This window comes from Acomys russatus, chromosome 20 (assembly GCF_903995435.1).
Source record: "Acomys russatus chromosome 20, mAcoRus1.1, whole genome shotgun sequence".
Lineage (NCBI taxonomy): Eukaryota > Metazoa > Chordata > Mammalia > Rodentia > Muridae > Acomys > Acomys russatus.
In genome coordinates, this window is record NC_067156.1 from 5,043,696 (window position 1) to 5,164,771 (window position 121,076).

The 121,076-nt window shown below is 43.4% G+C and overlaps 1 protein-coding gene and 1 pseudogene across 3 annotated transcripts; both read right to left on the bottom strand.

The window, feature by feature from the left end:
* The window catches only part of LOC127204738 (peptidyl-prolyl cis-trans isomerase A-like), a 1,317-nt pseudogene extending 47 nt beyond the window's left edge, over window positions 1-1,270 (bottom strand).
* A 38,078-nt stretch (window positions 1,271-39,348) lies between these two features.
* Window positions 39,349-101,076, bottom strand: Ss18 (SS18 subunit of BAF chromatin remodeling complex). 3 transcript variants are annotated; one of them, XM_051163078.1, is made up of 11 exons: window positions 100,940-101,076; window positions 97,747-97,823; window positions 87,251-87,335; window positions 67,484-67,637; window positions 63,441-63,662; window positions 52,590-52,757; window positions 51,858-51,962; window positions 48,604-48,696; window positions 47,746-47,868; window positions 44,846-44,979; window positions 39,349-39,943 (listed from the first exon to the last, which is right to left on the bottom strand). In XM_051163078.1, exons 1-11 carry the CDS (start codon window positions 101,006-101,008, stop codon window positions 39,917-39,919), a joined length of 1,257 nt encoding a protein of 418 aa, XP_051019035.1. In that variant the 5' UTR covers window positions 101,009-101,076; the 3' UTR covers window positions 39,349-39,916. The 3 variants fall into 3 exon arrangements, with proteins under 3 accessions (XP_051019035.1, XP_051019036.1, XP_051019037.1); XM_051163079.1 differs by lacking the exon at window positions 48,604-48,696; XM_051163080.1 differs by lacking the exons at window positions 48,604-48,696; window positions 51,858-51,962.
* Between the last annotated feature and the right edge of the window lie 20,000 nt (window positions 101,077-121,076).

Below are 121,076 nucleotides of genomic sequence, written 5' to 3' on the forward strand. Positions count from 1 at the left end.
CATTCCTGGACCCAAAGCACTCCATGGCTTCTGGGATGCTCATGCCTTCTTTCACCTTCCCAAAGACCACGTGTTGCCATCCAGCCACTCAGTCTTGGCAGTGCAGATAAAAAACTGGAAACTGTGTTTGGTCCAGCATTTGCCATGAACAAGATGCCAGGGCCCGTGTGCTTCAGGATGAAGTTCTTATCCTCAAATTTCTCCCCATAGATGCTGCCAGTGTCATTATGGTGTGTGAAGTTACCACTCTGCCATATGAATCCTGGAATAATTCTGTGAAAGGAGGAACCATTATATCCAAAACCTTTCTCTCCAGTGCTCAGAGCACGAAAGTTTTCTGCTGCCTTTGGAACTTTGTCTGCAAACAGCTCAGAGGAGATGTGGCCCAAGGGCAGCCTCAATGTCAAAGAACACGGTGGGGTTGACTGTGGCTACAGCAAGAGGCAACAGGGGACAGTGGCATCTGCAAAGACACTAATAATATTTTTATTAGGTTAGCCTATGATTATTACAGCAGTTTTATCTAACCCACTATCATAATCAATAAAGATACAGACACCTGTTGTATTTTAGAATAGCTTCATCTTACCTGGGACTGGGCAGATATTAACCCTCTAAACTATCCTCATCTCTTCCCAGCCCCCACCCCATGCCATCTGCTTTATTTATTCCTATCTGGGCTACTTTCCACCCATAATTCCAAAATGCTTGCTAATATTCTTCATCTGGGATGCTTTCCTCCATCCACACAGATTCGGCCATGTGCTTCTCCCCACACTAACCCATCTCTACCTCCTTTCTTCCTCCTGCTGTACCTGCGCCCTCTCTCCTCCTGCCTCATGGTCCCCTGGCCCTAGGGGGACCCTGCGAACCTCCACCTCTGCCTCTCTCTCCTGGGTGAAGTCCCAAGCTTCAGCATTTCTTATTAACCAATCAACTGTGAGTACGTAGAATAAGGTCTACACAATGAGCACAGGGGTGCAGGAGAATGTGCTCTCTGGGCGGCAACCAGATCTTGGGGACCAGAGATTAGCATCAGAATATATAGCACCCTGATCCATAAGACAAAGGAAAATAAAAACACAGGTCTTCAGCACAAGAGGACTTACAGATGGCAAAGAGCAATCAATAGCTAAGGTGACTACTGTGCGAGAGCCAAAAGGCCACAGTGGGCTTGGGCCACAGTGGACCACAGGCCAGCTCTGTTGATACAGATGTAACACAGCTGCTGTTTCTCCTCGTCGACTGGTGAGTCAGTTGCCACCACCATTATATCAATACAAGATTTTGCTTCACCAGGGGTTGGCTTTTGTTTCCACCTGGCAGTTTCAGTGTAGCTGCATCTTCTGCAGTCTCAAGCTCATGAGTAACTCGAGCAAATAATGGCCCAGAGGGCTCCATCTCAGGGGGAAACCCGCTAGCTCTGGCTTCCAACTCTACTTTTACCCAGAGTCAGGTGTTTCTTGCCATGAGACAATCACCTGAGAGACATCTGGCCAGACTCACTACTTGCTTGCAAGTTGCTTATTATTTTATTATGTTAGAATAAATATCCCTGGATGAAATATATATACATCATATATATTTTAAAGTATTCTATAATATATAGAGAGAGAGACGTATTTATATCGAGAGCTTTCTACATGCTGGGACAAAAACAACCAAGCATTTCCTGTGACTATTTTTTTCTTTTTTCCAAGATTTTTCTCCTCAAAAATCTATCACAAGGGCTTGTCACCCAGATGAAAGTTCCCTGTGGCTTACTCTACCCCTGAGCAGTTCACAGCAGCCCAGTGAACTCTACAGATTCAAGAGAGGCCTCGAACACAGCTTTGCATCTCCACACAGAGGCGCTCTCTAAGCATCTGAAAGAGTAGAGCTCTTGCTGGCAAATCAAACATCATTTTGGTTTAATAGGTTTCTAAGTCAACTTAGCTTAATTTCTGTCCTCCCACCACATTTTTCATACAACTTCCAAAGGCATGAACGATTTCCTGCCCTCTTGAAACTCAGTGTGCTCAGCACTGTGGGATTTAATCAAGTTTTTTGAGCGGCTCCGTGCTGTGCTTGCAGCACCGTGGGCAGCAGAAGATAGTTTGCAAATGAACTGGGGGAAAAATATGGTTTCAGTTTCCTATTCCCAAGCCTGTAGTTGGCTCTCAACAAGTTTGCTTCCACTCTAGTAGCCAGTCCTAACACTTGATCATCCTACTGAGAATCACTGTCCCCAAGATGCCACCAGAGACATCTAGAGCCAGATGGAGGCGTACAAGGCCAAGGAAGAAAGTCTGTGTGCTGAGTGCTGACTTGGGATGGCAGTGCCTGAGCACAGAAGGTGCTGGAGCCCGGGGATGACTCAGTTAGTAAGACACTTGCCATGCAAGCGTGAGGTCCTGAGCCTGGGTCCTCAGAACTCACAGGAAGAACTCAGTACTGCGGTGTATATGTACACCGTGCCCCCTGCCCCCGTGCGGGGACAGGGGCAGCAGGTGGATCCCTGGATCTTGCTGGCTAGCCAGGCTGGCCAGTTGTTGAGTTCCAGGCTCAGTGAGAGACCTTGTCTCAAAAAAAGATGCTGAAGAACCATTGGGGAAGACCCCCAACATTAACCTCTGGCCCTCAAACATATGTACATGTGCATACATGTGCACCTGTATGTTCAAAAGCAAATGCGTGAACACACACACACACACAACTGCATATTGCTGAAAGCCCTGGTGCTAAAGCGACCAATGTGCTTCAGCATAGACTCTGAGCCCTTTAATTAGGAGGACTTTTCTTCAGTCTATTCTCCTAAATGTTCCCTGATAAATTTCCCTTTTGCGTACAGCAACCAAAACAAACAAACAAAATGATTTTGTTTGATTTTTTTGTTTGTTTATTTCCAGAACCTTTCCTTGTGAGCTTGCCTGGAGCTCCCTACAACCCCTTTTAGACAGGAGATACCATAAGAGATGAAGCAAAGAGAATTATAAAGTGTAGACAAATGCTGCCTGATTCAATAACTCAAAGCAAGTCAGGCTAGGCCATCACCATCTAGAAAGACAACGCTTATTAATAATAATATGGTGCTACCACTACAGCCTCTACTTTATACTTTGTAAATTAGTCTGCCAGTTTCATCAGCCACCCTCAGGGTTGGCGAGAAGAGTGCTGGCGCCCCAGGTAATATTTTTTTGGCAACCCCTCCCCAAAACAACAAAGCCAGTCTCCCACTGCTCTCTCCTCTCCATTCCTCAGGTTGCCCCATCTCTCTAATTGGTATTCATCCAACGCTGAACGGGAGCGATCAGCACTTATGATTAACAGCCTTGTGAGACCTTGTGCAAGCAGCAAGAGTTGGCTCTTGTATCCACCATGTAAAAGGAACGCCGGAATATGAGTCTTGTTTCAAAGAGATGCAGATGAATGGCACTGTGTTCCCACCATCTGAATGGGTCACAACAGCAAGGGATATGTGGCTTGGAGAAGTGGAAGGAGACATCCGAATCCCTCTGCAGGGTCGCTCCCAGCATCTCTGTGTACTGGGAAACTTTGGAAGCTGCACCTGGGCCTCCATCACTCCAGCAGAAATAAATCATTTCCGTGTTTAGTGTTGATATTCCCCTTTGCCTGTCATTTATTTTTCATTTATTTTTTTTAAGTGTGTGTATATTTGTGGTCTGTGTGTCTGTGAGAGTGAAGGACACCTGTGCCCTCAGAAGTTCGAAGAAGGCATTGGATCCCTTAGAGATGGTGTTGAGGGTGGTTGGGGGGCAGCCTTAAGCAGATGCTGGAACCAAACTCCAGACCTCAAGAAAGAAAAGCAGCCAGGCCCCACCCACCTTATGACACTTACTCCATTTGCTGTTCTTGCCATATCCTGGTGTGTGAAGTCCACCCCCCTTTCACTCCCACCATACAGCTGTGTCTGTGGACACCCTTGTGCATTCAGTCTTGCTAGAGAACACACCGCGTTCCCTGCAGTCACTCTAGCCTGAGTGGCTCAGAAGGCCTGTCGCTAGGAAGATTCCACATGTCAGAGTCTGATCCCGCCATATGGGGCTCTTCGCTCTGCACTGGAGATGGGCACAGGATTTCAGAAACATGTTTGGAGTCTCATGGATCCACCAAGTATGTTTGGACTGCACCAGATTTTACAAGCCGTGGAGCACATTGTAAATACTTTTTGGATACTGCTGCACGTTTTATAAATAATTCTGGCAGCATTTTAATTCTCTAGGACTTGAGGGGTTTGTTATATTCAATTTTTCATTATTTGTTCATTTCCATGTGGCCTTATTTCTGCAAACATGATTTCTTGAAAAATGGAATTAGGTCCAGATTTAGCAAATACAAAAGGATGGTTTGCAGCATTTCTCTCATAAACTGGTTCTGAGCAGAGGCAAAATGAACTCATCTGTACTTAGTGAAGCATAATTGCAATTTATACATAGGCATTGAAGGGAAATTGAAGTTCTAAATCACACCCATGCTTACAGCTGCTATCCCATAATCTTTGGGGTAACTGGGTCTCTCTCTCGCCCTCCCTTTCCTTTCCCCTTCTCATCCTCATCCTCCCTTTCCTCTCTCTTTTTCTAGATAGATAGATAGATAATTGTAGAGATAGATAGATAAATAGATAGATAGATAGATAGATGTAGATAGATAATGTTAGAGAGAGGGGGAATATAATAGATAAATAATGGATGATAGGTAGGTAAGTAGGGGGAGAGAGAGAGAAAGGAAGAAAGAGGGGGGATAAATAGTAAATAGATCAATCTTATTCAAAGCGCCACCATCCCCATCCTGCTGAAGCCAAGCACACTGGATGAGAGAAAACAACAACCACGTGGCCACAGTAACAAATTCCTTTCAGTGAAACTATGTCTTTTCCAGAGCAGTTTGTGTTTAACTACATTGGTTCTGTAGATGGTCCAAGGAGAGAAATACAGCTCTACCACTTGTTGTAGCCATTCTTCTCATTGCTGTGACCAGATACCTCACAAAAAGCAACCTAGGGGGCCGGGCAGATAGCAGTAAAGTGGTTTCTGCAACAACAGCATGAAGAGTGCCGTTGATCCTCAGCTCCCAGGCTGGTGGGGTGTGCTCTGTGACTGGGAGACTGAGTCAGAGGCTCACTGGGCAGCCTGCATGCTTAAGCACACATGCGTGCACACGCACATACAGAGAGAGAGAGAGAGAGAGAGAGAGAGAGAGAGAGAGAGAGAGAGAGAGAGAGAGAGACAGAGAGAGAGAGAGGGAGGGAGGGAGGGGGGGAGGGAGGGAGAGGAGGAAGGAACCCCTTGAGCTTACTGTTCCTCGGACTATCGGGTGTGTGTGGTGGTTCAGTGAGGGATGTCTGTCTCCCTTATGCTCAGCTATTTGGACGCTTGGTCCTCAGCCGGTGGAACTTTTGGAGAGGGTTAGAAGATGCCACCTTGCTGGAGGAAGTGTATGACCTGGGCCTTTGAGAGGTTCCAGCCTTGCCCCACTGCCATTTTGTTTTTTCTACTTTATGTTTGTGGCTGAAGAGATGACCTCTCAGCTTTCTGTTCTAGCTGTGTGCAGCCATGCCTCTTCTTGTCAGGATGGGCTCTCCCTTTGGAGCTACAAGCCAACATAACCTCTTTCTTCCATAAGCTGCTTTTGGTCTACATTTTTTTTTTTTTTAAGATTTATTTATTTATTATTATGCACACAGTGCTCTGGATACATGTACACCTGCAGGCCAGAAGAGGGCACCAGATCTCATTATAGATGGTTGTGAGCCACCATGTGGTTGCTGAGAATTGAACTCAGGACCTCTGGAGGCACAGTCAGTGTCCTTAACCTCTGAGCCATCTCTCCAGCCCCTGGTCTACATGTTTTATCACGAGTAACTAATACAGTAGGGAGGGTCATGGCAGAAAGAACGTGAAGTATCTGGTCACACTTGAAGCACAATCAGAAAGCAGAGTAAGGGCTGGAGAGCTGGCTTAAAGGTTAAGAGCACAGTCTGTTCTTCCAGAGGTCCTGAGTTCAATTCCCAGCAGCCGCATAGAGGCTCATGACCATTTATACTCTTTTAGTTCCCTCTTCTGATGTGCAGGTGTACATGCAGATAGAGCACTCATATTCATGAAATAAATAAAATCTTAAAAAAGAAAGAAAGCAGAGTGATGGACCCTAGGACACGGCACGCATGCAGTGGTGGTCTTCCCTAGTCCACAGCACGGTGCCATGCTTGCATGCAGTGGTGGTCTTCCCTAGTCCACAGCACGGTGCCATGCTCGCATGCAGTGGTGGTCTTCCCTAGTCCACAGCACGGTGCCATGCTCGCATGCAGTGGTGGTCTTCCCTAGTCCACAGCACGGTGCCATGCTCGCACGCAGTGGTGGTCTTCCCTGCTCAGCTAAGCCTCTCTCCGCAAACACTCTCATTACCTCCATGGTAATCCTATATCTAGTCAAGTTGACAACAAAGAGGCTAAAAACATTTTGAGTCTTTTGCATGCTTATATTTTCTCTACTTAAAATACCCTTCAAGCAGACGCTGTGGTGACTTTCCACTCCATTACCTCTCTGACGCTCAGTTGCTGTTTTCTTAGGGACCCCTTTCTAGTATCCTGTTTAAAATTGTAATCCCTCAACCCCAAATCCCAACATCCCTTCCTTTTATCTGTGTGTGTGCGTGTGTGTATACTATTACATATTATATATATAATATGTACTATGCAGCATATAGTATGTAAATTTATATATTAATGTAATATTGGTATATTATATACCATGTATGTAATATTTATATGTGTTATATATATATATATATATATATATATATATATATATATATATATATATATATATATATATATGTTTTTCAAGACAAGGTTTCTCTTTGCAATAGCCCTGGCTGTCCTGGAACTCTCTTTGTAGAACAGACTGGCCTCGAACTCACAGAGATCTGCCTGCCTCTGTCTTCTGAGTGCTGGGATTAAAAGTATGCACCAACTGAGGATGCCCAGCTACATTATATTATGTAGTATATTCTGTATATTATATAATCATATATGTGATTATATACATAATTATATATAATATAGTATATGTTGCATATTTTATATAACCATATATAATCATATAATATATGATATTGCATATTATATGTTATGTATTACATATTATATTGTGTATAACTATTTTACTATATGTTTCATATATAATCATATGATGTTATATATTATACGTGAAATATATATATATATATATATATATATATAGAGAGAGAGAGAGAGAGAGAGAGATGAATAATGAATGGAAAGAAAGAGTCTGGGTACAAGATTGCTGTCAGCCTCAGCATCCCTGGAGTACCTGCACGGCTCTTGAGATCTACTTTTCTTCTTCATACTTCTGGGCTCCAGGTCCATTCATTCAGCTAGCTCCAACTCCCAGAAACGTCTCCATGGGATCAAGGGCTGTGGAAGTCCTGCATCAATGTGATTTAAGGTTCAAGTGTCTCCAAAGAATACATCTCAGGACCTGTCTGCACCTTTGTACCAGAACTGCTTTTTGCAGAATCAAGGGCCTGACGGGCCCAGGTCTATCGTCTTCTCCTCCTCTCAAAGCTGAGAGTGAAGTCAGCCTCACGAGGCTTGCCACAGGCGAGAGCTGGGTGGTTTTCCAGAAGCAAAAAAAAAAAAAAAAAAAAAAATCATCGTACAGTTAGAATAAGAAAGAAGACGCAACAACTAACACAAAATAAATAGCACATGGCATCCAAACTGCAAATCATGCCCCTAATGCTTTGTCTTTACAGCTCTGGTAACTAAAGCTCACGAAGATAAAACCCGTGCCAGGACCACAAAGGCACGGGCGCTGCTTAACGCCTCTCTAAATCCTTTATCTCATCTCCTCAACTAACTCCAAATTGCTCCGAATCTCGGTGACGCACTCTTGTTTTGGGGAGCCCTTGCACTACAGTCTCCCTCCTTCACACTGGTGATGTGATCTCATCAGAAGAACCACGCCTGCCTTGAGCTTCCTGTGAACTCTCTACAAGCCGCCTTTCCCTGGCTTTACCGGGAAACCATACTCTATCCGTGCAGCCCAGCGCCATGTAGCCCTCCAAAATTTTGATAAATATAACTGAACCAACATAGTGCTTTAAACCTTATTATAATGTAACAGGTCTGTGTCCTCTTATTGGGAGCTAGAGCCGGCATAGAAAAAAATCATATGAGTCAATTTTATGTCGATGAGGGAACCTGACTCTGATACTTTGTGTATAACTCCCATCCTCCCAAGAATTGGGCCAAACCATCCTGGATATAGGTGACCAAAGGTTCAAAGGTCACCAAAGGTTCATAGGTCACTGAAAGTTGATGCTAAGGCCAGAGGGCTTAGCTTTTAAAAAGTAAAATAAAGGATAGGAATAATTCTGAATAGCATGGATGTAATTCCAAATGTAAGCCCAGAAGAATGCAGGGAATTGGATGCTTGGGATGCTTAAAGCACAAAGAAGGGCAGTTCTACATAACAAACACAAAACAACAGAACTGGGCCGGCCATGGTGGTGCAAGACTCTAATCCCAGCACTCAGGGAGGCAGAGGCAGGTAGATCTCTGTGAGTTCGAGGCCAGCCTAGTCTACAAAGTGAGCTCAGGACAGCCAAGGCTACACAGGGAAACCCTGTCTCAAAAAGAACAGTTCACATGTCAGAAAGTACATTTAAGTAAAAATATAGGGCCAGCAAGATGGCTCAGACTTGAATTCAGTCTCCAGAGCCCACATTGCCAAGAACAAAGCCCTGAAAATTGTTCTCCAACCTTCACATACATGCCATGATGGGATGGCAGCACCAGCATTCACACCACACATACAAAATAACAGTAATAATTAATCACAATCATAAAATAGCCATAGAGTAGGATGGGCCTGGAAATGTTGATGCTAGGACACAGGTTTAGATTCCCTTCTCAAAGCCAAATACTGTTTACAGTGGACTTTTTGTTTGCTATTAGTTTTTGATTTTTTATTCAATTTTTTTCATAGAATATATTTTGGTCATGCTTCCACTCTGTTGGGTTAATGGGGTTTGGGGTGTTTTTTTTCTGTTTTGTTTTGTTTTGTGGGGGAGTTGTTTTGTTTTGTTTTGTTTTGAAACAGGGTTCCTTTGTGTAGCCTTGGCTGTCCTGGACTCCTTCTGTAGACCAGGCTGGCCTCGAACTCACAGCGATCCACCTGCCTCAGCCTTGAGTGAATTAATTGTTCTTTTTTCCTATGCCTGCTCTAGCTCCCGTATAATAAGAGAGAGACTGTTACATTTATAATAAGTTTTAAAGGACTATAGCTAGACAAATTGTCATATTTTCTAATCCAACTATGCTAGCCTGGCCCACTTCCCAGCCACATGCTCTGTTACTTGTGTTTCCTTGGCAGCACACAGGACCTGTGCAGGTTCAAGCCAGAGAGGCTCTCAGACCTAAGAAGGGGAAACGGATACCAGGTCCCACCAAAAATCAGGAAGTTTCTTCCAATCAAGACAAAGAGAAAAACAATTTACATTTTTTAAAGGTATAAACCTTCTGATTTCTTTAATCAACCTTAATATATTGTAGACCTCATTCTCGTGTAAAAGTTTAATTAGTAACTTTCATGTGTAATACAATACTGGAAAGGGATTTGAGTCAATGTAAGAATGCAGTGTTATCTGCATTGTTGTGTTAGTGGCAAAAGGTGCATTGCTTCCAACAGCAGGCTGACAGCAAGCACCTTGGATTCCTTCTCTCCGACCCAACAGGGCCATCCCTGCTGCCGGTCTTCACTGGGTTTGGAGGAAGCAGGGACCTGAAGCTCTACTAAAGCCCCAGCAGTTAGAGTCAGCATCATTTCTACCGACCCTTCCAGGAAAAACGTGATGCTATGAACAAGAACCTGCCTTTCAAAATGTCGAGTTACACAGGGAAAATGATACTCAAGAAAGTAAAAACTATTCACAAAATCTGGGCATGGTGGCACACGCCTGTAATCCCAGCACTCAGGAGGCCGAGGCAGGCGGATCTTGGTAAGTTCGAGTCTACAAAGTAAGTCTAGAACAGCCAATGATATACAGAGAAACCCTAACTCAAAAAACAAAACAAAAACAAAATACTATTCACAAGATGTGACCCAGTCATAATATTTGGACCTACTGAGCATGTGATTTGGAAGGCTTTTTTTTTTATGATTCCCATTGGGAAAACTAATATGATTTTTTTTTTCCAAGACAGGCTTAGTACTGTTCGCTAGACTGATTAATTTTACATCTGTTCTAACACAAATAGCCAGCGGGAATATTATTTCCCAGATTCCTAAAGTTTGATGAACAGCAATGCAATTAATCCTTGAGTTCTGAGGAGAGTGCAATGTGCTCTTTTTCCATTTGAATCTGACTGTGGCTTGCCCTCTGTGTGGCCCCCAAAGCAGAGCCTCCATTCACAGGCCCCTGGCTTCTTAGTAAGACAAACAGATCCTTTTGAAAGCCAAAGCTCAGAGGTTTGGAATCCATTGTGTAGCATGGCAAACGTTGTGAGCATCACCGGAACTGTGGCCCTGGCTCAGCTTTGGAAACGATCGTCCTGAGAGGACCACTATTACGATTCTGCTAATGTTTGGAATTTAGCCTGCAATTAGCATCCTTAGGCAGGCCTAACCCTACTGTGGGAAGGGGACACACACACACACACACACACACACACACACACACACACACACACTTTAGGTATTACATTTCATTAGTGACTTTAACATTCGGTTGAACACTATTTAAATAGAAAGAATAGAAGGCTCTCGGGCCTTCAGAGACTATAAAGATGAATTAATTAAAGTCCTTGCCCCCAAGAAGTTTATAATCTAGCACGAGGATAAGACAGTAGTCTGGTAACTTACACAAGAGAGCTTCAAACAAAATAGAATGGAGATTCAAAAGGGAAAGATAGGTAGAGAGAAAGGACTCACTGCCACTGAGAGGAGCCTTGAAGGATTTTTAACAGGAATCTATTAAGCAGGTTGGGAGGGAAGAAAGAATGCTGTGGAGGTGCCCCAAGGGCATGGCAGCCATCCTGTCAGTCCTCAAGCGCTGTTCTGCCCCCTCTGCAAAGCCACACTGAATATTAAACTGCTGTGTAGATTTTAAAAATCTGGCTCGGTCTTTGTCATCGTGGCTTCTGATCACCCATCAGCAAGGAAATTCTTAAATCATTGAACGCAGCCTGAACAGAAAGAAACTGGAAAAAAGCGCTCTAGTTAAACAGCTGCTGTGGAGGCTCTAGGTTGTTTTAACAGTCATGCAGACTGTTTGCCAGCAATTTCACCAGGGGGTCCAGGAAGAACCCATGTGAAGGGAGTGCTCAAAGTCGGGGCTCCTCCTCAGCCCCTGCAACTGTGTAACTGTGTTCTTTTTGGTTTGGTTTGGTTGTTTGGTTGGTTGTTTTTCAAGACAGGGTTTTTCTGTGTAGCCTTGGCTGTTTTGGACTCACTTTGTAGACCAGGCTGGCCTCAAACTCAACACGATCCTCCTGCCTCTGTCTCCCAAGTGCTGGGATTAAAGGTGTGCACCACCATACGGGGCTTGCAGCTGTGTTCTTATGTAACAGATTACCCAGCCTGGCCTACAGTGTATTTACCCAGCACCACCTGCCCTTGGAGACAGAGGAGCAGTCACTCTGGTAAAACTGATTTTGGTGCAAGCCTGGTGACCTAAGTTCCATTCCTGGAACCCACATATGTAAAAAGAGAGGGCTGCCGACTCCTGAGATGGCTTCCACAGGTGTTCCAGAGCACACACCACCACCACCACCCACAACAACAACAATAAATAATATTTTAAAGCACTCAGCCGAACTAAGTATATCCAATACCCGGGATTGTACATCCTCAAGTGTATCTCATAGTTTGCCCTGCTTGCAAAACGGGGCTAATTCAAGTCACCTAAGTAACTTAAACACTCCGGGAAGATTAATTGTTCAGGGTTCATTGAGTGCTTTCGATATGAAAAGCACGACTATGTCACAAACAGGGCTGTGACTTCAGGGGACATAATAAACAACAGGCAGAAATGAGCTTCCAAAACAAAAGCCCTATTCTCATGTAAATGCTCGATAATAAAGGCTATGTGAGAAAGCTGCTGGAATGTAAAACATAAACAAGCATTTTCCATGAGGAGTCAGCAGATTTTATCAAGTTAATAAATTATTACAATAGTGTGTATAAAATCAGACTAGTGCAGAACCAGCCGGAGAGTACAACGTGTGGCCCCGGGCCTTATCTGACAGGAAGGAAAGTCATACTGATTTTGGGATATTCGATCTGGGAGATTTTTGTATCAGGCAAGGGTGATGACCCAGTTTGGGTATGAAGGCTTAAAAATAATCCCAAAGAAGAAGAAAACCCAAGGAGATGTGTCTGAAGGTAGATATTTTTAGCCATTCAGACCTATGTAGTACAAAGAGAATTCCAAAAACTAAATGCAAAAGGAAATGTGTGTGTCTCTGTGTGTGTGTGAGAGAGAGAGAGAGACAGAGACAGAGACAGAGACAGACAGACAGAGACAGAGGGAGGGAAGGAGGGAGGGAGGGAGCACACATATCCATGCGGACTCCCACAGAAGCCAGAGCAGAACATTCGGCATCTTTCTCAGTCACTCATCCTGGGATAGGAAATTAAAAAAACAAACAAAACAAAACAAACAAACAAACAAAAAAAAACCAGAAGCTCATCATTTGGGGTAGGCCTGCTGGCCAAGAAGCTCCCATGATCCACCGGTTGCTGCCCCCATCCCCAAGAATGCTAGGATTGTAGGCACACAGCTCACCAGGCCTGGCTGGCTGTGCTGCTTTCCTTCCTTCTTGTTCTCTTCTTTACACAGCTAGAGAGTCACACTCAGGTCCTCACGCACAGCCAGCATTCTCACACACTGAGCCCGCACCCCAGCCCCACAAAGGAAACTTTTAAGAACTCCACTATATCCCCCTGATTACCATCACCTCTGCACAAAATGCAAAAGGGCAAAGTTTATTTATAATTACATTTAAATTTGAGGAAAACAAATGTTTTCTGATTTTTACTAGTGTATGTGAGAACAAAGCTATTGTATTCTTTTCTAGAATTGTGATTTGACTAAAATTCCTTATATGAAATAAAAACGAAGCTGGGCATGGTGGCATGCACCTTTAATCCCAGCACTCAGAAGGCAGAGGCAGGTGAATCTCTATGAATTCGAGGCCGGCCTTGTCTACAAAGCAGAGTCCAGGACAGCCAGGGCCATTACACAGAGAAACCCTGTCTCGGAAAAAAAAAAAAAAAAAAAGGAAAGAAAGAAAGACAGACCACAGCATAGAGTTGCCATATATTAAAAGCAGGAGTGCATTTCTGCTTTCCATATGACACTTAACTGATCTGTGTGTCTGTGTCCTCCCTCGACCTCTGGCCACTTAACCATGGCAGCTAGAGCAGAAAATGTGGCTAAAACCAAAATTGTGCTCCAGGAAGTATATTTCCTTCATGCCAGCAAGATCCAGCAAAGGGATCATGTGTGCTTTTTATGTAGGTGTTTTGGGAAGGTTCAACTCTGGACTTCACACTAGCAAAGCAAGAACCTCACTGGTCTATCTCCCAGTCCCAAGGAAGCAAACTGTGTTAGTTCCGCGGTGGTAGGAAAGTCCTCTGACAAAAGCTCTGTGCAGAGAAGGTCTTACTCTGGATCATCAGGAGTGGAAGCCAGGCTGCCAGAGCTTCTGGCAACAGGTCTCACAGCATCCACAGTCAAGAAGCAGAAAGTGGTGGCGATGCTGTCACTCAGCACATGACGGATGCTGTCCTTCAGCGCCCCACTTACACAGCCCAGGGTCTCATCCGGGGAACAATACTGCCGTAACATCAAACAACAGAATCAAACAATGGAAGACCCAAAAGTGAGTCTTCCAACATCAAACAGTGAAATCAAAACACTCCCACAGGCATGCCCAAAGGCCTGTCCCCCACACGACTGTAGATGCTGTCAAGCTGACTCTTCACACTAACCTAACCACCATAGTTATATAAACTTTCAGAAGGTGCTCTAGAAATGTATACCAGTTGGTTAACTTGTACATTAAAATATCATGCATTCTGACCCAGTAACTCCATTTCTGGAAACACGAAATATTGCATCTGTATTATAAATTTTAGTGGTCAAAGTCTTTCGGTTGTTTTTGCTTTCTCTGTCACATCATTTTAAAACTATTGCATCCTTACTCAAATTTTACATATCCTACATATACAGAAAATATTCGATCAACTAAAATGTATTATGGCAAAGCCAACGAAAGGTTGAGGGATCCTGGAGAGCTTGCCAAAAAATAGCTCTCGGGCAAACGCCAGATCCAGACTTGGCTTGCATGTGGGTTGCTGGTCTGTGAGTAGTGCGTGGACTGTGGTCAAAATATCATGAGTGACAATTCTGGGCTCCTTGGCTGCCTGAGACTTCTGAGGCAGCACCAGTCATCCCAGCCACTTCCTGGTTAGTTGGTAGGCATTCCACAGACACGGAGACAATCGGCAGGTCGGCTAGAATACAGCAAAACACTTCTTGCTGCCCTGCTTCCCACAACAGACATACCAGGCGCTTCTGAGGCCAGGCTGCCATTGAAATCCACAGCCACCCTTTTAGGCCGATGGAAGTGCAGCCTCCCACAACTTGGGGGCAGGGGTTGAGTGAGAGTGAGAGATAATACTGATCGTTCTGTCCTTTTTTTCCTCACTTCAGTGCCTCACAGTAGGGTTTGCTTTCATGCATTCTCTCTCTTCTCTCTCATATTCTTTCCAGTAAGATTCTCTTTTCCTGGTTCTTCACGACCCAGCTCCAATAGCCTCTCCACAAAGCCCTAGAATTCCCACTTCTCAACCCCGAGAAAGGGCTTGGCTCTCTTCCCAGAGGTGCCACTGCTTTTAATGTCCACCATTGACCCGAAGGATACATTGTCTTGCTCTGTGCTTTGTTGTGTCCTGCCTGCATTTCCAAAATGAGTTAAGACACTTCAGCAAGTGCCCCACCATCATCCTGAGCTATCATATCCTTCCCTGCAGGCACCATATTACTGAGCAAAACTTCACAACTGGATCAGGCCAACCAATCGCATTTTCCTACTACACTGGCCCTACTGAAGGACATTTGGCTAAGAATACAAAGTGCTGCTGTTACCTGCTTCTTGGCAACTATACATTATACATTGGCTTCCTTCCTGTTCTCTGCTTCCACAGAGGAACTGACCCAGCCCTAGCCACAGTCAGTAGCCACCACTGAGTTCTGCCCTGGATGCCTATTAGGCTGGAGTCTTCTTTGGAAGAGAAAGACCATTCATCTAGGATTGTATGAGTTCCTTGTTTTGGTTATATGAGCCATTTGTGATGAGTGACAGTCACTGCTGATTTAATTGGACTTGAAGTCACCTAGGAGACACTGAGTGCATGATGGTTTTGCAGGGTGACTTGACTGGTGGGAAAAGAATAGCCCTGAACAGGAATAGCCTCACCTCGACTGAGTAAAATGGGAAAAGGAACCAAGGCAACTGAGCACCAGCATCTCCCTCTCTCTGCTTCCTGATTGCCAGTGCATTGTGACCAATCACCTCAAGCTGCTGCCACCATGATGGCCTGTGCCCTTCCTTGAACTGTGTGCCAAAAGAAACACTTCCGGAGTAAACAGGAAATGCAAGTTAGCAACTTCCAAAATGAGAAAATGGCAGAGACAGTTTTCTGCCTAGACAGTCACCCAAAACTCTCTATAACATTGGAGCATCATCTTCAGCCTTCTGGACCATTATATCTGACAGACATATTTGTGAAGCAGGAACTATTGAGGACTTGCTTACCCTGTCTTGGCTCTGATGGGATTGAAGACCAGATAGTTTAGTTTTACAATTAAGCTTAGTTGTTTAGGGCATAAGTTGTTTTTAGGTCTATATAGATGTTTTTAGGTTGATAGAGATGAGATATGATAGATACTGATTTACATCCAGAGTTGTAGACTCACCAAGATAGGAAAGATGTTTTCTCCAATGTTGCCAAATACAAATAGGCAAAACACTATGAATGTAACATTTATATAATTCTTGATTGTTTTGTGGGCTTTCTTGCTGTATGTGGTTTATTGTATATATGTGTAAGAATATAAATGAATATGTAAAAGTGTAAAATATCATAATAATTTTTTTAAAAGAAGGAAAAGAAAAGAAAGAAACAATTCCCCTTACGCTGGATCCATCGGGTATTCTGGCACAGACACAGGAAGGGTAGCCATTTACACACCAAGACATGGCTACACACTACCCACACTACAGTGGATGCCGCTGGTGTGCCATTCTGGGTGGCAGACACTCAGTCTCTCAGCTGCTCTGTGAGCTGGCTGCTTAAAGTTCACAGCTACTCCCTATGCTGGATCAGTCTGGTCCTCAGCCAGACAGTCCAGCAAAGAAATCTGCAGCTGGAGTTTCCACTTTCTCTCCTCTATAGGGTAGTATAATTCTTCAAGAGCCAGTACACGGGAGGAGTAAGAAGTGTAGGAGAAATGCATTCCAGTTTTGACATATCTGAGATGTCTATCATTTTAAGTGTAGATTTTCTGCTAAGGAGTTGGCAACAAGGGCCTGAGGCCATGGTGGTAAGACCGCCCTGCCTCTCTGCTGGAAGGTGATGGAGATACGCTTTGTGTTGAGGTAGTGATTTAGCATTGCTTCCCAGGAAATCCCAGCCCAGTCCATGAAGTGTCTCTTCATGCATATGTATATCCAGTTTTGCACCTGTCACTCATATGAAGGATAGGATTTACAATAATAACTAATTATGCAATATTCTTTATGGCAAATTACATGCCACCAGTAGACCCTCAAAGTGATTTTGCTAAGCTCTTGTATCCACAAAAAGCCTAAACTTGCAATTGACGGATGAGTTTGATGCAGGAATTTTGAGAGCAATGGACAGACCTTTCTTAGGCTCGTTGTGTTTCAACATGGGGCATAAGGTATCAGACTGTCACCATTGCTTAAGATCAACCAGGGACAGTGGTATCAAGTACATTGTCTTACACCAGTAAGGACAAAAAGATGCAGACTCCCATGGGTGTATGCGAAGCAGAAATAAATCTTATTAAAATTACAGAAAAAGTGAGAAAGTAAAAACGTTAAGGAATCAAAGAGTGTGGCACTCTCCTGAGAGTAGGAGGAGTTTCCAGAAGAGGAAAGGGCACTGACATTCCTTGTCCAGAAATCTTTATAGGGCTGTGGAAGAAAGTGGACAAAGACTGGACAAACTGCTCCGAGATCAATTAATTCTCTGGACTATGCAGACCCATATGTGCAATGCATGTCCACCTAGTCCAGCCAGGGGATGCTCCTGCTCCATCCACATGCCGTCCATCTAGTTAGGACTAGTCACAGTCTCCTGTTGCTACCTCCAACTTTGCGTGAGTTTCTGCTAACTACTAACTCTCTTTGTTGCCACAGCTTTCAAGGAGCAGCTGCAGTGTTCTCGGTTATTCCCTTGCCTGTACCGTGGTCTAGAGTCTCTTTCCTGAAACGGGTGGAGGCTTTTTGAAGCCAATGCTTACAAACAGGTGATTCTGTTGTATTAGGTCTATTAGAAATAAGAATATGCAAAGGGGCAACAGTGCCTAGCGTGTGTTCCCTAGGGGGAATCTCATGGCAACAGCCAACTGGTCTACCAGCACTGGCCAAGCTTGCTTCTCACTGTTTGTATATGTCTCTTATCAGGTCCACTTGGTTATTTCATACCCAACTGTAAGCTCTTTGTTTCTCTTCAGCAGTGTTTCTGCCTTGCTGGCCGCTTGTAGTCTTTCACCATGGCCTCTCCTTCCTTACGGCCTTGTATGAGATCGCTCCTGCTTCAGGTTCATGTAGGGCATAAATGTTGCCTGGTGTTTACATTATTGGATAATAGAGAGTTAAACAAAGAAGAATTTTCTTGTTCACTAAAAATACCAGCTTTTCAATGTTGCTGTTGGCAGAGCCATGTAGGTAGATTATTTTTGTTTGTCTTGTTTTGTTTTGTTTTGTTTTGTTTTTGAGACAGGGTTTCTCAGTAGCCCTTGCTATCCTGGACTCACCCTGCAGACCAGGCTGGCCTTGAACTCACAGAGATCCACCTGCCTCTGACTCCCAAGTGCTAGGATTCCAGATTTTTAAAAAAATATTAGAATACTTTTGTAATTTGTCATGTTAGCCACAGTATAATAGGCTATCCAGCTTAGTTTACATTGTCAACACTTTATACATCACTCTCTAATGTTGAAGCAATCAATATCTGAATTGGGGCCTGGTCTGCAGCAGTTCTCAATTCCTCTGGTGTAAGTATCGCACTGTGGCTGTGAGCTTTCAAGCTCCAGTCAACAGCATCACTTGGTGGAGATGGGAGTAGCATCCTTTTTTGTTGTTGTTGGCTTTTTGTTCTTTTTGTTGTTGTTGTTGTTTTGTTTTTTATTTTATTTATTTATTTATTTGAGACAAGGTTTTCTTTGTGCCCTGGAGGTCCTGGAACTCCATCTGTAGACCAGGGTGGCCTTAAACTCATGGAGATCCCCCTGCCTCTGCCTCCTGAGGGCTAAGATTAAAGGCGTGTGCCTCCATGCCTGACCCAGAGCAGCATATTCTTATATTGAATTTCTACTATTCAGATATGACAGACACACATCATCTCAACAGCACAGATGGAAAGGAATGTAGTAAAAGAATAATACATTTTAAGTATTTATTACCTTTAAAAAATTCTAAGATCAGGTTGGAGAGATGGCTCAGAGGTTAAGAGCACTCACTGCTCTTCCAGAGGTCCTGAGTTCAAATCCCAGCAAGCTCATGGTGACTTACAACCATCTATAATGTGATCTAATTCCCTCTTCTGACGTGCAGACATACATGCAGCCAGAGCACTGTATATACAACAAATAAATAAGTAAATAAATAAATTAAAATTTAAAAGACCATCTATTTAAAAAAAAAAAAAAAACTCTACATTCATACCACTTTAGCAATGGCTGGATTTAGCTCACAACATTCTTGCAAACATGAAGACTGGTCTCTGCGAGCTGGGTCACCATCCTATTGCTTTCAAGTAAAGTGAAGAGCTCTGAGGTGAGACAGTGAATGGACCAACAGCAGACAAGCCAGGGGTATGTGGGATACGTTCCTACAGGGAGAGTATAACTAGAAATATGGTAACAGAAAAGCAGCTGAGGGTGAAACCTTGAAGGACGCCAAGATTTAAAGAGTAGACAGTTTTCGTGCTGGGCGTAGTGGCACACACCGTTAATTCCAGCACTCGGGAGGCAGAGACAGGCGGATCGCTGTGTGTTCGAGGTCAGCCTGGTCTACAAAGCAAGTCCAGGACATCGAAGGCTACACAGAGAAACCTAGTCTCAAAAAACAAACAAACAAACAAAAATGTAGACAGTTTTCAAAGAGATCGATAATATGAGAAATAGCAGATGGCGATGTAGGAACGGTTTCAGGAGCAAAGGCGCTCAGAGGGGCTGCTAAGAGGGTGATTTGAGGGAGGAGAGGCAAGCAGTACCAGTAATAATAACAAGAAGTGGTGGCATCAAGAATGTCAACAAGCTACCCATCCCTTCTGGAGGTCATCTGTTTTTTCATGCAACATCTCAAATGGGCATTCTTGTGTTACCGTGTGAATGTGGAGCGTGCCCTTCTCCATCAACACTTTGTCTCCCTGCTGGTGGTGCTATTTTTAGAGAGATCAGGTCCCTGGGGGCAATGCCTTTGAAGGTTATACCTGGTCCCTATCTTGTCATTCTCTGCTTCCTGCCTGCCATAGCTAACGTCTCCTGGAGAGATGCAAATGGACATCTATTCCACCCAGATGTGCCACAAAGAGACCAAAGTAACGATTCTATCAAACTCCAACTTGGTGAAGCAAGGAGTGTATTTCTTACAGATCATGAACAAGAAGTTTCTTGTGGGAGTGCAGTGACCCCAGAACAGCTGCAAAGTCCTACCCCAACATAAATGACAACCCAGTGCAAGCTGAGAGCCCTTCCATTTAACTATCTATTCCGTACACACTCCAGCGTCATCCAGGATCACTTGCCGCTGGGGAGAGGGGACAGGGGAGCAACAGTTGAAGGTAATGTACAGCTCTCCCTCCTTCTATTAGGGCAGGCCAACATCTGCATTACCGTTGCCATGGACACAGCTTCCTCAGCATTGTTCTACCCGCTCAATGGCTGAGACTACTGGGCCAAGAGAATCTCTATTCCAAAGGGCATGGACGATCATGTTATGCCTGGTGGGGAAAAGCTACACTGCATCCTACATGAGCAGAGGAGGCTCATTTACCAGCTGCTGTCAAGCTGCCCTGCCTGAGCAGACAGGGCTAAGCTCTCATGGACTGAGCCCTCTGAAACTGTGGGAAGATCACCCTTTCTTCCTTCAGGTTGTTCTCTTAGGTACTTTGGTCACAGCAGTGTGACACCGACTAACTTACTGGATTGCTTGGAAATCAAGTATATTAGCTTTATTTGTGTAAGTGTTTTACCTGCAAGTATATCTGTGCACCACAAGTGTGCCAGGTGTCCATGGAGGCCAAAACAGGCCATTAGCATTGGATCCATTGGGACTAGAGTTACAGACAGTTGTGAGCCACCATGTAGGTCCTAGGAACCAAACCTGGATCCTCTAGAAGAGCACTCAGGACTCACTATTGAGCCATCTCTCCAGCCCCAAGGAGATCAAGTATTGTCTTAAGGTGTCCGTGTTACAAGGGTGGCTGAGATTCTTATGCTAACACTAATCTCATTATCATAAAGGAAGCAAAAGCCAAAGTGATGTGCTGATGGGAACTTGAAAATGCAGGAGGCTGCGTATGACAATCTCACGTTGTTCCACTTAATTCAAGGCAATGACGTCACCCAACACTCCTGGAAATGTATCGCATGGGGTTTCTGGAATGCTGAGAAACACTACATAGGTGTCTGACTCATTCCAGAAAACAAGAAAGATCCCACATGGGAGACAGCTTGTGCGATATATCGCCTCAGAGCAGAAGGCAATGTCTGAGTAGTCACTGGGCTGCCTCTAGCAGGAAGCACAGCCTGGGGGATCTTGTGATGTACACTGATTAAAAGGTTCCTCTGAGGGTCTCCATCCCCTCTGCGGTAAGGCTGGAGGCATATGCGTGTATGCTCGCACTGAGGGAGAGACGAGCCAAAGATGGAATTCCTGCAACTAGACTGAGACACAGCTGACCACTTGATGCATTAAATTCTCTTTCAAAGGGCCAGGGTTGGTGACACATTCTTGTAATCCCAAGTTGGGGGAATAAAGGCAGGTGTGTCCCTGGGCTCACCACCCAGCTTAGCCTGCCATTTGCTTTGTTTGTCTTTTGTTTTTCTTTCTTCTTTCTTCTTCTTCTTTTTCTTCTTCTTCTTCTTCTTCTTCTTCTTCTTCTTCTTATTATTATTATTATTATTATTATTATTATTATTATTATTATTATCAGTAGTAGTAGTATCATTATTATTATTTTGGTTTGGTTTTTGTTGTTGTTGTTGTTGTTGTTGCTGTTGCTTTTCAAGACAGGGTTTCTCTGTGTAGCCTTGGCTGTCCTAGACTCCCTTTGTAGACCAGGCTGGCCTTGAACTCACAGCGACCCACATGCCTCTGCCTCCCAAGTGCTGAAATTAAAGGTGTGCACCACCATAGCCAGCTCTGAGAGCCAATTTGTTACAACTTTTAGAAGTTTGATTAACACAATAAAGGATACAGCATGCATTTTACATGTGAGTTCTCAGTGAAAGGTTTTTTTGTTTTTTTTTTAAATGTTATTTAGGTTGTTATAGAGTCTAAAGAAACAGTTTTCTAAAACAAAAATGAAATCAATGCTTCTTTTTTTCTTTTTTGAGACAGAGTCTCACTATGTAGACTTGGCTGGCCTAGAACTCACTATGTAGTCCAGGCTAGCTTTTGAAATGACAGAGACCCACCTATGGAGTACTGGCATTAAAACTGTGTAACAGCATGCCTGGCCAGTAGTGCATATTTTTTATGACACTGATCTAATCTAAAGCACTACTTAGTATAGGAGGTAGACACATCAGCATTTTATGTTACGAAGGAAAAAAAATCCTCCCAATTTTAGAAATATTAAATATGAGCAAAATATGTCTCAGATGAGATGAGTAATAATAGCATATGCTGTTTCAATTAGTATGTCTTACTCTGTCTTTCTGAAGAGAACATGTGAGGAGTGTGTGTGTATGTGTGCGTTCATGTGTGTGCACATGTATGTGAAGGCCAGAGGTTGATGCCCAGTGTCTTCCTCTACCATTCTCCAGTTTATTTTTAAAAACAAGTATTTTTATTAATTCTTTGAGATTTCCATACATGTATATAATGCATTTTTTAAGATTTTATTTTTTCTTTCTTTCTTTCTTTCTTTCTTTCTTTCTTTCTTTCTTTCTTTCTCTCTTGTGTTTTGTTTTGTTTTGTTTTTTGTTTTTTTGAGACAGGGTTTCTCTGGGTAGCCTTGGCTGTCCTAGACATGCTTTGTAGACCAGGCTGGCCTTGAACTCACAGTGATCCGCCTGCCTCTGCCTCCCCATGCTGGGAAGAGTTTTTACTTATATTTTATGTGTGTGTTGCTTGCCTGTATGTTCACCACATGCATGCCTTTCAAGAGAGAGTCAGGTCCCCCGGAATGGATGCTACAGATGTCTGTGAGCTGCCACATGGGTGCTGGGAACTGGACCCAGGTCTTTTGGAAAAGCAGCAATTGCTCTTAAACAATGAGTCATCTCTCCAGCCTCATAAGATGTATTTATGTCATATTCACCTCAACTCTTCCCTCAAACTCTCCCTCCAAGATCCACCTCTTCCCAGCTTTGTGCACTTTTTAATATATATATATTTTTTTTACTTGTATTGTCTACCTGAGTCCAATTCACACTTCCCACAGACTCACAAGTGTGGGGCCATCCCCTGAAGTGTGGTCAACCTATGAGTGGCAACAACCATAAAGAAAGCTGACTCTGCCTCAACTAGCAGCCAGCAGTTGGCAATGGCTCCTCAGCAGGGAGTGGGGTGTCACCGTCCTCCCTACCCCCACCCCCCACTGGAATGTTGACTGACTTGTTCTAGTGCAGGAAACCATGGCTGCAGTGAGCTCATGAACGCAGCCATCTTGTTACCTCTGGAAGAACAGTTTTAGTGAATGTCCTCCCTGACCTCGGGCTCTTCACCTGCTCTCACTGTACCTAGAGTGCATGAATTTGCTAAGACTAGCTTGCCAGTGGGATCCAGGGATCCAGCTATCCCTGTCCCCCAAGCACTAGAACTACAGGGGTGTGCCATTGCACCAGGCTTTGACACGGGTGCTGGGGGCCTTATACTCTCCCAGCAAGTATTTTCCCAGTGAGCCACCTCCCTGTCCCCTGAAGATAACTTTTAGTCTTCAGTTCCAACTATGAATCCATGTAATCCTTCTTGGTGTGAATTTTTATTCATTTTCCCACACTGTGGCAACCTCATTGAGGCATTAGCATAGAGGACAATAAAACCCGTCACATACTAAACCATGGGCTCCTGACGTCTATTCTGCATAAAAGAGAAGGAACTCTTGCTAACAACCACACGTGCCAGACCAGAAGCCCATCGCCCTGAGTGCTTAGAATTTCTTTACGCTAGAAATTCTTAAAAGCCATAAAATGTTTTAAAAGGAAATAGGTTTAACAGGTAGCTTGATGGAACACGGTTGAGTGAGTATTACACAGTAAAGAAAGCCATCTGGAGTGTAACAATGTGTGAGGAGGGTTCTATAAGGGGCTGGGGAATGGAAGGGACAGTTAAAGTAAGACTGCCACACCGCAGAAGGAAGTGGCAATGATAAAGCCATTACACAATCATACACTTGGTGCTACAGGTTGAAAAAAAAAAAAAAAGGCATTAGCACACGCTTTCCAGAAAGGAGGATTCTAATGATTTAGCACTGGGCACAGAGTAGCACACACAGACTGGTGTGGCACCTCCACACTTCAGTTTCAGTGCTAGAGATTCACAGGTACTGAATTAGAACCAGCTATAACAAGAGATGGGCGCTTTCATGATTAAAATAAGATATAAGGCAATAAGATAATAAGGTACCAGGTATCAGATATTAGATTATATAAGGTTTATTAAATGAGCATGGGAGAGAAGGAAGGGGGAGGGGTACCCGAGAGAGAGAGAGAGAGAGAGAGAGACAGAGAGAGAGAGAGAGAGAGAGACAGAGAGAGAGAGAGAGGAGATAAGAGGTAAGAGAAGGGGGGAGAGAGAGAGCCACAAGGAGGGTGTGTCCTTTTATATAGCCCTGGGCAGGGCCACGCCCCCATGGCAGGTAAGCAATGACATCACAGGTAGGCAGACTGAAGCAGAATCCCAACATTCCTCCCTTTTCCTATATCTAAAAAAATGAGGAACATTGGACTGTTTTTATGTAAGGTAAGTTAAAATATATAAATGTAGGTAAAGAAAAAAAGCTTTAGCAACAAATGTCCAGATTATATAGTGAAGGGGAAGGAAAAGTTCTGCCCTGAAAGTTCAAGTGGAGGACAGGCTATGTCAGCCATGCCCTGCAGCAGATAGGGATCAAAGAATGCTGGGAGAACCTGGAGCTGTTTGCTCGGGTCTGGAGCACACCATTTCAGCCTTTTGCAAATGGATAAGGGATGAAGTAATCATTTTAACTACTTCCTGCTGAGAGTAGGGCGGCAATAGGGGGCTTAAAAGGCTGAAATGTTGGCCAGGTTCTGGAAGAGCAGGCTGTTGCATTTGCTGTGCAGCGTCTCAGAACATCTGGGGCTGGGAAGGGCAATGCAGGTCCAGCTGGGAGGAACAATGCAGATCTAGCTGGTACGATCTGTGAGGTTGGACTGGAGCACTTGTGGGTAGCTGCTTTGAGGGGTGTCCCAGATATAGGAAGTCTAGCAGGATACTAGAACATATATGTGGGCAGAAGTTAGCAGATTAGGGAGAAAATTCCCTTTAGGTGTACATTTGAAACTCTTGGGAGAACAAGAGAAAAGGCTTAAAAATAATGAGAGAGACTGTTTGAAATTTTTGGGGAAAGCAAAGAAAAGTTTTGAACATAGGGAGCTTCCTTCCATTTTACCCAATTGCTGGCAATAATTAAGATGGCTTAGTTTTAGATATGTCCAAGTGTGGCTGCAGAGGTGTGTAAGCTTAGAAGCCCTTAATGTAGGTATGGGGATTTGAAATTCTCAGAAGGACCCTAGAGGAGCCTGGAGAGATGGCAGATGGACTGTTTTCCATGGGGAGGAAAATCCCCCAAAACGGATAGTGACTCAAGGAAAAAACAGGTACAGATTGTTCAGCAGCTCGTCAGCACTGACCAGCGACCAAAACAGTACAGCTCGATGGATGAGCTGTCCCAGGGATGTAGCTACCCAGTCTACCGTGGTTTTGGACAGCTGTGGTGGTGGGAGAGACAACAGCAGCGGCGGGAAAGAAGTTACAGCAGAAAGCTCACCCGAGCCGGGCGGTGGTGGCGCATGCCTTTAATCCCAGCACTTGGGAGGCAGAGGCAGGCAGATCACTGTGCGTTCGAGGCCAGCCTGATCTACAAAATGAGTCCAGGACAGCCAAGGCTACACAGAGAAACTGTGTCTCAAAAAACAAACAAAAACAGAAAGCTCACCCAATGGGAACAGTCCTAACTGTAAGTCAGCAAAGAGGACCAGCCTCAGTCATGAAGACTGGGGTTGGGTACCTCTGCTCCCAGTGAACCAGAGGTGTCGATGGTCTGTGGAACAAACGGAAGCATTTACACAACTAGGAAGGGAGAATTCAGCTGGTGTTGGGTGCAGAAAGGTGGGTATCAGGTAGTTAATTGAGGGGAGTTCCAAAACCAGTGAAAACGGGTAGGAATCCCACTCTCAGAGATAGAAAATAGGTGAGAAACTTAGGCTTTGGATGGGCAGGACTTATCTGGATTCCATTTGACCTGAGAGATGCATTTCCTGTAGCTTACAAAAATTCTTTTAAGTTCATAAAGGGAGATAAATTTTAGATATGTTATCATCATCATTGTAATCTGTAGAGAAATACACACTGTTAGACATGTACACATTGTGGGAAAAGGCAGTAGACATACAGCATAACAGAGGCTTGGGGAAAGAACTTTGTGTTAAAAGCACAAATACTCTTTGAGGTAAATTTAGGAAAGGCAGAAGCCCTGTGGAGGGTATATAATTTAAGCACAATGAGAAACATTAAAAAAAAAAAAAAGACAACAAAAGGAAATTTAAAATCTTGAGTTTGGAACTATGATAGGAATATACAGTGTAATGTTTTACCATAGTTAGACTAATAAATCGGAGCTCCATTGATCAGTGCCAATACTTTGAACAGTTAATACAACAATAGCATAGTGACAGGATGAATAAAGCATCTTTTTAGACATGTTGACCTTCATAACTTGCATTTACCAACTTAAAACACATTCTTAGACCTTCTAACATTCTTAAAACACCTTCTTAGACCTTCGAACACTCATAAAACATCTTCTTGGAAGCTTTAAGATACAGGTGAAATTGTTGTGAGCAGTCACTGTCCTTTAGCTAAAAGATCGGGAACAGGTAGACTGTATCTAGACCTGACAGTTAAAGTTCGGTCTCCTGCATATGACGAGGGCTGGAAAGGTATCTGAAGCCTCCCATGATAGAAGTTAGCCATGTGACTATGTAGTCCATGCATGAGGTTAAAATAGACCTGTAGCGTTACCCTGGATTTGGCGAGGCTGCTGAAGCTAAGAGTCATCTGTACTCACCAGGCAAGGAGCTTGAAGGATGGAAGTGTCTACAGCTCTTGGTTGAACCTCCAGTGACTAGGAACAGAGGACAAGCCTGCATGTGAGCATTTTTATATCCATAGGCCAATCTGCCAACAGGCAAGGCTGTGGACCAGTGTCCCTTTCTGCCTACAGCAGCTATGGGACCAGTGCCTCCTTTTTGGCTGCATCCAAAACAGGTCCCTGATGGAGCTGGCTCAGGCTGAACCCCGGCAGGAGGGGCCATTGCAGACCTCTATTTTTTCCCTCAGGGGTAGTGACTCAGGCCTGTAGAATAGTTTTTCTTGTAGTTGAAGCCTGTCGGGAGGGCTCTTCTTGGGTTTTAAAGATTTTTACCAGTTCCTATATGGGGGTTCAGGAGACATCCTCAGCCTTTTAGTTAAGATGGCAATGAGACCATGGGTCTATCTTAAGAATATTTAGATACACAAACTTTGCTTATGGTTTATCTTAATACTTAAAGACTAAGACTTTAAATTTTATCCCTGTTAAGTTGGAGCATTAAAACAAAAGTACAGTTCAAAACCACAGTCCTTAAAAAGAAAGCAGAACAGTTTTTTTGTATGATCAATAACATCACATTTAGAATTCTAGGCTAAACATGTTCTAAGGCAGTGATTTAAATTTTAACTGTAAACAAATGAATGTTGATACAGCATAATATTATAGAATAATTTAAAAAAATATATCAAACCCATTAGCCAGGAAGCCCATAGTTGAATCCAGGTTAGCTGGTGACAGGAGGAATAGCATTTATTTACTTGTCTAGGAATTAGTGAAGACACAAATTAGAAACAACAACAGTTTGGATCAGGATACAATAAAATGAGACTTCTTGTTTTTTATCTAAAAGTTGATAAACAGAGTTTGGTTTTATATATGGTCCAAACAACACATCTAATAAGCAATCATGCATCCCCCCCCCCCCTTAGAGTAGAAAAAGAAATCAGAGACAATTTTTATTTTTAGTTGAAAGCATAGCATTTTTGACTCTCTCAGCCCACATTTTATTGAACTAGCACAGGTAGCAGTGGAGCCAGTTACTGCGTGTAGGGGTGACTGTTCTTGGCCTTCCTTGGCCCACCTTTGGGCAGGCGGGACTTAGGGAGTAGGGGGCCACACTTGTGTATCTCCAGTGAATCTCTGGCACATCTGTTGTGGGAAAGGGAAGGGGCCAGGGCATAGGTGGGAAGCCAGCTATGGTCACATGATTGTCCTTAAAGATGGTGGCTAGCCACATGGTTGCCCCTAATAAAGATGGTGCAGAGGGCAAACGCTCCATCTCCTCCGGCCCAAACCAACGTGGCGACTGTCATGGCTGTGAGGAAACAGTTGCGGGCAGATTTAAATGCTATCAGGGTGTAGTGACTCAAGAGTGGCTGAGCACAGCGCAGCCAAGGAAGCATGGCAGCAGCAGCGGTGGATTTTTTTTATTTTGCTAACCCCATCCTGTCTCAGCTTTGTGCAGCCCATGGGGCAGGAATAACCCAAACCTGAAGGATTTCCTGAGACATCCCCAAAAGACCCCCCAGAGCCCGAGGCTAGGGTCCCCAAGCGCAGGAGCCATGGGGCTGTGCTGGCGATCAGTGGCGCAGGGGCTCCAGCCATTGGTGGCTGAAGGAATCACCTACCCACCATGTACAGCTGGCGAGCAGAGCACAGCCGGCCCAAAATTTCTCCCAACAGAGGGACCCAAAATTAGTCACACACTGTGGTGGGCACTTGCTTATCAATAATAGAAGGTCTGGCAGTCCGCTAGTCCACACGGGTTCGCCTCAAACAGAGCCACTGGGGGGAAGGTGCCCAGCCATGAGACAGAGTGAATCCCCTGTGTTGGGTCCCAGGAGAGATTGGAGCAGGGAAAGTTGACCCCAGCTTAGAATCACGGTCTGAAGGCAGGGCGGTGATGGGTTCCGACGGAAAGAATGGAGAATTAGAATGAAATTTGCAACAGGGAAGTGTGTTAGGTAGAGTTCAGAGGAAAGGATTCCAGACTTAAGACAATTCTGGAAGAGCCTTTTTCATACGGGCCACCAATTTTATGATTAAAATAAGATATAGGGCAATAAGATAATATGGTAGCAAGAACAGATTAGATTATATAAGGTTTATTAAATGAGCACGGAGAGAGAATGAAAAGGGGGAGGGGTACTCCAGAGAGAGAGAGAAACAGAGACAGAGACAGAGAGACAGAGACAGAGGAGGAAAGAAAGAAGCTAAGAGGCAAGAGAAGGGGGTGAGAGAGCCAGGAGTCGAGTCTGTCCTTTTATATAGCTCTGGGCAGGGCCATGCCACATGGCAGTGAGGCGATGACATCACAGGTAGGCAGATTGAAGCAGAATCCCAACAGGCGCTGCATCCAGGAAGCCAGGACAGGCAGGCCATCAGGAAACCAGGGACTCCATCACTGCTCCAGGGTACCAGAAAGACTGGAGGTCAAGCCAAAAATTATTTTGGGAATTTAGAACTTAATGTGGATTTTAAAGCTGCTTGGAATTGTGGCTTCCTCTTTCTTTCTTTCTTTCTTTTCTTTTTTTCTTTCTTGGTTTTTTAAGACAAAGTTTCTCTGTGTAGCCTTGGCAGTCCTGGATTTGCTTTGTAGAACAGGCTGGTCTTGAACTCACAGAGATCCACTTGCCTCTGCCTCTCTAAGTGCTGGGATTAAAAGCCTGTGCCACTACTGCCGTGCTTAATCCTTTCCTTTTTTCTAACAAAAATATGACAATTATTTATGTGAGCTGTTTATGTTGCGGAAGTCAGGTACATCTAATGGACACATTCTCTCCTTCCACCATGGGGCCTGAGACTTGCCCAACCCCCTTCACTCACTGAGCCAGCTTCTGGGTCCTTGTTTACGTTAACGTTTGCTAATTTCTGTGGTGGTGGAGGTCAGAGTATTAGTACTAGCAGGAATCTGTCTTCTCCTTTCTACCATGTGGATTCCAGGAACTGAACTCTAGTTGCCAGGGAGGGCAGCAACCACTTTTATCTGCTGAGCCATCTTACCAGCTCACAATCCGCTACTTTTTAAATTGCATTACTTTTCTCTTTATTATCGCCCCAAAAATACCTCTAAATATTCCTATCTGAATTTAACCTTAACCTCACGTACATTCACAAATTGAATTTCAGTTGTCTTTGTTTTTTATGTCCGTGAGTATTTTGCTCGCGTTATGTGTGGACAGAGCATGAACACCTTGGATGGCCTGGAACTGGAGTTATGAGCATTTGTGAGCCATCATGTAGGTGCGGGGAACCAAACCCAGGTCCCCTTCTGTTGCTGGGATCCAGGCCCAGGACCCTTGGGGGCGTGCGTGCGTGTGTGCGTGCGTGTGTGCGTGTGTGTGTGTGTGTGTGTGTGTGTGTGTGTGTGTGTGTGTGTGTGTGTGTGCTGGCCCAGAGTCAACCACACAGACTCCAGGAGGCAAACAAGTGGCAGAAGCAGACTCATTATTGTGGAAATAAGGCATGTCTTTATATCCCCCTCCCAGTGTCTGATTGGCTCCCAAACTGCGGAGCGGCTGCTGTGGCTCCTCCTCCTTTGGGCATGCGCCAGCATATCCAGGCAGGTCTTGGGCAGACTCTTACGTGAAGGCCCCCTTCTACGCATGCGTGTTGCCAGCCCCACCACCACCAGGTGGGGGCTTGTTCCTGATCAAGGCAGGTCTCATTCATTCCCCCTGCACTCTTCAAGAGTAACAAGTGCTCTTAAAAAGAGCCATCTCTCCAGTCCTCTTTGTGTTTTTAAATAAAAGCGTTTAAAGCTTTCAACTCATTTTTCTGATGTATTTATTATTGTTGTTATTATTATTATATATACAGTGCTCTAATTATTATTATTATTATTATTATTATTATTATTATTATTATTTACAGTGCTCTACCTCCAGGCCAGAAGAGGGCCATCAGATCATACAGATGGGTGTGAGCCACCATGTGGTTGCCGGGAATTGAACTCAGGACCTCTGGAAGAGCAGACAATGCTCTTTACCTCTGAGCCATCTCTCCAGCCTGAAAGCTTTCAACTCTTTTTTTTAAGGACTTCATTATTATCTCACTTTTTTCTGCTGCAAATGTGTGTGCATGGTGTGTACCTGTGTGTTGCCATGTATGTGGGTGCATGTGTACACACGTGTGTGGATGTGAATGAGTGCCTGGAGAGGCCAGAGGCTGACCTGGGTGTCCTCTCTCACTCTCCTCTTCGTTCACGGAGCTCTTCACGGAGCGCAGAGCCCCCGGGGTTTGCCTCGTCTCCTTAACTAGCTTGCCTGCCCACCTGACTTCTTAGACGCAAGCTGCAGCTCTCCCATTTGCACAGCAGACACTTTATCCACAGAACCATCTCTGCAACCCTTTCCCTCTTACATTTTTAAGTGTGACGTACATTATTGTTAACTACAAATACAGGTTTTGATCAAGAACTTTCATTGTAGCTCATTTCTACTTTTTCAAAACTCTTTGATTTTTTTTTTTTTTTTTTTTTTTTTTTTTTTTTTGAGCACAAGCTGCTGAATAATACATTTTCAAAATTCCCGGCACATGTATTATTATCAGAAAAAGTGGCTTATGCCCTACTGAGCCTTTGAATTTGTGATCAGGCAGCGTTTAAGTCAGCGAGAGGTCAGTTAAAAAACAGAACCCAAAACCAACGTATTACATATACTTGAGAAGGCTGTGAAGTACACGTTTCTGCTTGACCTATTAGATTTTCAGCATCATCACTCTCACATATGCCACACGCACTGGCCAGATGTGGCTACTGAGCACCTGAGATTTGGCTACAGACACTAGGGGGAAAAAAAAATGAATGGGATTTTAGTGTTAACCATACAAAGGATACAAAATGTCTCATAAATTTACTTGTTGAGCTAGCACTATGGCTATGAGATACAGTAGGAAAAAACATCAAAGTAAATTTTCATCATTTTATACATAGTTGCTAAAAAATTTAAAACCCCATCAGCATGGTTGTGTCTTCTTTCCTTGGGATCCAGGAACTGAGCCTGGAGCCTCACATGTGATCAACAAGTGACCTACAACAGCTACATCTGAGTGTCCCTCTACCTCAGGCGGCGCTTGAACTTGTGATGGCCCTGCCCCTGCCTCCACAGCTGCTGTAATTACCCCACCAGGCCCCAGCTGACGTATTTCTAGTAGAACTGGCCTATGGTGTCAGCGATGTTTTGTCTGAGCTGAGAACCCCCCATGACGTGGGCTCATCTTCCCCCTGTGGCTACTGTTTTATACTATGCTTATAAGCCTTTGCTTTATGTGACCCACAGTTATGTCTTAATGCGTCGTGTTGTTTGAGCTCCTTCTTCAGTGATTTTTATCTAAACTGTACTCAAACGTTGAAGGACCCCTCCCCCTTTTTTTTTGTTGTTGTTGTTGTTTTTTGCTCTATTATTTTAAGGCTCTTATTTAAAAAAAAAAAAAAAGATGGAGTCTTCCTGCTCAACTTGACTCCATTCGTTGTGCCTACTGATATATGCAGATAGAATTCTATTGCTTTCATTTGTATTTTTAATTTTGAGACAGAGTTTCATGTATCCCAGGCTGGCCTTGAGCTTCTAATCCTCCTGTTCCCATCTATAAGTGTTGGATGACAAGGTATGTACGACCACGCCAATTTATACAATGCTGGGAGTCTAACTCGCAGATAAGCGTCCTGCCTACTAAGCCATACCCGTCCTTCCCTCATCATGTCTTCCATCGTAGGAGTACATTTTCTCGATTTCTTCTTCCTTTCCTCTCTTCTGAGTCTAAATTTCTCAATTGGCAATTTAATGATAATTTACATTTCAATTTTGTTCTGCTTTGGGTTCTTCAAGACAGGGTTTCTCTGTGTAGTCCTGGCTGTCCTGGAACTCTGTGTAGACCAGGCTGGCCTCAAACACACATTGATCCGCCTGCCTCTTCCTCCCAAATGCTGGGATTAAAGGCATGTGCCACTACGGCCGGCTTAACGTTCCTATCTTACCTAAAAAAGCTGCAAGTAAATATGAAGATTTTGTTCTGCTCACAAAACCTCCTTAGCCCTCAGATTACCGTTCACACTGCCATTTTGAACCGTACCATTTGAATGTTATTTATTCCTACAATACTGCTGCAAAACGTACATTCATGCCATCAGTACATTGCACAGAAGCCTGCAGAATCCAGAGACCCTGGGGAGGCAGGCCTGCCCGCGCAGCTTCAGTAGTTGTCTGGGTGACGGCAGCTTTTGGAATTAGTAGCTTCCGGGCTGTGTCCACTGGCTTCAACCGGTGTATTCTATTCCCCTCCCACACTAGCCTGAGCAGGTTGCCACCGCAAAGGCAGAGTAGCAAGTGGAAATAACTTCCACAAGCTTGTATAGGTGTCTGCCAGCATCCCATTGGCCACAGGAAGTTGTCCAAACGAAGCTGTCAAGGGCAGAAGTATCAGCTCCATTCCTCCAGTCAAGGGCTCCGACTGTAAGGGGCCCAGTCCAGGGGTGTGGCCTCAGAGGGATGAAATCTTGAAACCATGAGGATGATCAGGCTACTGCATTTAACTTTATCATTTCTTCAAACCTAAAATAATTTCTTATAAAAAAAAATTGTACTTTACCAACTTCATATAATTTATAGCTTTAAAATTCTACATCTTCCCTCTGGATAATTTCCAATTTAAGTTCATCTTCCATTCATGGATGAGGAATCCTCTCGGTTGTCACTAAACCTAAGATGCCCGTGTGCTCACTGCAGAATCCTAACTCCTTACTCTTTTGTTTGCATTCAATTTTCATAGGTGACATATTACTTTGAGGTAGTTTTTAAAAGTTTCCCTCTCAGGACCAATATAATATCTGGATGTGAAGAGACTTCATTTTTATTTGATCTGATTGGGCTACACAGAGCTTGTGTGTGTACCTGGACTCCTTTGTGGGAAGTTGTCAGCTTTTCTTCGTGTCTTGCTCCCCCCGCCCCCCCCCCACCCTTTACCAACCCCCTCTAAAGGTTTTGCATCAACACTCTCTCAGCTTTGTGTAAATTGTTCCTTCGTATTTTTCAAAACAATGTTTCCTGGTGCTCTGGAATAGGACAGTTTCTCACACTATCATCTACCACCCAAATTTTCTCTCCAGGTCTGATCTATAATTTACACCAATTGAGCATTTTTGCAATGACTGTATTTTTTACTTACAAGATTTCCGAGGGGAGTCCGATCTAACTTGTTACCCCATCTGTTTGAAGACACGTGTGGACTATCGCCTTCACTTTACATACTACAGACGCATGTGCTGGGCCTGACATAATTTGAAGATGATTCATTTGTGTGATAAGGTTTTGTTTATCTTCCCCACTTCACCATGCTTCCTTATATACTTTTCATTTGTTCCATTCTCTTGGAAACCAAGTGCAGAACCAACTCTTTGAGAACTTGTTTTCCCAAGGCTTTGGGGGATTTTTCTCACCTGATACCAGTAATACAAATGTGAGTGCTGAGTGGGGAGCAAGGAGGTGATGACAGCCACTACTCTATCCGAAGCTCAAGGAGAGCTGGTTCCATCCTAGGTCTCCATCTTCCACCGTCCCTATGGACCACTTCCTCAAAACAACTCCAAGTAATTGACAACTACCTTCTCTTAAAGGGGAAGCAAGCTGACAGCCACACAGCAGCCCCAGCCTGAGCACCGGATCCTGGGTGTTGTTCTATAGGGGACAGTTCCCCAAGTGCCATGACTCATGGTCTAACTTTTCTTGTCGCTTACACTTTTGTTGCCCTTTTAGTCCACACAGATGCTTAGCTGTATTTGGGCCTGCCGTATCTGGCTCTATTCGTTTTCTCCATCCGTGGCAGCAGGAAACAACAGTAGTTACACTGCTGTTAGAAAGCTCGGCACCAGTACATGGAAGTGCCCTCAATCAACCCCCCACCCCCATGAAACACACATCCCTCAACAAGGCGAAACATCATTAAGGCTTCTTGTTCTTTGTCTAGAAATCATTAAACCCAAAGGTGAAAACGTTTTTGGTGACACTGGTAATTGAACCTAACCTGGAACCATCTAATGGCAGATTTCAGTTCAATACCACGTAATCACTAGCACCTTTAGGCAGAGTTTCCTTCACGGAACCAAAAAGGGTTAAACGCTTCTCATTTGCTGCCTGAATTTGATTGCTTTTTATGAAAATCCGGTTACATCTTATTAAAACTCCAAAAGCTTTCGAAGGGGGTGGTGTTTCGGAAGTGGATGAATGACGGTGAGAAGAGAGCCGGAGCGTCGTGAATAAAGGAAAACATCGCTGTGTTTATTTAGAGAGTATTACTCCTCGGAGCCCGCGCTGGCACTAATGCGTTCTACATTAGCGTGCCGCATCAGGAAATCCTGACTTTTTGGTGCCAAGGGGGTAATTAATATCAGTTCATGTTTTCAAAATGGCTGTGTTTATGTGGGAATGAGGACTGTCGTAGAGAGCTGGAAGGAAGAAAAACTGGCTTGGAAGCTCGATCTGGGGAGGAAAGGAAAAGTGAAACCAGCAGGCAGGAAACAGCGCAGGCTTGAGCGCACTGACACTAGGTCGGAAAGGAATGCTCCCACCACACTTCCCTGCTCTTACTTAACATAACAGGCATGGTTCTCTAGTGTAGGATAGGGAAGAAGGCAAAATATGTGAGAGCTATACACAATATTTTGATCGACTGTAAGACTTAGTTATAAAATCTAATCATGTCCATAAAACATGAAAATTTACATTATCTCAGTATTTTTCCACAATTTAGTTCATTTTCCCCTGAAGCTATGTAGACAAAGCCTGCTTCAAAGTTCTGATCCTCCTGCCTCAACTTTACCACTTTTTACAGACCTTAAGCACCCCACCTAGCTGTAAAACCAAATGTGAATAATTGTTTTTTTTTAAAGTTGGCACGTGACCTACAGTCAAAGTACACCCATCAATAGAGAAAGCCAAAAAGTTAAGTAACAGCGAAGATCTGGAAGAGAATAAGAGTGAAACAGAAGCTAAAATACAAGTGAAAAAATTCATGGGTTTTGAGGTCTCACACAGAACTCCATCAAACAAACAGAGCAGGCTGTTCGTGAAGTTCAGATACAATTCACAAAAACATTAAACTATTCAGTGTGTTGTTATTTTTAAATCGGGTAAACCTATGCAGCAAGGCATCCCACTCAAATGATAGGAAGCACAGGATGGTCTTGGAGGGACCAAAGGGCTCCACCCACTTTCTCAATCATCTGCTTCTGAGACTCTGAACTAATGAATACAGTAAGATTTTCTACCTGAGACTTGAACTAGTAAATAAAAAATGATTTTTTGTTTGTTTTTGTTTTGTTTTGTTTGTTTGAGACAGGGTTTCTCTGTGTAGCCTTGGCTGTCCTGGACTCCCTTTGTAGACCAGGCTAGCCTCAAACTCACAGCAACCCGCCTGCCTCTGCTGGGATTAAAGGTGTGCACCACTATGCTTGGCTTCTACTGATTTCTTACCTTTTTTTTTTTTTTCCAAAGATTTATTTACTACATATACCGTGTTCTGCCTACATGTAGGCCTGCACATCAGAAGAGGGCACCAGATCTCATCGTAGATGGCTATGAGCCACCATGTGGTGGCTGGGAATTGAACTCAGGACATCTGGAAGAGCAGGCAGTGCTCTTAACCACTGAGTGATCTCTCCAGTCCGATGTAGTTCTACTTAAACGAATCTATTAGTCACTGAAATGGAATATTTAACAGACCTTACATATAATTAAAAAAATTTTTTTTTACAAAAGCAATAGAATGGTATCTCAAATCACTGCAAGAAAATGACTGACATAACAAATGGCTAGCTGGTTAACGCCTTAAATCACAACAAGCAACACTTTAAAAATGTAAGCAAATAGGTATAATTTTATATAAACTTGTAAGTTAGGGAAGTTTTAAGGCAGTCTTTTCTTTTTTCCTATAGAAAAAATTTAAATCAACAGAAGACATTATAGTCGCAAGTTTTTAAAGTGACAGGTAAAAAGATCTATAAGATATCAAAAAGACAAAAGACCAACATACGCATAAAGCTAGCACACGAGAAGTGAACGCACACACAAAGAACGCTGCTGGATAATTTATAAAACTGTTTCTATAATAGCAAACAGATGAACAGCAACCCAGAAAGGAGCATCCCAAGTTTTGTTTGTTTGTTTGTTTGTTTTAAAGAAGTTGTAAAACAGTAACACCCAGTTCTCTTGTTCAGAAGAAAATGAGAAAATATATTGGTATATATGTTGACTATATGTCAAAAGTCAAGTATTATCTTTTACTACTTTTATGTAATTTACTTGCTTATCGTTTGACATAAGTGAAAAAGCAGCAGTCTGAACGCACAGACTCTGAAATGTCGTCTGAATGTTAGAATTTCAGGGGCACCGACGCCTCAAAGTCAAAGGCATTTTGTAAAAAATGAAGAACCGTTCAGGTCCTTACTGAAATGTTTATGAGCTAAGCAGCAGGGCTTGCCTCTGCCCGTGAGAAGGTGTGTAGACAGTAGAAGACCACCGGCTGCTGAGTGAGTGAGGCGGGCAAAGCGGACGGGAGCTCATGTCCCTAGTCTCCGCACTTTGGTTTGAAAATTCGTTAAAGCCCCAGCCGTGTGCCACCAAAAGAAGCTGCAGAATAGTGCTAACGCCGCACACAATGCAACCGGCACCCTTGACTATTCTGAAGAGCTTTATCAACAACAACGTTATTCCTGTTTGGATTTTACTTCTTGGATTGTATGGGGTGCTATAATATTTGCTATAACTCATTTGATAAAATAAAATTTTTACTTTTTTTCTATATGCAAATGTCAACTTTGGTTTAAGAAAAAAAAAAAAGCAAAAGCTACTGGTGAATTTATTCATTGTTCCTACAGGCATCAAAGGAGTAAGGTAATCTTTGTCACCACCAATTAAAAACTTTTCCGAAATAGGACTGTTATAAAACAATTAAACCTTGCAAATGCACCAGTCTCCAGGAAGAAAGTCCTGGAGGAAATTCTGCTTATTAAAATTGCAATTTTAGTTTCCATTAAAGGAGAGTAAGACAACAGAAGATGGGCTGGCAAGACAAATTATTTCTTAATGTCAGTTGAGCTCATTTCAAATGAGATAACGTATCTCCACCAGGTTGGGATCAGCACAATTTTGTCTCCTCAACTCATTTATCTAATTCAGTCATCGTGATTATAGCCTCACGGACTTCATTTTCAGAGAAAGAATTCTGCCACAAACAGCCTACACAACATGCTGATTACTGAACAGTTAATTCTAATTAACTTGGGCATGGCAAGAGAATTTTGATCAAGTCCTAGAATACAAATTTCGTCTATTTGTACTGGACCAACTTACATAAAAACCCAGAGTACAGTCTCCAGACAAAACAGTAAGAGTCAAAGAGATCTAATTTAAAGAAACAAATGAGAACATTAGAATCACAAATAATTTATTCTTTCGTTAGAGTTGATACAGTTTTAAATAGCGACAAAGCACACGGGGGCACAGAGGCTGTACGCACTTCAGTCGTAAGGCTCCCAAACCTCATCTGTTCACACTTGATGCCTATTTTCTACTGACCAAGTTGAAGAACACCGCATATTGTGACCTTACACGCACGCACTCTCACACAGACACACCGAAACCCTCCTTTGATTACAGTATGTTGAGAACAGTACGCTTCGCTTCTCTGAATTTACGGCACTCCTGTACTGTTTCCAGTTGCAAGTGGCAACAACGAATTCATTTACAAAGACTATGTTATACTGTCATATTCCCGGGACACAGACAGTCGTGAGGCTATGGCAACTTACCTTTGGACTAGATGTTTTCAAAGTATGCTTAAACAGATGTGCTTAGAAATCTCGGCGCATGCTTTCTTGCCCAGTGTAACATCCCCAAATTTAGCTAAAATAATCTGTCTCAAATAATGATTAAGTATGTCTTGCTTAAAAACAAGGAGCCGTAAAAAAAAAAAAAATGCAACCTGTAGGCTTTCCATACAAATGAGAAATGTTTCGTCCTAAGCATGTTCCTGATAGAGTGACAAAGGTGGAGAGAGAGGAGAGGGAAAGAGCCCCTTTATATACCCAATGAAGAAAGTTAAAATGCAAGCGTGCAAAGTTTCCACGAACCAAGTATGCTCATGTTAAAAATAACAACAACAGATCAACACTGACTCCGCTGTGATGTGGCTAAGTGCTGACTGGACTTGGTAAGCTCCCTGACTGCTCCAACGAGGCAGACACCAATACTTTCCCTTTTCAGCCATTGCTGATGTATGACAGGGTTCCTCCCACTCATTCACACAGACCTGCGAAAGTTCACAGATGCCACCGAATTACTGCCTTGCACTTGAAAACAGTATTATAAATCATCTTTACAAAGAGGCTTTAATGCACAAAACTGGAAGGCTTTTAAAACATGTCTCTGTACTCAAAAACTGCATCAACGGTGCCCTTGCTAAACTGGTAGACAGGAGAGAAGCGAATTCCCTAAGAACTAACGGGACGTACATCGTGCCTGTCTTTCCCCTCCCCTGTCTTCACAGAGCACCACACCGCCAAGCCAAGTCTACCACACTCCACAGTCACAGGATTTCTGATTCTGCCCAGTGTGTAGTGTACCGCCTTGCATATTCATCACATGAAATAAACATAATATACAAAATATTGCTGCTGTAAAAAGTGTACATTTCCCCCTTCCCCTTACAAAATAATCTGTGGAAAAGTATGAACCCCCCTCAACCTCTGTGAACATGCAAGGCTGTTCACACCCTTCAGTCTGTGACAGTCCATTTGGAACACAGCTCCGAAACCGCTGCAAACGACTCATGCCAATGCATTTTCTGTCCAATGTTGCCATCTAGAGTAGAAACGTGAAACGGGCCTATTTGGAAGCTACTAAAGCCTTTACAAACTAAATCACAAAGGCGCTTGCTGACGGAGCAGCCACTTAGCCAAAGACTTTTCCAAATACTAGGTCGAACGGAAGGAGTCTTCACAGGGAGGTGTCCACAGTGCAGGAGTTGTGACAATATGGCTGCTAACAGATACTGGCTACTGGAATGTAAGGACATTTTCACTGCTGGTAATTTCCATATTGTCCCTAAAAGATAAAGTTTAAAAACAAAAAACAGAATTAGATAACAGCTTAATCTAAATTACTTTAGCACAGAAAATTACGAATGTAATTTGTAAAGTCATCATATCAGGAAAGCAATGATACACCCAATAAGTACAAATGTTTATATATTATGACTCTAATTTTCCTGATACTATATGTAATTGCAAATGGTTTTTCCAGCCTACATCACTCACAGGATTAATACTTCAAAGCTGGACCTGGTAACACAGACCTGTAACCCTTGAATTGGGTTGCCGGTGGCAGGCAGAGTAGGTAGATCTCAAGAGCTTAACTAATGACCAGAGCAGTCAAAAATGAAGTGTTGCAGCTTCTGTGAGAAACACATATACAGACCCACACACAGACACACATGCAAGTGCACAACTAAACATTAAACATTTTAAACGGGTAAGGCCCATGCCCTGCAGTTCACTGTTCCTTGTTACAGAGCCTAAGGCCAACGCTGAATTAGGTTCTAAGCCTGCGCTACCTTCATGCCTGCCGAAACACTCAAGACTCAGTTTCTTTGCCCACGCACTGAGAAAGGATGAGCCACACCAACACCACAGTTTCCTTCCCATCAAGGAATATTAAACCCCACCTCATATCCATTCTAACCCTAACAGGAGAGGCCGTGAGACGGCCTTTCTCCGGGAGCAGAGCAGCGTGGTCTACACCAGCAGTCCAAGCCACCACAGAGGCCAAACAGGACTGCTTCAGCCTACAAGTTTGAAACCGAGAAAATGGTGAATGCTTGTTTCAAAATAAGTTAACTGACTGACTGACTGACTAGAGCAAATTGATTATAGCACACAAGGTCTCAGCGCCGGGGGGTAGGGGGGACCCTTCCCTGTGCATGTATGAAATGAGAGGCTAATGATGAAAGCACACTTTACACAAGGGGCCTTGCCACAAGGCCTGAAGACCAAGGTCAGGACCCAGTATTGGAAGGAAAGAACACCTCCTGCAAAGGTCCTCTGTCTCCACAGTGTGCCATGGTGCTAGTGTGCTCCTGTGAGCGAGTCCACACAAGCAAAAGTGTGAATGAGCCAGGCGAGGTGACACACATGCCTTTAATCCCAGCACTCAGGGAGGCAGAAGCAGGCGGATCTTTGTGAGTTTGAGGCCAGCCTGGTCTACAAAACAAGCCCAGGAAAGTCAGCTGGGGCTACACAGAGAAAATGTCTCCAAAAAAAAAAAAAAAAAAAAAAAGAGAAAAAAAGCATTAATGTTTTTTGTTTACACTAATTTTTTAGGGAGTTCTTTTTCTCTCCTTCTATCCATTCATTTAGCTCTGCTCTACTTACAACAGTTCCCAGAGGGCGCATCTAACTTGTTTTTCATATCTCAGATTGTTGTGCCTCTGTGCAGCGGTCCTGGATACAACAACTACGCCTTGTGTTTTGTTTTTAACTGGTTGGTACAGGCTAGGAGGCAAATCTATCTTGACGAGAAAAGCCCTTCACTCTTTCAACAGTGTATGTTTCCCTCAGTGTAAGCTCTGTGACGGCAGTGTCACTCAGTCTGTTTTTGTCACCACTGAGTTGCTGTCACCTAGAAGGCAACCACACAGAGTCACCGTGTCGGTTTCCAGGATGCACATGGTCAAGGAAGGCAACAGTCCCAGCACTGACTCAAACTTAACACATGTCGACCGTGTGATAGCCACACCTAGGTACTTAAATGAAAAAAGTGTCTGTGTCTACAAAGACTTGAATCTGAAATGGGAAGAAACCCTATCACAGATTGCTAATTAGTTATAAAGAACTGTTCACAGTCACAACAACATGAGCAAATGTCAAAACAGTTACAGCCAATAAAAGAAGCTCAACTGGGCTTGCAAGATGGCTTACCATGTGGCACCTGCTGCCAAGTCTGAGGACCTGGGTTCAATTTTCAGGACCCACAGATGGAAGAAGAACCAACTACCAGCGCGCGCGCGCGTGCACACACACACACACACACACACACACACACACACACACCTTAAAATATGTGAATAAAGAAGTCAGATAACATATGAACAACTCTTTAGTGACAGAAGCCTATCAGTGGACGTCTGGAGAGAGGGCGGATACATCAGGAGACTTTAGAGAGGCAGGACGGATACTTCACTGTTTTGTTTTGTTGATGACGCCAAGGTGTATACAGTTAAAATACATCACTAACCTGTACAACTTTAACTTGCAGTTTGTTACATGTAAATTAAGCTTCAAGAAAGCTCTTTTGTTTGTGTTTTTGAGACAGTCCCATGTACACCAGGCTGGCCTCTAACCTTGCACTCATGAGCTACTGTGTCTCAATCTCCCCAGGGCTCAGATGATAGACATCGGCCATCACCTCTGGCCACTTCAAAATACAGAAAGGAGGACCAAGTGACCAGGTGGGGGTTGTCCACTACTGCAGTCTCCCAACAAAGCAGTGTCAGAGGGACTGCAGGTGGGAAGGAGGGAACTGGTTCTAAGGCAGACTGATGCGCATCAGAAAGAGCAAGAGGCCAGTGTGACTGAAATAGAGTAAGAGGGGCAGCTACTCAGGTTGTTAATACACAATGCGTGTCCAGACAGGAGGCTGGAAGGAAGCCGGCCAGCCGCTTTCCTCCCCAGCCTATACAAGGTGTAACTTAACTGTTTCAAGGCTGAAGCCAGCACCAAGGGAGGGGCCAGAACGTGGCCACTGCTATTAAAACATCCCTCCAGACGGAGCAGGAAGGACGGGCCCAGGGTCCACATGGGTGACAGTCGTAGTGCTGGCCTGAGGAAGAGGTTTTGAAAAGTAGATAGCTACTAGATACATTTTGGAGGGAAAGGTGATAAGATTTGTTGCTTGACTCCAAGCAAAGGTGTGTGTGGGGGATGGGGGATGGGGGAGAGGGAGTGGGAGGAATGATTCAAGGTTGTCAGCCCAAAGAGCTAGTTACAGAGACGGAGAACACAATGCATGCTGAAGACATGTTCACTTTTAGCTTCCCCTGAACTACAGAGACCCGCCATGGCAACTGTATCAGTATTGGGCTACAGAATCTGCTTCGGTTTCCATGTTCTCCTCCATCCTCAATAACCAGCGCGGAGGCTGGACGGGCACGGTAGCCCTCCTGTAACCCCGGGGCTCCAGAGGCACAGACGACAGCCCCTGCAGCAAGCTGGCTAGCTAGAGGAAATCAGTGTGCTCAGGGTTCAAGTGAGGGACCCTGCCCCGGCCAGTATATGAGCACACACGAGTACACACCACACACAAGATAAAAGCACAACAGATCAGCAGGTAGTGTCCTGTGCAGGACAAGTGGAAGGCTAGACTGCTCAGCGACTCACCCAGGCACCTAAGCTCTCTATCTAGCAATTCCGACGGACTCTGATGCAGAAGAGCTGCAAAAGCAGCAAAGCAGCAGAGAGGTGTCGACACTAAAGACCTCTATGGGAGAAAAAGGAGCATGTGCCAAATGCCAGAAGGAAGATGCAGCTGCCCGACAAGCCCTCAGCATCCACCCGCCTGTGTCATCCATACAGTTATGTGTGCAAGAATAACAGGCGTATGACTGAAGTCTCACCTTTTAAAATACTGGATTTAGAAATAAAGTATTAATTTAGAGTTTAGAATGAATCAAAATATCTAATTAGATTTTTAATTTTTAATAGTTTATCTTAAGTTATGCTCCTTGTATGTATCTGTGCATAGCTATAGGCACATGAATACAGCCCACGTGGCAGGCAGATTCCTTGGAGCTGAAGTCACAGGTGGCTGAGGCAGCTGACATGGTGCTGCAAACTGAACTTGGTCCTGCCAGTTCAGACAGGGCCCTCCCTCCCTCATCAGGTCTCCTTAAGGCTTCTTAAATATTCAAGAATAATCCTACTTTTCAGACTTTATTTCTGGCTGGAGAGATGGCTCAGCGGTTAAGAGCACTGGCTGCTCTTGCAGAGGCCCTGGCTCAATTCCTGGCACCCACACCTCAGCTCACCACCATGTGTAACTCCAGTTCCAGGGACCTAGTGCATTCTCTGACTTTCACAGGCACTGCACACACATGGTGCATACACACAGATGTGTGGACAAAGCGCCCACACGCGACACATGACAAAAGAACTAAGCTCATTTCTGCCCTCTCCTACTGTGCCCTGCTTACAAGGGGGCATGGCTTATGCGTCCGCACGCTTCTGTCGGTCGGTGTCCACAACTCCTCATGTTAGGACAAGCGGTGAAGACATCCAAAGGTCCTCACTGAAAACCCACAGCAGACAAAACAAACACTCCATGGCCTCTCACTCTTCCCACAGCCGCAAGGACAAGAATGCGGCATTAGTGAGCTGCCTACAACAGCACACGCTACAAGTCTGAGGAGCCTGATTAAGAAGAGAAGAACTTTTATCTTTTCAGGTTTCAGGAAATCGTATCATAGGGTAAGACACATGTCAGCACGTGAAACCTAAGGGTAGAGAGAAGACACGTGGCAGTAGATCCACGCGTGGAAGGACGAAGCAGATCTACAGTGTGGAGCAGGGGAAAGCACGGGCCAGCTGCACCCTTAACAACACAAGGGACAGCAGAGAGACACTGACGGAGAGTAACGCCCAAGGACAACGAGCTGTGTCTTACTTCAAGTTGTTACTAGTAAGAGTAACTGTTATTGAACTGTGCAGGCACCCTAAAATATTTTAAAGTACTATTTGGGGTGGGTAGTGGCTAGCAAGCAAGAGAAAGAGGCTATGTGTGATGACACATGCCTGAAATTCCACTTCTTGGAGGCCGAGGCTGGTGGGTCATCAGTTCAAAACCATTTGAGTAACACAGTGAAATCTTGACTCAGAAATCAGGAAAACAAACAAACAAACAAACAAAGTCCAGAGAAGAAGAGCAATGTGGCAGCTCTACCAGGAGATACCTTACCTGGTCGTACCCATAAGGCCTCTGCTGGGGTGGCTGTGGTGGTCCTGGCTGTGTTGGTCTATAGCCCCCATACTGCTGACCTTGACCCTGAGGATAATTAGGATACTGAGGACCTGGACCGCCCTGGGAAGGACCTGCGAGAGAATTAACAGCAACAAGCACTCAGGTGAAGCTAGAAAGAATCTCCACAATTTCAGCAAGGATTTCAAATGAGACGTTACGACAGTCTTGTATCTCAACTAAAAAGGACACGTTAGCACCTTGACCTTCTCAGGGTGTGTTGTGGAGTGAATGTTAATGGTTGCAGTAAAGTGAAAACAACAGCCTGCTACTTCAGTGAAATGACTGTGCTAAATATACACACTGGAAGTTGGTAAGACAGACGGGAAGCTCCCCGGCAAAGCCATAGTTAACCTCTGTATTTACCAGGAAGCAGCCAGTGTAACCAAGAAGCTGGTCCATGACACAACTTCCGAATAAATTGGGGAATCAATGACACGTCTGTGCGACTACATTTACACTTGAAATCACCAAAATAAAAAAATTTTTTTTGGGTTACAGTACTATCAATAAACTTATCCCCACAGTATTTTAAAATGAATGACTCAAAAGGCACAAGCTACATGTGAAAAAGTTGATTGAAAATGTACACTCTGAGGGCTGGAGAAATGGTGCGGAAGTTCAGAGCACTGTCTGCCCTTGCAAAGGACTCAGAGCGTTTGTTTCCCAGCAGCCCTACAGCAGCTCACAACCATCTGTAGCCCCAGTCATCCACGCCCTGTTCTGAGCTCCGGAAACATCAGGCACACACGTGCATGGTGCACATACATACATGCAGAGAAAACACTCACCCCCTACCAACACAACTAAATAGATCTTAGAAGAAAATACACTCTGAGAATCAATCACTGTTAACACTTTAACTTCACCCATGGGGATGGACTGACTGTCTGCTTTAGAAGCTCAACTAGTGACAGCGGGGACACTTCAATGTCTCCCCCACAGCCACTAAAAGCAAGGACAGTGGAGAACCTCAGAAGAGAATAATTAATTTCCAAATTCAAATAAATGCTACCGGATCATTCGATTGTTACATATTAAATTGTTGTTGCTGTTATTATTATTAGTTTAGTTTAGTTTTTTCAAGATAGGGTTTCTCTGTGTATGTAGCCTTGGCTGTCCTGGACTCATTTTGTAGACCAGGCTGGCCTTCAACTCATAGCAATCTGCCTGCCTCTGCTGCCCAGAGTGCTGGGATTAAAGGCGTGCGCCACCAGGCCCGGATGCATATCACAGCATTAAAACTCTCAAATAGAATTTTGACAAGGGAGGCCTGTAAGTGAGCACAATGGGAAGGGCTTCCTTAGGATCGCTGTTATTCATAAAAAGTTGTGTCTTTTCCCACTATATTACAAGTCCATTTAGTGACATCAAACTTGTTCTTACGCAACTGCAAAAAAATCTGACATGCAAAAGTCATGACAAAGAAATTTCATTTAGAAAAAGCAAGAAGGATCTCTGGGGACAGAAGAGACCGTCTCTAGACCCCTCCCCTCCTTGGAAAGACATGACGCCATGCCACAGGGAGCGGTAATGCACACGCTGGGGACAAAAGAACCTCAGATCTGGATTGGTTCTTACTTCTCACTGGAGCAGAGCAAAGATGGTGCCAGAAACAGACACGATTACATCAGCAGTCCATGAGAAAGAGGCCATGTTAGCAAGATGGCGCATCCATACTGACCAGCAACTGCTGTGCAGCTGGAGGAAGTAGCCTAGTGTAAGACTAGATAGATAGATAGATAGATAGATAGATAGATAGATAGATAGATAGATAGAGAGATAGCCAGATAGATAGATAGATAGCAAATAAAATTATTTAAAGCCAGATATTGTAATAGGCTTTTTGGTAATGGAAGTACTAGGGATTAAATCCAGAGCCGTGTGCACACTAGGCAGAGTAAGCAGATAGCACTATGAATATTTCATAGGAAACACCGCTGTACTTTGTCCTAACTCTGTATGATGCACTAATTCAGTAAATACACTCCCTTAGTAGTGCTTTTTTAAAACTACAACGCCAAACACTGCCTTGATGCATTCTGAATAATCATTCCCACTGCACTAAAAAGGGAACTTTTATAGGGACAGTTACTTTTATATCTAATTACTACTGGCCTAAGCTCGTACAAAACTACTTCCTGTTCATATACAGACCTGAAAATTCATTCTTGTCTTTAAACCGTCACCTTACCGTTAAGCAATGATCCATCTTTAGTCTGTAGTTCTTTCTGAACAGCTCATTAGTTTACCTCAGGGGAACCTGTACATGTGTGTTCACATGTATGTGCATGTCCATGCTAAAGCTCTGCTTTGTGTTTTCAGTCAGACTCACTGACTGCCTCACTGGGTAAAACTAACTGGCCAGTAAGCCCTAGGGACCCTCCTGACTCTGCCTGTCCAAGGCTCTGACTAAAGATGTGCATTTTTGGGTGGGTGCCGAGAATCTGATTCAAGTCCTCATGCATGGGCACACACTTTTACCAACTCAGTTATTTCCCTGTGCCTTTAAAAGGATATTTTAAACCGGGCTAAAATAATGCTTATAATATGCTAAGGCTGGAGAGACAGCTGACGCAGTGGGCTAAAGGCACTTGCCACCAAACCTGATAGCCCGAGTTCAATTCCCAGGACACACACGATGGAAATAAGTGACTCCTATAGTTTATCCCAACTTCTACATGTGCACTGTGCTCCATGTGTGTGTGCGTGTGCACACACTCTCTCTAAGTCAATCAATCAATGCTTAAAATGTAAGATAAAAGTTAAATATCACTTGTATGTTTCAGAAGAACAATCATCACATGTTTTGGTCTAAAGGCAGGACCCAGAGGACTCACCGTAGCCCTGCTGCTGCCCCGGGTAGCCCTGCTGCCCTGGGTACTGCTGCTGCTGGGGTGGGTATCCTTGCTGCGGTGGTGGTCCCTGGTAAGCATCTTGCTGTTGGCCGTACTGTGAGTTTCCTACAGGGAGAAGGGGAAGAGCAGAAGGAAGCACTGAGAGGGCTGCCTAATCAACCCTTTGTTTTCCCCTAAGATGCACAGCCAACAATACAAGAACAAAATGAAATGCCATACTGATTTTTTAAAAAAGTTAACAAAACAAAGAAAAACTCAAACCAAACAGAAGGATTTCGGCCAAACAAACTGCAGTTAAAGCCAATTGTGCAAGGTTGAACTGCAGCTCTGTCAGCGCCTCTGCCATTACGAGCATTACATTACTGGAGCACCACAGTCCTAAGATCATGACTACACTAAATAAAATAAAAAAGACAAAATTAAAGACAGCTACAGGAGCACACTCTAGCTACACAAGATCAGCAAGCTGTTCCCTAAAGGCACTATGCTGGAAGATAAACAATACATGTGTGTACACACACACACACACACACACACACACACACACACACACACACACACGGGGTAGGGGAATGGGGTCAATGGATTTATGGTCAAGGAGGAAATTCCCACGGAGCAAAAAAGCATTTTTCAATGTTTTAGTCTTTTTTACTGCTGTTAGAAATGACATGTTGTGGTTACACATTCTAAATACTTTAAGGTTGTTTTGGGGGGCTCTGTAACTTTCCAGACAGCCAGCAACTAGTATTTCTACAAGAGCTTTGCATGGGCAGACACTGTCCTATGCAAGAACTGCCGTTCCTAGAGGAGGGATGTGCATGTGTGAAGGTATATAGATACCTCCTTCGTAGTAATGTTGGGAGGATTCCTCATAAGGCCTATCGTAGCCTTGTTCAGGATACGACGGTTGCTGATAACCGTAATCATTATGACCTACATCAATTCGACAAGAGACAGGAAGAGAAACGTTAATGGCCACTGAGTGAAAACCCTACAATTAAACTTTAAGATAAAACTGAAGAAAAGAAAAAAAAAAAAAAAAAACAAAGAAAGAAAAATAGAAATGGAAATACATAAAAAATAATTTTAATTGCATTAGCAAGTATTTACCAGCGTGAATGCTTTCACAGTCAGATAACGTGCACATTTTTTCAAAGCAAAGAGCAGTAGTTTTAGAAATGTAACAATCATTCTCTTAACTTTGATCATCCTCACTGAGGTTTAAAAAAAAAATCCCTTAAATTCTATTTTAAAAAAGAAAATGAGAACATTTAGGCCTCTCACATGTGGGAAATTCGAGTCAACTCTGAATGAACAAAGGATGCAAATTATCACACGGTATCAAAGCCCTGTTCTGCGGCTGCTCACAGCGTATGCTATGAACACGACTGAACAGATGAGGCGCTGAAGCTCTTCCCCTGGAAAGAAGCTCAAGTGAGTTTTTAACAGTTAACACTTTATTGCACCAAGAACAAGTGTTTCAAGGTGTTTTCAGGGGTTTTTTGTTTTTATTTTTGTTTAAGATAGGGTCTCTCACCCTGGCTCTTTTGGAATTCACTATGTATACTAACGTAGCCTTGAACTTATAGACACACCTGTATAGCTCAAGTAAAGATGTATCTCTTAATGCTGTCATTTTAAACATCTTTAGGAGCATTTCTAAAGTATACTGTACAGAAAAGTTCATACAATTCCTATTTTCTGAGTTGGAGGACACCTTTAGTTTTATGACACAGTAACTTTCACTATTTTCTCATCTTCTAAAGTTTCACTTTAAAAAATGTAGGAACTAAGTTGCTAAAACATGGTACTAATGTTCTGAGGATGCCTAATTAGGATGAAGGACTACACTCACTACACGATGGAAGCCCCCAAGCCACTTTAAGAGCTGACAAGACGTGACCAGCCAGCATCCTGCAGCCAGTGCCCTGCTGGAGACAGAAGTTCTACTGGGATCCAATCAAGCCCATTTACTTAAGCAGTGTCTGCAGATGCTCTCTTGATGTCATTAGGGTTTACTGTGAGAGCTCGACCACGTGGCCCACAAAGCACTCACTGCCTGGCCCTTTATAGACAACTCGGCCAGCTAGTCATCCTGTGTTCATGGGCATCATTATCGGGACACGAGAAGAGGCTCTATTTTGCCTAAGGAAATATAATTGTTGATATAAACAGAACATGCTACACATGTCAAGACTTGTGAAAACATGATACCACTTAAATTGAGAACATTCTAGCACAAGTAATTATAGTAACTTTAAGTTTAATATTTATAAAGATAACATGTCTATTTTGAATAGAAACGTTTAAAATAAGACAAAATTTTCACATTTTATCAAATACCCAGGACCAAAAATTGAGTTCAATATAATTGCTTAAGCTGTACTATAAAAACTTTAGAGATCATTTATTCTCAGACATCACCTTTAAATTTTTTCTGTAAACACACTATAATCTTATTAAAGTTTCTAAATTTAAAAAATACTTAATATATCTACATAGAAATAAGGGAAGGAAAAAAAACCCCAACATTCTGAATATTTATGGCAAGAAAATCTGAGGTAAAAAATACACCCTTCTAACTGGAGCTACCTAGGTATGCTGTCATCATTAATAACGTGCACTGTGTATAAAGCACCACGGCAGCCTGTCCTCTCTGTCCCCATCAGGGCCTCTGTGGTGACAGTCGGTGTCTACTCAGATCCACCTTTATGGTTTCATGGATGAAGAGAGGCAGATGAAATGCTTTTTGCAGCACACCATAAAGTTCTAGCCAAGGAGTCCTAATACTTTAGCCTGAACTTTCTTTGCCATACAATTTACATTAAAAATAATGAAAGAGTTTACTATATGGACAAGTATTTTGGCAAACCATTTCATTATAAGACAAATCACTACGTAATATTACTTTTTACCTATTACTATTAACTATTACTTTACCAGTTATATATATTTTAGATAATTTTTGTTCAACATAAAAATACTAAATTTTCAAACAAAAAAGATTTTTAGAACATGTAGTAAAAATCGGCTTGTGTGCCTGGAGTGCCATCATATGTGCTTGCTTAGTAAGCAGAGTCAGCATCTCACAACTCGCCTTCCCTTTTAAAGGAGGTGGGGAGCCACTAAACTACAAGTGGAAATGCCTTGCTTCCTCAGTACTATTCAGCGCCTAGCTATTGCTATACTGTGGACACAGCTTTTCTCAAAAGCAAGCATATAAGCCACAGCTCTTTCACAAGAGCGTGACATAGAGAAAATGAAAAATACTTGGGAACTATGCTCTGTAGTTCTTTCTACAGAGCCATATTCTTTATATAGAACGTGTGAGAGCAAATCAATGAGTTAACTCTATAGCATGTAAATTAAATCTCTGCAAAGAAGCAGGGTGTGGTGGTGCACGCCTTTAATCTCAGCACAGGCAGGGGAGGCAGAGGCAGGGGAGACAGAGGCAGCCAGATCTCTGTGAGTTCGAGGCCAGCCTGGTCTACAAAGGGAGTCCAGGACAGCCAAGGTTACACAGAGAAACCCTGTCTCAAAAAACCAAAAATTCAAAAAGGGCCGGAAAGATTGCTCAGGGGTTAAGGGAACTGTGTGCTCTTGCAGAGGTCCTGAGTTCAATTCCCAGCAACCACATGGTGGCTCACAACCATCTATAATGAGATCTGGTGCCCTCTTCTGGCCTGCAGGCCTAATGCAGGCAGAGCATTGTATACATAATAAATAAACAAATCTTTATTTTAAAAAAAAATTTGTATAAAGATACAGGAAGGAAGGAAGGGAGGGAGGGAGGAATCAGTACCATTTGTTTTGTGTTCAAATGAACAATCCTAAATATAGAAGGATTCTCTTTCCCATGAGAGAAGAACATTGTGACGAGTGCCACTCCTGTGGTGCTAGCAGTGGCTCACAAATGAACCCTGACGTAATTACACACCAGTGCTTACTGCTGGTACTGTAACAACACCCACACAGTTCTAAATGAAAAAACGAGCTGGCAATTCCTTCATCCTTCATTAAAAAGCCGTGAAACACTTTCTACATTAATACTGGGCAGGGAGAGGGATGGGAAGGGTAACATTAGGAGAGATTACCATCAGGGTAATATTGCTGGTTCATGCCTTCTGGAGGACCTTGTCCACCATGACTGTATTGGTCCCCAAAATAGTCTTCCTGGCCTGAGTACTGCTGTGGTGGGCCTGAAAAACCACAACCAGTCAAGACGTAAATCATGTGTTCTCTATGTCATCAAAGGCGTTCTTGCTAATCTGACGTTACAAGAGACCTGGTTCTCAGCTGTAGATGCCCCTCCAATGCTGTGGCACTTCTGACACTTTTAATTATTTCCATACATACTAACATACGCACACAGCAGGTCCACAGTCACATTTATAAAATTAATATAAGACCACACACATAATATCAAACAATACAAACTCAGCGAAACAACCCCTTAAGAAGAGGCTGAAGCTGGTGGAAACTGACTTTACTTTAGTGTCAGAATACTCTCAAGTAACACTGGCCTTGTTCCTGGTCATATATTTAGTAGTTTCTAAGAGAGGGAAGCACTTTCTGTTGTAAATTTTGATTAAAAAAACTTTCATGACGTAGTATTTTCCTAGAAAGTAACAGACAAAAGCTATGTCCTGGGAGGCTCCTGTGCACCTCATGACCCTCTGTACCCTAAACCCTGCTACCTTTGGGGATATTAGGGGAGTCCAACAAAAAGGCCTGGGTTTACCTAGATTAAAAAGCTCATTAAAATTTAAAGCCTTTTAGTTATTGTTATTTACATTAAGCAAGGAATTTTCCAAATGGCCTCTCACCCTGCTGCGGAGGCCTGTAGGGAGGCATCTGCCTCTGGCCCATCATGTGGTTGCCTTGGTTAACTTGTCCCATCATCCCCATGGGGGGCTGCTGTCCTTGGTAATGCTGCCCACCTCCAGGTGGCATGCTGTACTGCTGAGAAGGAGGTTGCTGGTGCATCATGGGACCTGAGGACACGTAAAACATCATCACACAGTATTCCAGCACAACATTTCATCATCTCAAGATAAATATAAGAATTTCTTACAACAAAATACATGAAATGTGCAACCAGACAAGGAGCAATGACGTCAAGGATGAATGACTCTGTGCACTAGCTCACAAGCCCAAACTCATCTGCAAGGAAGGAAAACAACCCAAGCCCTGGGAGTTGCCCTCAGGTCCCCCCGAAGAGTGCTCCAGCCATGTTTAAAAATCAAAATGGAAACCTCTTCCTAACCATATGCATTTCCTATACTGTATCATCTCTCTAGAATAAAACCTCCTACTGTTGTATGAGAAAAGCTATGAAAAATAAACTAAGTGTTCCATACCAAACCCAATAAAAGACCCAAATTTCAGGATTTCCTGCAGCTGGGAGCTAAAGATTTCTTTATTCATATGTATGTAAGCTTGCATGATTTATGCACGGCACATGCATGCAGGAGTCCAGTGAGGCTAGGGGGCATCTGAGTCCCCAGAGCAGGCGTTACAGAGGTGTGGGAGCTGCCCAGCGTCATTGCTTATGTCCTCTGGAGGAGCAGCAAGCACTGTAACCCCCGAGCCATGTCTCTCTGGCCCTTCTCTTTTTCTTTTTAGTAGACATTTACTCAACAGTGCTAAGCAGAAAGCTATACACACACTTGACAAACAGAACACTTGGGTTTTATAAACTCCAATATCAGGACAAATTTTCAAAAAAAATTTTTTTTTCCTCTTTCCCAAGCTTTATAAACTTGAAATAAAAGAACTACAGTTCTTTAAAAAAAAAAAAAAAAAAAAAAAAAAAAATTAAATTTGGGGGCTAGGAAGATGGCTCAGAGGTTAAGGGCACTGACTGCTCTTCCAGAGGTCCTGAGTTCAATTCCCGGCAACCACATGGTGGCTCACATGGTTTGATGCCCTCTTCTGGCAGGCAGAGCACTGTATACAAACTAATAAATAAATCTTAAAAGTTAAATTTTGTGTGTATGGGTGCTTTGCCTGCATGTATGCCCACAGAGGTAAAAGAGGGCGCTGGGTCCCCTAGAACTGGAGGTATAGATATGTGAGCTGCCATGGTCCAGACTGCAGTGCTTCTTAATAACCAAACCCTCTTACCTGCTGCGCCCCCCTCAAAAAAATGACCAGGAAACGCACTGTAAAATGACACGGGCTCAGAAAATAGAGCCACACAATCTACAGGTAAGAATCCAGGGGAGCAAAGTACCACTGCTGCAGCACAGGCAACAGTGAAGAGCTGTCACATGACCAGCAGATTGGGTCTCAGGCTGCCACCTCGCAGTATAAACTGTCCCTTAGAGGGCTGCTGGGTAATGGCACAACAGAGCTCCTCATTCTACTGACCACTCTCACCAGCTTGGGGGGGGGGGGGGGGGGAAGGGGGAGGGGGAGGGAGGGGGGGGGAAAGGGGGAGGGGGAGGGAAAGGGGAGGGAGATCTTGCAGTATCCCACTTACATAGGGCTCCCTTTAACTAACTTGGGAGTGACATAAGAAAGTACAAAAGGCAAAGACCAGAGAACCTGGGAAAGTTCTGCAGGCAATAGTGACTCAGGTGAGTCAAAGGCTCATTAGTAATTTAAACAAACATCTACAAACCAAACAAGCCCGTTCCTGTACATTTTCATTGACAATGTGACACCAAAACTTTACCTCCTTGGCAATGTGACCAACTGCTTCATCTAAAGAAAGAAGAATATGAGTAATAACTTCAAAAAATAAAAATGATTAAAAAGAAGAAATACTTTCTCAGAGCTGTTTTCTTCATAACTACCTTTGTCCTGCTTTTTTTTCTAATTCTTGTCTCTTCTCTCCAATTTTTATTATCGTAAATATGAGCTTTGCAAGTTTACTCTGAGGCCCCTAAGCATGGAAATACTGCCACAGTAGGGACAAGCTGGCTCATAAGAGTGGTGAGGAAGCAAGCACTGCGCACCCAGCAGGTGCCACTCAAGGCATTTCACAGGCATTTGCCCTGCGCTCTGACAGCCAAGGAATCCAGAGGCCAAGATGAGACAGCTGGAGGCTGGAGAGATGGCTCAGAGGTTAAGAGCACTGACTCTTCTTCCAGAGGTCCTGAGTTCGATTCCCAGCAATGATATGATATGGTGACTCAACCATCTATAATGTGATCTGATGTCCTCTACATACAGGCAAAGCACTATGCAATAAATAAATAAGTCAGACAGCTGAGGCCCAGAGCGAGCAGATCAGTCTCAAATTCAAAGTGCACACCTCCTTCTGTCCTCCTTCTCACTTGTCAACGTTCACAGACCCAGAGCAAACACTGCCATAGGAAGCTCCAAAGTACTCATGAGCTTCACTGAATTTACCACAATTTTTAAAAATTTGTGCCTGCACATGTCCGTATGCCACATACATGCCTAGAGTCCAAGGAGGGCTTTGGAGTTACCAACAGCTGTGAACTGCTATATGGCTGCAAGGAATCAAACCAGGGTCCTCTAGAAGAGCAAGTGTTCTTAAGCACTGAGTTATCCCTCTACTCACACACTTCAAACTTTTATTTCCTATATGATAAGGTATTTATAATGTAAATATAATAATTGTATTGTCAACCTGACTGAACATTTGTATTATTTCAAGAAATGAAAGCTTTGTCTTATTTTTAAAGAACGCCTTGCTTAGAAGTCACTGTGTTAGACCATATCTGTATACTGCAGCCAAAAATGAAACAGTAATAGCTAGGGAAGGAGGCCCCACAAAAATCCACAACAGCAAAATTCTGTCTCATTCGAAAGCTCTTCCAGGAGAAATAAAACACCAGCACAAGCCACAGCCAGGCAAGACCAGGCCATCCGAGCTCCAACCCCAAAGACCCCAATCACCTCCCTTTTATGCTGTCACTCCTCTCCAGGATCCCGACACCACTCAGGATCAATCTAAAGGCAGAGCAGACCGGACAGGATGGCACTACACAGACTGGGGGGATCTGTACCACCCTTGAAGGCCTGTCCAGGAGATGAGCTCAGCACCTCAATTCTGTCTAGGACACACACTGTTTCCCTTAACACACTAATAGAAACAAAACAGCTAAATGACAAAGGCTAAGAATGTATACACTACAGATGAAAGTACACTTGCAAATGAATCTATTACAGATAATCATTTCTTTTTTTTGTTGTTTTGGTTTTTCGAGACAGGGTTTCTCTGTGTAGCCTTGGCTGTCCTGGACTCATTTTGTAGACCAGGCTGACCTCAAACTCTCAAAGATCCACCTGCCTCTGCCTCCCGAGTGCGGGGACTAAAGGTGTGCGCCACCACGCCTGTCCCTAGATAATCATTTCTGCAAATAACAACATCAGGCATTATTATTATTCCTTCTTTTTACATGAATTATTTTGATATTAGGCATATTACAATAATACATACACAAAAAAGTGTCATACCTTATTAACCTAGGCTACATTTTATCATGTATTTTGTGAAGGACATAAAAGAAATAGTCACCATTTCCACACTATTCCATCTTGAATTTTACAACCTACTGCACAGTCTACATAGCAATTCTATATTAAACACATGGAAAGCAGTCCAAAATTGCTACATTTTATATTACTGGAACCCTTAGAATTTTGTCAAGAAGCAAATTTATGTGCTTCTTATTATGTACCAGGCCCCAGGCTAGGAGCCAGGGTGACAGACAGATGTAAAAAGTTGGGGGTATAGTGCCCCCTCAACCAAGTAATTAGCTACATTCTCAAAATCATCAATAGCAACAAGGTAAGAAAATCTGGTTTTCTTGTGGGCATTGCAGGCATCCTCACAAACTAGTCTACGAACTAAATTATGGATTTTGCTTCCTGATGTCTGAAGAAAAATTGATGTGTTGTGGATTAATAAATCCAGCAACAGCCAGGCGTGGTGGAACACGCCTTTAATGCCAGCACTCAGGAGGCAGAGGTAGGCGGATCATCTTTGTGAGTTCAAGGCCAGCCTGGTCTACAAAAGGACTTCAGGACAGCCAAGGCTACAGAGACAAACCCTGCCTCAAAATACCAATAAATAAATGAAAAAATAATAGTAAGAAACTAATAAATAAAAAATAAATAAATCTAGCAACAAAGCTAGGTAGGGTATATTTTAGTTAGCAACCCCTCAAAAAATTACTTATAGTTTGTACTGGACTCCACAGTGACTCATAAAGACATTCATTGGTAAACATCTGCTGTTGACTGGATTTCAGAAACTCTGAATGTGTGTGACATGTGACAATCTGCTGTGAAACAGCCCTGTCTACCTGAGTAGACAGCCATGAGGATGGGCCACAGCGGAATACACAGCTTGGACTGGTACTCCTTGCCTAGCATTCACAGAGCACCAGGATGGACCCCCAGCGGTACGTAAACCAGGCGTGATGGTACATGCCTGTAATCCCCGCCCGCATGGAGGCAGTGTAGGCGGAAGGATCAAGACTCGAAGGTCATGGTCAGCTACCTAACAAGGTGGAGCCACAGCCTGGGCTACAAAGTAAGGAGTGGGGGGGTGGGGGGTGGGAGGGCTTGGCGGGAGTAGAGTGAAGGGGAAATATATAATTATTTTACAATTTCAAAAAATAACAGCTGAGCGATGACAATACCACAGAAAAGGATGTTGGTTATGGCCGAAGGAAATCTAGCTAACTCGCCAGCCAGTCAGCCACATGACCTAGTGTGACCAAAGCAAAACACAGCATCTAACTGTCACAAACATGACTATAGAGAAAAAAATAAACAATTGTGCAATGAAAACTACTGAGCTCTCTATGAACAGCGAGTCAGTCATATGCTGTACCGATAGGCCACGTGTATGAAACAGTTTAAAACAAATGTCAAGTCTGGAAGGGATTCCTTCTTCACGTGTGTGCTTCTTTCATCTTCCAGAGTTTTCTTATTAAACAGAAACTGGTGTGTTACAACAAAATATATGGTCTGGACTACAAGAGAAAACTGCAATACACTTCAAGCCCTTCCTCACTGCACCCACGGGGCCAGCAGTCGTCGTAAGACTTCAGTCATGATGTGGAGGAGGGACAAGGATGACATGACTCAGTTCCAGAAAACACTAGTTACCAACAAGACAGTCCCATGAAATGCTCCAAATAACTCTTTCGTTTGCTCATTTTCTATTCTTGAAATTTAGTGAATGAATTATTATTTGTGACCACCACCGAAAATTTCAGAGCAGTGAGGCCGGTATTGGAAACAGTGCCCAAATAGTAAAATCATTTTAATTTCTAAATTGGCGGTCCTACAGTTCCTGAACTTGGGTTGCGTCTGGAGCCATGAAGCCGGAGTCACAGAGAGTAGGTTAATCACGCTGGCAATCGTTTCATCAGATCTATCTAAGGAGCCCAAGGCAACAACTGACTGGTGAGCTATGTGTGTGGTTTCTCATTCCCCTGCCAGGTGAGCGATGCCTCCTGATGCTCACAGGAAGGCACCAGGGACAGCACCCCCAGTCCCCCTCTCCTGATGCTCACAGGAAGGCACCAGGGACAGCACCCCCAGTCCCCCTCTGAATGCTGGCTTTGCGCTTCTTCCTCTTCTTGATGTGAACCTGTGCCTTGGGGACAATAATCTAACATATCTACATGAAGAATGGCATTCAGTTGAGTTCCACGGGTTCTTCCAAAAGTCACAAAACCTAAAGGGGGTTGGAAAAAAACCCTCAGACTTACTTGCTCTCCTCTAGGAAGTGGGGAGAGACTTAGTGAGCAGGAATAAACTAAGATGGTAGGGCCGCAGTAAGACAACTGAAAAATCAATGTCAACTTCTTATGTTCATCTAAAAAGAAAACCGTTGAAAATCTCTGACCGAGTGGTTTCATATAAATTATGCAAATGCTTACTGAATCAGAACTTTTACAGGAATCACTTCCCTTAATCTTTTATCGTCATCATGAACAGTGGTAGTGATAATGAGTAAGGTGGGCAGGTCAGAAGACAAGTTTTCTTTATTTTATTTTGCTTGCATTTTGCCTGCGCATGTGCATCAGACTCCCTGGAACCGGAATTGTGGATGGTTGCTGGGAATTGAACCCAGGTCTTCTGCAAGAGCAGCAAGTGGTCTTAAGCCCTGGGCCTTCCAGAGGACAACTGCCAGAAGTCAGCTCTCCCCTTCCACCACAAGCACCGAGGATGCCCACTCAGGATCTCAGGTGTGTGTAGCAAGCATTCCTAGCCACCAAGCAATCACACTGGCCCACTTCACTCAATCTTTAAGACTTTTAATTGATTTAGCAAAGAAAGGCCCAGGGTCAAGGCTTGAATTTGAGTCCAAAGAATTAGTACATAGAACTTGTGAGCCACATTTTAAACACAAAACAACAATTTGTGAAACTCTTTATACCTGACATTTAATTAACAAAATTCTATTAAATTAGAAAAGCTGCAATCAGTGTTTGTGAATGAGTAATATACTGCTTCTAGCAAACGTAATTGTGGGCCATTTCCAGAAGGCTTTTCTGTTCTAATTTGGCTTATTTTTGCTTTATTAAACATCTTTCCAGATTATGACATGACATTTAGTTCCAACTCCTAGTCATCAAAGAAACAGATATGCATGACCCCAGGCAGTGCTCTCTGTGGTGAGAGTCAGGACGTGAGCAGAGCCACTCCCTGCCTCTTTCCCTTCCCAGTTAGTGCCGCCTGTCCATGCAGCTTTTGCTCTCCCAGGGAAGGCTCCAAGTGGCGACTGAAGAACCTCATCTGGACAAGCCTGACACCAGTAGTGTGGGGAAGTAGACACTGGGCTGTCTGCTACATTTAGACTATGGTGTGCCACAGGTGCCTGCTGTAATTCCAGCAGGTGGATCTTCCAGGTTAGCCTGGTCTACAAAGTAAGTCTAGGACAGCCACAGCTACACAGAAAAACCCCTGTCTCGAAGAAAAAAAAAAAAGAAAACGAAAACCCCAACACTTTATTTTTCTCAATTTCTGTATGTGTAAAACTCAAACGAACTGAGAGTTGATACTAATTACAATACTATCACATGAGTTGTTTTAACACTTTCGAAAGCCAGTACTCACTTTAATAACTACAAACTTACTAAAATAATTAGTAAATATAACAGAGCTGACTTTATTGGAGTCCTGCTACATTGCTTGGCTGGCTCATACTCCTAGGCTCTAGCAAGCCTGCTCAGCCTGTGCAGCTACACTGGCACCCAGCTTTGTGGAGCTCTTTAAAATGATGTATTGTAACAAGTTCTTAGGAGTTTGCTACTTTAACTTTTGCATCAATTTAAACTTTTCACAAACTATTAAAAAGCTAAAGACAGCATTTCTTCCTGAGGATCAAGTAGAAAGGGACCATGAGAGGGAGCTAGAGATCCTTCGGGAAGCAGAAGGAAGCGCTGACAGTCTGGGCACAGGGAGGGCAGCCCAGCAGGTGGACCAGTTAGAACAAGTGTAATGAGACACATATATGACAATACCATATGAGCCCAGTACCTTCTGGACTCACCTAGAAAGTTCCTTTCAAAAAAAAAAAAATTTTTTTTGGGGGGGGGGGGGGGTTTCAAGACAGGGTTTCTCTGTGTAGCCTTGGCTGTCCTGGACTCGCTTTGTAGACCAGGCTAGGCTCAAGCTCACAGCGATCCACCTGCTTCTTCCTCCCAAGTGCTGGGATCAAAAGCATGTGTCCCCACCGCCCGGCTTCACCTCAAATTTTTTTAAAGAATTAAAAGTCCAAAGGACTTCCACAGTTCTGCCACTCGCTCTGCTGTGTTACCTAAGCGCGTCAGCACCAGTGGACTAGGTTAACAGACTAGTTCTCTATTCCTCAAACAACCTGAGAGATGAATAAAATATTTACACATTAAATGTATTTCATATGAACCAGTAAAATTACAAAAAATATTCTGGAAGTTAATTTTTTCCCTATAATCTTATATTCAAAGTAGAGAGAGATGTGGGGGCAGCAGAATTCTTGTAGCAGTTTACAAAGGGACTGGGGAAATTAGCATAAAAGTTGCTAGAATGAATGCATGTAGACTCTTTCTTGCAGTGTTTTTGTTTAGAAAACTACTGCCATCCTGGGGTGGGGTGGGGTGGTAGGGTATGGGGTGTGGCTTGCTGGAAGAATACTTGTATGCACTCATGGGCACAGCCCCAGCAAAAGAAACAAAAGAGAAAACTGCAACATAAACAGTCAGCTTGTAAAATACCACTAAACATTAATAACACATACATTAGGAAGTGACACACTGCATTCGTCTGTTACCACTCCATTACTCCTTTTTGGCAGCACAACTCTTTGAGTTGTTATTTTTTCCACTGCGATCAGTCACTCGGCAAAACCTTTATCCTTCCTTTTCTCAAACCCACACAGTGCTGCGTGTACAGAGCACTCTTCCTACCAGAGACCTATGTTCCTGACCCCTAAACAAGTGTGACCTTACAATTTCACTAATTCACTGTAACTCAAAAACCCCATTAATAAAAAATGGTAACACAGGATTGTGACCCCCGAATTTACCAGGTTGAGGAAGGAGAGTTTGAGGTTTAAGGCTAGCCGGGATGACACAGTGAAACCCTATCTCAAAACGAACACAGACGGGCTGAGGCGGCTCAGTGGTTAAGAACACTTGTTTTCCCGGAGGACCTGGGTTTGGTTCCCAGCATCCACATGGCAACTCACAACGGTCATTCATTGTTTCCAGTTCCAGGGATGCCCCCTTCTGACCTCCGAAGGTGGTAGGCACACGTATCCACGAAGGCAAATGTTCACACACATTAAATGAATCTTCAAAACAAAACAATAACCCACCGCAGAGAACAACAGAAAGTACTTTTAAACATTAGTGTTTCTTGACACAAAGATAAACATGAAAATATGGAGCCTGTCTAATAATTTTTGCCATTTCTTAATGCAAACAGAACAAAAACAAAAAATCAACCCTTATTAAATTTGAGACTTGGGGGCAGGGCAGTACCAAGGACTCTGGGTCCTATGAGAAATTTTTAAGAGATGAAAATTTTAAAAAGTTCCTTTTCATTTTTAGAATTTCCAAGGATTATTTGCAGAGTAGTGTCTTCTAATCTCTGCTATTTTTTAAATCTAAGCAGAAAAAAATATATAGCTTACTTTTACAAAAACTATCTTTAAAAAGGTTTTGTGATGAAACAAACACAAAAAGTTTAGTGAAACTTTCATTTGCTAGATCAGCTTTTCATCCAAGAGGCCCCAGGTAACTGGAACATGCCTAATCAAATTATGTAACTGTATTAGTGTTTTGAAATTATATTTCAACATAAATAATTTTAACAGAAGCCCAACTTCCTTTATCTGAGTACCTTTCAGTGACCTGAGATTTTTGAACATCACATGTGAAGCTCAGTACATTTTGTGTGTGAAATAGCTTTAGGTGGCACTGTGCCAAATGCTTCAGCATGGTTAATAGCAGAACAGAGCGCCACTTACTGGCTCTTGTTATTATTTACAGGATACTTACAGGAGAAACACGGTAGCAACTTCACTAAGACTAAAAACAGAATGTAGTGCACCCCAGCCCGGGAACCAGCTAGGGAGGGGTGCAGAGACACCCCACTAAACACTCAGAAGGCAAACCCTTCAGAAGGACCTTCCCTGCCTCAGTCACAGGACAGGTCATCAGAGGTCATCAGAAGCGCCCCAGCAAGTGAACAGAGCCGGGCTGGTGAGTTTTAAGATAAGCGTGCTTGTGAAAGCAAACTGTATGCCCCGGCTTCCTAGCATAAAACAAAATGCTGGTTTACCCAGGGACCAGCATTATGAAACAATTCAACAACACAGAACTCCAAATAAAAGGTGCAAAAGGCAGACCAGCTTGAAAAGGCAGATTGAGCAACTTAGTTTCTAAACACAGATAAAAGACTCAAGGCGGCTTCAACTCAGTGCTGTTTTCTCATGAGCACAACTGCAACCCACTTCACACTTAAGACAGAGACTGTCTTAAATCACCAAAACGAAGCAACAGGGCATAAAATAGAGCTGGGTATGGTGGTGAACGCCTTGAATCCCACAATTTGGGAGGCCTGAGACTAACTGATCTCCCGTGAGTTCAAGGCCAGCCCGGTCTACAAAGCCAAGGACAGACAAGGGTACACAGAGAAAGCCTGTCTCAAAAAACAAAACAAAACAAACAAACAAAAACAGAAAACGGTCAGTGCCCGGCTTATGCGTACGATGCCAGCACTGCAGAGGCTGAGGGCAGCCCCGACAGGCTCTGCTCAACAGAATAGTTAGGAGTCAGAGACCTGGAGAGCTGCTGCTACACAGGGTCTGCCAACCGTGACAGGGAGAAGGTACCCATGACATCTCAATAACACCTTTCCTAAACAAGACCAGCATGGCACCACCAGCTGGCACGCAAACATGCAGAGGAAACTGCACAAGGTCCTACACCTAGATGAAGAGCTGTAAGTGGTCAGTCGCTGCTGAGAGAGAGAGCTAGGCCACTCCCAAACAGGTTATCCCAAGTGGTCAGCCGTAAACACAAGCAACGCTGAATGGACTCGAGTTGTATATTCATGTGTGTAAACATGTGTGCACCTGTGTGTGCACACCCCCAACAACAGTAACAGTTAAGGAAGAGGTCATGAGTTGGGAGGAGGGGCATGAAGGTGCCAGAGCTGCTAAAGAGGGGCAGGAGTGATGAGGACAGAGTTACCTTGATTTGGTTGCATATTCATGTTTGGTCTGGGACCATAGTTTCCCATTGGCTGCCCTTGACTCATCGTCATCTGGTTCTGCACGGGCATGCTCTGGGATGATGGCACGGAATGGTTGTAACCTCCCATGGAGCCATGGCTGCTTGAAGGCATATTCATGGAGCTGTTTGTCATGTTGAGCTGAGTGGGCCCAGGTCCCTGCATTGGCATATGGTTAGGCCCTTTGAAGAAAAATGGTCAGAATCGAAAATGAGAGTCAAAAAGAGGCACGGTACAAGTCTTTGTTTTGTTTTGTTTTGTTTTTAAGTTACTGTAGTAACAGTCTAAGCAACAACTTGAATATTTAATCAATAGGAAATAAGTAAACAATTTAAACAGATAACTCTGATAAGGTTCATGTTGCTATTTTCCCAGTTTAGAGATGAGGAAACTGACCTTAGAAAACCAGGAAGTGTCTGGAGAAGAGTAAGGAACACTAGCTTGCCAAGACAGTGAGACTCAAGGAATAATGACATACGTGGCACTAGCTGACACAAGCAAACAGGTACCAGTCAATGAAGCACAAGAGTATAAAAATATGCTGAATACATAAAGTAGCAAATGATAAAAAATAATGGTAACATTTATATCCATGGCAACAGAGACAGACTTCAGCACAGAGGGCAGTGACAACTGGATAGCCACTTGGAAAAACATCTAGTTGGATCCCTATCTCATTTTTTCCACTAAAACTAATTTCATGTATATAAAAAATGTAAATATTAAAAGGAAAACAAACCATAAAGGATAATTTCAAACATGAAACTTTGAAAATAATCTTAGAAAGGGGAAGGCATTAACTATGCTTGAAAGCTCAGAGCCATAATAAATGGATAAATTTAGCTACATAAAAATAAATTTGAATAAAAAAAAAACTAAGGGCTGGGCATGGTGGCGCACGCCTCAGTGCTGGGAGGCAGAGGCAGGTGGATCTCAGTGAGTTCGAGGCCAGCCTGGTCTACAAACTGAGTCCAGGACAGCCAAGGCTACACAGAGAAACCCTGTCTCAAAAAATCAAAACAACAACAACAAAACCTAAACTAGAAGCTAGGGACACAGCTCAGTTGATGACGTGCTTGGCGGGCAGGCATGTGGGGCTGGGTTTGGGCCCCCAGCACACACCTGTAAGCCCTGTGGCTCACTGGCCAGCTAGTCTAGCCCAATGAGCGAGGCCCAGGCTCAGCGGGACCCTGTCTCACACACTGATCCAGCACACTGGGAAGAAACACCTTTCATACGCTGCTCAAGGAATACAGATCTAACTAAGCACTGTTTTTATACAGAGCAATTTGCAATGACTATGGATTTGTCCTGGATTTGGTTTGGTTTGGTTTTATTATACAGAATACTCTGCAGCACTGACTGGCCTTAAATGCATTATGTAGTAAGGACCACTAGCCCCACTTTAAAATGTACTTGTGATCTAATCATTTAAGTTGTAGGAAGTCTACAAGTAGAAAGTTTTGGAGTATATATATATATATATATATATGTATGCAAAAACATACACACGTGCACAGACATACCACCACACTATAAACGTCACCAGAAAATGGCATACAGATTAGATACATCTACAAAGAAGGCTGCGAGGCTGGAGCCACGGCTCAGTGGTTCTGTGCACTGGCTGCCCTTCCACAGGACCTGGGTTTGATTCCCAGCACCCACCCTAGCTCACAATGTCGGCAGCTCTAGTCTCAGGGGATCCTGTGCCCTCTGCTGGCTACTTAGAGCACTGCGCACACGTGCACAGATAGCAGGAAAAATATCTTTGTTTTAAAGGATGTGGCATAGCCACCTAAGAGAACAAGACAGCTTTCTGTACACTGAATGGAAAGAGTTTATGTAAAGGGTGTTTTCAAGGAGAGAGGGGGGGAGGGGGAGGGAGGAGAGGAAGAAAGGAAATAAATCAGAAATTACACAAGCTCCTTTCTTTCTCCCCAGACCTAAAGCATCTGATGAGGCAAAGGGTGCAGAAATTTCTGTGCCTTTTGATTTTGGTTCCATAGTCATGTGAATTTTATTTCTTAAGCTTAATAAAAAACAAAAATCACCACCAACAAAAATTTCTTTTTGAGAAATTTGATTAAAAAGAAAAAAGCTGTGACTGAAAGATTATTTGGCTAAGATCAAGTGGACCTGAAATTAAACTTATGTAAATGAACTATTAAAACTATGCTAGGAAACTGAAAACAGATGAAGAAAATATAAGCTATTTGCCTTTCAATCTCTCACAACAAACAGCAAGCTTTATACTTTAAGACAGTGATGGGTATTGTTCTAGGAGCTCCAGAGACTCTAGCACCTCTCTTCATTAGCTGGTAGGTAACGTTGGCTCAGGAGAAGTTGTTTCGAGGTGTGGGAGAAACAGCTTAGCAGGTCACAGCATCCCTGTTGTGTAAGCTGCTCTAAGCCCAGTGCTTGGAATCTACACAGTGGCACACACCTGAAATCCCAGCCCTCCTCCAGCGACATGAGAGGAGACAGAAGACAAGTCCACAGGCCAGCTGGCCGAGAGCACACAGGGCAGCGGCAGAAAGGAGACCTTCCCTCAGTAAGGCGGACAGCCAATGCCTCAGTCCCCTCTGACCTCCGTACAGAGCCACGTACATAAGCACTTAAATGTTTTAATACAATATGTCGTATCTGTTATATACGCTTTATAAAAAAAAACAGTATGTCAGGCTAACAATGAGTATATGCTTCTCAGCTGTTTCCTTGGCCTTAGGTCTCAATGTAATCTGGAGAGTTGAGTAAGAATTCTAATCAGTTTTCACCAAAGCTACGGAGCCCCAGTGGCTAACCTGGACTAGCACCGAGCCCAGGTAGACATGGACTTAGCATGCAGCTTTCTCTCAGCGACAGCATGACTGTAAACTAAAACGCAGTATGTCTCCATGGCTACCCCCGCGCTGCGTGTGGGTCATCAGTGCGGCCACCCCCGCACTGTGTGTGGGTCATCAGTGCGGCCAGCCGCGGCAGCAAACAGAGGAGAACCACGGAGACACCGCTTGCCTCCTGCGCGATGGGCTGCACACCGGGCTGAGCCGGCTACCTCGTCTCTCGGCTCAGTGCTCTCCCTTTGTTTTGCTGACTGTGTCCGTCATCCGTCCTTGGACACCAAAGCAACCACCGACCCAGCCAGCCGAGTAAGAGTATGCTGTACATGTCAATTATCGGACTAATAATATTTTTTTAAATAACAGAACTGTTGTGTTATTTTAATTTACTCTAGTGTTTATTAAAAAGTGCTTTTTTCTTGTTTGCTAATGAAAATAATCTTAAGACTCCAAAACGTAAAAAACGTTCTCATATTAAAGGCGGAGTACACTTTACCAAAAACTTATACCCCAGACTATTTGTTACACCCAAATAGCCCAAAAATGTTACTATTATACTGATGCTAAAGTCAGGCTGGGTAATATGTAAGAAAGCTTATATTAGTGTTCAGCTTTCAAGACTGCTTCTAATCAATCCCCATGGTAACGACACTCTATGAGCCTAAGCACTAGCAAGACTCTAGAGTTGGCTTTAGAACTCTCTGCAAGGAAAGACTAAGCACACTAGCACTGCAGGGACAACCCTGCTCTGCCCCCAGGTGTTCTCTGCAGTGTTCCCGTTTCTGAGTTCATACATTTCAGGTAACTAACACTACAGTTCTTTTACGGTACGAACAGGTTTTAATTCTCAGGCCACGCACAATCCTTTTTCCCCCTGAAAAGCTCCCAAAGCCAACTGTACTGCATAGTTTCAGACAGACTAAATTTAGCCAGTTCTGTTCATCAGAGGAATGCTGTGTGTCAGCTACAGCAAAGCCCAAGGGCGGCCTGATAAACACTGAATACAGGTCACGTAGCTCTGTAGCTAACAAACTCGAAGAGCGCTTGGACTCGGGGGCATTCAAAGCAGTTTTGTCATCAACAATCTAGTATCCCCTGAGCCCCCATGTCGTTTCAGTTGCTAAGCAACTCTGGTGTTAATGTCTTAGAGGAGCAAAACTTACCAGGCATCTGGCCGTTCATCTGGCTCTGCATGTGTGCGGCAGGAGGGCCCCCACCCACCAGCCCGTCTGAAGGCATGTTGTGAGAGCGAGGGGGGGGCGGAGGGCCGCTCTGGCTCATCCCTCCAGGACCCATCGGCAGAGTCTGCGTGGGCGGCTGAAAGAAGACACTTAGTCAACCAAGGGAACAGGAGGCTAAGGCATGAAAGATTCATAGGAATGGCTGCTGTCTATATTATTAAGCTGGATATAAACAAAACAATAAGTGCATTTCAGTGCCTTCTAACGCATTTTAATGATGGACTTATTAATATCATATTTATTATCCCTCATAAGTTCAAGAGCCTTGGAAACTAGACTACAATCAAAGCGCATTTTAACTTTAAAAAAATCTCACAGGGAAAAGGCATTTTCTAGCAGGCTAATACAGATTTTTCATTTATTTATTTATGATCTCTAATGTGCCTTTGCTGTTATTTAAATTACATTTAAAAAACTAAGTGTCCTTTCAATATGAACATATTTGGATGTTTATTAATGGTAGATTTTTACCTGCAAAGGAGATAATAGCAGCAAAATACATAAAAGGAGCAAGAAGTCTCAAAAACAATGTCTTTTATACTTCGAGGGTGAGTACTGGCAGTGGGAAAATGCTTTAACACAGGAGCCAACAGCTCGACTCGGCATTTCTGTGCCAATCACTGCTACAGCGGGGAATGTTACCAATGGCTTCCAAGGGTACAGGGACGGCGGCCTCTAAAGGGCCTGCGGCAGCGTTCCTAACGAAATGCTGAAGAAAGCCACTCGCTAACCCTGAGAGTTCACAAAACAGTGAAAGAACACACACACAGGCACACGCACACGCGATGCTCAACACCTGCCTCCTGCCATGCGCTGAACAGACAGACAGCTGGTTAGCTTCTCCCCAAACCCTCATTTCCAGTTGACCGGTAGGAAGAGACACACACACACACACACACACACACTCTCTCTCTCTCTCTCTCTCTCTCTCTCTCTCTCTCCACACATCTCGTCCTGCCCTCCTTCCTTCTTCCTTCCAGGCCTTACGGTGATGTCCACTTCAGCAGTTCCTCACATTTGCCACCTAATTAGTTACTATGTAGCTTTCCAGATCTGAAGACAGCAGTACTTAGCGTGCGCGCGCGCGCACACACACACACACACACACTGTTCTTTAGTCAACACCATTAACTACTCACTGTTAATGAATCACTACCAGTTGCAGAAATACTGGTTATTTCTAATAGTACCACTTGGAGGAGAAATCACAACTTTTAACCTCCTTATTAGTAAATCCAGATCACTAATCTTTAGTAAAAGTTTGTAAATCTCATCTTCAAGCCTTTAGCTTGTGTCTTTATATACTTGATAATTTAGTTCTGATTTATTTTTTAAAAGGGACATCAAGTCACAAATCTTACTTTTAATCATATATATATATATATATATATATATCACCTCCAAATCTGATTAACTCTCTGTAATTCAATCTACAGTACATCCTGAATCACCATTATTATTACAAAGTATAACAAACTCACTCTCCTGATAATAAAAGTTATCGGGTGCTGACTGGGAAACAAAAGTACCGCCCGAAGGCACTAAGGAGCCAGGAGGAGGAGGGACTGAAGGCTACAGCTCCACACAGAGGGTCAAATGGAAGAGCACGCAACGGACCTTGGCCTTTCCTTGACTGTGCAGTGCGCAGGGTGAGCCCCGGGAGAAAGCTATCATTCTGCAGACTCTTTGACAACTGCAAGAAGGAAAATGTGAGTTTAAAGCATCAAAAGAAGAAGCAGATGAAGGGGGAAACAGGAAGTGACAGAGTGAAGCAGATGGCTGGAAGACGACTGGAGCAAAGGGTCAACCAAGCCGGAGGGGCTTTCATGAAGGACCCAGCTCTCTGCAGCACACGGCTACTCTAGAGTGTGGGCAGGCTTCACAGGTCCGCCTGGACAGGGAACCTCTGGGTATCTCAACACCACAGGCAAATGGTTCCCTATGGAAGAAAGTAACAGGGATGTGTACCGCTGTTGTTCAGCCACAGTGTCAGGCATTCTGTTAAACTCACAGAGCATTATGAAAAACAGGAGGAAATATCCAACAACCACAGGATGCTGTGATACATCAAAGTAAGGACTTGGCAAAACAGCAAATGTTAGGGGAACCAACCCTCACATGTCCTGGTGGGGATGTGACAAAGGTACAGGCACCATGGCAAATGTCACCAGTCAACAAGCTTAACTCCGAGTCAGCACTGAATCTAGCAGTTCCAACTCTTGTGCATGTTCTAGAGCTGAGGACAGTGGGTAACACTAAGGCACCAAGTGAAAACACCGTGGTGTCTGCCAGCCAGCGAGGAATAAACAAAGCACCGGGCAGCATCAGAGCGGAGCAGTTAGTATCTGATCACAAAGAACCACAGCGGAAGTGATGCATCCACAGCGGAAGTGATGCATGCTCAACAGGGGGAGCCTGAAGGACGCCAAGTGAAAAAGGCTGCACAGAAGAGGCTATCACATGACTCCATTTTTACAAATGCCCAAGGTAGGCAAATGCAGGGACAGAGAGTAGAGTAGTTGCTGCCCAGTGAGGAGCAGAAGGGAGAAGTGATATTCTGTGGCATCAGATATGAGGGTTTTTTTTTTACGATTTCTTTTTGTACAGTTGTTTGGTCTGTGTGTGTGTATGTGTGTGTGAGTGTGTGTGTGTGTGTGTGTCCACGCACACCACATGACTGCCTGGTGCCCCAGGAAGCTAGAATGGGGCAGTGGGGCCACAGGAATTAGAGTTACAGATGCTTTGGGTCGCCATGCAGGCGTGATAACCGAACCCAAGGCTTCCAGCTGCAGATAGAGGTTTTGTGATTTTGATACGACATAGTGGTAATGTTTTAACTGCACATACTAAACGGCACTGACTTGTGTGTTTTATAATGGCTAACATAGTGAGTGGATTTTATCTTAATCCAAAAGGATAGACAGATCAGAGAAACAATAAGAACATTACATTTTAAAGTTCTTATTTGCACTATGTGTCGGAGATGGGGGGGTGGGTGGGGGAGGGGACAGACACTGTCAGAAGGCAGTTTGAGGGAGCAGTTCTCTAGATCAAGCCCACATTGTCAGACTTGGCAGTAAGCATGTTTATACCAAGCAACCTCCCAAATCCTGTAAGTAACAAAGACACAGAAAGCAGTCAGATTTTAGGGCTGTCAGAAACCTTAATAGCCATGCCTGATATTATCAAGAGTGGAAAAGAACGGAAGGAAGGAAGGAAGGAAGAAAGGAAGGAAGGAAGTGAAAACCAGGAAAATGAATTTCTGTAAAGTCTTAACATGTATTCCTGAGGCAGATGAAATCACTGAAATTAAGAATGCAATAGATAGAAACAAAAAAACTAAAAATATAGAAATTATAGACACAAATACAGAGACATAAGTGTGAGAAAAGGCAAACAGGACAGAGAGAGTGTGCACTGGGGACATCAGTGGTGTAAACAGCCTGTCTGCACGTGCACGGCCCAGCACCCAGAAAGCCAAAACCGGAAGCATATGCGACTGGACTTACAGAACACAGAGTAAAACAGTGACATGGCTGGAGAACACGGGCTAAGAGTTGTCCACAGTTAGTCTAAGGACTCCTGTAAAGTACTAAGACACAAGCCAGCCCAGCTCTACACTAAGATAAAATACCCCTCTGTCTGACTTGAGGATGAAATAACAATTCTTTAAGGTGAGCAAAACATAGAATTTGTTACAGGAGGTTCAGCAAAAGACAACCGTGGTCTGTTTGGAGACATGGCTCATCAGTGCAGAGTACCAGCTGCTCTTCCAAAGAGCCTGAGCTCAGTTCCCAGCACTCATAGGGCAGCTCATTACCTGGGAACTCCAGCTCCGGGGGACCCGACAACTTCTTCTTGCCTCTGCAGGCAACAGGTGCACACATGCCGCACAGACATGCAGGCAAACTCTCATACACAAAAAAGAAATCAAATCTTTTTTTTTTTTTAAAGATTTATTTATTATATATACAGTGCATGTACACCTGTATTCCAGAAGAGGGCATCAGATCACATTATAGATGGTTGTAAGGTACCATGTGGTTGCTGGGAATTGAACTCAGGATTCCTAGAAAAGCAGTCACTACTCTTAACCTCTGAGCTATCTCTCCAGCTCCCAAGAAATAAAATCTTTAAAAAAGCAAATAGTGATCACGTGTTTGAAGAGTATGAATGAATATATAAATAAATGTAAATTCCTACTAACATTCAAACTAACAATGACATATGGGGGGGAGGGGCTGGGAACAGCTCAGCAGTAAAGCAGCGCACAAGCACGAGGCCCTGGGATGGACAGATCATCAGTACCACTAAAGGGAAGGGTGCTCTCTGGGATGAAGACACAACAGCAAGAGCCGACAAGCAGAGTGTGTATACACTTCACAACACAACCTCAAAGATCCGAGCAGAAGCTGAGAGAACCAAGGGAGGAAGAGACAGAAAGAGTCAGAGACTTAGCCGGGTGTGGTGGCGCACACCTTTAATCCCAGCACTCAGGGAGGCAGAGGCAGGTGGATCTCTGTGAGTTCAAGGCCAGCCTGATCTACAAAGTGCCTCACAGTAAAACCCTGTCTCTCAAAAAACCAAGCAAATAAACAAAAACCAAACAAAGTTAGAGACTTCTGACATACTTCTCCCAGCAATTCATAGATGACCAAAAAAAGGGGGAAAAAAGGCAAAGCAAAAACAGTGGAACAGGCCAGCAGAATTAAATACAAATCACTAACAAAATTTTATTAGTCAAGGAAGCAATCACATGAGAGCAGAAATAAATTTTAGTTGAGTGATTACTAAATGCAGCATCACTGTGGTAGGGCAGCACAGGGTGCATGCACAGAATTCTTCTAAGCCGTTGGCAAGGCGAAGGATGGAGGAGCCATGCTCTGAGACACACTGAGCTGCACAGCAAGATCCTAGCTCAAAAAAGGACAAAGAACCATGAGATGCAACAAGCTACAGGCAGATGATAGCTTATAGTTTAAAGAAGTCAAATGCTGGTTCTTTGAGCTACCAATGGCTGGCAAACCTTAGCAGAAATAATCAAGAAAAAAGAATATACAAATTTTAATTAAGAAATTAAAGTATAAACAGCGAGCAATACATACTTAATACACTAAATTAAAACAGAAAGCCAGAGACCATTCAGAGCAGGTTTAAATAAGGCATCTGATAACCTGGATGAAGTAGAGAAAGCATCTGAAATACAGAGCTTAAGGAAAGTGACACAAAAAATACAAAGTCTGAGGGGCAGTGTGCAGTCCAGCAGTGGAAGAACTAAAAGGTGAGGCCCTGGATTGTCCCAGCAGCAAGAAAGGAGAAAGGGAGGTAAATTTGAAAGTTTCTCTATTAAAAACAAAAACAAAAACTTGATCCAGGCACTCTTGGGACGCAGAGGCAGGCAGATCTCTCTAGGGTTGAGGCCAGCCTGGTCTACAGAGCTAGCTCCAGGGCAACCAGGGTTACACAAAGAAACCCTGTCCCGAAAAACCAAAACCAAACCAAACCAAACAAAAACCTCGATCCATAATTTAAAATCTTTCCTGAGCAGTTTCCAGTTCTTTGCAAGGCTATTACACCCTGACAAAGATATTTTAAGAGGAAAAAAAAAAAAAAAAAATCACAGGACTTGTTTTCAGACACTAAAAACCACTGACCAAAACAGAGCAGAGCAAGTCGATAGAGCAGTGAACGGAGATGCGGCACATCATAAGCAGCGGACTTCACTCTGAGAATGCAGGTCAGCGCACCGGGCTGGGGGAAGTGACACAACGCACCAAATCACCAAAGTGATGTCTACAGACTATGAAGAGAAAACATTCAATAAATTGAATAGCTACATATAATAGTCCTTTGTAAGTAACAACAGGAGCGGACCTGGCCAGGTGGCTAAGCAGGTAAGGGGCCCAAGCCCCACAGTCCGAGTCTGGTGAGTAGGGGTGTGACTCCAAGAACTCATCTAAGGTGGAGGAGAGAAACACCGCCACTGAGCTGCCCTGTGATGCCCACAGCATACATGGCCCTCACGAGCCCCATCTCACTTACACATGAAATAATCATTCTTTTTCAAAAGGGCAAAGGAATCAAATAAAACTAGCTTATAGGAAGTTTACAACCAACATCATCTTACTAACGAAATATTGCACTCCTGCCCCTCCTGCAGTTATGGAAAAAAATAAAAATAAAAAGACATGGCGCATGCCTTTAATTCTAGCGCTCTGGAAGGCAGAAGCAGATGGATCTCTGTGAGTTTGACGTCAGCCTGGTCTACAGTATAGCAAAGGCCATACAGAGAAACCCTGTCTTGAAAAGAAAAAAAGAGAGAAAGACAAAAATATTTATTAATGCTGATATTCAGTAAAATAAATCAATAAACAAATAAATGTCAGAAGTAAACTGAAAAAAAGCAACAACAGCAAAAGACTGAGAAAGGAAACCAACTCCTTTTTTCTTCCCAGATGCATGCCAGAGTACACACGTAGAATAAGTGAATACATACATCAACTGTGTTACTGTGCGTTTCCAAGAATCTGAAAATGAAATTATCAGCTGGCAGCGTTTATCGTAAGACGAGATGAGACACTGTTGAGAACAGCTGAAGACAGGTGGCAACAGAGGGATGTGCATCTTTGTTCAAGGCATAAAGATAATGGGGTTTTCCAACATCAACCCAGAGAAGACTTGTAGGCCATACATCTAACCCACAGCTGGCTTTTCCCAGGAATTCAAACTCACCCTAACATTTGCACGTACCTGCGAAGGATTTCAAATAATATCCGGGGACATCTTTTGTTCTTGGCTGTCTTAGACTTGCTTTGTAGACCAGGCTGGTCTTGAACTCACAGCGTTCCACCTGCCTCTGCCTCCTGAGTGCTGGGATTATCTTAAGAACCATGACTAGCAAACATGAAAACTAATTCTAAGGTACAATAATAAAAACATGTGCTTGGTGCAAGGACAAACTAACAAACCAAGAAAAGTGCCTAGATGTTGGTCATAACTGAGAACTCACGCACACAGTAAGGAAAAACAACTAGCATTCAGTTGTCAATGAACACTTCCCAATAAATGGAGCTGAGTGTGATAATATGTAACAGATTGTACATAAAGCCTTTCCTTTTATCCCCACCAGAACCTGAGTGCAGGATGCTGTTGGATAAGCTAAGGAAATACAGGCATACCTTCATAACCGTGACACAGGAAAAGGAACACTTACATCAGAGAAATGTTCATCCAGTGCTGTTACAAGCAGACCAAGGCAACTTTCAAAGTAGAAGATATGTGAAAGAAATACAGACAACAAAAACTTACAAGGCCCTGGGTTTGTAGGCCAACACTGAAGTCTGGGTTTGAGGCTCAGTTTTTATTTTAAAAACTCCTACAATCAATTAGGAAAAGGTCAAAGAACTAAAATCTAGTCAAGAAAGGGACTCTGGGAACTCTGGGGATGACAGCAGTGTTCTGAGGAGCAGTAAGCTCATGGCTTTATAGAAACGACATGAGAGCAGCTGGGTCCCCCACTGTCTACTCCCAGCATCCCAGGTACCTCTCCTCCATCGCTTAGTTCAATTCTAATTTTCCACGTTTGTCACCACTCAGTGTCTGTCAGTTCTACTACACAGTAAGTTAAATAAGGCTGAGGGCCACAGTTACATTATTTGTTTGTTGTTGGGGATCTCAACCACCCAGTAACTACTTTATAAATATGTGAGAAATAGCTATGAAATATAAAGTAGAGGCCTTCCACTGAACATTTGTTTTCCCCAGTGCAGGAATCTCACAGTCTCAGCCAGGGTCTTGGGCATGCTCATAAGCACTCTTCACTGACTCTCCTCCTGGCCCCACTATTTCTTCACCTCTTCTGGAAATCTCAGACCCTAATCCTTGATTATCTCCCATGCTCAAATCAACTTATCCCAAATCACGTGAACCCACTTCCATGCTGAGGACCGTGAAGCCACCTCCAATACCCCTTTCTCATTCCTGCTGGCATTACATTCTCCACATATCCTCTGCCCTCTACACCTGCGCTGGCACCATGTCTACCACCTCCTCCTGCACCTCCTGCGGCTACTGCCACATCTCTGGTGTCACAGCTGCCGCCTTCTGAGTCCTTCAACCCACCCTCTTCTACAGCACAGTGTTCAAGAGTCTGCACAGGACCCTGTTAAAACAGAGTAACTTCTCAACTCTCAAAGAAAAGACCCAAGTCCTTCGAGCAATCCACAGAGCCATCTTCTGCTGGCATGCCTCCTTAATCTCTCATCAGCCAGGGGCCTTCCCACTGCTCCCTTAGCAAGAGACAGTTTCACATCAGCCACTTTGCCCAACTTCCTCAAACGCCTGTTCAAAGGTTGCCTTCTTAGTACCCCAAATACACATCTCCTGCTCTCTGCCTTCCCTCTCCACAGCTTAGCATCTTTCAACACCCAAGAAGAATGTTCACTATGCCTGCCTTGCCTGATGGAAGACAACCAAGAGTGAGGCTTCTGGCTGCTTTGTCCACTGACTTCAGAAGCACTAGCTGCTACAGCCTAACGTATTGTCAACAATATACACTCAATAAATTAACGACTTCAAAAACTTCAGTTTACCATAAAACTATAAATCACCACATCAAATTACATTCAATATCTCTTTGGAATACAAACAAACCACTACAAACAGATGTTTAGCTTCCTCACTGTCATGTAACTGGCATTAATAAAGCTCTCGCAAGGAGGCACTCCACTGACACAGAAACGTGAGAAATCACAAACTAGCAACAAGAGACATGTGCACACGCAAACTGCGGAACGCTGGTAAAAGCTATACACGCACGTACACCAGAGCCTTGGTTGGCCATGCATTGACACGGGATGCCACAGCCTCACCAATCCATCCGACTGAGATGGGGTCGACTCTCGTCGTCGGGTTGTCCTGGAACCTGTGATCCTCCTAAGTGAGCCTTCACTTCCAGTAAGAAAGGAAAGTGCATTCCTCTTCCCAGGAGAGGAGTTTTCTAGAATATGCTTCAAGGCAAACAAAACATGGGCTGAGGACACGGCTTATGGGAAACACATGCTTCGTACATGTGAAGGTCTGGATTCATCTCTAGGAACACAGAAAGTTAAAATAAAGGTTTTATCACTGTTCCCCAGTTAAGCTAGCTGCTGCCCATCCTCATCTCCTCCCCTACAGCACTTGGGTACACCACGGCACATGGTCACACCCAGCTTCTAATGTGGGTGCTGTGACCCACAGTCAAGACTTATATTTCTGACCGTTTGCTCCAGCTGGTGAACTGTTTGAAAGTATTAGGAGGTGTGGCCTTAGTGGAGGAGGTGTGCCATTGGGGTAGTCCACGCCACTCCCAGCTAGTTTTCTCTACTGTAAGTCTCAGCTTTTGTCCAGCGCCAGCCTGACTGCTGCCATTTGTGCACAGCAAGCTTTCTTACCGACTGGGCCTCCTCTCCAGGCCCAAGTACTTAAGGATGTAAATGACTTTATATGCAAAAGCTGGAATCTAACTCATAGCCTTGCCAATATCAGGCGATTAAATGCTCAAACCTACAAGCTACAGGCACACCATGCACTAAGGAAATGAAAGACAGCATGTCAGCTGGGTGCAGTGGGGCACGCCTATAAATGCCAGCACTCGGGAGGCAGAGGCAGGTGATGGCTGTGAGTTCAAGGCCAGCCTGGTCTACAAAGTAAGTCCAGGACAGCCAAGGCTACACAGAGAAACCCTGTCTTGAAAAAAACCAACCCCCCTCCCCCCCCCCAAAAAAAGAGGAGGAGGAGGAAAGAAAGATAGTATGTGTGTCGGTTAATCCTGGATGTCAACTTGCCTGCTTGAGCAGAGCCCAGGAAAACGTGGCACACAACTTCTGAGTACCTCTGGGGCTCCTTCCTGAAACCATTCCATGGCTAAGTTTTGACTAATCAACTTTAATCCACCCACCGACTGATTGAGTAGACTACTGCAAGCAGTGAAACAAAGGGACGTGGGACCAGCTGAGGCCGCTGGCCACTGGGGTCACTCGCTGAAGGGTCCTTTCCTGCTGATTCTCCTGCTTCCCTGGCCTTCTGCCATGGTGCTGCTGCCTTGCTGGAAAAGCCATGGAGCCAGCTGACCTGGCTCCTGACCAGCTGACTCCTATTCCTGAAAACGTGTTGCCAAAGTAAATCTTTAATCCTTAAGTTGTTTTCTTGGGTAGTCTGTCACAGCAACCAAAAAAACAAAACAAAAAAAAAACTAGCACATTTATAGTCATTCTTTATATTGTTTTTACATCTAAATTAATTTGCTTAAATTATAAAAGCAATGCACTTACAAACATGATAAAAATAAATACAATTAGACACAACAGCTTAGTATACACATTTCTTGAAATTTAAAACAGACCTCTATGAACATATGCTTAATTTTTTTCATATGTTTAAAATTTAAACTAGGACAGCACTATTGCGCAATTTTAAAATATTTTTATTTAATTTTAATTTAAGTGTGTTGGTGTGAGGGTGCCAGATTTTGGAGTTACAGACAGTTGTGAGCTGCCATGTGGGTGCTGGGAAATGAACCCGGGTCCTTTCAAAGAGCAGGCAGTGCTCTTAACCACTGAACCATCTCTCCAGCCCCTATTGTGCAATTTAAAAACATCTACTATACACATTCTTTATTATTGTACAAATCAACCTTATTGAAGTATAAAATTATACCAAACAGCTTCATCTGTTTTTTTAACTCATCCTTAATGCTGCCACTGGCTCCTATTCATTGGTTTTATTAATATAAACACGTCAGTGAGCAGCTTTATACAAATACTGTTGTGTACTTGTATAAGGAGTAACAGGTTGTGGGGCTGGGGAGATGACTCAGTTGGTCAGGCGCGTCACACAAACATGAAGAACTGACTCCACACCTCCAGCACCCATGTACAACTTGGGAGTACAGGGCTGGAGAGATGGCTCAGAGGTTAAGAGCACCGCCTGCTCTTCGAAAGGTCATGACCTCAATTCCCAGCAGCCACATGGTGGCTCACAACCATCTATAATGAGATCTGGTGCCCTCTTCTGGCCTGCAGGTGAACATGCAGACAGAGCACAGTATACATAACAGTGAGGACCAGGTTATGTAAGATGCCTTGACACAAAATAAAAGACCTAGAACTGAGGAAAATACCCAAAGCCAACCTCTGGCTCCACACACAAGCCCATACATGTGAACACACTCATACATACTTTAAAACACACACAACGTATGTGCATACAATTAAAAAAGTAAGATTCATCTTCCAACACCTGGGTTCTTCTCTTCATCACTTATATATAGCAAAGAGAGTCTATGCCCTGTAGCAAACAATGAAACATTATTTCCAATTAAAGTCAAAGAAACAACCTTTACGTTCCAATAGATGGTACCTAACTTTTTATACCTAAGCAAACAACATAGCACACTCTCTTTCACACACAAATACACACACTCTCTCCCTCTCCCCCCTCCCTCCCCTCCCTCTCTCTCTCACTTCTATTCACAGAAAGATAGAGTCAATCTCTTTATATACGCAGATTAAACTGCAGAGGCTTCCGAATTTTACAGATAAAAGTCCAGCAGAAACTATGTTTGTCTTTATTGGTAAAATGCTGCCTTGATGTTATTAACACTTAACATGCACACAGACCAGTGTTCCTTGCACAGCTCCCCCTAACCAAGCAAAGCTAGTAATTTCATCTGCTGCTTGAAGTGTACTTTCAATACATACAGTATTTCTTTATAAAATACACATTGAGGCCGGGCGTGGCGGCGCACGCCTTTAATCCCAGTTCTCGGGAGGCAGAGGCAGGTGGATCTCTCTGTGAGTTCAAGGCCAGCCTGTTCTACAAAGGGAGTCCAGGACAGCCAAGGCTACACAGAGAAACCCTGTCTACAAAAAAACAAAAATAAATAATAAAAAAATAAGATAAAATACAGACTGAAGGCCAGTGTGGTGGCCCACGCCTTTAATTCTAGCACTCAGGGAGGCAGAGGCAGGTGGATCACTGTGAGTTCAAGGCCAGACTGGTCTCCAAGACAGCCAAGACTACACAGAGAGATACTGTCTCAAAAATACAAACAAAAAAACCCACACTTAAGCCATCTGGCTATAAACATTCAAGGCAATAAAATTCTTTTGTCTTACATTTTTGAAGGAATCAAATCAATATTTCTACAGTGTTTTCTTTTTTATGTTAAAAACAAAACAAAACAAAACCCCCTTCACCAGAAGAGCAGATAACATTGCTGCTTTCCTGTGCTGGATCTAATGCACGCTCCTCTTCAGCACTTTATGAGCAGCTTAGATGAGGAAGAGACACCCCCAGAACAGTCAGACCACAGAGAGATTTTGAGACAATACACACAACCTGCAAAGACCAAGACCAAGCAACCCAGCCAACTGCCTGGAAAAAAATAAACAAACCGAGCTGCTTGGAAAGGCTTAGACCAACTGAGGCACCTGCAAAGCACACTTTTCAACCTCCTGAGTGGCCTGCGCCTGTGCAGTGTGCTCCAGAAGTCCCCAGCTTTTCTGAGCTGTCACCTGTACAGGAGTGGGCTTTGGTGATCTAGCTGATTTGAGTCATTTCTGCTCCTGTAAGGAATCCCCACCCATAATCCCCAGTGAGACACACTGGTTCACCAGGGTGGACTTTGGTCTATCATGGGTCCCTCTCTGGGGTGAACGGTATGTGCCGCATCGCCTGCTGCGTCTCCCCAGGAAGTCTGAGCCCTAACAGTCACAATCCAGGTTTTTGCTTGTTTTTCTTTAGACTGTGTTGAAAGCCTGTGGAATGTAGAACTAGTCGTGTCTAAGGGAAGCTAGAGCCTTGTCTCACGCTCAGGCAAAACCATCCTTATTTGGAAGCCATCTATTTCTAGGCAGACCTTAAAGTCAAGAACACCGGAAACTAGGAGCGTTTAAGTGGTCCCCAGCGGAAGAAGCACGCACGCTGAGGAGACGCTCAAGACCAGAAGTACACTAAGAACTAACAAGGTGGGTGAGGCTGGACTGTTCTCACAGAGGCCCAGGGATCTTACAAAGACCTGCAACCACAGCTCCAGGCAATCCAACACCCTCTTGTGGACTCCATGGACACCTGAACTCACACACAGTTTTAAAAAAAGAGGGGTCAGGAGTCAAAGAATAAAAACAGCAGAAGACACAGTATTTTGTCTAACATACTTAAGACTTTGTTCCAAAACTTCGCACAAGAATGTAAGCCTTTCAAATATCAAATTAAATCACACAGTAGAGACGCTGTAGAAAGGCAGGGCCAAGTAAAGTGTTCACCACATAAGCTAGTGTAGGTTCCCGAACCCACATGAAAGCTGGATGCATAGTGTGGGTATCGCTAAACCCATGGGGAGATGGCCTGGCTGCCCTCACCGCCACATAGGCACCCTGGCACATACCCACATGCACTGCACAAACGTGCACACAGACAAAAGCAAGAGCAGCTGCCATCTCGTCAGGACAGTGCAGGCCCTGCAGTCACCACACAACGGCAGAGGAAAAGAGCGAGGCAGCAGATGGGACACAGCGGTGCGCACGCTGCACTCCCCAGGACTTTCTACGGCGACATCGTATGTTTTCACTTTACCTACAGTACTTCTACAAATAGTTATATTAAATTTTAGTCATGAAGGGCCCTAAATGATGCTCTGCCAGAAGACTCATTGAACTTAACACTAAAAATCAATTGCGCTAAAGCTTTTGGAAAAAAGAAAAGCCACTAATTATCTCCCAAGGGCTTTCCAGGATCTTAAATGTAACATCACCTAAAAATTACAGGCCAGAAAATGAAAGTATTGTCTAAAACGTAAGACTGACTATGTGCTCTAAATCAGTTTTTACCCATAGATTAGTGTCTCATTTATAATTACCACTACTTTTAATTCAGCTAAATTTAAGACATATAATTGGTTAAAGTTGAACTATTTGAAACCCAGTATCCAAAATGAATTAAATGAAAAGCAAGATAAGTAAGTGGCAGCAGCCGACAGCCTACCCTGAAGATCACCATGAACCTCTCTGTACTTGGGTAGACTTTGCCTCCACTACCACAATCACCTGGTACTTACTGAGTACCTCTTAAATGCTAAACACTAGGGATTTGTATTTAACTGTAATAATAATATTACATAGTATTCTTTCTCATGCTACGTTAATGACTCATAACTGACCTTGTTAAGTTCACGCTGTAAGAGCATGTATGAACTGTATTTTTCTGAAGTCTCATATCCATCCCATAATAGCACTGAATGCTTCATTCAAGAAGCATGGAGCGACAAGCCTCTCTCGCTTCACTGCCCTCACACTCGCCTGGGCCATTAAACACAGAGCCAGACCTCAGGCGCAGACAATGCAGTTACTGCTAGTGTTAAGTAATTTCCTTTTATGGATGACTCTGAGATGCAACCGAGGTTGAAAAATCTAGGCGATGTGATATCCAAAAGGTTTTCCAACACTAAAGCTCCGGATGTTATGGACTAAGATGAACTGCTGCAACAGAAGCACCATTTTCTCATGAAAAATATATAAAAACCTGAAACTTAATTGTGTTTATCATAATCTTTAAAACCATTTCATTGTACACTGTGTGTGTGTGTGTGTGAGAAAGAGACATACAGGGCTTCAAGTAGCCCAGGCTGGCCCCGGGCTTCTGGCTCTCCGGCCCCATCTCCGAAGCGCTGGGATACAGGTGCACACAGCGTACCCGGGCGCTAAGGTGCTGCTGCTCAAGTATCACAGCATCCTCAAATCCATCCTTCCTCCTGTATCACTTCCGAAACAACTGTTCATCTTCTGGATGGTTTTCTGTTTGTTTGTAAGTTTTCTGAGTCCTCTCTATGTAGCCCTGGCTGTCCGAGAGCTCACAGTGCAGGTTAGGCTGCCCTTGAGCTCCTAGAGATCCAGCTCCCTCTGCCTCCGGCCACGACCCAGGTGTCCAGACAAAGTTTAACCGCTCAAGCTTCCAGTTCTTTACCAGCTTAACCCTTTGTTGACTCTATCAATGATACGGTCATTTCTGTTCTTCCTAAAATCCTACCTCCGCACCCCCATGGTCATAAGAACAGATCACTCTATTTCCCTCTTAGGCAAAATCATGTAGATAAGAATTTTTTTTTTAGTAAAACAGATTATGGATGGTGACTCCAGGTAACTGAATCTGAAATGTCTCTTTGCTATTTTTAATCATGTAACAGCAAATTAAGAGATTAGATGCATTATTAGTTATGAAATTAGATGCAATAATATTTGGGTAAATTTTTCTGTACTAATTGAACTATATGGGAAAATGTAAACTTTAAAAACAAATGGAAAACAAAAACATTTATAATTTAACAGATGAGATTCTAAATTAAGAGATTTACAGCACCAAAATTCATTTCTTTGCTCAAATTTACCATATTAGCTTCTCACAAAGTATTACATTCTTTTCTTATTCATTCATTTTATGTGAATGAGTGTTTTATCTACATGTATGTATGTGTATGTTGTGTATTCGTGCTAGATTGAAAACTGCCATTCTGCAGGAAAGGTCTTTAATAACCAGGGAGGTAAACAACTCAAAACAACTTCAGGAAGTCCCTGAAACTGATTAGATTCACTAGTCAAGAGTGAGGCAATTTTATTGCTGCCAGAGTAAGCAATGAAAGCTGATAATCAAGCCAGGCTACAACGACAACTTCAGACAAGTCAAGTTGTAAAGAAGACACAGACCAGACAGGTTGCCTGGAAACAGCAGAAACTAGCCTAGCTGACTGGAAGAAGTTCAGGCCAACTGAGTCACAAGGAAAGAACACTCTCCAGGCTGTGTGAGCTGCCCTGCAGACTGTGTGCTGTGCTCCAGGTCTCCCCAGCTGTGTGAGCTGTCACCCACGCAGGGAAGAGCTTTGCTGATGCAGCTGTCTCAGTCACTTCTGCTCCTCTAAGTAACCCCAATAAAACTCAACGGGTCACCAAAGTGGACTTCGGTGGCATTCATAGCTTGCTCTGTCACAGGGTTTCTCTCTGGGGTGAGAGTACACGTGTGTGTTCTGCCTCCCCTGGAAATTTTCTGGCATACAACAGTGCACGATATGCATGCCTTGTATCCAAGTAGGTCAGGAAAGTGTCCAATTCCCTGGAACCAGAGTTACAGATGGCCACCAGCCATCTAAACTGCACAGAGAGTCTGCGGCCAACCTAGACTACACAAGAACCTGTCTGAAATAACAGCACCATGACAACGACGACGATGATGTAATAGGTCTGGCCTAAAAAGCTTGAAAACTCCTTCAACACAGAAAAATCAGAGAAAAAATTGATTCTTTAAAACGATTTTTAAAAGCCAGGGGTGGTGGCACCTTTAATCCCAGCACTTGGGAGACAGAGGCAGGAGGATCTCTGTGAGTTCGAGGCCACCCTGGTCTACAAAGCGAGTCCAGCACAGCCAAAGCTAAACAGAGAAACCCTGTCCCAAAAAAACCAAAAAAGATTTTTAAAAATAGATCTCTTATGTCTGTCAAGAATGACAGAACAGCTGGGCACAGCGGCACACGCCCGTAATTACAGAAGTCATAAGTGAATATGCAAATAAATTATGCTTTAAAAAAAAAAAATCAAAGTTCCAGTAAAACATTTCCATGCAAAGAAAACTAGGTGCAGATCTACTCTCTAGAATATTCTATCTATGGAAGCATGCCAACCAGTTACAGTCACAGTCAGGAAAGAGCAAGAAAATTCCTTTTCATTTTATGAAACCTGCAACAATCAATAAGAAAGGAGATTCAGTGATCAGTCACAAAGATGCAACACCCTAGAGGCAGAATATAGCAGGTATAAAGACAGTGACCAAGCTGGGCATGCTCACACACACCTGTCCCAGCACTGAGAAACAAAGGCAGCATTCTGAGTTTCAAGGCCAGCCTGGAGTCACAGTATGTCTGGGCCAACCTCAGCTACAATGACATATACCATCTCAAAAAAAAAAAAAGTCATGACCAAGTGAGTCATACACAAGGAAGTTACGTATTCACAAGATGTGCTGGTCAGTTACAATGTAGTTTACTATATGGACAGACTAGAGATGCGCCAGGTCACCTCTGAGGTGCAATGCATTTGAGACACACGCTTTCAATTAGCACACCAGAAGTGGACCTACCTTTTGTGATAAGTTATCTACAGAATGCTACAGGAAACATAAAACCGTCCTGTAGGCTCTGTTTTTTAACATTTAAACTTTATTATACAACCCAACTAGCTTACACAAGAGGGAAAAAAGGTGAAAGGAAAAAAAGAGTGAACTTTTCGGTATCCGTTCCACAGGACGGGTCCCTAGGTGTCTCTGGCCTGTGTCTCTGGTCTGCTCTATTCGCTGGTCCTCCTTCCGGTCCACTTGTGCTCAAACCCCATCTGAACCTGTTGCACCTCTCTCCTCTCTGCCTGTCTGTCTGTCTGTCAAGGGGAGGTCTCCCTCTCTCATTGAGGGTCGATTAGAAAAACAATAGTCCAGGTGGAGTCCCCAGGTCAGCTTCCTGAATTCTAGGCCCAGGATGGCTCCACCCAGTCTATCTCAAGGTTAATCTAAGGGAGTATCCATGGTGTGTCCAAGGGTAAAGCCCGCCAAGACTGCTTCCACCTGTGACAAAGCTTACAGTCCTTCCCAAACCCTCCCTCTCAGGTCAGGAACCAGACAGGGATGGCCTGTGTTATCACTTATAAGGAGGGGGTCAGGACTGGCAAGGAACAGAGAGAAAGCAAAACACCAGCAGTTAAAGACAATGCCGCTGTGTCCACACATGTGATAAGTGTGCTAATAGGAAAGCTTAAAATTAGAGACAGTGCAGCACAAGCCTGGAACTCACGGACACCTAGAAAGAACAGGGTTTCACCTGTCCTCTGACCTCCACACGAGTGCTGTGGCGCACACGTGCACACGAACACACAAATACGCACACGCACACACCCCTGAATGAAGTGCCTACCACAGCCAACAGGAGCAGAGCGACACTTCAGGAGAGACAGCCTGAACCGTAACTCACGGGTATTAAAGGAATGAAAAGGGAATTCATATAAACGTTCTTGATGTGGAGGAATCAATATTGTACGGTATTAGTTCTTCCCTCAGTGACATCAAGTCCAGGTAATAATGAAAATGCCAACGGGGTTAGGCAAGGACGGAACCTGACACGCTGATGCTTAAGTTATTGGACACTTGAAGGACTAATGGTAGCCACACTACTCTAGAGGGGGGAAAGGAAAAATTACACTATCAGGTGTTACAGGATCACAGAGTTTACTTAGAAAGACCTACTGAACCGAGGTCAGACACAGGGCCACACATATACCAATACTTTATAAACCAGATGACAAAAAGGCAACTTCCAACAATGCTGAGAGAGAACTAGTCATACAGGAGCGACCAGGAACAAGCCAATCAATTCCTCCCACTTCCCACAAATGTCAACTCAAGAGCAACGAAGTCTATGGCATTACCCATACAAACTGTTTCATGTTCAAAACCAAGTATCTTGACTATTCCAGCAGGATGCTGCTCAGGTCAAGGGTTGTGCTATCAGGTCCTCTCATGTTCTTATGCAATACCTTATAAAGCAATGCACTGCAGTCCTGTAGATAGAGTGAGGAGATACCAGCAAAATCTAACCTAGGTAAGAGTAGTTTCCCAGAGCGAGCACGGTCCTGCATGCCTTTGGGAATCAGAGGTAGGTGGAGCTCTGTTGAGTCTAAGGCCAGCCTTGTCTACATAGAGAACTTTGGGCCAACCAGGGCTACACAGTAAGATCTTATCTCAATAAAATAAAATAATTAAAATAAGTAGAAATATCACTTAGATCTCAATATCTTAAACGTATTTTTTTTTTCCACTAAAAAGGCCCAGGACCATGAAAATCTTGTAACGAGTGTTCCAAGTGTTCAAACTGATGTCTGAGTCAAAGAAACAAAAAGGAAAGGAAAGGCCGAGAAACAGCTGCCTCCGTGTCTTGGGCATGTAGGTAACTAGTGTGCTGATACCCGGGACCCCTTGCCCACTCCACCCAGCAAGGAAGCCCCAGGACCTCCATCAGCCTCACACCCACTGGGAGGCAGGGACATGTTATATAAAACTGTGACAGAGCCCAGAGTGTGACCAAATCTACACAGCATGTGGCCCAGTTTCCCCAACAAATGGATGGAGACATAAAAGGATAAACCGACAGGCACAGCAACCAGTGCAACACCAGGAATTCGCCTGTACGTGCAACAATCGAATAAAGGTTTGTTGAGTGAAGTGATGAGAACGGATTAGACGTTTTAAGACGCTGAGAACCATTTTACTCTGCTGCAGAAAGTAACTAAAGCTGAAGCCAAAGATTCACGTGGAAGCGGTCAGTACTGAAACGATAGGAAATATCCCAGACACAATAGCAATTTACTTTGTAATTAAAAATATATCACACAGGTGGATGGACAGGTGAATGGATGCAACTTCCCCAGGATTGGGTGAACTAACTCAAATTAAGTGAGTAAAAACAGCAAGGCACTGACAGACTATAGGACAGGTTCATGTTCTCAGGGTAATTAATTAATCCAGGGTTTACAACATAAAATTCAAGATCACTGAAACAAAACTATGTTACATCCCATAGCTACAGAGACATCCACTTCCCACTATTTTAATGGTACTTACTGCTGGTAAGAGAGACTGCATATTTTGATTAGAGTCTGCAATTGTTGCAAGGTATACCAGGTTTGTATGCAACATCTGCTGATACCTATTAAAACAAAACAAACACCAATATTTAAAAAAATCTTCCTGTTTAAATTCAAGCAACATCATAATTATTTTTAGAGCTTTTGTTGTTGTTGTTGGTTTGGTTTGGGTTCGGTTTTGAAGACAGGATTTCTCTGTGTAGCCCTGGCTGTCCTGGACTCCCTTTGTAGACCAGGCTGGACCCCAATTCACAGAGATCCGCCTGCCTCTGCCTTTGCCTCCTGAGTGCTGGGATCAAAAGCATGTGTCACCATGCTCAGCTATTTTTAGACATTAATGAAAGGTGTGTTACCTGAACATTAACAGCACTTCAACTTTTCCTATTTCCTCTGCAAAAATAAGTTTCGTTCTGTGCACACATCTCACTTAATATGTAAACCAGCACTAGGCGTGCAGTGGATGGTCTTCTATCCTTGACACAAGCTGGAGTCAGAGAGGAAGGAGCCTAAGTTGGGAAAAGGACTCCATAAATGCCTGCATGAGATCCAGCTGTAAGTCATTTTCTCAATTAGTGATCAGCGGGGGAGGGCCCAGCCCACTGTGGGTGAAGCCGAAGGAGCAGGCTGAGCAAGCCAGTAAAGAGCACCATGGCCTCTGCATCAGCTCCTGGCTGGCTTGAGTCCCTGGCCTGACTTCCTTTGGTGATGACCAGCAACTGTGGTTTGGTCACAGGGTCGGTGTCTTGCTGCAGCAATACTAGCCCTGAGACAGCGAGGCAGCAGCTCTTAGGCTCTCCACTTACAACTCACTGAGCACTCACGGTTTAGTTAGAGACTGCTGAGTTACACAAGAGTCCATGGCCGGCCAAGGGGCCAGTGCCGTCCAGCTTCTGTCAGACATACAGTACACTAAGTTTTACAAGAACTAAAATGAGGGACGTCAGTGAACTACGCTCACCGCCCCACGCGTCCCTCTGCTTTTGTTGTGGCTGTTGTCTGGAGACAAGGTCTCATTCTATAAAACCCTGGCAGGCCTAGAACTCACAGAGATCCACCTGCCTCTGCCCCCAAGTGCTCCTCTGCCATCTGGATTTCACTGCGTTTGCTTTAAACCAAAGAACAATCCGTACACATTCCCCTTTGCGGTTGTAGCAGTTGATTTTAGCCAAGGTTACACCCCTCTTCCATAAAGACATCTTTACCAACATAATGAGCAAGGCACCCTTCGGTCACCTTAAAAATGCTACAGCAGACATGAACAAAATGACAGAACACTAAAAGGTATTAACAATTCACTTTAAGGGCCAGGCGTGGTGGCACACACCTTAAAACCCAGCTTAACCCCAGCACTCGGGAGGCAGAGGCAGGCGGATCGCTGTGAGTTCGAGGCCAGCCCACTCTACAAAGTGAGTGCAGGACAGCCAAGGCTACACAGAGAAACCCTGTCTTGAAAAACCAAACCAAACCAAACAAAACAAAAAAGCCAATTCACTTTAAACTTATAACTCAAATTCTTATTACTTAATATATAGTTAGCTACAACTAGAAAAAATGGCTTTTGGTAATATTGTTTAACAATTAATTGAAGTGGCTTCATAACTTCTTAAAGTTAGATTGTATAAAACCAGAAACTGTCAGTGATCTAGTTACTGTTTGGTTTCAACACATGAACAGACCAAGCCCCACAAGCACAAATTTAAACCCACAAAGTCCAACTGTTTTAAGAGTTCATTTCCCCCAGGCCAGGCATGGTGGCAGAGGCCTGTGGCCCCAGCACTTGTGAGGTTGGCATGGAAACATAGGCTAGCCTGGGAATACAGCAAGACCAAGTCTCAAAAGCTGCAACTCACTTATTGCAGAGACTAGCTATAAATTTAAAATGTTGATGTGTCAAAAGAATTTTATTCAAATAAATGAAGTAGTCTGATTCAGATCCAAACTGAAAAAATTCTCTAACGTTGCTGTAAACAACCAAGTGCAGTTTTCAGACAAAGGACAGGCTTGGCTCTTTACTGACCACAGTGTCCTCGTTAAGAAGCCTGCCCTGTGCATGCAGTTCCTCACAAATACCTAGTGCAAAAGGAGGCATTTTTGTAAGGTCCTTGAATATGAGAGTAATTGTTATGATTAATCATGTCTTTGAAATTCTTCAAACAACACTGACAGCAAACAGTAGTTAGGGCTATCTCATTGTTGTCCACAAGTCTATTAGAAAAAAGAACCAAACAGTCTTTTTTTTCTTTTTTCTTTTTCTTTTCTTTCTTTCTTTTTTTTTTTTTTTTTTAAAGACAAGGGTTCTCTATGCATCCCTGGCTGTTCTGGAATTCCCTTTGTAGTCTGTGGATCAGGCTGGCCTCAAACTTAGAGATCTGCCTAAGTTCTGGCCTCTGCCCCATGAGGGCTGGAGTTGAAGATGTGTGTCACCATGCCTGGCCCTATGGTGGTGGGGGCAGTATGAGACTCACAACTCTCTCCCTCCACCATGTGAGTCCAGGGAATCAAACCAAAGCCAGGTTTGATTACTAGTGAGCACCTTTGCCTGCTGGCATGGTTGGTAGGGCTCAAGCAGCCATTTTTAATTAGGACACTCTGACGTCACAGACTGCACTTTAAAATCCTCCTTTTCTTCTGAGTTTTACTGTGCTGGTATAATCCTCCAGGGAGATTCCCAAGGAGGCAAGTAAGAGCGACCAACCTGAAGACTGTGCCTACACCTGACCTAACAAAGCCTCTTGTGCTGAGCAGCCCATAATAAGTCAGCCTTAAAAAGTTACTGAGTGCCCCGTGCTTAACTTCACTGTTTAACAGTCACTAAAGCAGGCCTCGAAAGCCTCTGCAGCTTTAAGTGTCTAGACTCAAAACTTAACTCAGCTAAAATGTCAAGATATTTACCCAACTGTTCTCAACATCAAATCTAACTTTTAATTTTGAAATGACCTTAAATTTTCAGAAAATCAGGACTGTGTAGGGAAAATCTTTTACATCTTTCTTCCCTGTTTGCTGCACAGTCTTTTATAGCGTTGGTCTCAGGCCTATGGACACAGGTGTTTTGTCCAAACTGTTTAACAGCCAGTTGCAACATATACCAATGCCCCTAAACAAGGGCACCCTTAGTACCACTACAGGGGCATTACATAGATTACAGCCCCCCATCTAATCTAGAGACCCCATTCCCAAGCACCCTGCTGCCTGTAAGGCCTTTCCCTAACGGGAGAAGGTGGACAAACAGGGTTGCCAAATACAAACAGCCAAACACTATGAATGTAACATGAACACGAACGTAATTCCTGACCATTCTGTCGCTCTTGCTATATGTAGTTTATTTTATATGTGCGTACTAATATAAATGTATATGTTAAAAAAAAAAAGAAATAAAAAAAGGAGGTGGACAAATGAAAGTTTATTTGTGGTTTCTATTTTGTTGCTCATGTTTTGGTTTGGTTTTTGAGAAAGGTCTTAATTTAGAGTTCAGGCTGGCTCCAGAACTAACTTCATAGACCAGACTGGCTTTTTTTTTTTTTTTTTTTTTTTTTTTTTGTAAAGATTTATTTATTAAGTATACAGTGTTTTGCCTGCATGTACTTCTGCACATCAGATGAGGGCACCAAATCTCATCATAGATGGTTGTAAGCCACCATGTGGTTGTGGGTATCGAAATCAGGACCTTTCCAAGAGCAGGCAGTGCTCTTAACCTCTGAGCCATCTCTCCAGCCCCCGACCAGACGGGCCTTTAACTCAACAATTTTATCTTTGCTGTTGTTGTTGTTGTTTTGTTTTGTTTTTCGAGACAGGGTTCTGCTGTGCAGCGTTGGCTGTCCTAGACTCCCTTTGTAGACCAGGGTGGCCTTGAACTCACATTGTTCCACCTGCCTCTGCCTCCCTAAGTGCTGGGATCACAGGCGTGTAGCGCCATGCCCAGCCCTTTCTTTACGTTCTGAGAGATCTTTAGCTGGAATTAGTAATCTGCTTGCCTCAATCTCCAAAGTAGTGAGACTACTGGCAGAGAGCAATAAACTAGGCTAGACAGTACTCTTTGACATAAAACTGCAGTAAGAAGCCGGGTGTGGTGGCGCACGCCTTTAATCCCAGCACTTGGGAGGCAGAGGCAGGCAGATCACTGTGAGTTCAAGGCCAAACTGGTTAACAAAGCGAGTCCAGGACAGCAAAAGCTACAAAGAGAAATCCTGTCTCGAAAAACCAAATAAATAAATAAATAAATCTGCAGCAACAAAAACAAAAAGCTAAGACCAAACAAGTCTCAGAAGTGATTAACAAGGTTTTTAACTAGAGCGAGGTCAGTGGAAATAGCTGTGGGAGCTCACTTTTCTGGGTTAAACTTTTCGGCTTGTTCATTTCTGAAATGTCATGAAAGACAACAATGGGAAAAAAATGATAAACAAAAATCTGGTTATTTATATATTTTTCTCATTCTCTTCTGAGTTTGTATGTAACCTAAAATGGAATTAAGAAACAAGTCCACAAGAAGAACGAAAACCCACGGGAGAGTCTGAATTCAGTTCAGACAGTGGAAATGAAGATTAGAAACAGTTTCCTGAGAAATTTCGTGTTCCAGTCCGTGAACGCCATGTGTTGCTGCAGTCCTTATGAGTGCGCGCTCTTCCACACTTCAGTCAGCGATGCAGTGGGTACTCCCAGTGCCCCACGGTACCCACTAAGCAGCAGCACGCCCAGCACTCTGTGCAGTGTGCTCTGTAAAGTTTGCACAATGACAAAGGTAGCCAGCAGTGCCTTTCACAGCGCCCCTATCGTTAAGCTAAGTGTACCTTCCTCACAATACTACGCTAACAAGAAATATGAGCTCTGTTTACCTCAATCTCCAACTATAAACTCACGGGAGATTACCAATCATAGTCAACACCTTACACTTAATGATGGTAACTGCTAGAAGCCAGCTGCAGTTACCAGATACATTAAAATCTTATGTTTTCACTAATTAAAAATGAATTTGAAAAGCTTAAATTTAATTAAAAAGTAACTTTAACATAACACATTTACTGGATGTCAATCTACAGTTTATAGAATAAAAGGGTTTTTGGTTTGGTTTGGATTTTCGAGACAGGGTTTCTCTGTATAATAGCCCTGGCTATTCTGGAACTCTCTTTTTAGACCAGGCTGGCCTCAAAGTCACATAATCCACCTGCCTCTCCCTCCTGAGTGCTGGGAGAATAAAAGTTATTTTGATAAGCAGTAGTTTAAACTGAAATGCCATTAAATGGTGACAAATACCAAATTTTTGGCATTAAAATTTATAAACACTCAGAAATAGTTGTAACCATCTAGAATGCCACGAGGGCAGCTAATTAAAGCAAAATCTGTATTGATTTAGAAAACATTCAAAGCACACAGAAGGAAGCACAGTCGCAAACGTGGAAGAATATGAGTGCACACACACAATGCTTCAGGCCACGGATCAGACAATAACACGGGTTAGTTTTGTGTGCTCTAATGACATCAGCCAGAGCTACACTCAGGAAAGAATCGCTACTGGGAATCCGTGTGCTAAGGATGTGTTCATTGACTTGTTTTTAATTATTTGCTTTCTAATTTTTTTTTAAAAATGCATATACTGTCAACAGTTTAAAAACAGGTTTTGTTTGGTTTGCTTTTTTTGAGACAAGGTCTCATTATATGGCTGCCCTTGAACTCATGGCAATCCTCCTGCCTCATCTTTCTGTGTGATAGGATTACAGATGGGAACCATACAGCTAAAAGTCTTCTTTTGTGTGTGAGGGGGGGGGGGGGGTTCCAAGCTCCTGGTTTTTTTCCACAATGGAGTGAGGGAGATCCACACATTACTTAACCTGCTAGAGCTGGCTAGGGCTATGTTACACCACTGAGGACCAGGATGCCCTCTCCCAGCACCACTAGCTGCCTCAAAGATCCTCTCTCACGCCAAGTGGAAATAAGGTATTTTTAATCTATGAGTTGTATTCAAGGGAAACTTGAATGAAAGCCAGGCTGTCAGTTCCCAGACAGCTGTCAGTCCTAAGGCTTCTCGGCATGGTCCCTTCACTCAACCCTGAGCAGCAGGAGCATCTGCCCGTGCTCAGAGCAGGGGGTTTCCTTCTCTTTGTTCACTTTATTCACAGACTGCATCAACAACTTGAAAACTCACAAATACCAAAAGAACAGTCAAGACACAGGTACCCCATCAAAGCAGCACAGAGCTCTGACCACGTTTCTCTGAGGCTGAAACAGGAGAAACACACACACACACACACACACACACACACACACACACACACACACACACACACGGACATGGGAGTAGAAGTGGGGGACTTGCTAAGAAAGAAGGGTTGGGCAGAGGGGACAGAGGACACAATGGGGGAGAGTAGTATCACAGGGCATTACATACAGGTATGAAATTGTAAGAGAACACATGAAGTTGAAAAACATAAAATAAGAATTCCAACAACCAAGAACAGAGGGCAGTGCTGAGTGGCAGAGCAAAGCCCCTTGACTGAAGGTAGAAGAGTTAGAAAACTCATCAGAAAGGGCAAAGTTTAAGCTTCTACCTTAGCTCAGTCTGGGCCCCAGGTGCATCACTACAGGGGAGGGGTTTCTTTGATGTGTAGAGGGGGGATTGATGGAGCACACATGGACGCCAAGGATTCGAATTTAAACCAAACAGGACCAAGCACAGCTGGGAACACCTTGCTATCAGTAATGCTGGCTCATACAGAGGAACAAAACCTGTCCTGCACCATAAAATCCTTCGGCTCTATACCAGGTTCTGAAATGCCTCAGGTGAAAAAGGTCACTCCAGTAGTGCCTGCATGCCCAGCTCTGGCAGTCACCGCACCACAGATGATTAGTCACGAACAAACAACACAATGAGATCCACTACTTTTTAAAAATTAAATTTCAAATACATACAAACAAAATGTATTGAAGAAACAAAACACATAAATGGAAATGGCCATAGGAAATGCAAAATGTGTAAGTGATTGCGAAACAAGATAATCTGGTAACAATGTTTTGGTTTCTAAATTTCAGCCTATATATTTCAACAAACAAAACCACTACCAATCTACTCTTAAGAGAAATGGATGGCTCCAGATTTGTACAAGAAGAAGTCCAAAGTAAAACTAAAACATTTCATGGTACAGAAAAATAAAATGCTCACTCAGCCAGGAATCGTAGCGCATGCCTGTAATCCCAGCACTCGGGGAGGCAGAAGCAGGAGGATCTCTGTGTGTTCAAGTCTAGCCTGGTCTACAAAGCGAGCCCAGGACAGCCAAGGATACACAGAGAAGAGGAAGAGGAGGAGGAAAAAAAAAAATACTCAAAAAAATTAATAGAGAAATGTCAAGAAGCCAGACAAGAACGGCTTCTATTAGCCAGCTCTACAACAACCTAAGACAGAAGACAAAGTATTAGAGTAACACAACGGTAGAGCAAATGCAGTATAATGCAGTGCAAATCCATTTAAAGATAGAGGTGTGAAATAATGGAGAGAAAGGGTGAGGTGACTTCCGTACAGTAGAGCTCCACATACATTCAGGAGTTGCGGACAGTAAGAGCCATCATGGGGAACTCATCAGTGGGTACCAAAACTAGGGTGTTCACCTATAATGAGAAAAGGTACGTGTGCGTCAAGGTGCCTGCCTAGTGATGTGTGTACGAAGTAGAGAGAGAAAACAGCAACTCTCTGGTGGACAAAACAACAGGCACGAGGGGCTGTTCAGCTAGGGAGGACGCAGTCACATTAATGCCAGAGGGCGGGCACAGAAACATAAACTGGGTTTTAAGTGAGGAGCACTCCACAGAACAACTGCATTCTGCAACGTCAACACCGCATCAAGTCTGAGGCGCAGCGGCAGTTACCACATACCCACGAGATGTACCCGCCAAGTGCAACGTTTGACTCACCTTGGGATCTGAAAAAAAAAAAAAAAAAACACACACACACACTAATGGGACAACTGGCGAAACCTAAAAGCTCTGGAGCTGACAGTCCTGATTCACCACTTCAATAATTTATACTTGGGCAGTGTATGAATACGGTGCCCGACCTTAGGGAAACATAGGTTACTAAAGGTAAGAGAATCGTATCTGCAGTCAGCTTCAAATGTCTATGAAATAAAGCGTGATTGGGCTCATCTGTTAACATCCTAAGAATCTCAGTAAAGGGCATTCAGTAATTTCTTTTACTATCATTGAGCCTTTTTCATTAAGTAGGAAGGAGTATTTGTTCAAAAACTTAAGTTTTACCAGACAGATATACAGAATTTTGTAAAGGACGGCCAATATCTACAGCTGGCAGTAGTGGGTGAACACCAGGACAGGGATGAAATGAAGCGAGGAAATTTTTGGCAGGGTAGTTTGGCAATTTAGCCTGGTTTCTGACCTAGTAATCCATTTAAGTTGCAACCTAGGACTGGCAATCACTCTGTGGAGATAGCACTTGCCAAAGGGAAACAAGGCCCAACAAGAAAGAGGGGAAAAGAAAAAACTTCTATAAGTACCAGAACATCAGAATTTTAAATAAAGGGAAAAGAGAGACCTGAAGGTCAGCAGTAGAGCGACTCACTGGAGGGCAAGACACTAACAAAGATAGAAAAGCAAACCAAGCGTTTGTTTGGGACTATCTCCCGGGAGCAGGCCAGTGAGCGCTCTAGGAAAGGACCGGCCCCAAACTAAAGTAAAGCTGTGTTCTCAGGTGCAGCAGCCGCTGAACACAGTGCAATAAATAACACACTTGCCTGTAACCCAAAACACTCCACACAGCTCGGGATGGAAAGGGAGCCTGAGTTCTCAGTGCTCTCCTATTGTTTATATATGACAGTATTTTGTAAAAAGTAAAAAACAAAAAATAAATAAAGTGAGCATATACACGTCGTTTCTCCCTACGGCATCTACTAGAATATGGGGCGTGACTTTACACAGATCTGCTGGACAAAACAGACAATTCTGCCCCGTCAGAATCTTCTTTTGATCTGTTCTTGTGGTTTGTTTGTTTGTTTTTAAGACAGGGTCTTGAGGTAGGGCCCAGGCTGGCCTAGAATTTCTCTTGCCTTAGTTTAAAGGTGCTGGGCTTCCTGACCACACCCAGCCTCACATCTGCTTCTATTCGGGCACACATTGCTTCCTTCTGAGAGATCTCTTGAAAATAAAGTTTGGTCCTTGTAAATGACAAGCAGTTCTCTAGGACGCCAGGTGTGGTGGCGCACGCCTTTAGTCCCAGCACTCGGGAGGCAGAGGCAGGAGGATCTTTGTGAGTTTGAGGCCAGCCTGGTCTACAAAGTGAGTCCAGGACAGCCAAGGATACACAGAGAAACCCTGTCTCGAAAAACCAAAAAGATTTGCTCCCTCATCGGTATGGTATCTTCAGAAGTAATTACATACATGAAAATTTAACTTTTTTTTTTTTTTTTGAGACAGGGCTTCTCTGTATAACCTTGGCTATCCTGGAACTCTTTCTGTAGACCCGACTGGCCTTGAACTCAGAGACAGAGATTTGCCTGCCTCTGCCTTCCAAGTGCTGGAATTAAAGGTGTGCACCACCGCACCACCACCAGGCTAAGATTTCTTTTTCTATAGATGAGGTTCTGTAAAGTTTAAAGTCATTATTTTCTAATATAAGGTTAAAATACACACACACACACACACAACACCTCCTATCACAAAGGAATTTTCTTTTGTAACAAAAAAAAAGAAGCTGGGCGGTGGTGGCACAGTCCTTTAATCCCAGCACTTAGAGGCAGGTGGATTGCTGTGAGTTCAAGGCCAGCCTGGCCTACAAAGTGAGTCCAGGACAGCCAAGGCTACACAGAGAAACCCTGCCTCAAAAAACCAAAACCAAAACCAAAAAAAAAACCAAACAAACAAAAAAATCAAGAAAAGACATATTTGCAGCAGTCTCATGAATGGAGACCTGGAAACTACCAAAGGACAGGGTACAACGGAAGCTCATTTGGCTTTATAAGGAAGTATTCATGCATTTGCCAGCATCAGTCAGTCTTGATACAACATGCCATGTAAAATAAGAGAATCAAAGCTGAGTGTTGGCTGTGATGTGCACTTCAGAGGCAGAGACGGGGAGCAGGAGTTTGATGCAGCCTGGGCTTCATGAGACCCTATTTCAAAACCCACAGGGGAGGAGAGAGGTCAGTCAAAACAGTCCACACACTCTTGGAATCCATTTGCACAAAATGTCCCCCAACAGTCAAATCTACACCAACAGAAAGTAGGCTGTGGGCTAAGAGACTGGGGGGAAGGGGTCCCAATGACGGCCATGAAACACATGTTCTCTTTGTGGTGATGAAAATGTTCTCAATGGGCTGAGGTGACACTCCCACAACTCCACAGGTAAAAGTTAAAAGACTGAAATGTACTTTTTGAAATAATAGAACTCACTAAAGCTGTTGTTCAAAAGAAAAGTAAAAAAGTAGCAACAACACCAACAACAACAAGACCCAAACACAAAGAGCTTCTCCTCGGGCTTACTGCGAGCACTCTGAGGCCTTTCCTTTGTTCTGATAGTCCATTATACACTGAATAAGATGGTTATTTTCATCCAGCATCTGAAATAAAAACCAGAGAGTTTACTGTAAATCTAGTGCATCAAGTAAAATGAAAACCTAGGAGCCTGAAGGGGGAGAAATGCACGCTACATAGAGAGGCTTGCAGAGCAACAAAATATGGTTTCTTTCCAAGCCATCAGGACAGATTACAAAACCATCAAAGCGAACATGGAAAACACATCCTCTTGGAATTGCTTTGTGTTAGCGTTTCTACTTGCTGCTACAAAATACTTCAAAGTTTATAAAAAGAAACATGAGACTGAATTAACTTAGTTAAAATTTTCCATTAGTGTTAAAATGTATAAATCACAACATAAACTATATATGACTCACATAGATAATCCTACAACTAATTTTTGTAATTTGGATTTTTCTAGAAATGCGTATCTACATGGAAACTGAACCTACTGGTGCAATCTTCTGTTAATATACAGATTATAACTTGTCACACACAAAAATCTGACTTTTGTATATTGGGAATGAAATCACATTACTCAATTATGTCTAATACATATTTCAATTACTCTTTCCTGAAACACAGAAGGGAAATCGCTGTTTCTTTTTATTTGTTTATCACTAGAGTGTGTGTGTTCTCTCCTGTTGCCGTCATGGGCACACACACCTGAGTGGCATGGTGTGAGGTCACAGGGCACCTCTGTGGCTTTGATTCTCTGCTGAGCCATCCTCCAGGCCCCACGGTTTTGTGTCTTTAATACAGAGACATTTAATCATCTCTCCCCTCTGTTAGCGCAGGTGATTTTGGAGCATTCTCATGCTTTGCAGTATGAGGGGGAAACCTGCTCTTAACCAGAAGGAAACAAACACGTGACTCCTGCTGCCCAGGGGACTCCAGGGAGTTGGGTAGCTTCATTCCTAACTGTATAGATTTATGATTCTCCAAAAATGACACATAACTGAGGATCTCCATGCATGCGGTAAGATTTAATAGGATTTAAGCTTATAATAGAAAATGAGGCATCTCAGAAAGTTTAAAAACCGTAAGATACATCAATTATTATTTTACCATCTTATAACAATCTAAGCAACCTCGGCTTTGAGGGTTAAATAATTCATCTATGCCAACGGCACTAGACAGAGACCTACAAAAGACCATGTTAGTGCCAGCCAGTATACTGTCCCACGCACGCCACCTAAGTTTGTGGGAGTTTTTTGTTTGGTTGGTTTTGGTTTTTCCAGACAGGGTCTCTCTGTGTTAGCCTTGGCTGTCCTGGACTCACTTCGTATACCAGGCTGGCCTCGAACTCACAGCAATCCACCTACCTCAGCCTCCCAAGTGCTGGGATTAAAGGTGTGAGCCACTTTTCATGATTCAATGAATAACCATGGGACAACAACAAAACTAAATCATTTAATGTGATTTTCAACTAAAAACAAAGATCCCATTACCATTAACTGATATATCCTGCACATTTATCATAATCTCTGCTAACGGTAACCACTTTTCTAAGATGTGCTTCTTAAATACAATCACTAGATATGAAAAATACACTTCGGTTGTTTTGTTTTGTTGTTTTGAGACAGCACTTCTTTGTGTAGCCTTGGCTGCCCTGGAACTAGCGCTGTAGACCAGGCTGGCCTCAAACTCACAGAGGTCTGCCTGCCTCTGCCTCTGCCTCCTGAGTGCCATCAATTCAACTCAAACCAAGGAATTCCTTAAATAAACCCCAACCATCTGTCTCCTGTCTAATACCAGTGTCTGACACAGCAAACAAAACTTAAGCTGGAATCCACTTTTGAGGGGATGGAGAGATGGTGAGGACAAGAGCACTTTGTGTTCTTGCTAAGGATCAGGGTTGGGTTTCCAGCACCACAAAGAGGCTCACGCCTGGCTGTTAATCCCACTTTCAGGGAAAAGGATGTTTCTTCGGACCTCTCCAGGCAATGCATGCACTGACAGACACATACACAAAAAATAAATTTAAAAAAATGTAACCCAGTTTCACTTCGCATCTGAGAATGAAAAATAACCAGCTAGCACCTTCTAGATCACTCAAGATAAGCAACAAATAGACTTACATAAGAAAAAAAAAAAAAACTCTATTGAGAAAAAGAAAAACGCCAGACTTTTTCTAAAGTTCAAAAAGAAAGCGTGAATTACTCCCAGAAACAGGCTTTCTGCACGTGTGTACTTAAAGGAAGCTGTTCACCAGACAGGCTCAACCCAGCGCACTAGAGAAAGCAACTGCGTTTCCAAGCACTGCCAGGCGGGTTTCTTCAAAGAAAATAAAGCAACAGTTGGGCAAATGTCAAATGCCACACTACAAAGACCCTGACAGTAAACAGTAACCGACAGGTCTGCAAGAGTGCCCTGATTGGTACTACAAGTTGATTTTTCTCTTTTTAACCGTGCCGCACGGCAATAAACAAGATGGAAATACTCAAGGCAAATTGCTAAACTTAACAAGCGACTTTTAAAAATCTACCACGCTGAGATCTAGAATACTGCCTTGCTCTTAGGCACAGGCTCAGAGGAATAATAAAGAACCTTTGTGTCCCCAGCTGGCAGTCCCGGAGCGGCGACTGGGGTGGCAGTCTCCTCTGAGGACGCAGCTCCCAAACGCTTCTAACGCGACTTAATGCAAACCGACCGCCCGTCCGCGTAGACAGCCAACTCCGGCCGGCGGGAGAAGGCTCGCCCTCCTGAGCCCCAGCGCCTGTCCTGCGCGCTCAGGCGCATCTATCTGCTGCAGACCGGAATGGATGCCGGGCGCGCCCCCGGGGAAGCCCCGAGCCTTACAGGCTCCTTCCTCGCCTGCCCCAAGCCTCAGCGGAAGGTTCCCAAGTTCTCCAGGGAGGGCCTCAACTCGGAGGAGTTTGCAGCGCGGCACTCCGAGCTCCGGCTTCCGCGAGTGGGGTCCCGGCGGGGCGGAGCGACGCCGGAGTCTCGCGGGCCGCTCCTCTCCCGGCCCCGCAACGCGAGGCCACCCGACCCGCGGGGAAATCGGGCGGCGGTTGCCGGCGCTTTTGTGCGGGTGGAGCAGGCGCCAAAGGGCTCCTCCGGGAAGCCGGCGCCCGCCCGCCCCCACCACCGCCCGGCCGCTCCCCGCCACGCCGCCTCGCCTCGGCCCCGCGCCCGACCGCCTCTCCCAGCTCACCTTCTGGATGGCGGCGGGCGTGATCTCCCCTTTGCCCCGCTGCCTCGGGGCTGCGAACGCCACAGACATGTTGCCGCCGAGCCCGCGACCGGCGAGTCCCGAGCGCTCTGGGGGGCCGCGGGGCAAGGGGCCCGATGCCCGCCTCCCGGGCAGTCCCACCTCACCGCGCGCGGTAGGGGAGGATGCTCCGGGGCCGCGCGCATCGCCGGCCGAGTCGCGCTCTGCGCGGAGCTACAGCTCCCAGCCACGCAGGCATGCACGAAGCTCGTGGCGGCCAGGGCGGCTCGAGCCCCGGAGCCTGCCGCGGCCAGCCCGTCCGCCGGCGCACGCTCGCGGGACTCACCCCCGCGTCCGCCTGCTGGTGGTAGCGCCGCGCCGGCAGCCTCCGCCCGGACGCTCAGGAAATGGTCCCGCCGTCGCGGGAGGGAGCGGCTCGGCCGCGCTGTCACAGGAAACGCGGGGCCCGCCCGCCACGCTGTACCTAACTGCGCGGTGGACCCTCCGGGGAAGAGGCGGCGGTCCTGAGTCGCCCGGGCCGCCACCGAGAGGAACAGAGGAGAGCCGGGACTCCGGAGGGTCTGCCGGCTCAGCACCGAGAACGCCGATTCGCTAGTTTAAATGGCTCCACGTGCGCACTTCGGAGTTCACGCTCGCACGCTCGCACGCTCGCGGAGTCTAGCAAAACAGTTGAAAGGACGCCCGCACTCGCAGTTTAGCTAGGGATAAACCCTTCCCACACTTGTGGATCTATTCGATCTGACCTGGGGCCTTTGGAAGGAAGCTGTGAAAAGGCATTCTCTTTTCCACTTAAATACTTAGTGCTTGTTAATTAGGCCCAAGCTTCCAGGCTTTGAGTCAATATGATGGGAATAAAACAAACAGCTGCAAATTAGTAGGGAACACGTTGCTATGGGTTAGTTTTGCAAAATGTGATGCTCATTGCCTTTAACCCCAGCAGAGGCAGTTCAAGACCAGCCTGGCAGCCAAAGCTACACAGAGAGGCACTGTCTCAAACCTCCCCCCAAAAAGCATTCCTAAATTATTAATAAAGTGAAAAACAGTGCCAGACCTAGTGGCGCACGCCTGTAATCCCAGCAATCAAGAGGCAGTCGCAGGCGGATCTCTGAGTTCAAAGCCAGCCTAACCTGGTCTACTAGGTGACTCCAGGACAGCCAAGGCTACACAGGAAACCCTGTCCTGAAACAAAACAAAACAAAAAACAAAAACATAAAAAAGTGAAAAACAAACGTATGTTTTAATGTTATTTCAGATAAATTTCACAAGTCAGTTTAATTCTTTCAGCAGTTCTGGGCGTCTGTGCCCTGCTGCTAGGAAGTACGTGAGAACTATCCAGCCACACAGGAATCTCGCAAGGAGTTTTTGCCGTTGTAGAAAAGATACACACACACACACAAAAAAATGTTACATGAAAGCAAATGTGCATAGATGTAAAGTTTAACGATTAGCAAACACGCACAGAACTACAGAGCTAGTCATGTGACTTGGCGGGAACTCTCCGTTATATTTAAAGAGATCTAAAAGGTGAAGACAGGGCCATCAAGATGGCACAGCTGGTAAAGGAGCTTGTGGCCAAGCCTGACATCCTGTGTTCAATCCATGGGACCAACATGGTGGAAGGGGACAACCAACCCAGGCAAGTTTTATTCTGAGTTCACGTGTTTATTCTCCCCAACCCCATGCATATAAACACACACACACACACACACACACACACACACACACACACACAGTGACGACTCAAGCCATTCTAAGAATAAAGGATGGAACCCTCCCTCTCTTACAGTGGTAACTGTTATTGGAGTTAACTCTCTGCCTTAACCATCCTAACCCTGAGCAGAGCACTGTGGTACCACTTGTGTAAGTGGATTCCTGTAATCCCACTCAACTAAAAATTCTACCAAAGGCCGAACAGTAACCAGTTATTGCCCACTGCTAACACGGTGTGCCCAGTGCTTGGCATGGAGGGCCACATTTCATTTCCCAACACTACCTTAGGATTGGGAACACTGTTTCAGAGGGAAAAGTAGATCTGAAACAGTCCTGTTGCTCCACTTGTGTCCACCCTGCAGATAGCACGGAAATCCTAAAAGCACACCAGTGAACACTTGTCTGAATTTCTACATTTAAAAAGAAAACAAACGCATTTGAAAAGTCCTCACAGTCCAGGGAGGACTCAGATACCTTAGACCATAGCTTACCAAGAGCAGAAAGGGGGACTCCACACACCATAGGTTATAAGCCTTCAAGTATTGGGAGTAGTAGGATAGAGCCAAAAGCCCTTAAGGTATCATGCAGGAAACAGCCATAGCCTTTTCTGTGGTTGTCTGATGAACATTAAAGCACTGGTTTTCTCTATGTTTCTTTGCATTACATCCGTTGGAAGCATTGGCCAAAAGACCCATCCAAAAATGCAAATGAGCTCCATGAAAGAAGACACCTATTAAAGGACCCTACTTCATCTTCAAACTTCCTTTGTAAAAACCCTATCAGTTAGCACTCCCTGGAAAAGTAGAGAATTCAGAGAAGGAGGATTGCAGCCTGGAGAAGCCCTGAGCTAGGGAATACCAGTGTTGCAAACACTATCATCTTTAACATTAGTTCTGCAAGAAATCCTGGGGCAGATTGGTGGTTTGGCCCCCAGGGATTTGTTTGAATCTTCAGCCCATTGGGAGGGGCACTATGAGGAGGCGTGGCCTCGTTGAAGTAGGTGGGGCCTTGTTGGAGAAAGCCTGTCACTGCAGCGGTAGGCTTTGAGGTCTCCTATGCAGAAGCTATGTCAGTGCAGCACACAGTCTCCTTCTGCTGCCTTTGGATCACGATGGAGAACTCTCAGCTCTCCAGCACCATAATGTCTGCATGCCGCCATGTCTCCTGCCATGATGGTAATGGACCTCTAAAACTGTAAGCCAGCCCCAATTAAATGTTTCTCTTTGTAGGAGTTGCTATGATGCCAGGCGTGGTGGCGCACACCTTTAATCCCAGTACTCCGGAGGCAGAGGCAGGCAGATCGCTGTGAGTTCGAGGCCAGCCTGGTCTACAAAGTGAGTCCAGGACAGCCAAGGCTCCACAGAGAAACCCTGTCTTGAAAAACCAAAATATCAAAACAAAGAGGTACTACGGTCATGATATTTCCTCTCAGCAATAAAACACTAAGACAGGCAGTGAATTGGCAGAGGGTTGGGAGTAAAATAGACTGTAGTATTTAGCTAAGGAAGAAACCAATAATGAATATGGGAATTCTACCTAACCAAGAGAAATGGCTTTGGGGACTTAAAAAAAAAAAAATGCTCCCAGGTAGTCATCTTCCCAGAGAGACACATCAGCCCCGTGATGAACAATTAATTCCTGACTATTCATACTACAAATGTAGACAGAAACGGAAATCGAAAGGTAGATCTAATACTGACAGTGTATTAAGAGAAAACTGCATGCTTGACTTCCAAATGCTTCACTTTTCGCTTTTTCCTCTGAATTTCTTGGTATCCCTTAAATGCATTTCAGTGAAATGACTAAATGATGTATTCCTGTAATGTGCTCAATATTTAGTGAAACTAAGATGATAGAATTTAAAAAGCATTTTTTAATCTCCCTAAAGTCCTGTACATGCAAGTGTCATCCATACCTATGTGTTTGCATAGGGGGGTTTCCTTAATACTTAGCTTTGTAATTATGAGAACATCTGTAGTACAGAAGTTGCTGCTCTTTTAAGCCTCTGGCTCCCATAAGTTTTTAGAATGTACTGAGAAGTCAGAGCCCAAGTCTGTTAGTTAGTAACTGGACTTGGACCAGAAACCCACAGGTAGTGCCTCTCTCACAATATTTTTGCTCAGCCTTCATCACATTGGATGAGTCAATGTGAGGGATGTCTTCCACAGAGTTCAAGGCTATACAAAGAACAGCATCCATCTTGTGCACACTCATTATTCTAGTTAGAACAAACCACTTTCCCCAATTCTCTGTAAAACTTTGTTTTCAATAGTCCAGAAATTTTCATCCAAGTCGATTCTAGCAAAGTCTATCTGGGCCATTTTCATCTTTTCTTCTGTTATCAAACATTGAGTGAAGGATGAACTAAATCAGTTAAATGTTGAGATTTAGTGATTCAGAAAAGTATTTATTAAGACAGGTATGGTGGGTCATGCTTACAGTATCAGCACTCAGGAAGCTGAGGCAGGAGAATTGCCATAAGTTTAAGGCCAGCTTCAACCATGTATGTTCCCAGGTAGCCAGGACTGCAGTGTGCATACAAAACCAAGAATTTCTTTCTAAGAAAATATATGTGTGAGTCACTGTCCCCATCCTTAGTGAATAGCTGTTCTTTTTCTAGAGAGGGCTGTAATCTAATGCCTGTTAAATGGTTTTCATGTAAGCGGGACAGCAGACGGAATTCTGTACCCAAAGATGACACTTCCCCTATGCTGATATGATGTGAACACAGACAGCCAACTGGAGGTCAGGAGCCACGTGGAGTCAGTATGCTTAAATGGCTGAGTTTAAGGCAGAGAGGTTACCTTGAGTGTCCTGGTGGGTCCTCATATACGAGATAAAAAAAAAGGCTGAAGAATCCGAGATCAGAAAGAGAAAGGCTTGAGGGCCGTGTTACTGGTACCTTTACCTCAGCCTATTTCGGATATCTAACCTCTAATACTTTAAAGCAATGTATCAACATGTGCTGTTTAGCCCATAAACGTTATGATAATTTGTGGGATATCACTAGAGATCCAGGCATGATGGCACATCCTTTAAGCCTAGAATTAGGAACCTGATGCAAGAAGACTGAGTTCAAAACCAACCCGGCTACAGAGTACGACTGTGTCCCGAGAACACTAACAAAAAGGAGCAACAGAAAACTAATTAAATGTCATTTTCCAATATAACATCTGTGAATAAATTAAAGAATGTTTAGTAAAATATTTATGTTGTTTATGTACTGCCCTGTTAGATACTAAAGCTACCAGTTATGTTGATACGTTTTCTTTACATGGTATAAAGCAGCTGTAGATGGTTTGCCTCGCTTACATGAAGCTGTGAGTCCAATTCCTACTATGTGCAACAGAGACAGAAAATGACTAATGAAGGAGTAGATGGGAGTGAGAAAAAAAGTAAGATGAACCCAAACGTGATAATTACACTAAATATAAGTAGTCCAAACACTTCAATTATAAGGTGCAAACTAGGAGGAGCACGTCCTATGATAAAGGCAGAACTCCATCTCAGAAACCCTGGCTCTCCATAAAAAGCTGGGGTCAAGTCAGCCCTTTCTCAGACGGTCAAAATTAGCCAAAGCCTTGCAAACACTTGTGCTCAAGACAATAGCTAACTGCAAACTTCGTGGCTTTCAATTTGCTGCATTCTCATCACATTTCCAAGGCTCTGTGGCATTCCTCAACATCATAGCTCATGACCATGAAAGCCCTATACATTGCACAGACCCACTGACTGGAAAGGGCAGAAAAGCTCGGAATTTACGCACTGAGCCCAAATCCTCCACCCCAGAGATCTGTGACTATTTGGCTGGAGAGACCATGACCTGGAAAAGCTACATTCACCAGACATCTTTATTTGGCCTAAGAGTATACTCAGTAGAAAATCCTTTTTGGAAATGTTTTTGTGAAATATAGTAAGTATCAATTTTATAATATCACACCTCGGTGAAACGAAGTTAGCATTCAGTTTAAAAAAAAAAAAAAAGTTGATCAAAAAAGTTAAGGTGAGGAGCTAGAGAGATGGCTCAGAGGTTAAGGGCACTGACTGCTCTTCCAGAGGTCCAGGATTCAATTCCCAGCACTCACATGACGGCTCACAACTGTCTGTGTCTCCAAGATCTGACATCATCACACACACATACCTGCAGGCAAAACACCAATGCAGATAAACTTAATTAAATAAAAATTAATTAATTATAAATAAACTTAATTTTTAAAAAGTTAAAGTGAACAGTGAGGGAATGAGTTGTACATAAGAGCCTTGCTTCACAAGGCTGTCAGGATAATGGAATATAAGTGACACAGAAACAGAGGGGAGGGAGGAAACCAACAAGGTGAAGGTGGTGTGGGTAAGAACAAAGTGTAATAATACATACATATGAGGGTAGCACAGTGAAAGCCATTACTTTGCATAGTAACTTAAAAAAAAATGTTTTTTAAAGTCAGCTGAGCAAGATGTCTCAGCAGGGAAAGGTTTTCACCACCAAGTGTGTCATCTGAGTGGTGTCAGCAGGACTCAAATTGGGGAAAGAGGGAGCTGACTCGCACTAGGTGTTCTCTGACCTCCACATTGGTTCTACCACCAAACTATTAAGGGAATAAACATTTCCTAAAGAGTCATCTTCCTAGAGACCTGGAAGGCGAGATTCATAATCAGATACATACATACATACATACATACATACATACATACATACATACACACACACACACACACACACACACACACACACACACACACACGCCCAGTAAGACCTGGAAAAAACCTAATCTTTCACTTTTGTTAGAACTTGAGGGCATGGATACAGGAAGTAGTTAAAGCAGACAGAGCTTTAATCTCAGGAACACTGAAATGATGCTGGGCGGGGGGGGGGGGGGCTGAGTAACGTGGGAGGCAGGAGAGAGACAGAGAGAGAGAGAGAGAGGAGGGAGAGAGAAGGGCATTTCAAAAACTATTCCATGGATTAGCTGGTAATTAAATTAATCAATCAGAGGGTCAGATAGCTACATATAAATGCACATACCAAACAATTGCTCCCTTGGGGGCTGGAGAGATGGCTCAGTGGATAAGAGCACTGCCTGCTCTTCCAAAGGACCCGGGTTCAATTCCCAGCACCCACATGGCAGCTCACAACTGTCTATAATTCCAAGGCCTGACACCCTGATACCAACACACATAAATTAAAATTAAATAAAATATTTAAAAAAAAAAACAATTGCCCCCAAGAAAGTGACAAAAAATGACAATAAACCACATGGAGGGAAAAACTGGATTCCCACAGCTTCCAAAATATATAATTTAAAATGTACATTTATTGGGCTGGGGAGATGGCTCAGAGGTTAAGGGCACTGACTGCTCTTCCAGAGGTCCTGAGTTCAATTCCCAGCAACCACATGGTGGCTCACAACCATCTATACTGTGATCTGATGCCCTCTTCTGACATGCAGATGTACATACAGGTAGAACACTGTGTACATAGTAATAAATAAATAAATCTTTAAAAATAAAATAAAATGTACATTTATCAACATAGAATTTCAGACAGAGAAATGAGGAAGCATAGTCCATACCCAGGGATGGAGGTGACTGGCAAACGGACCCTGACAAACAGCCAGATGATTCACTCATTATACAAAGGCTTCCAATCACTCATTGTCAGTTATCTCCAGTTAACTAAAGGAAATCATGCTTGAGAAGTTAGAGGAAAAGTTAGGCATAGAACACATGCCTGTAAGCCCAGTACTCAGGAGTTGAGTCCAGAGGATCGTGAGTTCAAGGCCAGTCTGAGCTAGAATGGAAAGCCATGTATAAAACAAAGAAAGAATAAAATTGTGTATATAGATGCAAAATAAGTTTAATACTAGATACATTGGTATAGAATTCAAATTTAAGATTATTCTTCACACACATCATATTTATTTCTACTCTTGTACCCGTACAACTCAATTATAATACAAGGTTTTACTTCAAATACTTTGAAAGTGTCATTGCAAGCTGTTTAGGACAAGTAACTTACACAAGTTAATTTTTAGTTGATCAAATCATGGGCATATCAATTACTAGTCTATTTTTATCATAAGATTATACATGCTAGGTGTAATAGATAGATATGATTCTATAGAAAGATAAAATAAAATAGTTAGATAAGGTCTTCAAAAAACCTCAGAGACCTACAGAATATGGCATTTAAAAATGTTTTTGAGCCGGGCGTGGTGGCACACGCCTTTAATCCCAGCACTCGGGAGGCAGAGGCAGGTGGATTGCTGTGAGTTCGAGGCCAGCCTGGGCTACAAAGTGAGTCCAGGACAGTCAAGGCTACACAGAGAAACCCTGTCTCGAAAAAAAAATTGTTTTTGTTATTTTAAAGATTCTTTGACAAGACACGTTAACTCCTGGCAACACCCAGCCTACCTCAAAGAAGATGATGAGCATCAAAGAACCTCCTTATGGAGATGGCTTCAAATGTGGCAAACAAACCACTGGGCAAAATGTCCTTGTTTCTACCGCAGAAGAATTCTGCCCTAAAATGGACAAGCTTGGATGCAGGCAGAGTTGATGGACAAGCAAGTCCTCAATAATTCCTGCCTCACAATTATGTCTGTCAGATATATTGGTCCAAAAGGCTGACAATGATGCTCCAACATTATAGAGAGTGTTGGATGACTGTTTAGGCAGCAAACTGTCTCTGTCATCTTCTCATTTGAGAAGCTACTAACCTGCACTCCTGGCATACTCAGGTAATCAGGTTTATTCCTTCTCAAGTCTCTGATGGGGTTTAAGACCAGGTAGCTTAGTTTTACAATGAAGCTTAGTTGTTTAGGGGTTACCATGTTTTTAAGTCTAGACAGATATTTTAAGTTGATAATGATGAGATATGATAGATATTGATTTACATTCAGATTTTTTTTTTTTTTTTTTTTTTTTTTTTTTTTTGGTTTTTTGAGACAGAGTTTCTCTGCATAATAGGCCTGGCTGTCCTGGACTTGCTTTGTAGACCAGCTTGGTGGTGCACACCTTTAATCCCAGCATGCAGAGGCAGAGGCAGGCTGATCTCTGTGAGTTCAAGGCCAGTCTGGTCTACAAAGTGAGTCTAGGATAGCCAGGGCTACACAGAGAAAACCTGTCTCAAAAAAACAATCAACCAAACAAACAAACAAAAAACAACAAGCAGTTTTAATTTAATCATCAAGTCACCTCTCCAGCCCCGTTTTATCTGTTTTGTTTTGTTTTGTTTGGACAGGATTTCTCTGTGTAGCCTTGACTATCCTGGACTCACTTCTATAGCACACACATCTGGTGTGTGAAAGCCACCAGATGTGGGTACTGGGAACCAAAATTAAGTCTTCTGCAAAAGCAGTATGCACTCTTAACCACTGAGCCATCTTTTTAGCCCCCTTTATATTGAAAAATAATAGAGTGGGCTGGAGAGATATCTGTAGGAATAAGGTTACTGTGTAGTTTAAATTCTAATTTCTGTCTTGATTTGTATAAACACTGCTCCACAACAGCCAATTAAAGAGCAGGGGAGAGAATAGGGCTGGACATCCTGCCAGCCAGGGGAGGAGGAGCTAGGAGAGGAAGCAGGGGATTAGGCCATGGGTAGAGGTCCAAGGAAGATCAGGAGGAAAAACTGGAGTCAAGGAAAGCTACAAAGTGCAAGTATCACAGGAATGGTTGCTGGGAGTAAGACAAAATAGCACGGAGGGCTAAGAACAGAGTTAAACTGCTCGGATTGTGTTGTGAAGCCTTGTATTATAAAAGAGTCTCAATTATTTGTGTGATAGTCAGGCTAAGAGATAAACTAAGAGAAATAAACACAATTTTATAAAAATAACTTCAACAGTCCTCTCAGAGGAAAAGAGTACTGGATGCTCTTCCAGAGGATGTGAGTTTGATTCACAGAACCCACAGACTGGGTCACAATTTTCTGTAATTCTAATTTCAGAAAATCTGTTGTCCTCTTCTGGACTCCGTGGGCACAAGGCATACACATGACATAGGCAAAACATCCATAAACATGAAATAAAAATAAAAACATAAAATAAAATAAAAATTAATACATCTTTTAAGAAAGTTGACATACTTTAATCCCAGCACTACTCAGAGAGGCACAGGCAAGTGGATCTCTGTGTGTTCGAGGCCAGCCTTGTCTACAAAGGGAGTCCAGGACAACCAAGGCTACACAGAGAAACCCTGTATTGAAAAATCAAAAGCCAAAAAAGAAAGAAAGAAATAAAGAAAGAAAGACAGGTGACATATATGCATAGTCTATTAATTTGGAAGAATTACCATTTAGAGTGTGTGTGTGTGTGCGCACTTGTGCATATGTACATGTATGTATGCTGTGGTTCCCATGTATAGGCTAGAAGACAGCTCACAGGAGTTGGTTCTCTCCTCTCACCATGTAGATCTAGTGGATCAAACTCAGTTTCATCAGGTTTGGCAGCCAGCAGCTCCTTTATCCACTGAGCCGCCTAGCTGCCTGAGTTTACCCCATTATAGTTAATTAAAATCTGTATTTCTCAAAATAAGAAATGAAGGGAGAAGAATGTCAAAGAATTCTATATCCAGCAAAAGTATCCTCCAAAAAATAAAGGAGAAATGTAAAGCTGGGAAGACAGTTCATTTGCTAAAGTGCTGATTACACAAGCCTGAGGACGTTGAGTTTGGGTACCTAACACCCACATAAAAACCAGGGACATGGCAGTGAGTATCTTTAATTCCAGGGCTAGAATGGCAGGAACAGGCAGATCCATGGAGGTCACTGGCCAGCTAAGCTGGTCAAATTTCTGCACTGTAGGTTCAATGAGACACCAGTCTCAAAAAATAAGTTGGAGAATAATTGAGAATAACACAACCAATGTCAACCTCTGCCCCCTCACACATGTGCACACACACCTACTTACACACACACACACACACACACACACAAACACACACAGGTAATGAAGGAAAATTTAAGATATTCCCTACAAACAATTGAAAATTTTTCACTAGAATAACTGACCTACAAAAAAATACTAAAGAAAAACCTTTTCAGACAAGGTCTTAGGTAGCCCAGGCTGTTCTGGAACTCACAAAGATGGCCTTTATACTCCTGGCTCATCCTCCAAGCACTTGTCTTACAGCTGTGTACCAGAACAGCATACCCTGTTCTGAAGGGAAGCCTTGATGCTAATGTGATACTATCCTAGAAAATGAGTTAAATCCATAAAAGAAAGGTTTTTTTAGTGGTAAAGGTAACCACATAGTAAACATGACAAAAAGCAGCATATATACACTTTTGTTACAAATCTATCATATTAAAAGACAACTACAAAAGTCAAGTTATGGTTTTGGAGCCAATAATATATGCTGACAGAATCTGAGTGTCAAAAAATAACATTAGGAACGAGAAAGGGGCTGGATGTGTGTGAGATAGATCTCTATGAGTTCAAGGCAGCCAGAGCTACATAGAGGGCTGTGTGTGACTGTGTGTGTGTGTGTGTGTGTGTGTGTGTGTGTGTGTGTGTGTGTGCAGAAGTAAAAAAAAAAACTTGCTTGATTTAAATTAAGGTATTAAACCAAAACAGGTTGCTTTGGGTATTAATTATAATCCCCAAAAATTAAATGATAGTTTTTGAGGCACCGTCTCAGCGTAGCCTGTCTGACCTGGGACTTGGTATGTAGGCCAGGCTAAGCGTGAATTGACAGAGATATACCTGCCTCTGCCTCCTGAGTGCTGGGACTGAAGATGTGCTAAGAAAATTTGTTTTTAATTGGTAAAGAAATAATATGCTAAAAAATTTCTCTGTTTACTTAGACAATTGTAACATAATACCATAGATTATACTGCTTTAAGAATATAAATTTATTTCTCCATTATAGAGGTTGGTAAGTTAGAATACTTTGCTTTACAGCAGTTGCCTGGAAGCTGCTTTATTGGCATATTAGGGGACAACTGGGGAGCAGTGTTTATATAATACTGAGACAGAAGAATCTCAGAACAAGGATTGCAACCAGATTGGGCGGGGGGTGTTGGCTGGTGGTAAATTACTTAATAACTTTATGCCTACAGTATGAATGCAAGTTAGTGGGTAGATGTAGTCCATTTTTATAACAGAATACTAGTTAGCAGTAAAAAGGAGCAGCACATTATTCAATAAAATGCATAAATCTCATAAAAAATTCAGAACAGAAAGTATATTCTGTTGATTGCATCTGTGTAAAAATTGACATAAGGCAAAATGAGTTAAGCCAGACACACAATAGACCACTGACTAAAGCGAGGATGTGTGAGGACAGCTACACAGAAGCACGAGGGGTCTTCGGGAAACGGGGGGCATTCCCTATTTTCTTCACTGTGGTCATGGCTCCATATGTGGGTGCATATCAGACTATATTTAAATGTTGGCTGAAGCCCTTCCTGAAAAAAATGGAAGTATTGGAATTCGTTTTGTGTGTGTGTGTTTTGTTTGCTTGGTTTTGGTTTTTTTCAAGACAGGGTTTCTCTGTGTAGCCTTGGCTGTCCTGGACTCCCTTTGTAAACCAGGCTGGTCTCAAACTCACAGCGATCCACCTGCCTCTGCCTCTCTAGTGCTGGGATTAAAGGCGTGCGCCACCACAGCCAGTAGTGTTGGAATTCTTGTTGGTATTGCATTGAGTGTCTAAAGGTCAGTGGGAGCCATTCATTCAGAAATCTGGTTTTCCCCTCACCTAGTCTTCTTGAGGTTTCCTCTATATTACTTTGAGGGGCTCTCCTGGGCCAGCTGGTTTTGGATCAGGATTATAAAGGGAAAGGCGCACTGCGGCCCAGTCTGCAGACTAGAACCCCTGTGCTGGTCCACAGTCACTAAGCCTGCTCCTTTTGGGACTATGGAAAGTTCATGAGATGAACTTATGGGACTTATGATGGGGCATAGGATGAGACTGGGCTGTATCTCAGTGGCACAGCACTTGCCTCGCATGTACAAAGCTATATATGTTTAATCTCCAGCACCATAAAAGTAAATACACTAAGTAAATAAGTCATCTTGACACTAGTGTGTGGGTGCTTGATTTTTATTTTTTTCTTGTTCTTTTCAATTCCTATTGTTAATTCTTCTATGATGTGTGGTTTTTCCTAAAAATTTTAAAAAATTGACAATGATAAAAACATAATGTGTTAAAGCTATTGTGTTATAGCCAAAATAATGAATAGGAGGGGAATAATAGCACTAGTGCTCACATCAGAAAAACAGAAAAGTAGAGTTGGACACAGACTCCGCAGTTAAAGTGTGTGCTGCTCTTTCAGAGGACTCAAGCTCAGTCCTCAGCACCTGTGTGGTATTTCATAACTTCCTGTAACTCCATTTCTTTTTATTTATTGCTTGCTTTCTTGTTTTGTTTTGTTTTTTGCCTTTGTTTTTGTTTGATGCAGGGTTTCTCTGTGCAGTCTTAGCTCTACTACACTAGACTCACTTTGTAGACCAGGCTGGCCTTGAACTCACAGAGATCTGCCTCCCAGGTGCTGGGATTAAAGGCATGCACCACCATGCCTGGCTCCTGTAACTGCATTTAATGGCATCTCATCTCACACCATCTTCTGGCCCCTCTGAGCTCCTGTATGTATGTGGTATGCATAAACATGCATATGCATTAATTCAATAATAAACAAATAAATAAAATTTAAAAATAGAAGAAAAGATAAAAGTCTATTACCCAAACACTAATATCAAGACTTAAGATCTACTGTGGTGTGTGTGTGTGTGTGTGTGTGTGTGTGTGTGTGTGTAGGGGTACCTGCATGTAGGTAACCTCCAGGCCAGCAGCCTTAGATCCCTCTGTCTGGAACTGTACCATGAGCCATCTGACATGAGTTATGAGAATTGAACTTGGGTCTGTTGGAAGAGTGAAAAGTGCTCTTAACTGCTGAGCAATCTCTCCAGTCCTCCTAAGATTCACTTGTGCCTAGAGCTCGTGGCTAGGCACATCTGTAACCACAACACTTGGGAAGTCGAGGCAGGAGAATTACAGAGTTCAAGACTAGCCTCAGCTAGTTTGAGGCCAGCCACGGTTACATGAGGCCCTGCCTAAAAAATGTTCTGAAGACCTAATTAAAACATTTAAATCATGATAGAGAATATACATATTAATATAATTATCTTAAAATCAACCATTTAATTATTTTCATCCTGTATTGTTTCGTTTCTTTTTATTTTTTTTCTTTCCTTGTCCTATAGGACAAGGCATGCAAGACTGTGTATGTGCTATGCTTATAATCTTGAATGGAAGGACACCCCAGGTCCAGTTGTTTCTTGTTTGTTTTGAGCCAGAGTTCTTACTCTGTGGTGCAGGCAGACTGGCTCATGATGGCCTTACACTTCTGAGAATCCTCCTGCCTCTGGCACCTAAGTGCTGGGATCACAGTCATGTGCCACAATGGCCAGCTATTTTCTTGTCTTTGATTAATTTTTATTATTTTTGGTTAAACTCTTTTATATGAATCTCTTAGTGGTTTCTCCAAAGAACAAAACATGCCTTTTAGACCAATCAAACAATATAAATTAGAAGTTTTACAGTTTTGCACAATAGGGAAAGTTTGGGCACTTCAACTTCATTTGCCCCTTTACATATTATATATTATTTTTGATGCCAAGTTTAATGCTCTGTATAAGTGCATAAGAGATTGTGATACTTTCATATAATTGATATTTATTTGATTTTATGTGTGTGTTTGTTAAATTATATTTTTATTTCTCCTGTGATCACCTCTTTCTCCTTGAAGAACATTTATTAGTGCTTCCTTCAGTGAGTGTCTGCCGCTGCTAATGTGTTCTGTTTTTAAGAACAATGCCTTCACTCACCTCCACTTACTGGCTGTGCTTTACACTGGGATGTCATGTTTAGAGTTGTTTCCTTAGCCATGAGGAGAACAGAATTCCCGCCAATATGGAAATCAGCTGGCAGCCTCTTACACTTTTATATTCAGGTGGTCTTTAAGATTTTCTCAGTGTCTTTCACTTCCTACACATTTACTGTTGTTTAAGAGTAAATTTCATTATGTATGGTATTAATGGGTTTTTCCTAAATATTAAGTTTGATTCTTCTGTCAATTTTGAAATATTCCAAATGAAGCACCCTTATATAACATTCTTATTTATTGTGCAAGTCTTCTGCCCGGCATCCCAAATATATATGTAAGTAGATGTTTTAACACATCTAGTCAAATCTTTCAGTGTCTCTATACTTTATCTGTTTGTACTTTCATAATGGTTTTTTATTTTTACTATCATCTCCCTATATCTGCCTTCTGGTCAGTGCTGACCACTTTTGTATTATCTTCTTTATCTTTGTGTGCCACTTTAAAATCCAGTCACGGAGCTCTTGCTCCACTTGATATACTTTTCACTTCTATACCTCTAGCCTGAAAACTTAACCTTGTCTTTAATCCCTTGGTTATGAGTATCTTACATTTTAAAGGTGTGCATCTCATAGCTCTATAACTGAGATATAGTAAAGAGTATCCTAAGATGCATTGCCGGTTTCTATGACGACAGCTCTTCTTACTGTTTGGGTGCACCAATTCTTTGGCTACTTATTCTGTCATGATTTTTGACCAAGCACAAGACATCACCTATGAAAAATTCTGTACATATCCAAGCTGCTCCTTGCTTCTGGCAGGTACCTCATCACTGGGAGCACTATACTCCCAGGGTTCAAAGCTGCAGTGCTTACTTTGCCATCTTAAATCATTTTGAATATCTTAAGAAGCACTTTTAAAATATGCCATATCTATTAATATTTAAAGATTAGAAAGTTAAGATACGTTAGTTACTAACTCATGAAAAATGATTTTATCTGCTCACATAATTAACATATTTCTATAAACAATTATTTCATTTTTACATTTTATTATTTTTAATGATGATTAGATGTCTCTGTGTGTATGTGCATGTGAACATGGGTGCCTGTGGAGCCCAGAGGTGCTGGGTCCCTTGGATCTGTAGTTGCAGACACTTGTACGTAGCCCTATGTGGGTGCTGGGTCCTTAGCAAGAGCAGTGTGTGTCTTAACCTGTGAGCAATCTCTCCTACCTCAAAACCATCACTTTCTTCAGAAGAGTGGCAAGGCCTTTCCTTTTTACCACCTGCTATCTCTCCCAGTGCCTAGGGTTGGACTCAGACCTTACCCACAGGAGGAAATTATTTACCACTGGGTCTCTTTTAATGCCTGGCTTTAAATCTGTGTGTAAACCTATTTACATATAGATTCTCATATCTGCTTCTACATTTAACCTATTACAATATGAGATTCTGATTGAATATATAACTAAAATATTCTTATAACAATGTTAGTAAGCACAGGAGCACTTGGAGTCTTTTTTGAACACTTCATAACAGTAATTCATATTAGATATTCTTTGGCAGTAAACTAAAACTCAGGAAATTATTTCCTACAGATTAATTGACATCCATACTCTAAAATAGCATCAATAAACATTTAGTACTTTGCCCCTTGCACTAGGGACTGCCATCTTCCCTCCTCACGAGGGGGCTGACGGTCCAGGCTCTGAGCTTGACTAATAAACAAAACCCTGTGTGATTTGCATCTGGCTGATTCCTGGTGGTCTTTGGGGTGTTTCACGACTTGGGCATTACAACCTGACCCAGTCTCCTTGCATCTTCCAAAGTTAAACAACTAAAATAAGCAAAATAAGTTAGTGCTTGTGGAACGTACAGTGCATATCAGTGGCACAGGCTTCATTATAATTTACCTGCTTGTTTCTCCTGTTCATTTTATTTGGGGGCCAGGGATGTGGCTTAGTGGTAAAGAACAAGGCCGGAGTTTGGGTCCCCAGTGCCCATGTAAAGCTGGATGTGGTAGCCCAATCTGTAAGGCCAGGACTTCTATCCTAAGACGGGAGGCAGAGACAGGAGAATCCCAAAAAGCTCTGGCCAGCTATGCTGATGAGGGCAGCAGTAACTAAGACCTTATCCAAAATGGCAGGAAATTCAAGGACTGCCAACTTACATTGTCTTTTTTCCTCCACATGCATGCAATGCCATGGCACATACTCACATACAACATGCACATTTACACAACACACACACACTCATGCACACATGAACTCCCAAGCATGCATGTACACATGCACCAACTTAAATTTTTTACTTTTAGGCAATGGATCATTGTGTTTTGGTGATTCACATCAGACCTGCCAGACATATTTGTAGAGGAAGACATATGCCACAGAAGAACACAAAACAGGCATTTTTGTTGCCATGGCCTTTGAAACTCAACAAAAGCCAAAATGTGTATCATAACACCGAGACAGGTCTAAATTTCTCTTCTATCTATCAAGGACCACTTTAGTTTTCTTGTTTGTTTGTTTGTTTGTTTTTGAGATAGGGTTTCTCTTATAGTCTTGGCTGTCCTGGACTCTCTTTGTAGACCTGACTAGCCTCCAACTCACAGAGATCCACCTGCCTCTGCCTCTCAAGTGCTGGGATTACAGGCGTGCACATCCATGCCTGGCTTATTTTTTGTTTTTCTTGTTGTTGTTGTTGTTGTTTGGTTTGGTTTGATTTTTAAAGACAGAGCTTCTCTGTAGCCTTGGCTATCTTGGAACTCACTCTGTAGAACAGGCTGGCCTCGAACTCATAGAGTTCTGCCTGCCTCTGCCCCTCAGGTGCTGGGATTAACGGCGCGTGCCCCCATCTCCTAGCAAAAAGGCTTTTGTTAAGTTGACACATCTTTTCACTCTCTTCTCCATACAATTCCAAACATGAATTTGCCTTTTCTGACTTTTTTAAGGCAGGATCACTTGAGGCTCAGGTTATATAAAGCCCTTTGTAGGTCATCTTGAGCTCTTGATCTTTCGGCCTCCAATTCCCAAGAGCCATCATGCCTGCTTAAATATACACTTTAAAGAGGTATAAATTGCTTTTTGTTAGTTTTCCTCTTTCAGATTTCTCTTTTAAAAAACTATTAACTTGCTGGGCCTGGTGGCACAGGACTTTGATATCAGCACTTAGGAGGCAGAGGCAGGTGAATCTCTGTGAGTTCAAGGCCAGCCTGCTCTACAGAGTGATTTCCATGACAGACGCACACACAGATACACACACACACACACACACACACACACACACACACACACACAACTGTTTCAAAAAACCAAATAAATAAAAAGCTATCAACTTTACTTAACTCAATAATTAATAATAATAGTTAACATTTTAAAGCGCTTCCTCTGTAACAGATAGTCATAGGGATTAATCTACTGATTAATATGTTTATTGCAACAACCTGTGAACTAGGTATTATAAGTAGTTTATAAGTATTTTAAGAGCTGATTTTATATGTAAGAAAATTAAGTGTTAACATATATATGCATACATATATTTACATAAAGGTATCAAACTCTTTTTAAAAATTATTTATTTATTATGTGTACAGTGTTTTGCCTGCATCTACAATTGCACTCCAGAAGAGGGCACCAGATCTCATTCTAGATGGTTGTAAGCCATCATGTGGTTGCTGGGAATTGAACTCAGCCAGTGCTCTTAACCTCTGAGCCGTCTCTCTAGCCCAGGTGTCAAACTCTTAAGATGGAGTTTGTTGAAGTTGGATGTAAAAAAAATTTTTTTGAAACAAGTTCTTTCTACACAGCTGCTCACTATCCTGGAACTTAAAATGTAAACTAGACTGGCCTCAAACTCACAAAACCCACCTTCCCCTGATTGTAGAGGAATTTTAATTCAGAATATGGCTGCTCTGGCAAGAGGTCATCACACACAAAGACCTACTAGGTCTGTGTGATCTGGCACATGCCTTTAGTCCCAGGAGACAGAGGCAAGCAGATCTCTGAGTTCAAGGCCAGCCTGGTATAGAGCAAGTTTCCCACAAAGAAAATCTTGGGTCCAGGCGTGGTGGTACACACGTTTAATCCCAGCACTTAGGAGACAGAGGATGCAGATCTCTGAGCTCTGTCCAGGCAGCTGGGTTGAGAGTGAGTGTTAGAACTAGTGCAGCCAGATTTAAGTTTATGGCGGTTCAGTTCGTGGAATTCAGAGGCAGTTTTACAGAGAGGGGTTGAAGAGAGAGCAAGGTAGATACAGGTGATGACAGAATGAGCCAGAGAATAAGAAGGAGCCACAAGATGAGACTGGTTGTTAGTCAGTTTGAGGCCAAGCAGAGCAATTCATTGAGAAACAGAGAGAAGCCAGTTGGAATCAGTCAGCTTGTAGAGGAGTTTGAGGCAGAACAGCTAAGTTGATGAGCCAGCTAGAGCTCAGTAAGAAAAAGAAAAGGTGAGCTTATTCAGCAGTAAGCCTCAGAGACTGAAAGGATTCTAGGCCTAGATTCTATTGTTTGGAGCCTAGAAGCTTCCTAGGTTAGAGCCGGAGGCAGTAGACCTCCAAGAGCATGCAAAGAAAATTTGCTTTAATGTCTGACTCCAGGAAGCTGGGATTAGAGATGTGCACCACTATTCCTGCTCAGTCATTCTTAATATTTCTGAAATGCATCCTCTAAGACGTTCTACTATTTACAAAATGAGTTTAAGTCAAAGCTAGAGATAGGGCTAGAGAGACGGCTCAGTGGTTGAGGCAATAGTTGCTCTTATAGCGGACTTGAATTTGTTTCCCAGAACCCATGATCAGGAGCCTCCATATCCAGTGGTCTGACACCCTATTCTTGCCTTTAGAAGACTGTATTCATGTAAATGCACACACCCTCACTCTGATCTCACAATGCACATAATTTAAAATTAATTTTTCTTTAATGTTTTGGTTTTTTTGTTTTGTTTTGTTTTGTTTTGTTGACACAGAGTTTCTCTGTGTAGCCCTGGCTATGCTGGAACTTGCTCTGTAAATCAGGCTAGCCTTGAACTCACAGAGGTCTGCCCGCCTCTGCTTCCTGAGTTCTGGGATTAAAGGTGTGCGCCACCACCGCCCAGTTAATTTTTCTTTAATGTATAGACATTCTGTGTGCTCATTTTTGTTGTTGTTATTTTGTTTTTTTGAGACAGGGTTTCTCTGGCTTGTCCTGGATTCACTTTGTAGACCAGGCTGGCCTGGAATTTACAGATATCCACCTGCCTCTGTCTCCCTGAGTGCTGGGATCACAGGCGTACACCCACCACACCTGGCCTATATATTGGTTTTTTGTGTGTGTGTGTGTGGTTGATTTTTTTTTTTTTTGGTTTGTTTGTTTGCTTGTTTGTTTGTTTTTTGGTTTTGGTTGGTTTTGATTTTTGATTTTTTGAAATAGGGTTTGTGTGTGTGTGTGTGTGTGTGTGTGTGTGTGTGTGTGTGTGTGTGTGTAACAGCCCTGGCTATCCTGGACTCTCTTTATAGACCAAGCTGGCCTCGAACTCATAGAGATCTGCCTGCTTCTGCCTCCTAGGTGCTGGGGTTAAAGTCATGAGCCACCACACCTGGCTTAAAAG

What these genes read in the sequence shown, in the direction of transcription:
- Ss18 (XM_051163078.1), bottom strand. Translation starts at nt 101,008, where the DNA reads ATGTCTGTGGCGTTCGCAGCCCCGAGGCAGCGGGGCAAAGGGGAGATC. An exon ending in AAGGCCTCAGAGTGCTCGCA is followed by an intron (nt 87,336 to 97,746) that starts GTAAGCCCGAGG and finishes TTGTTTTAATAG; the next exon opens with GTATCAGCAGATGTTGCATA. An exon ending in CCAACATTACTACGAAGGAG is followed by an intron (nt 47,869 to 48,603) that starts GTATCTATATAC and finishes TTCTCCCTGTAG; the next exon opens with GAAACTCACAGTACGGCCAA.